Here is a 104,483-nt window from a genome sequence, read left to right on the forward strand (position 1 = left end):
ACTCATATCCATTCAATTTGTCCTCAAAATGCTTATCTATCTTTGCAGTAATCAGCCCAAGTAGTACCATAGGCTACCAAAGGACCTTTTACAATCTTTAAGAGTAGGGGCTCCTGTTGAAAAATTCCTCCAAGTCCCTAAGTGGTGTAAAAAAAAAAACCCCCCACAAAACAAAAAACACCAGTGCATCCAGAAAGTATTCACAGCATTTCTCTGACGTCCTAGTGGATGCTGGGGACTCCGTCAGGACCATGGGGAATAGCGGCTCCGCAGGAGACAGGGCACAAAAGTAAAAGCTTTAGGATCAGGTGGTGTGCACTGGCTCCTCCCCCTATGACCCTCCTCCAAGCCTCAGTTAGATTTTTGTGCCCGGCCGAGAAGGGTGCAATCTAGGTGGCTCTCCTAAAGAGCTGCTTAGAGTAAAAGTTTTGTTAGGTTTTTTATTTTCAGTGAGTCCTGCTGGCAACAGGCTCACTGCATCGAGGGACTTAGGGGAGAGAAGTGAACTCACCTGCGTGCAGGATGGATTGGCTTCTTAGGCTACTGGACACCATTAGCTCCAGAGGGAGTCGGAACACAGGTCTCACCCTGGGGTTCGTCCCGGAGCCGCGCCGCCGACCCCCTTGCAGATGCCGAAAAGTGAAGAGGTCCAGAAACCGGCGGCAGAAGACTTTTCAGTCTTCATAAGGTAGCGCACAGCACTGCAGCTGTGCGCCATTGTTGTCAGCACACTTCATAGCAGCGGTCACTGAGGGTGCAGGGCGCTGGGGGGGGCGCCCTGGGCAGCAATGATAGTACCTTATTCTGGCTAAAAATACATCACATATAGCCCCTGGGGGCTATATGGATGTATTTAACCCCTGCCAGGTCTCAGAAAAACGGGAGAAGAAGCCCGCCAAAAAGGGGGCGGGGCCTATTCTCAGCACACAGCGCCATTTTCCCTCACATAAATGCTGGTGGGAAGGCTCCCAGGCTCTCCCCTGCACTGCACTACAGAAACAGGGTTAAAACAGAGAGGGGGGGCACTTATTTGGCGATATGACTATATATATTAAAATGCTATAAGGGGAAAAACACTTATATAAAGGTTGTCCCTGTATAATTATAGCGTTTTTGGTGTGTGCTGGCAAACTCTCCCTCTGTCTCCCCAAAGGGCTAGTGGGGTCCTGTCCTCTATCAGAGCATTCCCTGTGTGTGTGCGCTGTGTGTCGGTACGTGTGTGTCGACATGTATGAGGCCGATGTTGGTGAGGAGGCAGAGCAATTGCCTATAATGGTGATGTCACTCTCTAGGGAGTCGACACCGGAATGGATGGCTTATTTAAGGAATTACGTGATAATGTCAACACGCTGCAAGGTCGATTGACGACATGAGACGGCCGGCAAACCAATTAGTACCTGTCCAGGCGTCTCAAACACCGTCAGGGGCGTTAAAACGTCCTTTTACCTCAGTCGGTCGACACAGACACGGACACTGACTCCAGTGTCGACGGTGAAGAAACAAACGTATTTTCCTTTAGGGCCACACGTTACTTGTTAAGGGCAATGAAGGAGGTGTTACATATTTCTGATACTACAAGTACCACAAAAAAGGGTATTATGTGGAGTGTGAAAAAACTACCTGTAGTTTTTCCTGAATCAGATAAATTAAATGAAGTGTGTGATGATGCGTACGTTTCCCCCGATAGAAAATTATTGGCGTTATACCCTTTCCGCCAGAAGTTAGGGCGCGTTGGGAAACACCCCTTAGGGTGGATAAGGCGCTCACACGCTTATCAAAACAAGTGGCGGTACCGTCTCCAGATAGGGCCGCCCTCAAGGAGCCAGCTGATAGGAGGCTGGAAAATATCCTAAAAAGTATATACACACATACTGGTGTTATACTGCGACCAGCGATCGCCTCAGCCTGGATGTGCAGCGCTCGGGTGGCTTGGTCGGATTCCCTGACTGAAAATATTGATACCCTTGACAGGGACAGTATTTTATTGACTATAGAGCATTTAAAGGATGCATTTCTATATATGCGAGATGCACAGAGGGATATTTGCACTCTGGCATCAAGAGTAAGTGCGATGTCCATATCTGCCAGAAGTCGTTTATGGACACAACAGTGGTCAGGTGATGCAGATTCCAAACGGCACATGGAAGTATTGCCGTATAAAGGAGAAAAAGACAACGTCTTTTCAGCCTCAGTCCTTTCGTCCCCATAAGGGCAAGCGGGCAAAAGGCCAGTCATATCTGCCATGGGATAGAGGAAAGGGAAGAAGACTGCAGCAGGCAGCCCATTCCCAGAAACAGAAGCCCTCCACCGCTTCTGCCAAGTCCTCAGCATGACGCTGGGGCCGTACAAGCGGACTCAGGTGCGGTGGGGGGGGGTCGTCTCAAGAGTTTCAGCACGCAGTGGGCTCACTCGCAAGTGGACCCCTGGATCCTACAAGTAGTATCCCAGGGGTACAGATTGGAAATTCGAGACGTCTCCCCCTCGCAGGTTCCTGAAGTCTGCTTTACCAACGTCTCCCTCCGACAGGGAGGCAGTAGTGGAAACAATTCACAAGCTGTATTCCCAGCAGGTGATAATCAAAGTACCCCTCCTACAACAAGGAAAGGGGTATTATTCTACACTATATTGTGGTACTGAAGCCAGACGGCTCGGTGAGACCTATTCTAAATCTGAAATAGTTGAACACTTACATACAAAGGTTCAAATCAAGATGGAGTCACTCAGAGCAGTGATAGCGAACCAGGAAGAAGGGGACTATATGGTGTCCCGGGACATCAGGGATGATTACCTCCATGTCCCAATTTGCCCTTCTCACCAAGGGTACCTCAGGTTCGTGGTACAGAACTGTCACTATCAGTTTCAGACGCTGCCGGTTGGATTGTCCACGGCACCCCGGGTCCTTACCAAGGTAATGGCCGAAATTATGATTCTTCTTCAAAGAAAATGGACGATCTCCTGATAGGGGCAAGGTCCAGAGAACAGTTGGAGGTCGGAGTAGCACTATCTCAAGTAGTTCTACGACAGCACGGGTGGATTCTAAATATTCCAAAACCGCAGCTGTTTCCGACGACACGTCTGCTGTTCCTAGGGATGATTCTGGACACAGTCCAGAAAAAGGTGTTTCTCCCGGAGAAGAAAGCCAGGGAGTTATCCGAGCTAGTCAGGAACCTCCTAAAACCAGGAAAAGTGTCAGTGCATCATTGCACAAGGGTCCTGGGAAAAATGGTGGTTTCTTACGAAGCGATTCCATTCGGTAGATTTCACGCAAGAACTTTTCAGTGGGATCTGCTGGAAAAATGGTCCGGATCGCATCTTCAGATGCATCAGACGGATAACCCTGTCTCCACGGACAAGGGTGTTTCTTCTGCGGTGGCTGCAGAGTGCTCATCTACTAAAGGGCCGCAGATTCGGCATTCAGGACTGGGTCCTGGTGACCACGGATGCCAGCCTGAGAGGCTGGGGAGCAGTCACACAGGGAAAAAAATTTCCAGGGAGTGTGATCAAGTCTAGAGACTTCTCTCCACATAAATATACTGGAGCTAAGGGCAATTTACAATGTTCTAAGCTTAGCAAGACCTCTGCTTCAAGGTCAGCCGGTATTGATCCAGTGGGACAACATCACGGCAGTCGCCCACGTAAACAGACAGGGCGGCACAAGAAGCAGGAGGGCAATGGCAGAAACTGCAAGGATTCTTCGCTGGGCGAAAAATCATGTGATAGCACTGTCAGCAGTGTTCATTCCGGGAGTGGACAACTGGGAAGCAGACTTCCTCAGCAGGCACGACCTCCACCCGGGAGAGTGGGGACTTCATCGGGAAGTATTCCACATGATTGTGAACCGTTGGGAAAGACCAAAGGTGGACATGATGGCGTCCCGCCTGAACAAAAAACTGGACAGGTATTGCGCCAGGTCAAGAGACCCTCAAGCAATATCTGTGGACGTTCTGGTAACACCGTGGGTGTACCAGTCGGTGTATGTGTTCCCTCCTCTGCTTCTCATAACCAAGGTACTGAGAATTATAAGACGTAGAGGAGTAAGAACTATACTCGTGGCTCCGGATTGGCCAAGAAGGACGTGGCACCCGGAACTTCAAGAAATGCTCACAGAGGACTCATGGCCTCTGCCGCTAAGAAGGGACTTGCTTCAGCAAGTACCAGGTCTGTTCCAAGACTTACCGCGGCTGCGTTTGACGGCATGGCGGTGGAACGCCAGATCCTAAGGGAAAAAGGCATTCCGGAAGAGGTCATTCCTACCCTGGTCAAAGCCAGGAAGGAGGTGACCGCAAAACATTATCACCACATGTGGCGAAAATATGTTGCGTGGTGTGAGGCCAGGAAGGCCCCACGAAGAAATTTCAACTCGGTCGATTCCTGCATTTCCTGCAAACAGGAGTGTCTATGGGCCTCAAATTGGGGTCCATTAAGGTTCAAATTTCAGCCCTGTCAATTTTCTTCCAGAAAGAATTGGCTTCAGTTCCTGAAGTCCAGAAGTTTGTCAAGGGAGTATTGCATATACAACCCCCTTTTTGTGCCTCCAGTGGCACTGTGGGATCTCAACGTAGTTCTGGGATTCCTCAAATCACATTTTAAACCGCTCAAATCTGTGGATTTGAAATATCTCACATGAAAAGTGACCATGCTGTTGGCCCTGGCCTCGGCCAGGCGAGTGTCAGAATTGGCGGCTTTGTCTCACAAAAGCCATATCTGATTGTCCATTCGGACAGGGCAGAGCTGCGGACTCGTCCCGTTTCTTCCCAAGGTGGTGTCAGCGTTTCACCTGAACCAGCTTATTGTGGTACCTGCGGCTACTAGGGACTTGGAGGACTCCAAGTTGCTAGATGTTGTCAGGGCCCTGAAAATATAGGTTTCCAGGACGGCTGGAGTCAGGAAAACTGACTCGCTGTTATCCTGTATGCACCCAACAAACTGGGTGCTCTTGCTTCTAAGCAGACGATTGCTCGTTGGATTTGTAGCACATTTCAACTTGCACATTCTGTGGCAGGCCTGCCACAGCCTAAATCTGTCAAGGCCCATTCCACAAGGAAGGTGGGCTCATCCTGGGCGGCTGCCCGAGGGGTCTCGGCATTACAACTCTGCCGAGCAGCTACGTGGTCGGGGGAGAACACGTTTGTAAAATTCAACAAATTTGATACCCTGGCTAAAGAGGACCTGGAGTTCTCTCATTCGGTGCTGCAGAGTCATCCGCACTCTCCCGCCCGTTTGGGAGCTTTGGTATAATCCCCATGGTCCTGACGGAGTCCCCAGCATCCACTAGGACGTCAGAGAAAATAAGATTTTACTTACCAATAAATCTATTTCTCGTAGTCCGTAGTGGATGCTGGGCGCCCATCCCAAGTGCGGATTGTCTGCAATACTTGTCCAAAGTTATTGTTACAAAAATCGGGTTATTATTGTTGTGAGCCATCTTTTCAGAGGCTCCGCTGTTATCATGCTGTTAACTGGGTTCAGATCACAGGTTGTACAGTGTGATTGGTGTGGCTGGTATGAGTCTTACCCGGGATTCAAAATCCTTCCTTATTGTGTACGCTCGTCCGGGCACAGTATCCTAACTGAGGCTTGGAGGAGGGTCATAGGGGGAGGAGCCAGTACACACCACCTGATCCTAAAGCTTTTACTTTTGTGCCCTGTCTCCTGCGGAGCCGCTATTCCCCATGGTCCTGACGGAGTCCCCAGCATCCACTACGGACTACGAGAAATAGATTTATCGGTAAGTAAAATCTTATTTTTACTTTTTCCACATTTTGTTACGTTACAGTGTTATTCCAAAAGAGTATTTTTTTCCCCCTCTAAAAAATTCTACACACAATATACAATGACGTGAATTTTTTTTATTTAATTTTTTTAGATTTTTGCAAGGCTGTGAATACTTATGTACATGTGATTACTTAGATTTTGATTTTTATTAAATTTGCAAAAATCTCAAAAAAAGCTTTTTTCATATTGTCATTATGGGGTATTGTGTGTAGAATTTTGAGGTTAAAAAAAATGCACTTATTCCAGTTTGGAATAAGGCTGTAAAATAACAAAATGTGGAAAAAGTGAAGCAATGTGAATACTTTCCTGGATGCCCTGTACTTGCCTATGACCCTAGAACACGACTAGCATCATGAAACCAGCTTTAGCCATATAGGGAACCCTCCTTGCGTATAGATGCAATAGTAAGGAGGCATCCCATTCAGCTTAAGGTCAGGAGAGGTGAAAAGCCAGTGTGAGCTGCTGTAGCAGCCTCTCAGGAAATGTATAGCACAAAGAGAGGATTTTGGTACTTACTGATAAATCCATTTCTCTGAATCCACTCGGGGACACTGGAACAGTCATATACAGTAGGGGTGTGAAGCTTGCAACCGGAGATGTGGCACAATCTAAAAAATAAACATTGTCTGCACAGCCGGCTCCTCCCCCTTCACCCCTCAGTTTGGAAAATTTGACGGAGAGAATAGGACATGAGACTACAATCCAATGGCGAGGAGCCCACCGTACAACAAATCAAACAGCATCCAAGAACTCTGTTAACAGAGAACTAATGCTGTTTGCACAAACTGTTTTAACAAGAACATTGAACACAGCAGGTTGACAGCACCGAGGCGGGCGTCCAGTGTCCCCGAGTGGATTCAGAGAAATGGATTTATCAGTAAGTACCAAAATCCTCTTTTCTCTTTCATCCACTAGGGGACACTGGAACAGCATTATACAGTAGGGGGGACATCCCAAAGTTACTCCCAAAGGTGGGAGTGCTGTCAGTGGCCCGCAAAATTAAACGTCCAAACTTAAAATCTCTGGACGCAAACGTATCTCGTAGAATCTTGTGAACTTGTAGAATCTCGTGAACGTGTGTGCTGATGACCATGTTGCCGCTCTGCAAAGCCGAGTAGCAGAGGCACTTCTGGCAGCCGCCCACGAGGCACCCACGGATCTGGTGGTATGGGCACCAACCTGAACTGGAACTCATTTACCACAGGATACATAAGTCTGCCTAATGGTAAGTCTAATCCATCTGGCCAGAGTCTGCTTCAATGCTGACCAACCCTTCTTTGGACCATCATAAAGAACAAACAAATGGTCTGACTTTCGGATGGACGACGTAACCTGTACGTATATCCGTAGAGCTCTTACAACGTCCAAAGACATGTCCCCATCTGTAACTCATTGAAAAGATGGGACCACAAGTGGCTGGTTCACACGAAACCCTAAAAAACGACCTTACGAAGGAACTCTGCCCTTGTATCTTCATGGAAAATTAGAAAAGGACACTTACATGATAAGGCTCCCAACTCAGAGACCCTTCTGGCCGAAGCTAAGGCAAGTAATAACGTGACCTTCCAAGAGAAATATTTCAACTCCGCTCTTTCCAAAGGCTCAAAGGTTGTTTATCTTAAAATATTCCAACACTAAGTTTAGGGCCCACAGTGCAGTGGGAGGACGGAAAGGAGGTTGTATCCTCAGAACCCCTTGCAAGAAAGGTTGAACTTCCTGTAAGGATGCTAAACGCTGTTGAAATAGGATGGAGAGCCGAAACCTGAACCTTCAAAGAACCCAATCTTAGTCCTCCATCTAAACCGGCTTGGAGGAAACGTAGAAGTCTGGACAAGTGGAATTCCTTCGAATCCCACCCCCATTCATGACACCAGTCCATGTATCTCTTCCATATTCTGTAGTAGTGCATGGCCGTGACTGGCTTCCGAACGGCTATCATCGTAGCAATGGCCACTCTTGGTATCCCTCTGTTAAGATCCGGGTCTCAAGAGCCATGCCGTTAAAACGCAGCCTGTTCAGGTCTGGGTGGAGGAACGGCCCCTGAGATAGCAGGTCTTGTCTCTGAGATAACCTCCCGGGGTCTTCCGCTATTAGCCCTCGCAAGTTCGAGTACCAACTCCTGCGGGGCCAATCTGGTGCTATTAGAATTGCCCACACTCTTTCCGGTTTTGCCTTCTTTAGAACTCTGGGTATGAGCGGGAAAGGTGAAAAAAATGTAAACCTTTCTGTAACACCAAGGAAGCATCAATGCTTCCACTCCTTCCGCTGCCGGATCTCTCATTCTGGCCACATACCTGGGCAGCTGATGGTTGTTTCGAGACACTATGAGGTCTACCTGAGGTAGGCCCCATCTTCTCACCACCATCTCGAAGACCTGTGGGTGTAGACACCACTCTCCTGGATGCATGTTCTGGTGAGATAATCAGCTTCCCAGTTGTCTACCCCTGTAATGAACACTGCCGAGAGAACGATGTTTCGCCTTTCTGCCCACAACCAGAATTTTGTGGCTTCTTTTAATGCCATCTTGCTCTTTGTTCCTCCCTGACGGTTTATGTATGCCGTTGTTGTGACATTGTCCGACTGTGTTGACCAATCAGTAGGTCTTCAGCTAAGCGAAGCGCATTGTAAACTGCTCTTGGTTCAAGAATGTTTATGGGTAGACTGCTCTCTTGTGACATCCATCTGCCCTGAAACTGATGTTCCTCTAGGACAGCACCCCAACCTCTGAGACTGGCATCCGTTGTGAGGATCCTCCAATCCCAAATGCCGAATTTCTTCCCTGCTGCGAGATTCCTGTGTAACGACCACCAAATTAGGGAGGTTCGGACTTGTGGTAAAAGCCTGATTCTGCGATGTAGATGCCAGTGCGAACCTGCTCCCTGAGCAACGAGGTTCATCTGGAAAGGTCGGGAGTGAAGTCTGCCGTACTGTAGAGCCTCGAAAGACGCCACCATCTTCCCGAGAAGCTGTACACAGAGGTGTAGGTAAACAGTCTGTGTCTTTAGTACCTGAGCCACCAGCCTCTGTATGTCCTGTATCTTGCTCTCTGGTAAGAATACCCTCAATTGTACTGTGTCCAAGATGAGACCGAGAAATTGAAGTTGGCATTAGATTGGATTTCTGGAGATTCACAATCCACCCATGTTGAATGAGAAATTGATGAGACTTCTGAGCACCTTTGATCAGCAGATCGTCTAGATAAGGTATGATCATGACCCCTAACAGTCTCAATCCTGCAACCATTATTGCCATGATCTTTGTAAAAATTCTTGGGGCTGATGATAGACCGAATGGCAAGGCCCTGAACTCGAAGTGATCCTTCACCAGTGTGAATCTTAAGTATGCTTGCTGAGGAATCCAAATCGGGATATGAAGGTATGTATCCTTTATATCCATGGACAGCATGAACTCCCCATGTTAAGCCTGCAATGACAGACTGGATTGATTCCATCTTGAATCTGTAGACCGTTAGAAATTGGTTTAAAACTTTTAAATTGAGTATCGGTCTGACCGCCCTGTCTGGTTTTGGCACGACTAAAAGATTCAAATAGAATCCCGTTCCTCTTGAGAGTCGGGGACTGGAATAATTACCTCTGTGCGTAGCAATTTCTGAATTGCAGTCAGTAATGCCTTCGCTTTCTGAGGACACCGAGGAAATCTTGTTGTAAAAAAATGACTCTGAGGGCGCTGTTGAAAATCTATTCTGTATCCCTGGGAGATAATGTTTATACAAACTTCTGGTGAGGTTTTGGCCCAGATATCCCAAAACCTTTCCAGCCATGCGCCCACCAAGGATGACCCCAAGTGAGCTGGCAGACAGTCATGCCACGGTCTTGTCAGCAGGCTTATCCTGTTTTCTGGCGGTTGCCTGTGAGCGACCTCTGCCACCATGTGCTTGAGCACCAAAACCTCTTCCTCGGGCTCGAAAGGAATGTGATCTAAATTAATTAAAAACTGGACCCAAATACCCTCTCCTAACCTGTGGAGCAGTTCTCGTATAAGGAGTAGGAAGAACGATGTATTTCCCTGCCGTGGCTTGTGAAATCTACTTGTCTAACTCTCGACCGGATAACATCTCCCGCCAAAAAGGGGATGACTTCTGCCGCCTTCTTGGAGTCAGAGTCTCCCTGCCATTCTCTTACCCATAAAATCCTTCTAGCCGATATGGCCAATGCGGAGATGTGTGATGCTATCTTGCTAATATCCTTTGAGGAGTGACACAAATATGAAGCCGATTCTCGAATATGCTCTGCCAGTTGAGTAATCTCTTCCAGGCTATTTTCCTCCTCAATAGCCTGTACAATACGTCCAGACCATGCTACTGTATCCTTGTTAACCCAAGCACTGATGATAGTCTGTGTGCTGCACCTGCTGCTACAAAGATCGACTTTAAAGTTGTCAACCTTACGATCTGATGCATCCTTTAAAGTCGTCAAACTAGGTATTGGTAAGATTGTGTTTTTTGACAACCTTCCTAAAGAAGCATCCACCACTGGTGGAGCCTCCCATTTCGCCATTACACCTTTTGGTAAAGGATAATTTACTTGAAACCTCTTTGGAAATTGAAAGCGTTTATCAGGCTGCTTCCAAGCTTCCTCCATCTGAGTTTGGTGAGATTTAGGAATGGGAAACACTGCTCAGAGGGGCTTTTGGGATTCGATTCGATTAACTCAAAATCCTCTGGCTCCTTAACTTCTTCCTCAAAGTTTAGGACCTCCTTTACTGCTTCAATAAGGGAATCTATACCCGTGACTACAGTGTCCTCTTCCTGAGAGCCGGCATCCAGGGTAGTTTCAATCAACTCACCTTCCTCTGCATCAATAATAAGACCATCCTCCTCCTCTGACCCTTCTGGTAATATGGGAAGAGGTCTCTAAACTGCCTTGCGCACATTGGTCACTGCTTATGCGGGCAGCATTAACCTGATCATAAATTCTTCCATCATCTTTGAGAATCCCGCAGCCCATTCTGATTGCGGGACTCCGCCATCTCCTTGGAGATCTTATCTGCTAGGGCATAGGTTCTCAAACTCGGTCCTCAGGACCCCACACAGTGCATGTTTTGCAGGTAACCCAGCAGGTGCACAGGTGTATTAATTACTCAGACACATTTTAAAAGGAATACAGGTGGAGCTAATTATTTCACTTGTGATTTTGTGAGGAGACCTGCAAGACATGCACTGTGTGGGATCCTGAGGACCGAGTTTGAGAACCTGTGTGCTAGGGTATGTTCCAATGATTTAGACTGAGCACTGCTCCCGGGTGGAGCATCCTTGCCTAAACAGGAATGGCACTCCCCGAGGCTGCAAACCCTCGTGCTCTTCTTGCTACATTTCATGCAAACATATGTCTTAGAGGTCTTGGTTGGTGCTTTAGACATGTTGACTAAACCCCATCCCAGACCGTTTCGCAGTGCTTTCACCCTTTAAACTAGGACGAGAAAGACTGTGATGGATAATGGAAGCAAAGGTATATTGGAGCCACCTGGCTGGATTATATATATATATATATAACAAAAAAACACCAGCCGTCTTGCAACCCACGCACACCCGACTAATTCAGCTACAATGTTGGGGTTGATATTCACTCGCTTCCTTCTACTTCCCTCAGGATCTTTGCAATAGTATTCCTTTAAAAATATAAACAATAAAATGTAATTATACAGGAGACCCCCTGATGCATATAATCTCAAGTTTCAACAGCAGAGGGAGCTTACCTTGTAAAAAAAAAAACCCTCCCCCCCTATGCTCATTTGCTGTTTTCTCAGAGGGGGAGGTCTCCTCCTTCACCTCAGTCTGGCACCTGATTAATTAAAATGGCCACCACTGAAAATTTCAGGTCACATCATAGACTCGTATATCCCCTGTGAGTGTCTTTCCTCTGGGACCCTTCTATTTAGGCACCTCAGTCTGTGTACCACATTCCTTTCTCCCTCTTGTCTATTAAAAATATGCTCTGTGCGGAGGTATTGTTACATACTGCTGACCTTCTTGTAATCTCTCTCCCTGTCCGTGCTGCGCCACGCGAGCTCCTTCCCCACGTGGCTGAAACTTCTCAGCTGTGTGGCGCTTCCACACTGAGTCACGCTGCCCGTTTAATACAAGGTCCCGTAGCGGCGCCTCCACACCACTTCATAATGTTAAAGCTAAGGGCCCCATTGCTACAACCAGTACTCACTCAGACTTTTATAGAGGAGCTCCTGCTGAGAGATGCAGGTCCCTTCAAAAGGGATCTTTGTCTCTCAAATAACTTGGCTTTGTCCCCCTTTTGTTAGGTTGACGCAGCACAATATCACTTGTTCTCTTTAGAATATTTATCAAGGAGCCATAGCCCCCACGTGCTGTACCTCCAGCACAATTTTTCAAACTGAGGGGCGAGGAGCCGGCTGTGCAGACCATGTTTAATTTTTAGATTGTGCCACACATCCGGTTGCAAGCTTCACACCCCCTACTGTATAATGCTGTTCCAGTGTCTTCTAGTGGATGAAAGAGAAATAAAATAAAAATCCTGTGAAGTTGGGAAGGACAGTATCAGAGCACCCAATTCCTGAGGCACTTTATTTTAAACCAATGAGCTATTGCTGAGGCCAAAAAACTTCCAAACAGGCTCTCAAGACCCAATTCTTCACCAAACACAGTAGTCTCTCATCTTAAGCTCTTTGTCCCACGCTCACTTTCTACCTCATCTTCTATTCAATACTCCCTCTGACAACACCCAATTCCTTGGTTTTCTGCCACTCAGATACTTTTCTTCAGCAGCATACAGTCTGCATGTTAAAGTCTTCACTGATGATCAAGCAAAAGAAATAAAAATAAAATGTAAAAAAAGGTCTGGAGACAGCCTTTGTACCACCTGGCTCCTTGAGGTACTAATCTAAACTGGGCTTGGAGGGATCTAGAGGGGAAGGAGCCAGCGACACTTCCTCAAAACAAAAAAATTAAAGTGCCAGGCTCCAATTATCCACCTGTCTACACCCCATTGTCTATGATCCAGTGTCACCTAGTGAATGAAAAAGATATTTAAGTGGGGCATTGTATATAAAAAGCAAGTTAGTATGGTGTAGAACCTGCACAGGATGAATTTCTTTTTTCCTTTCTTGATCTTTAACAGTTTACACCAGCTCATTCATGTACTTGTCAAAGCAGGATGCAGAAGCTACATCTACTATGGAGCCAGCTTTACGTCTTAGTTTTATTTACAGTTCAATCCGCTTAAATGAAATATTTAATACAATAGAAAACAGATATATTGTAGTTAGACCAACAATTTAGCCACTGAACTAAAACGAATAGACCTCAGAATACGGACTGTGGAGAGTGGACCTGAATGCTACATTCACAGATGACATTGCTTCCAGCACAATAGCTGCATATCTTATGACCTAGCTCCCCATTGTTTGATAAGTAAACACACTTATCAAAAACTTCACTTGCCAAATAAAGGGGCATATTTAACTATACAGACATAAAAATCGGGACTGCTGGGTTTCTTTTTCTCCGAAGATTTCATATAGCAGAGGTTCCCAAACTCGGTCCTCAAGGCACCCCAGCGGTCCCCAAGGCACCCCAACGGTCCTGATTTAAAATATATCCATGCTTGGCCACAGGTGACTTTATTAGCACCTCAGTCAATTTGATTTAACCATCTGTGCTGAGCCATGGTTATACCTAAATCCTGGACTGTTGGGGTGCCTTGAGGACTGCATTTGGGAACCTCTGTCATAGGGTCTGTGTCCCCCTCCAATTTATTTAGTATAACACACAGATACTGTGGTTTGTATCTTTTTTTTTTTTTATATATCCCAGTACTGTCTTTAAAAGCAGTTGTAAGCTTTAAAACATGACCAGTTGATTACAAATAAAAGTCATTTAATGCAGATGCTTGGAAGGGGAAACACTCAGCCATACTGCAATAAACAAATAATTTTCAAGGATACCACCTTCTACAATCAGCAATCATATTATAGTCAACTGTAACCGTTTCAGAGGATATACATGTACTGCAGTGGCCTTTTCAATGGCTCCCAAGTTTTTGGCTCATCCAAAGGTGTTAGAGAAATGGATATTATGATCAACCCCCACATCTATCAAAAGCTGCACACAACATTCACAGGAATCAACGTCTGGTGCAATCAGCTGTCCTTTGTGCAGCAATAACATTGGTTCCTCCCAGACATTCAATAAACTAGCCAACATGTGGACAGAGCATTTCTTGCTTTAGATAATGTTTTAAAGAAGAAATTGGCATTAAGTAAAAGAAACATTCACAGTTAGGACCAATCAACAAAAGGTGATGTTTCACTAGAAATGTGGGTATGCATTAGGATGTGGATCATGGGGCCTCAGCTGCCTCCTCGTCTTCTTCCATCTCATCCTCATCATCCCCATAAAGTGTTCCAACAACATCTAGAGTTATGAAATCATTATAGTTATGTGGAAGAGCTGTTTCTGTCGCTTCCAGCTCACTGGGAAGAGAGTCATCCTTATCAGGTTCCTCATTATCAGGAGTAGGATCCTTATCGTGATTGTTAGTAAAGTCATCATCATCTTCAAAGACAATATGATCATCGTCTTCCTCAGCAACTAGAACTTCATAATTGGCCACTCCCTTCTGTGCGGTGCCATTTTCTGTTTCGGTAAAGGGATCCTGTCCCTGGAAAGACCAAGGGATAAATACAAGTTTAGTAGCCTAACTCCTGCTCATTTGCCAGTCAGATTAGCTCAATACATTGCTGTACTGTAAACTGGAAGCATCAGCATAAAAAGAGCACTAACAATGATCAACAAAAGTCCCATCTCTTCAAGACAAGAATATGAAAGTGTAGTCAGTGTCAAGATACTCAATCCCTCAATCATCAGTTTATGTGTACTATTTGTTCTCCTTTAGTGGTCTACTTCCGCTCATTCTTATCAGAGTCTGAAATCCCCTATTGTCCAGGCCCCACAGACCAACAGTAGCTTTTAATTATCTTTTTAAAGTAGCAGAAGTAAAAAGAAAGGATCACAGACTACATCTGAATCAGTGCAGTACACAGCCACAAATAAATTAGAAATACAAAACTACAGTTTTATAAACAACTAGCCTGTAGTGGTACCATAACTAAGACATACCAAATGGAAATTTCATTGACAAAAAGGAGGCGAAAAGGAGCAAAAGGATATAAGTAACAAAAATAAGAATTTACTTACCGATAATTCTATTTCTCATAGTCCGTAGTGGATGCTGGGGACTCCGTAAGGACCATGGGGAATAGCGGCTCCGCAGGAGACTGGGCACATCTAAAGAAAGCTTTAGGACTATCTGGTGTGCACTGGCTCCTCCCCCTATGACCCTCCTCCAAGCCTCAGTTAGGATACTGTGCCCGGACGAGCGTACACAATAAGGAAGGATTTTGAATCCCGGGTAAGACTCATACCAGCCACACCAATCACACCGTATAACCTGTGATCTGAACCCAGTTAACAGCATGATAACAGAGGAGCCTCTGAAAGATGGCTCACAACAATAATAACCCGATTTTTGTAACAATAACTATGTACAAGTATTGCAGACAATCCGCACTTGGGATGGGCGCCCAGCATCCACTACGGACTATGAGAAATAGAATTATCGGTAAGTAAATTCTTATTTTCTCTAACGTCCTAAGTGGATGCTGGGGACTCCGTAAGGACCATGGGGATTATACCAAAGCTCCCAAACGGGCGGGAGAGTGCGGATGACTCTGCAGCACCAAATGAGAGAACTCCAGGTCCTCCTCAGCCAGGATATCAATTTTGTAGAATTTTACAAACGTATTTGCTCCTGACCAAGTAGCTGCTCGGCAAAGTTGTAAAGCCGAGACCCCTCGGGCAGCCGCCCAAGATGAGCCCACCTTCCTTGTGGAGTGGGCATTTACAGATTTTTGGCTGTGGCAGGCCTGCCACAGAATGTGCAAGCTGAATTGTACTACAAATCCAACGAGCAATAGTCTGCTTAGAAGCAGGAGCACCCAGCTTGTTGGGTGCACACAGGATAAACAGCGAGTCAGATTTCCTGACTCCAGCCGTCCTGGAAACATATATTTTCAGGGCACTGACAACGTCTAGCAACTTGGAGGCCTCCAAGTCCCTAGTAGCCGCAGGCACCACCAATAGGTTGGTTCAGGTGAGACGCTGAAACCACCTTGGGGAGAAACTGAGGACGAGTCCTCAATTCCGCCCTGTCCGAATGGAAAATCAGATAAGGGCTTTTTCAGGATAAAGCCGCCAATTCTGACACGCGCCTGGCCCAGGCCAGGGCCAACAGCATGACCACTTTCCATGTGAGATATTTTAACTCCACAGATTTAAGTGGTTCAAACCAATGTGACTTTTGGAACCCAAAACTACATTGAGATCCCAAAGTGCCACTGGAGGCACAAAAGGAGGCTGTATATGCAGAACCCCTTTTACAAACGTCTGAACTTCAGGGACTGAAGCTAGTTCTTTTTGGAAGAAAATTGACAGGGCCGAAATTTGAACCTTAATGGACCCCAATTTCAGGCCCATAGACACTCCTGTTTGCAGGAAATGTAGGAATCGACCCAGTTGAATTTCCTCCGTCGGGCCTTACTGGCCTCGCACCACGCAACATATTTTCGCCAATCGCGGTGATAATGTTTTTGGGGTTACATCCTTCCTGGCTTTGATCAGGATAGGGATGACTTCATCCGGAATGCCTTTTTTCCTTCAGGATCCGGCGTTCAACCGCCATGCCGTCAAACGCAGCCGCGGTAAGTCTTGGAACAGACAGGGTCCTTGCTGGAGCAGGTCCCTTCTTAGAGGTAGAGGCCACGGATCCTCCGTGAGCATCTCTTGAAGTTCCGGTTACCAAGTCCTTCTTGGCCAATCCGGAACCATGAATATAGTGCTTACTCCTCTCCATCTTATCAATCTCAGTACCTTGGGTATGAGAGGCAGAGGAGGGAACACATACCCTGACTGGTACACCCACGGTGTTACCAGAGCGTCTACAGCTTATTGCCTGAGGGTCCCTGGACCTGGCGCAATACCTGTCGAGTTTTTAATCATGTGGAAGACTTCTGGGTGAAGTCCCCAGTCTCCCGGGTGGAGGTCGTGCTGAGGAAGTCTGCTTCCCAGTTGTCCACTCCCGGAATGAATACTGCTGACAGTGCTATCACATGATTTTCCGCCCAGCGAAGAATCCTTGCAGCTTCTGCCATTGCCCTCCTGCTTCTTGTGCCACCCTGTCTGTTTACGTGGGTGACTGCCGTGATGTTGTCCGACTGGATCAACACCGGCTGACCTTGAAGCAGAGGTCTTGCTAAGCTTAGAGCATTGTAAATGTCCCTTAGCTTCAGGATATTTATGTGAAGTGATGTCTCCAGGCTTGACCATAAGCCCTGGATATTCCTTCCCTGTGTGACTGCTCCCCAGCCTCGCAGGCTGGCATCAGTGGTCACCAGGACCCAGTCCTGAATGCCTAATCTGCGGCCCTCTAGAAGATGAGCACTCTGCAACCACCACAGGAGGGACACCCTTGTCCTTGGTGACAGGGTTATCCGCTGATGCATCTGAAGATGCGATCCGGACCATTTGTCCAGCAGGTCCCACTGGAAAGTTCTTGCGTGGAATCTGCCGAATGGGATTGCTTCGTAGGAAGCCACCATTTTACCCAGAACCCTTGTGCATTGATGCACTGAGACTTGGCTCGGTTTTAGGAGGTTCCTGACTAGCTCGGATAACTCCCTGGCTTTCTCCTCCGGGAGAAACACCTTTTTCTGGACTGTGTCCAGGATCATCCCTAGGAACAGAAGACACGTCGTCGGAACCAGGTGCGATTTTGGCATATTGAGAATCCAATCGTGCTGCCGCAACACTACCTGAGATAGTGCTACACCGACCTCCAACTGTTCCCTGGATCTTACCCTTATCAGGGAATTGTCCAAGGAAGGGATAACTAAAATTCACTTCCTTCGAAGGAATATCATTTCGGCCATTACCTTGGTAAAGACCCGGGGTGCCGTGTACCATCCATACGGCAGCGTCTGAACTGATAGTGACAGTTCTGTACCATAAACCTGAGGTACCCTTGGTGAGAAGGGTAAATTTTGACATGAAGGTAAGCATCCTTGATGTCCCGAGACATCATGTAGTCTCCTTCTTCCAGGTTCGCAATCACTGCTCTGAGTGACTCAATCTTGAATTTGAACCTCTGTACGTAAGTGTTCAAAGATTTTAGATTTAGAATCGGTCTCACCGAGCCGTCCGGCTTCGGTACCACAACAGTGTGGAATAATACCCCGTTCCCTGTTGCAGGAGGGGTATCTTGATTATCACCTGCTGGGAATACAGCTTGTGAATGGCTTCCAAAACTGTCTCCCTGTCAGAAGGAGACATCGGTAAAGCCGACTTTAGGAAACGGCGAGGGGGAGACGTCTCGAATTCTAATTTGTACCCCTGAGATATCACCTGAAGGATCCAGGGGTCTACTTGCGAGTGAGCCCACTGCGCGCTGAAATTCATTGAGACGGGCCCCCCACCGTGCCTGATTCTGCTTGTAAAGCCCCAGCGTATACTGAGGGCTTGGCAGAGGCGGGAGAGGGTTTCTGTTCCTGGGAACTGGCTGATTTCTGCAGCCTTTTTCCTCTCCCTCTGTCACGGGGCAGAAATGAGGAACCTTTTGCCCGCTTGTCCACGAAAAGACTGCGCCTGATAATACGGCGTCTTCTCATGTTGAGAGGCGACCTGGGGTACAAACGTGGAATTCCCAGCTGTTGCCGTGGCCACCAGGTCTGAAAGACCGACCCCAAATAACTCCTCCCTTAATAAAGCAATACTTCCAAATGCCGTTTGGAATACGCATCACCTGACCACTGACGTGTCCATAACCCTCTACTGGTAGAAATGGACAACGCGCTTAGACTTGATGCCAGTCGGCAAATATTCCGCTGTGCATCACGCATATATAAAAATGCATCTTTTAAATGCTCTATAGGCAAAAATATACTGTCCCTATCTAGGGTATCAATATTTTCAGTCAGGGAATCCGACCACGCCAACCCAGCACTGCACATCCAGGCTGAGGCGATTGCTGGTTGCAGTATAACACCAGTATGTGTGTAAATACCTCTTAGGATACCCTCCTGCTTTCTATCAGCAGGATCCTTAAGGGCGGCCATCTCAGGCGAAGGTAGAGCCCTTACAAGCGTGTGAGCGCTTTATCCCCCCTAGGGGGTGTTTCCCAACGCACCCTAACCTCTGGCGGGAAAGGATATAATGCCAATAACATTTTAGAAATTATCCGTTGTTATCGGGGGAAACCCACGCATCATCACACACCTCATTTAATTTCTCAGATTCAGGAAAACTACAGGTAGTTTTTCCTCACCGAACATAATACCCCTTTTTTGGTGGTACTCGTATTATCAGAAATGTGTAAAACATTTTTCATTGCCTCAATCATGTAACTTGTGGCCCTACTGGAAGTCACATTCGTCTCTTCACCGTCGACACTGGAGTCAGTATCCGTGTCGGCGTCTATATCTGCCATCTGAGGTAACGGGCGCTTTAGAGCCCCTGACGGCCTATGAGACGTCTGGACAGGCACAAGCTGAGTAGCCGGCTGTCTCATGTCAACCACTATCTTTTATACAGAGCTGACACTGTCACGTAATTCCTTCCAACAGTTCATCCACTCAGGTGTCGACCCCCTAGGGGGTGACATCACTATTACAGGCAATCTGCTCCGTCTCCACATCATTTTTCTCCTCATACATGTCGACACAAAAGTACCGACATACAGCACACACACAGGGAATGCTCTGATAGAGGACAGGACCCCACTAGCCCTTTGGGGAGACAGAGGGAGAGTTTGCCAGCACACACCAGAGCGCTATATATATATATATATATACAGGGATAACCTTATACAAGTGTTTTTCCCCTTATAGCTGCTGTATAGTTAATACTGCGCCTAATTAGTGCCCCCCTCTCTTTTTTTTAACCCTTTCTGTAGTGTAGTGACTGCAGGGGAGAGACAGGGAGCTTCCCTCCAACGGAGCTGTGAGGGAAAATGGCGCCAGTGTGCTGAGGAGATAGGCTCCGCCCCTGTTTCGCGGACTTTTCTCCTGCTTTTTTATGGATTCTGGCAGGGGTTAAATGCATCCATATAGCCCAGGAGCTATATGTGATGCATTTTTTTTGCCATCCAAGGTGTTTTTATTGCGTCTCAGGGCGCCCCCCCCCCAGCGCCCTGCACCCTCAGTGACCGAAGTGTGAAGTGTGCTGAGAGCAATGGCGCACAGCTGCAGTGCTGTGCGCTACCTTGTTGAAGACAGGACGTCTTCTGCCGCCGATTTTCCGGACCTCTTCTGCCTTCTGGCTCTGTAAGGGGGCCGGCGGCGCGGCTCTGGGACCCATCCAAGCTGGGCCTGTGATCGTCCCTCTGGAGCTAATGTCCAGTAGCCTAAGAAGCCCAATCCACTCTGCACGCAGGTGAGTTCGCTTCTTTTCCCCTTAGTCCCTCGATGCAGTGAGCCTGTTGCCAGCAGGTCTCACTGAAAATAAAAAACCTAATCTAAAACTTTCACTAAGAAGCTCAGGAGAGCCCCTAGTGTGCACCCTTCTCGTTCGGGCACAGAGATTTAACTGAGGCTTGGAGGAGGAGCCAGTGCACACCATATCGTCCTAAAGCTCTCTTTAGATGTGCCCAGTCTCCTGCGGAGCCGCTATTCCCCATGGTCCTTACGGAGTCCCCAGCATCCACTTAGGACATTAGAGAAAAATAAATAAATAAAAATATATAGTATAGGTGAAGGGAAAAAGCAGGGAGGAAAACACTGGCAAGGAGCATGTGGCCTCTAGAACAAGTGTTCATAAAGCACTAAAACAGGACTGGCCGACCTGTGGCTCTCCAGCTGTTGCGAAACTAGAAGCGCAAGCATACACCGACACAGGTTTACTAATAGGAAATGCTAAATCTGTGGCAGGGCACACTGGGATGTGTAGTTTCAAAACAGCTGGAGAGCCACAGGTTGGCCATGCCTGCACTAAAATATAGGTCCACATATATAAGTGGGAGATGACTGGAGTAGGGGGGAGGGCTACAGTTGATATAGCAAACACCAAGTGGTTTACTTAAAAAAATGTAAAATCTTAGCATGGTCTCGTGAAGATCTCAAAATACAAATCCCATTTCTTATAAAAGCAGGAAACCCCTCTTTCTATATCAGGGAGAGCCACTTATTGTGCTCCCTAGCCCAAGTTCTCTTAAATTTGTAGATAAGTCTCATGTGAGGTACTGTATCCAAAGCTTTAGCAAAGTCTAAAAAGATTACATTCACCTCTTTTCCCGATCTAGGTTCACACGGTTTCAGAAAAGCCTATTACGCTACTTTGACATGATCTACCCTTCATGAATCCGTGTTGGTTCCTATTAATAACCTTATTGATTTCAATTAACTCCTGTATTCTCTCTCTTAAAATACCTTCCAGTAGTTTCCCCACTATAGATGCAAGACTCCCTGCAAGGAGACTTACAGGTAAGAAACAAGAGACTCCATGAGTTATGACGAACCTGTAGATCATAAGAGTATCTACCTTTTTAGAGTTTCCTAAAATACAGATCTTGCAAGATAGAAATGGTCCCCGATTGCAGCAGTGCATCGGTCTCTCCCAAGAGTTTCAAGTGGCATCAGTCTCATTGCTGCCTTATATTGGAATGTAATCAAGGACAGGAGGAGAAGTACCACATTTATGAGTAACATACAGATGGAGCATCCCTCATCGTTACTGTTTCGCCGTCTAAACGGAGGATTAGTCACACCTAAGCGATAGCTCAGGTTGTTCAGTTGTTGCACGGAGAGGCGCGTTGAGGCATGACTACACACGCAGCATGCAATACACATCTTCACCACTGGGTGGCTAATGCTCCACTAATCCAGTACTGTAGAGCAAATAGCAGCGGATTGCTCTACAAGCTCTGGCAAATGGTCAGTGACAACTGTAATGTTACTGTAAACACAGAACAATGGTCAGACGGAGAGAGTCAAATTAAAATAAAGCCAATAAACCAATCAATAAAATTAGTGTATACCGATGCAAGGAAATGTGTTAAAGCAATGGTCCATTGACGTTAAGGTTATGTGAGCGTCCAAGTCCCGTAGACTAATCAAATAAAAATATAGTGTATACAGACGCAAACGAACGTATTAAAGCAATGGTCCATTGACGTTAGGCATACAGTGCTGTATGTGAGCGTCCAAGTCTCATAGCCAATACAACAAAATCCATGGGAAAGGATCACTGTCGTACATTTACATGTGAGCTTGTCTCTCTATCACCAGGCGTCGTGGCCAAGCGGTTAAGTGTCCCGCACCCCATGCTCAGAGTCCCGGGTTCGATTCCTAAAGTGCGAATGCCTTTGATTTTTTTTTCTTCTTGACACTTCATTAATTTTTACTTTTTAGAACATTCACATATTTAAGAACCTTACATTCAATAGAGTTATGCACAGAGGAAAAGACCTGTTTCCATAACTAACTGTCGGGGCGTCTGACGCGCAAATCTGTAGCACAGTACTGTACATTCACTCTGGTCCTCTCTAGTCCTTTCCCCCAACCAAAGTGGCTGTATCATCAGCCCTTCATTTACATACTTTGTTAGCAATTTATTGACTGTAAACTGGTCTCTTTATCTGAAAAGATGTCTGTCAGGGGAGGGGGAAGGGTGAGGGGAAGTGGTGAGTTCAGAGACGCTGTCGAAAATATTCATTCTCTCTCGAGACCCAAAGTAAATAAATAAATAAAAATAGTCTATACAAATTTGAGGTTGGTATCCTCTGGTAGCTAGTCGTCTCCACTTCCATACCAACACGGTTCTGAACCGATTGGACCCCCAGAACCGAAGATATTAAGCTTTAAGCCCAATTCAATTTAATAGCTCACATAAACCTAACATCAACACGTTCGTTTGCGTCTGTATACACTATTTGTATTTATTGATTTGTCTACGGGAACTTAATGCCGCAGCGTATTTTAAATAGGGTAATGATACGAGTGTATAGCATTGTCCATACAGTGTACAGTAAAGTAGTTCTTGTGCTATAGTGTATAGTGTCAATGGAGACCACACACAATAGTGATTTTAATAAGCGACATCTGGTGGATGATCGCAGGTATTACACTCACCAGTAACGCCAAACGCCATAAGCTCTGTGAGCCTCCCTAAGACTAGGCATCCACCTTGCGCCCACTCATGCTGTGACTCCGTGATCGCGACTAACGCCATAGACAGCATAGATGAGCGAGGCTCCATCTGTATGTCCAGGTCACATGTTTGTGAACAAGAAGACTACTGTGTTCATGAGCTGGGGGAGCAGTGCTGTAGGAATGTACAGAAGGGCAGATGGCGAGTTAGAGGAGATAACTCTTCCTCCAAACAAGTAAAGTGCTCAGACTGTAAAACCCAGTCTGAGGAGTACTGAAACAGGGCCGCTCTGAAGCTGCTAACACCTCAAGCTCAGACAGAATTGGCCAGGAAGGGGCAATATGTGCTTGGGATTTGTATTTTTACAGTGTCAAAAATTGTGTAAAGGCTGACATACAACCTAATGCATCCATTTTTCCTGAGAGAGAAAAAAAAAAAATATATATATATATATATATATGCGCTCATTTTGGGAAAACAACAATTTAATACTGCAATGCAGCCTAGTCATTGGAGATTCTTCCAGTTATGGAGAAGGGATAAAATATTTTTGATACTATAGAAAACAAACTGCACTTGATGTCGGAGTGGTGCATAACATGGCATAATATTGAGGATTTGTGGATTAAATGCAGTCCAGTAATTCAGGTGTTCTTAAATGAAGAAAAAGGAGGCAGGTAGACACAAAATATGTAAGCAGGCTATGCTGTGGTTATGGAGACAATAGAACATGGTCTACTATCAACAGTCCAATAGTGTGGAGGATTGAAGAATGGTTCTCCATCTGTACAGAGGAGGAACGGAAGGCCACTAAAATGAGGCTGGTCCAAGACTTGCTGCAGACCAGTACCGAGCAGGCTGAGTGAGGATGCAGTCATAGGTGTCGATGCTGCTCCATGAAACACAAGGGGCTGCGCTGAATACTGGGGTCTCTGGTGCAGTGCAGAGGCAGTAAAAACGGAAACCACAGAAGGCCCTCAACAATCCAGACCTCTCTCCACACCTAGTGGCCAACAGCCAATATCCCACAGAGAGCTCCAAAATTCTGGCCACCTCGAGCTACGTCCAAGCCTTGCAACAGTAGCTTTAATCCACATACCTGCTGCCGGGCTGTTATTTATACACCGGTAATGCTGTCTGCGGTTGCACTATAAAAGTCACAAGTTAGACCACAATAGGGAGGTACAGGTTTGGTGACCTCACTTTAGGAAGGAGACTTCAGAGGCAGCAAAAAACTAACTAAAAACAAAACCTCCACACTCTGGTCTACAAAAGTAACACAAATATGTAAATAACCTAGTTCTCCCAAGTATAGAAACACTACAAAACAGGCTTTACACAAGGTCTGAACCAATTACATTGTCTGGGCACAAATGTGGACATGATCATTTTCACACTCCGGCGCAGTGCCCTCTAGAAAAGCATCTTACACACAACTGCCAACCAGCATCAACTCTGCTATAGAAATGCGTCACAATTGCTACATAGCAAAATATTTCAATTTGTTGTTGTATATATGTGTAGTTACAGCTCTCGTGCCTCATCAGAGATGTGGTTAACAAATATTGGTGTGTTTGTGTTAATAGTTGTGTTGCTATTCTACTGCTTGAACCCTTCACTCATTAAAACCATATGGAGAGCAGCTTCAGATACATATACCATGAGGCTGGATCAGTAAAAGCTTTTTGCATATTTGCTGCGTTTTGCACTGTACCTGTTCCAGACCAGAGTGTATACAAGCATGAGAGATAGTCTCATATGCGTTTCAGCTGTATGTACACTTATGACTGAAGAGCGGTCAATGTAACAAGTTGTAGACTACGTTCAGTGAGGGTGTGTTGATACAACTGTCTATGCACCAAGTATATGGTTTGCTGATAGTCTATGCTGATGAAAGTGTGCGCTTATGACAATAGAGGTGTTTGTATTGTAAGCTTCAGATACTGGTGGCAGCACGCATCCAAGTGTGAGAAGCACATAGAAGGGAGCTCAAAACCCCACAATACTTGAAAAAACGCACTGATGAGGACTAGTAACAAGCTAAGTTTGTTAATAGGGGGCAGTCATACTGTATACAACATTGTGTATGGCCGAATAGACATTTAGTCCCAACGCAAGCTGCGTGGGAGCACATATGCCTGACTGTCATTCAAATTGGCTATGGCCCCTGAATCTTTTACATGGAGCTTCCTTGTGCCACCGAGTGCAAAAACATATCTTCACTTCATTACCCATGAGCTCTCAGACTAGCTCTATGAGAATACAGAAAGGAGGTCTATGACAGGAATTATAGTGCAACTTCATTGTTTCAACATTGAGAATTGGCTTGGATTTAACTTACATTTTGTCTGATAACAGATGTGATATTTTAGAACTATTGGAGATCGCGCTAATCAATTACTGAAGCAGATAATAAGAATTTACTTACCGATAATTCTATTTCTCGTAGTCCGTAGTGGATGCTGGGGACTCCGTAAGGACCATGGGGAATAGCGGCTCCGCAGGAGACTGGGCACAAAAGTAAAGCTTTAGAACTACCTGGTGTGCACTGGCTCCTCCCCCTATGACCCTCCTCCAAGCCTCAGTTAGGATACTGTGCCCGGACGAGCGTACACAATAAGGAAGGATTTTGAATCCCGGGTAAGACTCATACCAGCCACACCAATCACACCATATAACTTGTGATCTAAACCCAGTTAACAGCATGATAACAGAGGAGCCTCTAGAAAAGATGGCTCACTACAGCAATAACCCGATTTTTTTGGTAACAATAACTATGTACCAGTATTGCAGACAATCCGCACTTGGGATGGGCGCCCAGCATCCACTACGGACTACGAGAAATAGAATTATCGGTAAGTAAATTCTTATTTTCTCTGACGTCCTAGTGGATGCTGGGGACTCCGTAAGGACCATGGGGATTATACCAAAACTCCCAAACGGGCGGGAGAGTGCGGATGACTCTGCAGCACCAAATGAGAGAACTCCAGGTCCTCCTCAGCCAGGGTATCAAATTTGTAGAATTTTACAAACGTATTTGCTCCTGACCAAGTAGCTGCTCGGCAAAGTTGTAAAGCCGAGACCCCTCGGGCAGCCGCCCAAGATGAGCCCACCTTCCTTGTGGAATGGGCTTTTACAGATTTTGGCTGTGGCAGGCCTGCCACAGAATGTGCAAGCTGAATTGTACTACAAATCCAACGAGCAATAGTCTGCTTAGAAGCAGGAGCACCCAGCTTGTTGGGTGCATACAGAATAAACAACGAGTCAGATTTTCTGACTCCAGCCGTCCTGGAAACCTATATTTCCAGGGCCCTGACAACGTCTAGCAACTTGGAGTCCTCCAAGTCCCTAGTAGCCGCAGGCACCACAATAGGTTGATTCAGGTGAAACGCTGAAAACCACCTTAGGGAGAAACTGAGGACAAGTCCTCAATTCCGCCCTGTCCGAATGGAAAATCAGATGAGGGCTTTTACAGGATAAAGCCGCCAATTCTGACACGCACCTGGCCCAGGCCAGGGCCAACAGCATGACCACTTTCCATGTGAGATATTTTAACTCCACATATTTAAGTGGTTCAAACCAATGTGACTTTTGGAACCCAAAAACTACATTTAGATCCCAAGGTGCCACTGGAGGCACAAAAGGAGGCTGTATATACAGTACCCCTTTCACAAACGTCTGAACTTCAGGGACTGAAGCTAGTTCTTTTTGGAAGAAAATTGACAGGGCCGAAATTTGAACCTTAATGGACCCCCATTTCAAGCCCATAGACACTCCTGTTTGCAGGAAATGTAGGAATCGACCTAGTTGAAAATTCCTCCGTCGGGGCCTTACTGGCCTCGCACCACGCAACATATTTTCGCCAAATGCGGTGATAATGTTTTGCGGTTATATCTTTCCTGGCTTTGATCAAGATAGGAATGACTTCATCCGGAATGCCTTTCTCCTTCAGGATCCGGCGTTCAACCGCCATGCCGTCAAACGCAGCCGCGGTAAGTCTTGGAACAGACAGGGTCCTTGCTGGAGCAGGTCCCTTCTTAGAGGTAGAGGCCACGGATCCTCCGTGAGCATCTCTTGAAGTTCCGGTTACCAAGTCCTTCTTGGCCAATCCGGAGCCACGAATATAGTGCTTACTCCTCTCCATCTTATAATTCTCAGTACCTTGGGTATGAGAGGCAGAGGAGGGAACACATACACTGACTGGTACACCCACTGTGTTACCAGAGCGTCTACAGCTATTGCCTGAGGGTCCCTTGACCTGGCGCAATACTTGTCGAGTTTTATAAACATGTGGAAGACTTCTGGGTGAAGTCCCCACTCTCCCGGGTGGGGGTCGTGTCTGCTGAGGAAGTCTGCTTCCCAGTTGTCCACTCCCGGAATGAATACTGCTGACAGTGCTATCACATGATTTTCCGCCCAGCGAAGAATCCTTGCAGCTTCTGCCTTGCCCTCCTGCTTCTTGTGTCACCCTGTCTGTTTACGTGGGTGACTGCCGTGATGTTGTCCGAATGGATCAACTCCAGGTGACCTTGAAGCAGAGGTCTTGCTGAGCTTAGAGCATTGTAAATGGCCCTTAGCTTCAGGATATTTATGTGAAGTGATGTCTCCAGGCTTGACCATAAGCTCTGGAAATTCCTTCCCTGTGTGACTGCTCCCCAGCCTCGCAGGCTGGCATCCGTGGTCACCAGGACCCAGTCCTGAATGTCGAATCTGCGGCCCTCTAGAAGATGAGCACTCTGCAACCACCACAGGAGAGACACCCTTGTGCTTGGTGACAGGGTTATCCGCTGATGCATCTGAAGATGCGACCCGGACCATTTGTCCAGCAGGTCCCACTGGAAAGTTCTTGCGTGGAATCTGCCGAATGGGATTGCTTCGTAGGAAGCCACCATTTTTCCCAGAACCCTTTCATTGATGTACTGAGACTTGGCTCGGTTATAGGAGGTTCCCGACTAGCTCGGATAACTCCCTGACTTTCTCCTCCGGGAGAAACACCTTTTTTTGGACTGTGTCCAGGATCATCCCTAGGAACAGAAGACGAGTCGTTGGAATCAGCTGCGATTTTGGAATATTGAGAATCCAATCGTGCTGCCGCAACACTACCTGAGATAGTGCTACACCGACCTCCAACTGTTCCCTGGATCTTACCCTTATCAGGGAATCGTCCAAGTATATCATCATTTCGGCCATTACCTTGGTAAAGACCCGGGGTGCCGTGGACCATCCATACGGCAGCGTCTGAAACTGATAGTGACAGTTCTGTACCACAAACCTGAGGTACCCTTGGTGAGAAGGGTAAATTGGGACATGAAGGTAAGCATCCTTGATGTCCCGAGACATCATGTAGTCCCCTTCTTCCAGGTTCGCAATCACTGCTCTGAGTGACTCCATCTTGAATTTGAACCTCCGTATGTAAGTGTTCAAGATTTTAGATTTAGAATCGGTCTCACCGAGCCGTCCGGCTTCGGTACCACAACAGTGTGGAATAATACCCCGTTCCCTGTTGCAGGAGGGGTACCTTGATTATCACCTGCTGGGAATACAGCTTGTGAATGGCTTCCAAAACTGCCTCCCTGTCAGAGGGAGACATCGGTAAAGCCGACTTTAGGAAACGGCGAGGGGGAGACGTCTCGAATTCCAATTTGTACCCCTGAGATATCACCTGAAGGATCCAGGGGTCTAATTGCGAGTGAGCCCACTGCGCGCTGAAATTCATTGAGACGGGCCCCCACCGTGCCTGATTCTGCTTGTAAAGCCCCAGCGTCATACTGAGGGCTTGGCAGAGGCGGGAGAGGGCTTCTGTTCCTGGGAACTGGCTGATTTCTGCAGCCTTTTTCCTCTCCCTCTGTCACGGGGCAGAAATGAGGAACCTTTTGCCCGCTTGCCCACGAAAGGACTGCACCTGATAATACGGCGTCTTCTTATGTTGAGAGGCGACCTGGGGTACAAACGTGGATTTCCCAGCTGTTGCCGTGGCCACCAGGTCTGAAAGACAGACCCCAAATAACTCCTCCCCTTAATAAGGCAATACTTCCAAATGCCGTTTGGAATCCGCATCACCTGACCACTGTCGTGTCCATAACCCTCTACTGGCAGAAATGGACAACGCACTTAGACTTGATGCCAGTCGGCAAATATTCCGCTGTGCATCACGCATATATAGAAATGCATCTTTTAAATGCTCTATAGGCAATAATATACTGTCCCTATCTAGGGTATTAATATTTTCAGTCAGGGAATCCGACCACGCCAACCCAGCACTGCACATCCAGGCTGAGGCGATTGCTGGTCGCAGTATAACACCAGTATGTGTGTAAATACATTTTAGGATACCCTCCTGCTTTCTATCAGCAGGATCCTTAAGGGCGGCCATCTCAGGAGAGGGTAGAGCCCTTGTTCTTACAAGCGTGTGAGCGCTTTATCCACCCTAGGGGGTGTTTCCCAACGCACCCTAACCTCTGGCGGGAAAGGATATAATGCCAATAACATTTTAGAAATTATCAGTTGTTATCGGGGGAAACCCACGCATCATCACACACCTCATTTAATTTCTCAGATTCAGGAAAACTACAGGTAGTTTTTCCTCACCGAACATAATACCCCTTTTTGGTGGTACTCGTATTATCAGAAATGTGTAAAACATTTTTCATTGCCTCAATCATGTAACGTGTGGCCCTACTGGAAGTCACATTTGTCTCTTCACAGTCGACACTGGAGTCAGTATCCGTGTCGGCGTCTATATCTGCCATCTGAGGTAACGGGCGCTTTAGAGCCCGACGGCCTATGAGACGTCTGGACAGGCACAAGCTGAGTAGCCGGCTGTCTCATGTCAACCACTGTCTTTTATACAGAGCTGACACGGTCACGTAATTCCTTCCAACAGTTCATCCACTCAGGTGTCGACCCCCTAGGGGGTGACATCACTATTACAGGCAATCTGCTCCGTCTCCACATCATTTTTCTCCTCATACATGTCGACACAAACGTACCGACACACAGCACACACACAGGGAATGCTCTGATAGAGGACAGGACCCCACTAGCCCTTTGGGGAGACAGAGGGAGAGTTTGCCAGCACACACCAGAGCGCTATATATATATATACAGGGATAACCTTATATAAGTGTTTTTCCCCTTATAGCTGCTGTATTTTTAATACTGCGCGTAATTAGTTCCCCCCTCTCTTTTTTAACCCTTTCTGTAGTGTAGTGACTGCAGGGGAGAGCCAGGGAGCTTCCCTCCAACGGAGCTGTGAGGGAAAATGGCGCCAGTGTGCTGAGGAGATAAGGCCGCCGAGAAGGGGGCGGAGCCTATCTCCCGTTTTTCTGTGTATTCTGGCAGGGGTTAAATTCATCCATATAGCCCAGGAGCTATATGTGATGCATTTTTTGCCATCCAAGGTGTTTTTATTGCGTCTCAGGGCGCCCCCCCCCAGCTCCCTGCACCCTCAGTGACCGGAGTGTGAAGTGTGCTGAGAGCAATGGCGCACAGCTGCAGTGCTGTGCGCTACCTTGTTGAAGACAGGACGTCTTCTGCCGCCGATTTTCCGGACCTCTTCTGTCTTCTGGCTCTGTAAGGGGGCCGGCGGCGCGGCTCTGGGACCTATCCATGGCTGGGCCTGTGATCGGTCCCTCTGGAGCTAATGTCCAGTAGCCTAAGAAGCCCAATCCACTCTGCACGCAGGTGAGTTCGCTTCTTCTCCCCTTAGTCCCTCGATGCAGTGAGCCTGTTGCCAGCAGGTCTCACTGAACATAAAAAACCTAAAACTAAACTTTTCACTAAGCAGCTCAGGAGAGCCACCTAGTGTGCACCCTTCTCGTTCGGGCACAAAAATCTAGCTGAGGCTTGGAGGAGGGTCATAGGGGGAGGAGCCAGTGCACACCAGGTAGTTCTAAAGCTTTACTTTTGTGCCCAGTCTCCTGCGGAGCCGCTATTCCCCATGGTCCTTACGGAGTCCCCAGCATCCACTAGGACGTCAGAGAAATTACAAATAGCTACTGATCATATAGTATGAATGGTTTCATGTCTTTTTTTTTTAAGATTTCCTGTAATTTACCAAATTAAACAGGCTATTTGTCTTCTTCAATTTCATAAATTTCTTGTTTTCATCTAACTAAGGGTGGGCAGTGGGCACACATCAGAACGACAGCCAATCAGCAGATGGTCGGAATGTTTTTTTTCATCCTGGACCATCCCTGACTAGCCATACACGTCAGATGATTTAATGAAAGACGCAACGACACGTTGCTAAGTCCTTCATTAATATGCACAGCGCCGCATTCGATACCGTCCGGTTGAAAGCGCAGCACAGCCAAACGGAAGATGTCGCATGCGACCCACAGGAGGGTGCAATTGAGCATACACATCAGACAATATGCACGATATCATTGCGATATGTCAAATCGTGCCAATACCAGCCTGAGGTGTACCCACCCTGAGTGTGGAATATACTCGGGCTACTTGTATACTATTATTCTCCATTTTTCCTTTACTGTATTGTGGTTTGCTCAGTTCCCTGGTAAGCAATTACAATTATTGAAGTATGTTATCTATTGAAAAAAAAAAATCTTGGAGACTAACGGGTCTATTCATTTGATGTCGGATCCTTTCCGACATTTCAGTATTCAATTTGCGGCCAAATCAGACAGGTTTTGGCCGTTTCAGACAATGCCAATACGACTTTTTTTTAAAGTCGGATTGACATTGTCGGAAACGGGGCTAAAACCTGTCAGATTTGGCTGCTAATCCGACAAAACACATGGATCCGCGGCTAATTCGCCGATCCACCCGTTTTCCGACAAGGCAGTTTGATTGAATAGGTCGAATCTGGATTCGACCTTAAAATGTTGGAAACCGACGTTTATCCGACAAGTCGGGAATTCCGACTTGAATTGAATAGACCCGTAAACTGTAAAACAAACAAAAAACTAAACAACAATGTCATGGTATAAATGACCTACCCTCATCCCCCCCGTGTGACATGTCTCATTGCAAAAGTCCAAAGGCCTCAACCAAGTCTATGATCCCCCAATATAGCAAGTTCTATTTAATGCACTCATCATTAATAGTTAAATGGTCAATAACAGTGGTTTACTAGACATTTTTTTACAGATAGCTAGCTAAAGTAACTACACAGGGTGGAATAATGCAGGCATGTGCAGGGAATGGGTAGGTCAGACCACTCCTAAGTAGATGCAGTATGTCTGTGTGCAGGTGGTGTATGGAGATTGGGACTTGTATACTGTGAGATCAGGGTAGATGGGCACCTCCAAACACACAGCAGCCAGAAAAACAGCACATCAGTCCAGGGTTTTCTTGCAATCTAGCCGTGACTAGTTTTATTGTGCAGTATAAAAACAACACATAAAAATAAATCCTAGACCATCTGGACACTAACATAAGTAAGCATAATATATTCCCTCTGAGTGGTAGGACCTAATGTACCTACCACAAACAGACATATGCATAGTACTTACAGTACGTAAATTAGTGTCTCATCACAGGCCTGCTACCTGTTTACCCAGGAAATGAGACCCTGAACCAAGACATTACAGTTTTTTTTTGTTGTTTTTTTTTATCAGCCTCTTACAGGTGCAGGTACTAATGATGGCCTAAAGACCCGAAATGGGACTCATTGATGGAGCCCTTCCGTGTCTCTCGCATCCACACCCCAGGAATCCTTATCTGGCTTTTACCAAATGCTCGAAAGCTCTCAGCAAAGCAACCACAAACATCTTCCTGGGTTTTTAAAATACATAGGCCAGACACCTGGAACAAACATATCTTCCGTTTATCACTTTACCAGTGCTTCTATCACAATACCTAAAGGCAGAGTATGTGCTGTGATTGGCATGGGGGATTAGTTTGGGAGAGAAATGCGTTCACAGCACCAACCACCTGCCCCAGGTAATGTAGTATTCCGCTGTACATAAACCTCATGTATGAGAAGTACACTGCAAGCATCTTTCAGTGACCCACAGCAGGTGCCAGATTCAGCAACATAGAATCATAAGAAAGTGGTCACCGTCCTCACCTTATTATATTTCTCCAGCAATTGTAAAACCTTTTTATCACTTAAAAGTGACTTTGCCGCCGCCATGCAGCTGCTCTTTATGTCCTTATTTGTAATCTGTTGAAGACACAACAACAATTACAGTAAAACTGTCCTGGAACAAGAGAGCAAGCAGCTCTTGTAGGAATAATCAGAGTGGACAGGGCAGCAGGGATCTCTTATCAAATAGCAAATACAGAGACTGAAACAGTGCTGGGAGGACCTAGAAATTATCCAGGGAGGGGCTCCGATTAGGAAGGGGAATTAAACTAGGAGAAAAAAAATAAAAAATAAAATAATGCATAATGTCAATCTTGTTCCTACAAATAAAATATAAAATGCCCCAGAATTTAGTGCATTATGGGGCAGATGTATTAAACCTGGAGAAGTGATAAAGCAGTGATAAGTGCAAGGTGGTAATGCACAAGCCAGTCAGCTCCTGTCAATTTACATATTAGAGCTGATTGGCTGGTGCGTTATCACCTTGCACTTATCACTTCTTTATCACTTCTCCAGGCTTAATACATCTGCAACATAATTTTTTCTTCCCATTTTGCTTCTAGTGTTCGATAACGTCAGAAACAAATGGCTGTGTTTGTAAACAGCAAAACTTTCAGTATAGTATGTATGCCATTAACCTGTCAACAGCTGAAAAATCTAATAACTGGGATTGTTTCATTCACATGACTCTAGAAGCAGTACTGAGAATCTCAGGCACAGAAATAGCACGCATCCTTTCCGCTGGCTGTGATAGAACAATGTGCCTAATTCAGACCTGATCGCAGCAGCAAAATCTTTCTCAAATGGGCACTACGGGGGGGGGGGGGGGGCAGATATAACATGTGCAGAGAGTTAGATTTGGGTGGGTTATATTGTTTCTGTGCAGGGCAAATACTGACTGCTTTATTTATACACTGCAATTTAGATTTCAGTTTGAACACACCCCACCCAAATCTAACTCTCACTGCACGTTATACCTACCCCCCCTGCACTGCACATGGTTTTGCCCATTAGAGGAAAATTTTGCTGCTGCGATCAGGCCTGAATTAGGCCCAATGTGCCATAGTCTAAGGCTTGCGACTCATATTATAGTGACAGCATTATAGATATGATAGCAAACAAGATGGGCTCTGGTACGTACAACTGACAAGTGCAAAAACAAAACAATAAAGTTATATTCCGACAGGGGTATAAGGCGGATAAACCTCTGTGTCAGAGGCAATTACAGCGCTAACCTTGCATTTATTTGAATGAGCCTCTGATTTTGTGTGCTCCAACAAAAGCTGCGGCTCGTCCTTGATGAAGACATCACAAGCCAGGCAGTGGGCAACTGAGATACGATGCAAGAAATGCTCCTGACCTATCCCTGAGAGACAAACACAATGGATGCACAATAAGACACAAATAACAAAGGAATGTACTTTGTAGAAAAGAAGTGTGAAGCTAAACCGACTGCAACCATGTGAAGAACACAAACTGGACAAAGGACAAGGAAAGAGCCAGGTAGATAACAATAGCAATATACAAAACCACAACAGGAGTGTTCAACTGGTACGAAATGATCTATGTAGGATGGAAATAAACAGGAAACGATACATAAATAAAGGTCTGATGACACACCTGAAAAGTAGCCTCTGACGGGGCGTAGATTCTGCCTCTTCCGTTCTCGGGACACTTTCCTTTTCAGATACAAAAGGTATTCCTAGAAATAGAGAAAGAGTGAGCATCCTTTCTGATAGGAAGAGCAAATCTCACAGAACACCCCGCAGGTCATCACCCACCTGAATAAAGTCCACTCTCTGGTTGGGTAAGAATATATACAGGTATTTTATGATGTCTCTGTGCTGAGTGGAGTTTATGTGCATCTGATGTTCAATCTCGTCTTCAGTGTGAAACTTGCACAAGGTACAGGAAAACGTTGTGGTGGCCTCATCGTTCCCTGGTCTGTCATCTGTTGGGGTCCTTTGGAAATGGAGCAGAGAGTAAACAAAGGAAACCAAAACTACAATAAGACGACATTTGTTGCTGGAACTGCTGAATAAGTACAAAAGTTGACGATGACATCAGTTCTAAGCAGGGATCATAAATTATAGTTCAGTTGTTCTGTAAGTTGGGAGAAGACTGAGACCACACTGTCTAGAGGTTAGCATCAGATATACCTCGCAGGAAGATTTATACTGATATAATGGTCTAATGCTGAGACTACCCAACTCCATAGTCAGGCAGCAGAGGTTTAGGATAAGTGAACCATAAGGGGCCGCAATCCTTACTGATTTGCAGTGGAGGTGGTCTCCTCTGTCTTAAGCTTCTTGTTTGGCGGACTGTTCACATCTAGGGAATAAAACAGAGTTGCTGTAACCTCAAGCACTCACTAAATGATTAACTTGTAATGTAACAAAGTAATGACCTGCCTTCCCCGCAGACTCACTTTTCTTTGTGTCTCCATTCTGTGCTTCAGTCTTCTTTACCTAAACAATAGAACAGAAAACATAGATCCTTTTTAGTCTAAGAACAATGCTATTTTGTATGGATATATATGCACTATTATTAATTGCGTCAAGGCATTGCATGCATCTTTACTAAACAAGTATAAAATGAAAATACTGTTAACAGACTGAAGATCTGCGATTCTTTTGTCCAGGATATTTCCTTGCAGGCATAAATAAATTAGGGAGGAGGTAATTGGACAATAAGTGACATTTTGATATACAGAGAATGAATCTAAAGTGCCTTGTTCAGCCTAATCCTAACCTTCCAATGGGAATGGTATCCAGATAGTGGCATCCCAGCATTCAGAATCCCAACAGATCCCAGTATTTTAACCCTACCACTAACACACCCATCCTACACCTAAACCCTAACAGATTCCACCCTAGCCTAACTCTAACCCTCTCCCAGTGCTTAACCCCAGCACTTACAGTCGGGAAACCGCTGTCTGCATTCTGACTGTAGGGATCCCGACCGCATCCTTTCCTTTGTTCCGTAGTTGGAACGCACAGTACACATCACAAATATACCAAACTACCCCAAGCACTTGGGACAGTAACTGGGTCAAAAAGCTCAAACTACAAAACAGCTCAACAACCATGCTTCTTGCGGATGTACTTGCTGATCATCCTCCTTACCAAATAATCTGCACTACACAGGACACTATAAACCAATCACAGACTTTTCTTACATCACTCTGCACCAATGACGACACCATAGAAGCTAGATCCTTTCTAAAACATTAACTGGACACAAAAATTAAAGTAACTTTAGGTTTATCTATGCAGCAAGCTATTGTCTTCTGCTATGCTCCAGTACATATCAATGTTCACCTATGTAACAGATTTTTTGAGGACGAAGTGGTGTCTTATTATAGGTTCTTATAGGTGCCCAAAACTCTCACAGCTGTTTGTGAATGTGATTAATAGTTTTTTTTGACACAAACTATGTGCTTTAGGTTTTGTAATCTGTTAAAGAGCAAGAAAAGAGGAAATGGTTATGTCATCTTGCAGTGCATACAGTGTTCTCCCTCCTTTTTCACGGGCACACTAACCAGAGTTTTTCGCACACCATCCAGCTGACAGATGTGGAGTTTAGGCATCAGGCACCCAGGGATGGTCCAACTTACAGAAGCAACACAAAGTTGTCCCCGCTAGAACAATAATCCCGGCCAGGGCCCTCCCTCAACTTTGTCTCAACCTCAGTGTAACCCGTACCCTGGATATCTCATAATGCTGGGGAGAATATTGCCATCCTAATATGAGTGGTGTGTATGCAGGAATCAAGCAAAACAGAATCCTGCTCTACACACCAGACTGAGAATGATGGCATAGCTACATGAATTATAGAAAAGCCCCCACCTTTCTAGTGTTTGACCTCACCACTGTCCACAACTGCAACACAAACCGGTTTCCTATAACGGAAGAGTAAACCTCCAAATTGGCAGTGAAGTAAAAGTGGGCAAAACCAACATTATAAACCCTGTGCTCACCGTGGCGTCTGATTTTGCTGGTTGGCTGGCAGTTTTGTTTTGCTGCTCTGGAGCCTTTGTGGTGTCTGCCCGGAAAAAATAGAATAAACAGTGACCATACAAAGAGGATGTAGAAGACAAATCTGAAAACAAAGTCTCATAGATGAACACAGTAGTAAAAACCATATCCTGTCCCAGTTACTATGGAGTGATAAGTCCTAGGTCTGCCCTATCTTTAATTCAATATTGGGTGAACTACTGTTCGAGGCGTGGTGGTCTGGGCCTCCTCACATTCCACAGACACAGAGCTTCTTACTATTAAGCTAGGGGACTAACTTCAGGTCACAGTTTGAGAAAGTACTTTCCCTGCCTCAAGATGCCTGAAGAGACTTCTGCCCAGCCCAATAACCCAAACACACAAAACACTCCAACAAATAGGAAACCAATGTGTGAACTCAATGATCCAGGCCTTCCTATCTACCCCTGTAGACGGGTAGGATAAAGGTTACTATGGCAACAAGCTGATGCAATCTATGGGGCTGATTCAGAGGAGCATGTCAAATTGCTGTGAGCGATTTGCAGCTGTGCATGCACAGACATTTCAGTGCTGCTGTGATAGTGTCAGACAGTATCAGAAGTAATACGCCATACCGGGCATGCAAAAATAGTTCATTTAGTGGGCGTGCCAGTGGCTGCATTCACAGATGCACGTTTGGAGGCATAGGAGGCCACGGTCAGATGCAGAACCTGACGTAGGGCTGGGGCAAGTTTGATGGCGCGACCGTGGTGTAAAAAGGACGCACCAATCTGTATTTCCATTGTGGTGAACGCTAAAAGTGGGTGTCAGAGTTCATGCACATTTGGACGCACAGAACTACACAAGGGAAGAAGTTTGTAGCAGCATTTGTATAAACTCCTAGATGAGCAGCCACCATCAGACGCCGCCGCGGTACTCAGGGAAACGCTGGGATATGAGGACATACGTACCACTTTTTTCCTTTGCCGAGCCCAATCCTGGAATGGTCTTGATTTCTACATAGGTCTTTTTTTTGTTTTTTATAAAGTTTTTTCTGGCCATCTACATAAAAAAAAAAAAAAAAAAAAAAAAAGGAAGAAGATTAATGGGAGGTAAGAGACTTCATACATTTTAAAGATCTACTTGAATTCCGGTGTGCTCCCAGAATTCCTATAATGCTTCTGTAGATGTTATTGCTGGATTACTCCGGAGTATTACACCAAATTTTACCTCCAGTGGATGCTGCCGTACTGACAGGCCAATATAAAAGGAAACTTCACCCCCGTAGTGGTCAACTTATCATAGACAATAGTAAGACGTGTTACCTGGATATAATATCAAATATGCATGGGAGTAGCTCAATATTTTTAGTCTAGGAAGCAGACAAATTTTAAAACTTCTCTTTATGGTACCTGCTTATAAATAGGGGATCATACATACGGCAACCACTTCCTGTACACAGAGCATACCCCTCTTACAGACATTGCACTCACTTACAGCCACATCATAACCTTTTCTATCCCCCACCTCACATACTGTATCTTCATCTCACTCCTGTATCTGGATGGTAGGTAAACAGTCAATATTTTCATGCTTTACCATCCACGTGGACTACGATTGGGAATAGAACCCTGACAAGCAAAGCGAGCCATGCAAGGGGACGCAGTGCACTAATTGTGGTTCCTGGTTATGTTATGGTCAAATTGACACCAAAAACGAAAAAAAAAAAAAAAAAAAAAAAATATCATGTCGACATGTCCCGTGTCCACCTTTCCCCCCATGTCGACCTTGCCCGTGTCGACCTACAGTGGCTGACTTATTGACTGTCTGCCTTATCCAGGTTGTCCCATCGATCCATAACCCTTATACCAGCCCCGTTCTAGCCACATAACACCAATCCCCTACTCCCTTCACTGGCTGCATGTAAGATGGCGAATCATCTTCAAGATTGGCTTACTGAGTTTCAAAGCACCACATGACCAGGGCCCAAGGTACCTGAAGCAGCTTCTGATTCCATACTGCCCCACTCGATTACTGCGGTCTGTAGATAAAGGAATTTTAGCAGTACCCAGAATGTCCCGTAATTCATCTGGGGGTCGAGCTTTTAGTCATACGGCTCTGACTCTATGGAACTCACTTCCCCGCTCAGTGCGAGAGGCCCAACAATAGAATCCTTCAAAAGTAGACTCAAGACTTTCTTGTTTACTCAAGCATTTCCATAATGTCCCTTTAGTATCTACACGAGTCTGTATTTTATGAAAAGCGTTTCTGTACTTCATTGTTTCTGTACTATATTATGCTATGTATCTGTTAACCGCATTGAGTCCTGTTGGAGAAAGAGCGCTATATAAATAAAATGATTATTTCTCCCCTCCAGTTCATGCTCTATGATCCCTCTCACTTCTCTAACACATCCATTTCCCACAGCATATTCATTCTCCACCCTTCTTCATCCCACTGCCACCCTCATCTTCCTTCTCTGCGTATAATCCATATCAATTTGCCCCTTTATCACAATCATACCCCCATCATTGTCCTGTCCCCAACACACGGGCTCATGAGAACACTGCTGCTTTCTTCTAAAGTAGACATGAGCAAAAAAGTTTCAAAATGGTATGCAGAACGTGCTCCACAAGCTGGTTTTGCTACTGAAATTCACTACTTCATCAGGTGGAACACCTTGTCAAACTCAACTACAGAACAGAATGAGTTTACAGACTTCTTCTCATTCCTGAGAGATGCACATGTATAAAAAGCATAACGTATGGATATTCCGGTGAGTGGCAAATAGCCATTTCAGGACTGAATACTCGAACTCTGGACCTCTGTGAAATGGCATGTTCCACTGAGAAGCTTAATTCAAAAACAAACTTTGTACCAGCCTCAAGTCTACGTAAGCTAGAGTAAGGGCAATGCACAAATGAAACCAGCTGCAGCTTACATTTATAAACTTAGGAGCGACACTTTTACAGGACAGGAAAATCCTAAAGAGCACTCACCCTGGAATCTCTTTGGCCAAACGGTCCTGAAAAGTTTGGGCGAGGTCTTACAGGTCTTTCCCAGAAGACATTTCCCCGCTCATTTTGCCAACCTTCATTTCTGTTAAATCCTGGATTCCCAGAGTCAAGATGGAAAGGGAGACTGTAAGAATGAGAAATTGTACGTTACAGACTTTAAGGGCTCAATTCAATTAGGTGCGAGTCTGCACATGCGAGTTCATAACCTCAAACGGGATCAGTACGAGATCCCGCCGGACGAGAATCCCAACAGGAAGGCGAGTGCAACGCAGCCTCGCTACGCTCGGCACACTAAATTTATTCTCCCTCTATGGGTGTCGTGGACACCCACAGAGGGAGAATATGTCGGGATTGTGCCGGCCGGGATCCCAGTGTCTGTATTACGACCGCCGGGGATCTCGTCCAGCGGGATTTTGACCGCATATCCCTCAAACTTGCAGACTTTGCTTGAATGCATATTCCCAAGAAATCTAAGATCAATTCAGAAATGTCAATTTGCTGTTCTTACGGCGAAGGGGTACGAATTTTCTAAAAAATGCAACCTGTGAGAAGTGCACGAAAAAGTGGGGAAACCTTCCTGACCCCCAAAAGGTGACAAAATCATTACCAGAATCAGGAGGCTGTTAGTGGGCATAAGGAAAGTACTGTGGACACTCCTAAAACGTGTGAAATTGCAGTTTTGTGCATTAAAAGAAAAAAAAAAAGATTTTACTTACCGGTAAATCTATTTCTCGTAGTCCGTAGTGGATGCTGGGGACTCCCTAAGGACCATGGGGAATAGACGGGCTCCGCAGGAGACATGGGCACTTTAAGTAAGATTTTAGATTCTGGTGTGCTCTGGCTCCTCCCTCTATGTCCCTCCTCCAGACCTCAGTTAGAGAAACTGTGCCCGGAAGAGCTGACAGTACAAGGAAAGGATTTTGGTAATCCAGGGCAAGATTCATACCAGCCACACCAATCACACCGTATAACTTGAGATAAACTTACCCAGTCAACAGTATGAACAATAACAGAGCAACAGGTCAACCATGATGCAACCATAACATAACCCTTATTTAAGCAATAACTATATAACAAGCATTGCAGAAAAAGTCCGCACTTGGGACGGGCGCCCAGCATCCACTACAGACTACGAGAAATAGATTTACCAGTAAATAAAATCTTATTTTCTCTAATGTCCTAGTGGATGCTGGGGACTCCGTAAGGACCATGGGGATTATACGGGCGGGAGAGTGCGGATGACTCTGCAGCACCGATTGAGCAAACACAAGGCCCTCCTCAGACAGGGTATCAAACTTGTAGAACTTTGCAAAAGTGTTTGAACCTGACCAAGTAGCCGCTCGGCAAAGCTGTAATGCCGAGACCCCTCGAGCAGCCGCCCAAGAAGAGCCCACCTTCCTAGTGGAATGGGCCTTAACTGATTTTGGCAGCGGCAATCCAGCCGCAGAATGAGCCTGCTGAATCGTGTTACAGATCCAGCGAGCAATAGTCTGCTTTGAAGCAGGAGCACCAAGCTTGTTGAAAGCATACAGGATAAACAAAGACGCTGTTTTCCTGATCCTAGCCGTTTTGGCTACATAAACCTTCAAAGCCCTGACTACATCAAGCAACTCGGAATCCTCCAAGTCAGTAGTAGCCACAGGCACTACAATAGGTTGGTTTATATGAAAGGATGAAACCACATTCAGCAGAAATTGTGGACGGGTCCGCAATTCTGCTCTATCCGCATGGAAAACCAGATAGGTTTTATGTGACAAAGCCGCCAACTCTGACACCCGCCTAGCCGAAGCCAAGGCTAATAGCATGACCACCTTCCACGTGAGATATTTCAACTCCACCGTTTTGAGTGGTTCAAACCAGTGGGATTTCAGGAAACTCAACACCACGTTAAGATCCCAAGGTGCCACTGGAGGCACAAAAGGGGGCTGAATATGCAGCACTCCCTTTACAAACGTCTGAACTTCAGGTAGAGAAGTCAACTCCTTTTGAAAAAAAATGGATAGGGCCGAAATCTGGACCTTAATGGAACCCAATTTTAGGCCCAAATTCACTCCTGACTGTAGGAAATGAAGGAAACGGCCCAGCTGGAACTCCTCCGTAGGGGCATTCCTGGCCTCACATAACGCAACATATTTTCGCCATATACGGTAATAATGTTGAGCTGTCACGTCCTTCCTAGCCTTTATCAGCGTAGGAATGACCTCATCCGGAATGCCTTTCTCCGCTAGGATCCGGCATTCAACCGCCATGCCGTCAAACGCAGCAGCGGTAAGTCTTGGAACAGACAGGGCCCCTGTTGCAACAAGTCCTGTCTTAGAGGAAGAGGCCACGGGTCCTCTGTGAGCATTTCTTGCAGATCTGGATACAAAGTCCTTCGTGGCCAATCTGGAACAATGAGTATCGTTCTCACTCCTCTTTTTCTTATTATTCTCAGCACCTTGGGTATAAGAGGAAGAGGAGGAAATACATAGACCGACTGGAACACCCACGGTGTCACCAGGGCGTCTACAGCTATCGCCTGAGGGTCTCTTGACCTGGCGCAATACCTCTGTAGTTTTTTGTTGAGGCGGGATGCCATCATGTCCACCTGTGGCAGTTCCCACCGACTTGCAATCTGTGCGAAGACTTCCTGATGAAGTCCCCACTCTCCCGGGTGGAGGTCGTGTCTGCTGAGGAAGTCTGCTTCCCAGTTGTCCACTCCCGGTATGAACACTGCTGACAGTGCGCTTACGTGATTTTCCGCCCAGCAAAGAATTCTGGTGGCTTCCGCCATCGCCACCCTGCTCCTTGTGCCGCCTTGTCGGTTTACATGAGCCACTGCGGTGATGTTGTCTGACTGAATCAGAACCGGTTGGTCTCGAAGCAGGGTCTCCGCTTGACGTAGGGCGTTGTATATGGCCCTTAGTTCCAGGATGTTGATGTGAAGGCAAGTCTCCTGATTTGACCACAGACCTTGGAAATTTCTTCCCTGTGTGACTGCTCCCCACCCTCGGAGGCTTGCATCCATGGTCACCAGGACCCAGTCCTGAATGCCAAATCTGCGGCCCTCGAGAAGGTGAGCACTCTGCAACCACCACAGGAGTGACACCCTGGCCCTGGGGGATAGGGTGATTAACCGATGCATCTGAAGATGTGATCCGGACCACTTGTCCAGTAAGTCCCATTGAAAGGTCCTCGCATGGAACCTGCCGAAGGGAATGGCCTCGTATGATGCCACCATCTTTCCCAGGACTCGAGTGCAGTGATGCACAGACACCTGTTTTGGTTTTAATAGGTTCCTGACCAGAGTCATGAGTTCCTGAGCTCTCTCTATCGGGAGATAAACCCTTTTCTGGTCTGTGTCTAGGATCATGCCCAGGAAAGGCAGACGAGTCGTAGGGACCAACTGCGACTTTGGAATATTTAGAATCCAGCCGTGTTGCCGTAACACTTCCAGAGAAAGTGCTACGCTGATCAGCAACTGCTCTCTTGATCTCGCTTTTATAAGGAGATCGTCCAAGTATGGGATAATTGTGACCCCTTGCTTTCGCAGGAGTACCATCATTTCCGCCATTACCTTGGTAAATATTCTCGGTGCCGTGGAGAGACCAAACGGCAACGTCTGAAATTGGTAATGACAATCCTGTACCACAAATCTGAGGTACGCCTGATGAGGCGGATAAATGGGGACATGAAGGTATGCATCCTTTATGTCCAGAGACACCATAAAATCCCCCCCCCTTCCAGGCTTGCGATAACCGCTCTCAGCGATTCCATCTTGAACCAGAACCTTTTCAGGTACATGTTCAGGGATTTTAAATTCAATATGGGTCTGACCGAACCGTCTGGTTTCGGGACTTCTAACATGGTCGAATAATAACCCCTTCCTTGTTGAAGGAGGGGAACCTTGACCACCACCTGTTGAAGATACAATTTTTGAATCGCAGTTAACACTAATTCCCTCTCGTGGGGGGAAGCTGGCAGGGCCGATTTGAGGTATCGGTGAGGGGGCATCTCTTCGAATTCCAGCTTGTATCCCTGAGACACAATCTCTATTGCCCAGGGATCCAACTGGGAGTGAACCCACTTGTGGCTGAAATTTCTGAGACGCGCCCCCACCGGGCCTAGCTCCACCTGTGGAGCCCCAGCGTCATGCGGTGGATTTTGTAGAGGCCGGGGAGGACTTTTGTTCTTGGGAACTAGCTGTGTTGTGCAGCTTCTTTCCTCTGCCCCTGCCTCTGGCAAGAAAGGACGCACCTCGAACTTTGTTTTTCTGAGATCGAAAGGACTGCATTTGATAATACGGTGCTTTCTTAGGCTGTGAGGAAATATATGGCAAAAAATTTGACTTTCCAGCAGTAGCTGTGGAGACCAGGTCCGAGAGACCCTCCCCAAACAATTCCTCACCCTTGTAAGGTAAAACCTCCATATGCCTTTTTGAGTCGGCATCACCTGTCCATTGCAGAGTCCACAGGACCCTTCTGGCAGAAATCGACATAGCATTGATTCTAGAACCCAGCAGACTAATGTCTCTTTGAGCATCTCTCATATAGGACAGCGTCCTTAATATGCCCCAGGGTCATTAATATAGTATCCTTGTCTAAGGTATCAAGTTCCTCAGATTAGGTATCCGTCCATGCTGCTACAGTACTACACACCCAGGCCGACGCAATTGCCGGCCTCAGTAAGGTACCTGAATGTGTATAAATGGACTTCAGGGTACCCTCCTGTTTTCTATCCGCAGCATCTTTGAGGGTAGCCGTATCCTGTGACGGCCAGGCTACCTTCTTGGACAAGCGTGTTAAAGCCTTGTCCACTCTAGGGGACGATTCCCAGCGTAACCTGTCCGTTGGCGGGAAAGGATACGCCATAAGAATCCATTTGGAAATCTGCAGTTTTTTTATCTGGAGATTCCCAAGCCTTTTCACATAACTCATTTAGCTCATGTGAGGGGGGGGGAAGGTTACCTGTGGCTTCTTTTCCCCATACATATGAACCTCCTGTCAGGGACTGGGGTTTCCTCTGTGATGTGCAAAACATCCTTAATTGCTATAATCATATAACGGATGGATTTAGCCAATTTTGGCTGTAACTTTGCATCATCGTAATCGACACTGGAGTCAGAATCCATGTCGATATCTGTGTCAACAATTTGGGATAGTGGGCGCTTCTGAGACACTGACGGCCTCTGTGACATAGGATCAGGCATGGGGAGGGACCCTGACTGTCCTAAGGCTTCAGCTTTTTCTAACCTTTTATGTAAGGAATTCACACTATCATTTAAAATCTTCCACATATCCATCCAATCAGGTGTCGGTGCCGTCGGCAGAGACACCACATTAATTTGCTCCCGCTCTGCTTCCACATAGCCTTCCTCATCAGACATGTCGACATAAGCGTACTGACACCACACACACAGGGAATGCCCTTTTCGAAGACAGTTCCCCCACAAGGCCCTTTGGAGAGACAGAGAGAGAGAGTATGCCAGCACACACCCCAGCGCTATAACCCAGGAGTAACACAGTAACTTAATGTTAACCCAGTAGCTGCTGTATATTGTGTTTTTGCGCCTAATTTATGTGCCCCCCCCTCTCTTTTTACCCTCTTCTACCGTGAATCTGCAGGGGAGAGCCTGGGGAGCTTCCTCTCAGCGGAGCTGTGGAGAAAAAAATGGCGCTGGTGAGTGCTGAGGGAGAAGCCCCGCCCCCTCGACGGCGGGCTTCTGTCCCGCTCAAATATGCATTTTCTTGGCGGGGGCTCATACATATATACAGTGCCCAACTGTATATATGCTTACTTTTGCCAAAAGAGGTCCATATGCTGCCCAGGGCGCCCCCCCCCTGCGCCCTGCACCCTTACAGTGACCGGAGTATGTGAGGTGTGTGACGCCGATTTCGAAGTCTTCTTGCTTCTCATACTCACCCGGCACCTGTCTTCCGGCTCTGCGAGGGGGACGGAGGCGCGGCTCCGGGAACGGACGGCGAGGGTGAGATCCTGCGTACGATCCCTCTGGAGCTAATGGTGTCCAGTAGCCTAAGAAGCAGGACCTAGCTTCACAGAGTAGGGCTGCTTCTCTTCCCTCAGTCCCACGATGCAGGGAGTCTGTTGCCAGCAGAGCTCCCTGAAAATAAAAAACCTAACAAAATACTTTCTTACAGCAAGCTCAGGAGAGCTCACTGAACAACACCCAGCTCGTCCGGGCACAGTCTCAAACTGAGGTCTGGAGGAGGGACATAGAGGGAGGAGCCAGAGCACACCAGAATCTAAATTCTTTCTTAAAGTGCTTATGTCTCCTGCGGAGCCCGTCTATTCCCCATGGTCCATACGGAGTCCCCAGCATCCACTAGGACGTTAGAGAAATAATATAAAGCAAATTAATCAGTGGTGGCTGCTGCCCCTGGGCTGCAGCTCCAAACATACACTGCAGGGGAGAGCCATTCAGCACATATAAGCCTGCAGCAGACTCCTGTGAGCCAATGGGAGTCTGGGGGCGGGATTAGAGAGGACGATGGACAAGCAGAATAAAGGTCTCCTGTGTTTCGGCAGGTCAGTAATACACAAAGCGACGGCTGCTGATCCCTGGGTAAGGCAGCCAGCACATATTTTACATATAACATCACATGTATGTTTATATGTGCTGACTGCCTCCCCCCTGCAATGCATGGTCAGGGCTGCAGCCGCCAAGGAAACTAATCCTGTTTAATTACAAAGGAATTAAAAAATAAATAAAAAATAATATGAAGCTTTTGGGACAACTCCATTTTTTCAAAAAGATAAAAACTCAAAAAGCAATTAAAATTATTGCGCATAATCTAACATTTAATTTTGTCGTACTTTGCACTTATTTTTTCTTTTTTTAACCCCAATGATATCGCCCAAATTAAGCTAACTGAAAAATTCCAAATGCCTAATTAGTTCTTAAGGTGGGGGGTGATTTGCCTTGAAATAAAGATTTTCTCTACCTTTTACCCACAGGGGGTGCACACAAACCCCCACAAATTTCATTTTTCAATCTCCTACCATGTTCACTAGTGCATCCTTCTCCCTTGCATGCCACGTATTAAAGTTGATTGTTATGTACCTCATTTAGGTGTAATACGATTTTAATACCTACCGGTAAATCCTTTTCTCTAGTCCACAGAGGATGCTGGGGTCCACTTAGGTACCATGGGGTATAGACTGTTCCGCAGGAGCCATGGGCACTTTAAGACTTTTCAAAGGGTGTGAACTGGCTCCTCCCTCTATGCCCCTCCTCCAGACCTCAGTTATAGGAACTGTGCCCAGGGAGACAGACATTTCGAGGAAAGGATTTACTTTTAAACTAATGGTGAGATTCATACCAGCTCACACCTCAACCATGCCACACAACATGGCATTCAACAAAACACACACCAACAGGCATGAACCATTTGCAGCAACTTGCTGAAAACAAATGTAACACAACTTGTGTGACGAGAATGAACAAACTGCAGGTAAAGTACGCACTGGGTCGGGTGCCCAGCATCCTCTACGGACTAGCAGAAAAGCATTTACCGCTAGGTATTTAAATCCTATTTTCTCATACATTCTAGAGGATGCTGGTGTCCACTTCAGTACTATGGGGTTATATCAAAGCTCCAGTAAGGGCGTGAGAGTGCGGATGACTCTGCAGCAACGATTGACCAAACTTGAGGTCCTCATCGGCCAAAGTGTCAAACTTATAAAATTTAGCAAATGTAATTGACCCTGACCAAGTAGCCGCTCGGCAAAGTTGTAAAGCCGAGACGCCCCGGGCAGCCGCCCAAGATTGAGCCCACTTTCCTAGTAGAATGGGCCTTCACCGACTTCGGTATCGACAATCCTGCCATAGAATGAGTGTGCTGAATCGTACCTCTGATCCAGCGCGCAATAGTCTGCTTAGAAGCAGGACACCTAATCTTGTTGGGAGCAAACAGAATAAACAGAGCCTCTGTTTTCCGTATCCTAGCTGTTCTAGTGACATAAATCTTCAAAGCTCTAACCACATCTAGAGACTTTGACTCAGTGAAAGTGTCAGTAGCTACTGGCACCACAATAGGTTGGTTTATGTGGAAAGATGAAACCACCTTTGGAAGAAAAGGTTGGCGAGTTCTCAACTCCGCCCTCTCTTCTTGGAAGATCAGGTAAGGGCTCTTGTGAGACAAGGCCCCTAACTCAGACACCCGCCTTGCGGATGCCAAGGCCAAAAGCATCACCACTTTCCAAATGAGAAACTTCAATTCTATCTCCTGCAGAGGTTCAAACCAATCTGATTGAAGGAACTGCAACACCACATTAAGGTCCCATGGTGCCACTGGGAGGGAGGCTGGATGTGCAGAACCCCTTTCACGAACGTCTGAACTTCTGGAAAGGAGGCCAATTGTTTTTGAAAGCAAACTGATAAGGCCGAAATCTGGACTTTGACCCCAATCTAAGGCCCGCATCCACACCAGCCTGGAGAAAATGGAGAAAACGTCCCAATTCAAACTCTTCCGTAGGAGCCTTCTTGGATTCACACCAAGACATTTTTTCTCCAAATACGGTGGTAATGTTTAGACGTTACTCCTTTCCTGGCCTGAATAAGGGTGGGGATGACTTCCTTGGGAACACCCTTTCGGGATAGGATCCGGCGCTCAACGGCCATGCCGTCAAACGTAGCCACGGTAAGTCTTGATACACGCACGGCCCTTGCTGCAGCAGGTCCTCGCGAAGAGGAAGAGGCAGAGGATCTTCTATGAGCAACTCCTGAAGATCTGGGTACCAAGCCCTCCTTGGACAGTCTGGGGCAATGAAGATTGCTCAAACTCTTCTTATGATCCTGAGCACTTTTGGGATCAGCGGAAGTGGAGGGAAGACATACACCGACCGGAACACCCACTGGGCCACCAGTGCACCCACTGCTATTGCTTGAGGGTCTCTCGACCTGGAATAATATCTCTGAAGCTTCTTGTTTAGACAAGATGCCATCATGTCTACTTGAGGAACTCCCCAAAGACTTGTCACCTCTGCGAAGACTTCTTGGTGGAGGCCCCACTCTCCTGGATGGAGATTGTGTCTGCTGAGGAAGTCTGCTTCACAGTTGTCCACTCCCGGAATGAAAATTGCTGACAGAGTTCTTACATGTCTTTCTGCCCAGAGGAGAATCCTCGTCACCTCTGCCATTGCCGCCCTGCTTTTCGTTCCGCCTTGCCTGTTTATGTACGCGACTGCTGTTACATTGTCCAACTGGATCTGCACGGGATGATCTTGAAGAAGATATACCACTTGTAGAAAGCCGTTGTAAATGGCTCTCAATTCCAGAACGTTTATGTGAAGGCAGGCTTCCTGACTTGACCATTTCCCTGGAAGCTTTCCCCCTGTGTGACAGCTCCCCAGCCTCGGAGACTTGCATCCATGGTTACCAGGACCCAGTCCTGAATCCCGAACCTGCGTCCCTCTAGTACAGAGGGTCCTCAAACTCGGTCCTCGGGGGCCCACACAGTGCATGTTTTGCAGGTCTCCTCGCAGAATCGCAAGTGAAATAATTAGCTCCACCTGTGGACCTTTTAAAATGTGTCAGTGAGTAATTAATACACCTGTGCACCTGCTGGGTTACCTGCAAAACATGCACTGTGTGGGCCCCCGAGGACCGAGTTTGAGGACCTCTGCTCTAGTAGGTGAGAACTGTGTAGCCACCACAGGAGCGAAATCCTGGCTTTGGAGTACAGGTTTATCTTCCGGTGCATGTGTAGGTGGGATCCGGACCACTTGTCCAACAGGTCCCACTGGAATACTCTGGCATGAAATTGGCCAAACTGTATGGCCTCGTAGGCAGCTACCATTTCCCCCAACAACCGAATGCATTGATGGATCGACACTCTTGTTGGTTTTAATATTTGTTTGACCATTTTCTGGATTTCCAGAGCCTTTTCCACTGGAAGAAATGCTCTCTGTACTTCTGTGTCCAGAATCATCCCTAAAAAAAGACAATCTTGTCGTCGGTTCCAACTGCAAGTTTGGAAAATTCATGATCCAACCGTGTTGTTGGAGTATTGACAGGGAGAGTGCGATGTTCCGCTCCAACTGTTCCCTGGATCTCGCTTTTATTAGGAGATCGTCCAGATAAGGAATTATATTGACTCCTTTTTGACGAAGGAAGACCATCTCCGCCATCACCTTGGTGAATACCCTCGGTGCCGTGGAGAGACCGAACGGCAACGTCTGGAACTGGTAATGGCAATCCTGTACTGCGAATCTCAGATGAGCTTGGTGAGGAGGATAAATGGGAACATGCAAGTAAGCATCCTTTATGTCTACTGACACCATGAAGTCCCCCTCCTCCAGACTGGAAATTACTGCCCTCAGGGATTCCATCTTGAACTTGAACCTTTTCAGGTAGAGATTCAGTTTTTTCAGGTTTAAAATCGGTCTGACCGAGCCGTCCGGCTTCGGAACTACGAAGAGGCTGGATTAAAAACCTCCTCCTTGTTGTGACAAAGGTACCAGGATAATGACCTGATCTTGACATAGTTTTTGAATTGCCGTTGTTACTGCCTCTCTTTCTGGAAGAGAAGCTGGCAAGGTCAATTTGAAAAATCGGCATGGGGGGGGACACACATGTCTTGAAACTCCAGTCTGTACCCATGGGACACTATTTGTAAGACCCATGGGTCCAGGCCAGATTGAATCCAAATTTGACTGAAAAGTTTCAGACGTGCTCCCACCCGAGCGGACTCCCGCAAGGGAGCCCCAGCGTCATGCTGCAGATTTGGCAGAAGTAGGGGTTGACTTCTGCTCCTGGGATCCTGGAGACGCTGCAGACTTTTCCTTTTCCCCTTCCCCTACCTGCAAAGAAGGGGGAACTTTTGGCCTTTTTGTATTTGTTGGGCCGAAAGGACTGCATGTGAGAGTGATGTGTCTTTTTCGCCAGTACAGGAGCATAAGGCAAGAATGTCGTCTTACCTGCGGTAGCCGCCGGGACTAACGCATCCAGCCCATCACCAAATAAGGCCTCACCTTTATACGGGAGAGCCTCCATATTTCTTTTGGAATCTCCATCAGCATTCCACTGGCGAATCCACAACGCCCTCCGAGCCGATACTGCCATGCTAGCGGCTGTTGAACCCAAGAGTCCAATATCCTTCATAGCTTCCAGCATGTATGCGGCAGTGTCTCCGATGTTACCTAACGTTAGGAGTAACTCGTCTCTGTCAATCGTGTCAATTTCTGATGACAAGTTATCAGACCATTTTTCAATAGCACGACTCACCCATGCACAAGCAATGGTCTTCCGGCTCCTTTAGTGAAGCCGTTCCAGGTGCATGGAGAATCACCTCTTTTGTCAACCTTGACAGTGCGGGGGTGACTCCCATCTTTTCCTGTCCTCTAAAGGAAAAGGATAAGCAATTTGAATCCTTTTGGGAATCTGAAATTTCTATTCAGGATTCACACAAACTCCCTCAAAAAGAGTATTGAGCTCGTGGGAAGGAGGGAAAGTTACCTTACATTTCTTTTCCTTATAGAAATAAGCCTTCTCCTGAGGTACAGTAGGGGCTTCCGTAATTTCTAAAACCTCCTTTATAGCAACAATCATATATTGTATGTTTTTTGCCAATTTAGGATCTACCTCCCTGGAATCACTATCGTCGACACAAGAATCAGAGTCCGTGTCGGTATCAGTATGTACAATGTTTGCAAACAGTCTCTTATGTGACCCAGAGGGGTCGCCTGCGGAGGATACAGCAGAACCCTGAAAAATCACATCTTCAACTGATTTTTTCCAGTTTTCTGCATGAGACTCAGACTTATCTAATCTCCTACTGATATGATTCACACTATCACGTATTTCTTTCACCCATTCAGGCTCTTGGTGTGCCGGCAGCGTCACCACATTACAACTCTGTGTCCCTAAAATGGCTCCCTCAGGGAAAGAACTCCTTGCCTCAGACATGTCACACACGTGCACAAACACACCACAGACACTACGGGACTTATAGGGGACAGACCCACAGTACAATCTATCAGATGGACACAGATAGGAGCAGCCAGTTCACAAACCCAGCGCCAGTAACAAAATGCCTGTGAAACATAAAATGCCCACTGACATACAGCGCTTTTTTATAATGTAAATACACAATGTAAAGCACCAATTTCACTGTGCCCCCCCCCTGTTTTGCACCCTGATACTTGTATTCAGTAGTGGAGGAGGACCAGCGTGGTCTCTGCAGCCTGGGGAGAGAGAGAAAATGACGCTGAGCAGTGTGCTGGCTGACTGAGGAGGAAGCTCCACCCCCGCAATGGCACGTTTCTCCTCAGAGATTCTGATAATATTATTTATACTGGCGGGGGTAGGGCTGTGCCATGGCATCTTATGCCCCCTTTCTACCAGTTTTTTTAAGGTTTCATGCTGCCCACGGCAGTTTGTATTACCTGTCGTGAGAATCCTCTTGCTTTCAGGATGAACTCTCAAGAGCCACGCCGTCAAATTCGATCCAGGTGTCTGATAGCAAGGACCCCGAGAGACAATAGATCTGGACGCAGAGAAATAGGAATGGAGCATCCATAGACATCCTCTGCAGATCTGTGTACCAATCATATCACAGCGCTCCTTCCTTGTTTTGCCTTTTGCATCACACTGGGTAATAGGGCGATTGGTGGAAATACATAGGCCAGACTAAATTCTCATCTCACTAACAGAGCATCCACAAAGATCGCTTTGTGATCCTTTGTTCTTAACCCATATGCAGGAACTTTGTTGTTCTGACGGGATGCCATTAGATCTCTATCCGGTAACCCCCACTTATCTACCAGAGTCTGGAAGACCTTGGGGTATAAAGCCCATTCGTTTGCATGAATGGCATGTCGACTGAGAAAATCCACTTCCCAGTTTAGGACTCCCGGAACGAACACTGCAGACAAGGCTGAAAGATGAAGTTCTGCCCACTTTATTGTGTTACTTACCTCCTTTACTGCATTCTGGCAAAGAGTTCTTCCCTGATGGTGGAGGTACGCTACTGCCGTTGCATTGTCCGAGCGGATTTGGACTGGTTTTCCCTGAAGGATGTCCTTTGCCTGAATAAGTGCCATATATATGGCCCGAAGTTCCAATATATTTATTGGCAGGCAGCTTCCTTCCTCGGTCCACTGCCCCTGGAAGTAACTCCTTCCTGACACTGCTCCCCAGCCCTGAAGACTGGTATCCGTTGTCAGATTTTTCCAATCTGATATTTAAAAGGCTCACCCTTTGTCCAGATGGGATGTCTGTAGCTACAAGTCCAATGACCTCCTTGCTTCCAGAGGAAGGACCATAGTCTGCGTTTTTATTGTCTGATGAAAACCATTTTATTTGGAAAGGATCAGACGTTGCAGAGGTCTCGAATGGAACCGAGCATATTCCACCATGTCGAATGTCGACACCATCAACCCCATCACACGCATTGCAGCGTGAATGGATACCCTTTGACTGTGTAGCAGCTCCTGAATCCTTGACTGAACCTTGGATATTTTATTCAGAGGTAGAAATACTCTCTGAAGACCTGAATCCAGCACAGCCCCCAAAGGAGTCTTCCGATGTGACGGAACCAGGGACGACTTTGCCCAATTTATGAACCAACCATGTCTCTGTAAACAAGCTATTGTCTGTTGTAGATGACACTGAAGCAATTCCTGAGAGCCTGCCAAGATTAATAACTTGTCAAAGTATGGAAAAATCCTTATCCCCTGCTGACGAAGATAAGATGCCATCACCACCATAATTTTGGTGAATACTCTGGGAGCTGTGGCCAGTTCAAATCGTAGGGCCTGAAACTGAAAATGATGCTGGAGGGTAGCAAACCTGAGATAGCGCTGATGGGACAGTGCTATAGGAACATGTAGTTAAGCATCCTGGATATCCAGGGATACCATAAAATCCTCTGGCTCCATGGCCACAACAGCATAACCGTGAGATACCGCTTATTGCACCCAGGCATCTGCGGTAGATTGCTGCCAGACCTGTGCAAACTGAAGAAGTCTGCTTCCCACCCTGGGGTCCACCAGGTGGAGGCCCGCACCATCAGGCTGATGGCTTAACTTCCGATTTGGTCCTCTGGTAGCCCAATGCTTTTTAGTGTTACTAGACTTGTCATATTGAGACTGTTTGCCATAACCCTTTCCTTTTTCTTGAGTCCGAAAGGGCCGAAAAGCTGGAAATCTAGGCTTGGATTTGTGTGTGGAAGGAAACTACTTTCTTGGAATCTGCTTCTGACTCCAAAATACTAATACTTTATCAAAAAGAATATCTCCAGAAAAAGGCAAAGACTCCAGAACCTTCTTCGATTCTGAGTCATTTTTCAAACTACGTAGCCAGACCGCTCTGCAAGCTGATACTGCTGAGGCCTGAGAGGCAATTGTACCCATATCCAAAGCTGCATCTTCCATAAAAATAGCCGCCTGTTTGATATGTGTAATATGGGATTTTTACTCTCTAGATGCCATTGAAAAATCATCCTCCAATGCTGCCATTGCTTTTGCCATCCAGGCTGAAGCCATGTCTGGTCTTATGATTGTCCCAAACAAAAAGAAAATAGATTTTAGAAAACCATCTATATTCCTAACCATGACATCATTTAATGATGCTGAAGGCAGAGGTAACATAGATTTTCGCACCAATTGAATGACATGCGTATCTACTTTAGGAGCCACCTCCCTTTGTAAACAGTCCCCAGCCGGAAGAGGATAATGGGAATTCCATTTCTTTGGAATCCTAAACTTTTTACTGGGCGTAACCCAGGCCTCTTCCATAATTTCCGTCAGTTGATCTGACCCAGGAAACTCAGTCCTAACTGTTTTGGGACATTTAAACACAGGTGCCTTAGCTTTTATTATCCGCTCAGCTATAATGGATAACGTCTGTGCAAAAGTAGCCCATGGGGGGGGGGGGGGGGGGGTTCAACTTGAACCTGTGCTTGCCTCGGATTATTTAAGAGGCTTCGGTGAAAGTTAAAACAATTTGCACATAATCCATTATGAACCAGATCCTGAGAGGTTAACCCAGCTTTGCAAGATAAACATGAAATAAGTGTTGGTGCTGCTGTGGAAAGTGTATTTTCCCTCACCCTTGCCGCTCTTAGACATGATAAATAAATCACAAACCTATACAGTGTTAACTACACAATTTGTGACTGTAATCACTTTAAAATTTGTTAAAGTGACATACAATTCGACCATACCCTGCTCTGCACCAGCATTGAGGATCAGAATACACAGAAAACTGACAGAATTATAGTAAAGTCAGCAATCAGTCACAGGTTATACATTAGTATAATAAGCAATATGAGCACAAATACATTTCAAGCTTGTAGGAGAACATATTATTGCATTACCTTATCCAAAGTTTTAACCGTATTCAGTCGAACAGCAAAAGAAAACAGCAGCAATAGTTTACAGACTCATATGCATCAGGCACTTATCCAACTATTCGTACTCAAAGGTAGATAGAGACTTAGTGCTGTATCACCCGGCTCAGGAGAGTGGGACACAGGAAGGCTTCACCCCGCTTCCAGGATCCAGATGCTAACAGTGTACACACTCCCACAGTGAACACAGCCTCCCAAGTGTTCACTGACGCACCAGTAACACAGCCGCCTATGCTGCGACTGGGTGCTTTTACAAACAGCGTCTCAGATGGAAGCAGGAACTCAGTTCATGGCAGGAAACTGGTCATGAACCGGGGGGAGGGACGACCAAGGGATCGTCTTACTCCCCACTGCTGTCATCAACTCTAGGGATCGCGGCCTCATAGTACCCTCCCGGAGCCTATGATCCTTAAGGCCTAGCGCTGGTGCAACCGAAGCGGCAGCCGCGTTGCAACAGCGACTGTTCGGTAGTCTCCTCCCGAAACAGTACGGCTGTGCCCGTGTTCCCCTACTAAGCAGAAGCGATGCCTTACCCTCTCCCCACGCTCCGGCCACAGCCTGGTAATGTCTGCTGGACTTGATAGTACATCCTACACAGACGCCCGCCGACACAGCACTGTACACGTGGATAAGCGTTGCTGCAACCCGGCAGGGAGTTGTTGGAGCGACTCTTTCCAAGGTACGTATAAGACGCTTTTTAAGAAAAAAAAAAAAAAAGAAAAAAAATAGTAAGACTATAAAAATAAAAAAAGCTTATGGCTGCTAAATACCAGCAGCCCACTGACCATGGTCCGGCTCCTGCCGCACCAAACAAAAAACTGATTTGTCCGAGCCAGGAGGCGGGGATATAAGGACGGGCCCGTTGCATGCTGGGAGGCCGAAAGCTTTGACCGTTTGGTGCAAATCCGCTGTCGCATCATCATATCCCAATGTTATCCTGTGGATAACATGTGGACACTGCCGGAGAAAACAAGAACCATCGTAGTAAGGCACTGAGGTGTGGAAGGGCATCCCTGCACATGCGGACAGTGCTCATTCCCGAAAACAGGGTGTGGAGTGTCCTTGTGATACATCGCCAATTAGTCACTCTTGGGGGCATGACCAGCAGTTGTGCTGGGCTTCTGCAAGCTCTTCCCTCAATGTCACCCGGCAGCAAAACTGCGGTCTGCTGGTGGGGACGGACCGGATAGGTTGTTTTAGCGTGGCGCTGCAATAGGGCTGGGGCACATTTTGCCACTTTAAAATCAGGCTGGGTGTGGTGCCTTGCTAAAACAGCTTTGCGTGAACAGTTGCAAAGTGGCTGTAACTGCAGGAACTCACATAACCTACCTTATATTACAAGAACAATGTGATAAGCTGCACCACCGAATGTAGGACCAGCCACAGCCTCTACCATAATCAGAACAGGCACTTGCCTTAGGTCCACGCTGGGCGCTAGATAATAGGATTTTGGTACTTACCAGGTAAATCCTTTTCTTTGAATCCATAGGGGGCACTGGAGTACTCTTGGGATATGGACGGCTTCCGCACTGAATATTTAAATTTAGAACTCTCCACCCCTCCATATCCCAGAGTACCTCAGTGTTTTTTACTGAGCCGAACAGGAACTATAGAGAGGTTGACAATGGAGAATTACATATAACATAACGGACAACAACAAAGTTGACACATAACGTTACTGACAACTAAACAGTTGTCACCATAACCGATAGAACTTTATAATTTGAACCAGTCGGTGAAAATAAGAATTTACTCACCGGTAATTCTATTTCTCGTAGTCCGTAGTGGATGCTGGGTACTCCGTAAGGACCATGGGGTATAGACGGGCTCCGCAGGAGACTGGGCACTCTTAAAAGAAAGATTAGGTACTATATCTGGTGTGCACTGGCTCCTCCCTCTATGCCCCTCCTCCAGACCTCAGTTAGGGAAACTGTGCCCGGAAGAGCTGACATTACTAGGAAAGGATTTGGAATCCAGGGTAAGACTCATACCAGCCACACCAATCACACCGTACAACTCGTGATAACTATACCCAGTTAACAGTATGAACAATAACTGAGCCTCTCTCAACAGATGGCTCATACAATAACCCTTTAGTTAAGCAATAACTATATACATGTATTGCAGAGAGTCCGCACTTGGGACGGGCTCCCAGCATCCACTACGGACTACGAGAAATAGAATTACCGGTGAGTAAATTCTTATTTTCTCTGACGTCCTAGTGGATGCTGGGTACTCCGTAAGGACCATGGGGATTATACCAAAGCTCCCAAACGGGCGGGAGAGTGCGGATGACTGCAGCAACGAATGAGCAAACTCAAGGTCCTCCTCAGCCAGGGTATCAAACTTGTAGAATTTAGCAAAAGTGTTTGAACTTGACCAAGTAGTAGCTCGGCAAAGTTGTAAAGCCGAGACCCCTCGGGCAGCCGCCCAAGAAGAGCCCACCTTCATCGTGGAATGGGCTTTTACCGATTTAGGATGCGGCAGTCCAGCTGCAGAATGTGCAAGCTGAATCGTGCTACAGATCCAGCGAGCAATAGTCTGCTTTGAAGCAGGAGCACCCAGCTTGTTGGGTGCATGCAGGATAAATAGCGAGTCAGTTTTTCTGACTCTAGCCGTCCTGGAAACAAAGTTTCAGGGCCCGGACTACGTCCAGCAACTTGGAATCCTCCAAGTCCCTAGTAGCCGCAGGCACCACAATAGGTTGGTTCAAATGAAACGATGATACCACCTTAGGGAGAAATTGGGGACGAGTCCTCCATTCTGCCCTTTCCATATGGAAGATCAGATATGGGCTTTTACATGACAAAGCCGCCAATTCTGACACACGCCTAGTCCAAGCTAAGGCCAAAAGCATGACCACTTTCCACGTGAGATATTTTAGCTCCACGGTCTTAAGTGGCTCAAACCAGTGGGATTTTAGGAATCCAACACACGTTAAGATCCCAAGGTGCCACTGGAGGCACAAAAGGGCTGAATATGCAGCACCCCTGTAACAACGTCCGAACTTCAGGCAGTGAAGCCAGTTCTTTTTGAGAGAAAAAGGGATAGGGACGAAATCTTGGCCTTTATGGATCCTAATTTTAGGCCCATAGTCACTCCTGACTGTAGGAAGTGCAGGAATCGACCTCCCTGGAATTCCTCTGTAGGGCCTTCCCGGCCACACACCAAGCAACCTATTTTCGCCATATACAGTGAAAAAGTCTTGCTGTCACGTCTTTCCTAGCCTTTATCAGTGTAGGAATAACTGCATCCGGAATGCCCTTTTCCGCTAGGATCCGGCGTTCAACCGCCATGCCGTCCAACGCAGCCGCGGTAAGTCTTGGATCAGACAGGGTCCCTGTTGCAACATGTCCTGACTGAGAGGCAGAGGCCATGGGTCCTCAGAGCATTTCTTGCAGTTCCGGGTACCGAGTCCTTCTTGGCCAATCCGGAGCAAAGAATATTGTTCACACTCCTCCGTTTATTACAATTCTCAGCCCTTGGGTCTGAGAGGAAGAGGAGGGAATATATAGACCGACTGGAACACCCAAGGTGTTACTAGTGCGACCACAGCTATCGCCTGAGAGTCCCTTGACCCAGCGTAAAACCTTTTTTATCTTTTTATTGAAGTAGGATGACATGTAGTCCACCTGAGGCAGTTTCCATCAATTTGCAAAACTGCGTGAAGACTTCCTGATGAAGTCACCACTTTCCCGGGTGGAGGTCGTGTCCACTCCCGGAATGAACACTGCGCTTACTTGATTCTCCGCCCAGCGAAGAATTCTGGTGGCTTCTACCCTCGCCACCCTGCTCCTTGTGCCGCCCTGGCGGTTTACATGAGCCCCTGCGGTCTGACTGGATCAGAACCGGTTGGTCGCGAAGCAGGAACTCCGCTTGACTTAGGGCGTTGTATATGGCCCTTAGTTCCAGGATATTGATGTGAAGGCAAGTCTGTTGGCTTGACCACAAACCTTGGAATTTTCTTCCCTGTGTAACTGCCCCCCACCCTCGGAGGCTTGCATCCGTGGTCACCAGGACCCAGTCCTGAATGCCGAATCTGCGGCCTTCGAGAAGGTGAGCACTCTGCAGCCACCACAGTAGAGACACCCTGGCCCTGGGGGATAGGGTGATTAACCGATGCATCTGAAGATGTGATCCGGACCACTTGTCCAGTAAGTTCCATTGTCCTTGCATGGAACCAGCCGAAGGGGATGGCCTAGTATGATGCCATCATCCTTCCCAGGACTCGAGTGCAGTGAAGCACTGACACCTGTTTTGGTTTTCAATAGATTCCTGACCAGTGTCATGAGCTCCTGAGCTCTCTCTATCAGGAGATAAACCCTCTTCTGGTCTGTGTCTAGGATCATGCCTAGGCGAGGCAGATGAGCTGTAGGGACCAACTGCGACTTCGGAATATATAGAATCCAGTCGTGTTGCCGTTTCACTTCCAGAGAAGGTGATACGCTGTCCAGCAACTGCTCTCTTGATCTCGCTTTTATGAGGAGATCATCCCAGTATGTGATAATAATGACACCTTGCTTCCGCAGGAGCACCATCATATCCGCCATTACCTTGGTGAAATTGGTAATGACAATCCCGTACCGCAATTCTGAGGTACGCCTGATGAAGTGGATAAATGGGGACACGAAGGTATGCATCCCTTATGTCCAGATTCATTTCAGGCTTGCAATGACCGCTCTTAGCGATTCCATCTTGAACCTGAACCTTTTCAGGTATATGTTCAGGGATTTTAATTCAATATGGGTCTAACCGAACCGTCTGGTTTCGGGATTATAACATGGTCGAATAATAACACCCTCTTGTTGAAGGAGGGGACCCTTGACCACCACCTGTTGAAGATACAATTTACGAATTGCAGTTAACACTGGCACCTTCTTGGGGGGAAGCCCGCCGGGTCCTCGGTGAGGGGGCATCTTCTCACAGTCCAGCCTGTATCCCTGCGATACAATTTCTATTGCCCAGGGATCCAACAGGGAGTGAACCCACTTGTGGCTGAACTTACGAAGGCGTGTCCCCACCGGGCCTAGCTCCGCCTGTGGAGCCCCAGCGACATGCGGTGGATTTTTGTAGAGGCCGGGGAGGACTTCTGTTCCTGGGGACTAGCTGTGTTGTACAGCTTCTTTCCTCTGCCCCCGGTTCTCACAAGAAAGGACGCACCTCAGACTTTGTTTCTTTATTCGAAAAGCTGCATTTAATAATGTCGTGCTTTCCTAGGCTGTGCAGGAATATAAGGCAAAATATCAGAATTACCAGCTATAGCTGTGGAGACCAGGCCCAAGAACCTTTCTCCACACAATCCTCAGCCTTCCATATGCCTCTTAAGTCTGCATCATCTGTCCAATGTATATTCTACAGGACATGTCAAGCAGAAATCGACATAGCTTTTGTCTCTAGGACCCAGTATACTCATGTCCCTTTGGGCATGCTTTATAATTATATATCTATCACTTAAGACAGCATCTTAAAATATTTATATGCATACTAGGGTCTCAATCTCTGCTGATAAGGTACCTGTCCACGCTGCCACAGCGCTATAAACCCATGCCGACACAATCGCCGGTCTGGGTCGTATACTAGAATGTGCACACTATCTGCAGGATCCCTGAGAATAGCTAGTGCAAACAGGACACCCAAGGGGAAGATTCTCAACACATCCTGGCCCTAGTGGGGAAAGGATACAGCATGAGAATTCTCTTGTGGAAAGCTGCCGTCTCTTGTCTGGAGATTCCCGCTCTTTTTCCTCATGAGAGGAGGGAAATTTACCTCAGCATTCTTCCCCTTAACATGTGTACTCTCGTGTCAGGGACAGATGAGTCATCAGTGATATGCAAATCATCTTTTAATCCAATAATCATATATTGAATATCTTTTAGCCCTCTTGGCTGTAACTTTGCATTATCGTAGTCGACAGTGGAGTTAAACTCCGTGTCGATACTTTGTTATTTTGGATAGTGAACATAGAGAGACTCTGAAGGACTCTGTGACATAGGGACAGACCAGGGAAGATTTCCTTTCTGTTCCCTAACCTTTTGTGCAATCATTTTACCTCAGCACTTACACATATCCAAACACGTGTCGGCGTTGTTGACGGAGACACCCTCCCACACACTTATCCGCTCTATCACCTCCTTAGAGGAGCCTTTTACCTCAGACATGTCGACACACGCGTACCGACACACCACACACACAGGGGATGCTCTATTTGAAGACAGTTCCCCCACCAGGCCCTTTGGAGAGACAGAGAGAGAGTATGCCAGCACACACCACAGCGCTATATAATACAGGGATGTACACTATACTGAGTGATTTTTCCCCTATAGCAGCTTATATACACAGTTTTGCGCCTAAATTTATGTCCCCCCCCCCCCCCCCTCTCTTTTTTACCCTTTGTGTACCAGGATACTGCAGGGGGGAGCCTGGGGAGCTTCCTTCCAGCTGAGCTGTGAAGAGAAAATGGCGCCGGTGTGCTGAGGAAGAAGGCCCGGCCCCCTCAGCGGCGGGCTTCTGTCCTTTTATGTACTTTAATGGTGGGGGTTAATGCACATATACAGTTTATCAGACTGTATTATGTGCTTTTCGCCAAGTAAGGTAATCTAATTGCTGCCCAGGGCGCCCCCCCCCCCCCCCCAGCGCCCTGCACCCATCAGTGACCGGAGTGTGTGGTGTGCTAAGGGAGCAATGGCGCACAGCTGCAGTGCTGTGCGCTACCTTAATGAAGACCGGAGTCTTCAGCCGCCGATTTTCAACTTCTCTTCATTCTTCTGGCTCTGCAAGGGGGACGGCGGCGCGGCTCCGGGACCGGACGACCGAGGACTGGGCCTGTGTTCGATCCCTCTGGAGCTAATGGTGTCCAGTAGCCTTAGAAGCCCAAGCTAGCTGCAAGCAGGTAGGTTCGCTTCTCTCCCCTCAGTCCCACGTAGCAGTGAGTCTGTTGCCAGCAGATCTCACTGAAAATAAAAAACCTAACAAATACTTTCTTTTCTAGGAGCTCAGGAGAGCCCCTAGGGTGCATCCAGCTCTGGCCGGGCACAGATACTAACTGAGGTCTGGAGGAGGGGCATAGAGGGAGGAGCCAGTGCACACCAGATATAGTACCTAATCTTACTTTTAAGAGTGCCCAGTCTCCTGCGGAGCCCGTCTATACCCCATGGTCCTTACGGAGTACCCAGCATCCACTAGGACGTCAGAGAAAATGTATTACCATAAGATCCCCTGAGCTTACCACAAACCAGGTAAAACTACTCTGGGTGGGCGTGCAGTGCCCCCTATGGATTCAAAGAAAAGGATTTACCTGGTAAGTACCAAAATCCTATTTTCTCTTTCATCCACTAGGGGTCACTGGAGTACTCTTCGGACGTACCAAAGCTTCCCCCGTGGGCGGGAGAGCTGTTTGGCACCTGTAACACTATGCGGCCAAATGTAGATGCTGATGCCGCAAACGTATCAAACTTGTAAGAGCGCACAAACGTGTGCACTGATGACCATGTAGCCGCACGGCAAAGCTGCGTCGTAGAAGCTCCACGACCAGATGCTCATGAAGCTCCCACAGAACATGTGGAATGAGCTGTTACTGATGTATGCGGCTGTAACCTAGCATGAAGGTAAGCCTGACGTATAGTCCGTTTTATCCATCCGGATAAGGTCTGCTTAGAAGCTGGCCAACTTGTGTTGGCAGCATCATAGAGAACAAACAACGTATCCGTTTTACGAACTGTAGACGATCGGAATACAAACGCGGAATGCGCGTACCACATCCAGAGTTCCAGAATGTCCGGTTAACACAGGAACTCCTATTGGTTGATTGATGTGAAAAGAGGACACTACCCTTTGGTAAGAAAACGGGATTCGGCCGAAGTTCCGCTCTGTCATCATGAAACCCCAAATACGGTGGCTTGCATGACAAGGCACCCAAACCTGAAACACGCCTTGCCGAAGTAAGGCTAGGAGAAAAATTGTTTTACAAGTGGGAAACTTTATATCCACTTGCTGTAAGGGTTCAAAATATGAAGACTGTAAGAAATCTAAAACCAGATTCAAGTCCCATGGCGCTGTAGGTGGAATGAATGGAGGCTGTACTCTGAGGACACCTTGCAGAAAGGTGTGTACAGACGGCAATAGAGCCAATCCTCTTTGAAAGTAAATTGACAAAGCAGATACCTGCACCTTTAGTGTAGATAAACGCAGTCCTCCATCTAACCCTGTTTGTACAATAACCAAAGACGGGATAACTTGAAAGATGATGTCGGAAACTTCCGAGTTTCACACCAAATTCAGTAATAATGAGCTGCCGTAACTGGCTTCCTAGCTCGTAACATGGTTGGTATAACCAATTCTGGAATGCCCTCTCTTCTTAAGAGGGCGGCCTCAACAGCCACCCCGTCAAACGCATCCGCGCTAAATCGGGGTAAAGGAACGGACCCTGTTGTAACAAGTCCGGACGTAGTGGGAGCGGCCAAGGATCGCCTGCGAGTAGTCCGCGGAGATCCGAGAACCAAGCTCTCCGAGACCAATGAGGCGCCACTAGTATGACTGTGACGGACTCTCTTTTGATCCGTTTTAGCAACCGAGGGAGCAGCGGAAACGGTGGAAACAGATACACGAGGCTGTACGGCCACGCGATTGTGAGAGCATCCACCGCCACTGCCTTTGGATCTCTCGTTCTGGACACATACTGGGGCGTTTGGTGATTGTGGCGAGATGCCATCAGGTCCACCTGAGGGTAACCCCACCCCTGGACCAACATGTGAAACACTTCTGGATTTAATGCCCATTCTCCTGGATGAAAATCCCGACGGCTGAGATAAGCCGCCTCCCAGTTGTCCACTCCCGGAATGAACACTGCCGACAATATCACCTGGTGGTATTCTGGCCAATTGAGGATTCGAGCTAGTCCCCGCATTGCCATGCGGCTTCTCGTTCCTCCTTGTTTGTTGATGTATGCGACTGCCGTCGCGTTGTCTGACTGCACCTGGACAGTCTGAGAGCGAAGCATGTGTACTGCTTGTCGTAGTGCATTGTAAATTGCGCGGAGTTCCAGGACATTTATAGACAGCAATCTGTTGTGATCCGCCCAGAGACCCTGGAGCTGACAATTTTGAACTACAGCTTCCCAACCTCCGAAACTCGCGTCCGTCGTTCGAATTATCCAATTGCAGCCGCCGCCTGCGGTTTAAATTGTGCACCTTGAGCCACCAGAGTAGAGACACCCTTGCCCTTGGCGACAACCTCACCCTGTGGTGAATCTGCAGATGCGAGGCCGACCACTGTGCGAGCAAATCCAGTTGAAATGGACGTGAGTGAAATCTTCCGAACTGAAGCGCTTCGAAAGCCGCCAGCATTGTTCATAATAGGCGAATACACAAATGTACCGAGACTGTGCGTGGCTTGAGCACTAATTGTACCAGATGGCGAAAAATCTGTACTTTCTGTTGTGGTAGGTAAATTCTTTGATTTACCGTATTGAGAATCATACCTAGGAATTGAAGTCGTTGAGACGGAATTAGATGTGATTTCTTGAAGTTTACACTCCAACCGTGGTGAACCAGTACATCGTACGTTTGCAGCGCCTGTTGGAGGAGCATCTGTTGAGACGGAGCCTTTATGAGCAGATCGTCTAAGTACGGAACGATTGTCACTCCCAGGGATCTGAGATGAGCTATCATCACAGACAACACTTTGGTGAATGCCCGAGGCGCTGACGAGAGGCCAAACGGTAGAACCTGAAACTGTTAATGGTTGTGGCGTATTGCAAAACGCAAGAACCTCTGATGAGGTGACAAAATCGGAATGTGTAAGAACGCATCCTTGAGATCTAGCGCAATCATGCAATCTTGTGGCTCCAAATCTGCAATTACTGACCGCAGAAAATCCATCTTTAATCTGTAGTAAGTGACTTACTGATTGAGACTCTGACGGAGCCATCCTGCTTCGGTACCACAAACAGACTGGAATAATAACCCTGACCTTGTTGGTGTACCAGGCCTGGAATTAAAACTGCTGAATCCAGCAGAGACTGCATGGCAATTTGCCGAAGCGCCTTCTTGTCGTCCGACAGAGGCAGTCCTGTCTTGAAAAAGCGCAGTGGCGGGAGACAGCTTTCTTTTAACACTAAATTGCGGATACATCCATCAGTGGATGTCTGGAAACCCGGCAAATGTAACGTCTGAAGGCGCGCTCCCACAATTGGAAATCCGAGATGGCCTGGGAGCCCGTCAAGCCACTGGCTTGTCGGTGACCTTAGCGCCCTGACATTCTCTACCAGAGCCTTGAAAGAACTAAAGTCTAAAGGATTTAAACGCCGGACTAGAGTATTTCCGTCTTGGTACCGGTGGAGGCAATGGCAGGAAACTAGACTCTTCCCCCCCCCCCCCCCCCCCCCCTTCTTTCTGTAAGCTCCGTCCAGCTCTTGCAGCAGTTCAGTGGGCTGCGTGTGGCTGTGAGGATGCTCTTTGTGAGGACCGACACGCCATGCGCTGCTTCTGTGCAGCGGCACTATCCCGGACCCATGTTTTTAGTAGAAACTGGGAAGGGATGTGCTGAAATAGTAATAAAAAAGTAAAAATTAAAATCAAAAATATTCAAAGAAAAGTGTGGGAACCCACACAAGCCTCTGTTAGTGCATGAGCACAGAAAAAACACTGAGGTACTCTGGGATATGGAGGGGTGGAGAGTTCTAAATTTAAATATTCAGTGCCCTGTTTCCTGCGGAAGCCGTCCATATCCCAAGAGTATTACAGTGACCCCTAGTGGATGAAAAAGAAATTCACTTCCATGTAATCACGTCTCAGAATAGTGTGGCCCTCTAGCTACATGCACTTATGCAGGTCGCAGCAAGAAGCAAATCCGTCTGTATCAGCGCACAGCAATGAGCACACAGTTATCAATGGAAATATGGCGCACAACATCACAAAATAAGAATTTACTTACCGATAATTCTATTTCTCATAGTCCGTAGTGGATGCTGGGGACTCCGTCAGGACCATGGGGAATAGCGGCTCCGCAGGAGACAGGGCACATCTAAAGAAAGCTTTTAGGATCACATGGTGTGTACTGGCTCCTCCCCCCATGACCCTCCTCCAAGCCTCAGTTAGGTACTGTGCCCGGACGAGCGTACACAATAAGGAAGGATCTTGAATCCCGGGTAAGACTCATACCAGCCACACCAATCACACTGTACAACTTGTGATCTGAACCCAGTTAACAGTATGATAACAAACGAAGTAGCCTCTGAAAAGATGGCTCACAATAATAATAACCCGATTTTTGTAACAATAACTATGTACAAGTATTGCAGACAATCCGCACTTGGGATGGGCGCCCAGCATCCACTACGGACTATGAGAAATAGAATTATCGGTAAGTAAATTCTTATTTTCTCTAACGTCCTAGTGGATGCTGGGGACTCCGTCAGGACCATGGGGATTATACCAAAGCTCCCAAACGGGCGGGAGAGTGCGGATGACTCTGCAGCACCGAATGAGAGAACTCCAGGTCCTCCTTAGCCAGAGTATCAAATTTGTAAAATTTTACAAACGTGTTCTCCCCTGACCACGTAGCTGCTCGGCAAAGTTGTAATGCCGAGACCCCTCGGGCAGCCGCCCAAGATGAGCCCACCTTCCTTGTGGAGTGGGCCTTTACAGATTTAGGCTGTGGCAGGCCTGCCACAGAATGTGCAAGTTGGATTGTGCTACAGATCCAACGCGCAATCGTCTGCTTAGACGCAGGAGCACCCATCTTGTTGGGTGCATACAATATAAACAACGAGTCAGATTTTCTGACTCCAGCTGTCCTTGAAAATAAGAATTTACTTACCGATAATTCTATTTCTCGTAGTCCGTAGTGGATGCTGGGGACTCCGTCAGGACCATGGGGAATAGCGGGCTCCGCAGGAGACAGGGCACATCTAAAAAAGCTTTTTAGGTCACATGGTGTGTACTGGCTCCTCCCCCTATGACCCTCCTCCAAGCCTCAGTTAGGTACTGTGCCCGGACGAGCGTACACAATAAGGAAGGATCTTGAATCCCGGGTAAGACTCATACCAGCCACACCAATCACACCGTACAACTTGTGATCTGAACCCAGTTAACAGTATGATAACAAAACGAAGTAGCCTCCGAAAAGATGGCTCACAACAATAGTAATAACCCGATTTTTGTAACAATAACTATGTACAAGCATTGCAGACAATCCGCACTTGGGATGGGCGCCCAGCATCCACTACGGACTACGAGAAATAGAATTATCGGTAAGTAAATTCTTATTTTCTCTAACGTCCTAGTGGATGCTGGGGACTCCGTCAGGACCATGGGGATTATACCAAAGCTCCCAAACGGGCGGGAGAGTGCGGATGACTCTGCAGCACCGAATGAGAGAACTCCAGGTCCTCCTTAGCCAGAGTATCAAAATTTGTAAAATTTTACAAACGTGTTCTCCCCTGACCACGTAGCTGCTCGGCAAAGTTGTAATGCCGAGACTCCTCGGGCAGCCGCCCAGGATGAGCCCACCTTCCTTGTGGAATGGGCATCTACATATTTCGTCTGTGGCAGGCCTGCCACAGAATGTGCAAGCTGAATTGTACTACAAATCCAGCGTGCAATAGACTGCTTAGAAGCATGAGCACCCAGCTTGTTGGGTGTATACAGTATAAACAGCAAGTCAGACTTTCTGACTCCAGCCGTCCTAACTATATATATATATATATATATATATATTTTAGGGCCCTGACCACGTCTAGTAACTTGGAGTCCTCCAAGTCCCTAGTAGCCGCAGGCACCACAAGAGGTTGTTTCAGGTGAAAACGCTGACACCCCTTTATGAAGAAACTGGAGACGAGTCCCAGTTCTGTCCTGTTCAAATGGAAAATTTTAATATGGGCTTTTGTAAGACAAAGCCGCCCATTCTGACAATCGCCTGGCCGAGGCCAGGGCTAACAACATGGTCACTTCCCATGTGAGATATTTGTCAACAGCATGGTCACTTTCCATGTGAGATATTTCAAATCCACAGATTTGAGCGGTTCAAACCAATATGATTTTAAGAAATCCCAACACTATGTTGAGATCTCACGGTGCCCCTAGGGGCACAAAAAAGCTGTATATGCAATACATCCTTTACAATCTGGACTTCAGGAACTGAAGTCAATTCTTTCTGGAAGAAAATCTACAGGGCCGAAATTTAAATGTTAATGAACCCCAATTTGAGGTCCAAAACACTCCTGTTTTCAGGAAGTGTAGAAATCGACCTAGTTGAATTTCCGTCGTGGAGCCTTCCTGGCCTCCCCCACGCAACATATTTTCACCACATGTGGTGATGACGTTGTGCGGTCACCTCCTTCCTGGCTTTGACCAGGGTAGGTATGACCTCTTATGGAATGCCTTTTCCCCTCAGGATCCGGCATTCAACCGCCATGCCGTCAAACGCAGCCGCGGTAAGTCTTGGAATAGACATGGTACTTGCTGAATCAAGTCCCTTCTTAGCTCCCCAGGCCCTTAGTCCTCTGTGAGCATTTCTTGAAGTTCCGGGTACCAAGTCCCTCTTGGCCAATCCGGAGCCACTAGTATAGTTCATACTCCTCTATGTCTTATAATTCTCAATACCCTGGTTATGAGAAACAGAGGAGGGAACACATACACAGACTGGTACACCCACGGTGTTACCAGAACATCCACAGCTATCGCCTGAAGGTCTCATGACCTGGCGGAATACCTGTCCCGTTTTTTGTTCGGGCGGGACGCCATCATGTCCACCTTTGGTCTTTGCCAACGGTCCACAATCATGTTGAAAAACTTCCCTATGAAGTTTCCACTCTCCCGGGTGGAGGTCATGCCTGCTGAGGAAGTCTGCTTCCCAGTCGTCCACTCCCGGAAAGAACACTGCTGACAGTGCTATCACATGATTTTCCGCCTAGCGAAAAATCCTTGCAGTTTTCACTGCCCTCCTGCTTCTTGTGCCGCCCTTCTGTTTACGTGGGCGACTGCCGTGATGTTATCCCACTGGATCAATACCGGCTGACCTTGAAGCAGAGGTCTAGCTAAGTTTAGAGCATTATAAATTTGCTCTAAGCTTATTTATGCGGAGAGAATTCTCCAGACTTAATCACACTTCCCTGGAAATTTTTTCCTTGTGTGACTGTTCCCCAGCCTCTCAGGCTGGCCTCCGTGGTCACCGGCATCCAATCCTGAATGCCGAATCTGCGGCCCTCTAGAAGATGAGCACTCTGTAATCACCACAGGAGAGACACCCTTTTCCTTGGATATAGGGTTATCCGCTGATGCATCTGAGGATGCAATCCGGACCATTTGTCCAGCAGATCCCACTGAAGAGTTCTTGCGGGAAATCTGCCGAATGGAATTGCTTCGTAATAAGCCACCATTTTTACCAGGACTCTTGTGCAATGATGCACTGACACTTTTCCTGGTTTTAGGAGGATCCCGATTAGCTCGGATAACTCCCTGGTTTTCTCCACTGGGAGAAACACGTTTTTCTGGACTGTGTCCAGAATCTTCCCTAGGAACAGTAGACGTGTCGTCGGAAAAAGCTGCGATTTTGGAATATTTAGAATCCACTCGTGCTGTCGTAGAACTACTTAAGATAGTGCTACTCCGACCTCCAACTGTTCTCTGGACCTTGCCCTTATCAGGAAAGCGTCCATGTTTCTTTTAAGAAAAATCATCATTCCGGCCATTACCTTGGTAAAGACCCGGGGCGCCGTGGACAATCCAAACGGCAGCGTCTGAACTGATAGTGACAGTTCTGTACCAGGAACCTGAAGTACCCTTGGTGAGAAGGGCAAATTTGGACCTGTAGGTAAACGTCCCTGATATCCAGTGACATCATATCGTCCCCTTCTTCCTGGTTCGCTATCACTGCTCCGAGTGACTCCATCTTGATTTGAACGCTTGTATGTAAGTGTTCAAATATTTCAGATCTCACCGAGCCGGTTGGCTTCAGTACCACAATATAGTGTGGAATACTACCCCCTTCCTTGTTGTAAGAAGGGTACTTTGATTATCACCTGCTGGGAATACAGCCTGTGAATTGTGTGAGGGGGAGACGTCTCGAATTTCCAATGTACACCTGGGATATTACATGTAGGATCCCGGAGTTCCCTTGCGAGTGTTGCTGAAACTCTTGAGATGACCCCCTACCGCACCTGAGTCCGCTTGTACGGCCCCAGCGTTATGCTGAGGACTTGGCAGAAGCCGTGAGGAGCTTCTGTTCCTGGGAATGAGCTGCTTGCTGCAGTCTTCTTCCCTTTCCTCTCCCCCTGGGCAGATATGACTGGCCTTCGCCCGCCTGCCCGTATGGGGACGAAAGGACTGAGACTGAAAAGACTGTGTCCTTTTCTGCCAATATGTGACTCGGGGTAACAAAAGGTGGATTTTTCAGCTGTTGCCATGGCCACCAGGTCCAATGGACCGCCCCTTTATACGGCAATACTTCCATATGCCGTCTGGAATCTGCCTCACCTGACCACTGTCGTGTCTTCGTCTGGCAGATATGTACATCACATTTACTCTTGATGCCAGAATGCAAATATGCCTCTGCGCATCACACATATATAGAAATGCATCCTTAAAATGCTCTATAGACAATAAAATCCTGTCCCTGTCAAGGGTATCAAAATTTTCAGTCAGGAAATCCGACCAAGCCCCCTCAGCGCTGCACATCCAGGCTGAGGCGATTGCTGGTCGTAGTATAACACCAGTATGTGTGTATATACTGTTATGATATTTTCCAGCTTCCTATCAGCTGGCTCCTTGAGGGCGGCCGTATCTGGAAACGGTAACGCCATGTTTTTTATAAGCGTGTGAGCGCCTTGTCCACCCTAAGGTGTGTTTTCCAACTCGCCCTTACTACTGGCGGGAAAAAAGGTATACCGCCCATAACTTTCTGTCGGAGGAACCCCACGTATCACACACTTCATTTAATTTATCTGATTCAGGCAAAACTACAAGTAGTTTATTCCCACCCTACAAATTACCCTTATTTGTGGTACTTGTGGTATCAGAAATACGTAACACCTCCTTCATTGCCCTTAACATGTAACTTGTGGCCCTAAAGGAAAACTACGTTTGTTTCTTCACCGTCGACACTGGGGTCAGTGTCCGTGTCAGTGTCTGTCGACCGACTGAGGTAAATGGGCGTTTTTACAAGCCCCTGACGGTGTCTGAGACGCCTGGACCGATACTAATTTGTCCGCCGGCTGTCTCATGTCGTCAACCGGCTTGCAGCGTGTTGACATTATCACGTAATTCCATAAGTAAGCCATCCATTCTGGTGTCGACTCCCTAGAGAGTGACATCACCATTACAGGCAATTTTCTCCGTCTCCTCACCAACATTTTCCTCATACATGTCGACACACACGTACCGACCTACAGCACACACATACAGGGAATGCTCTGATAGAGGACAGGACCCACTAGCCCTTTGGGGAGACAGAGGGAGAGTTTGCCAGCACACACCAAAAGCGCCATAATGTATATAACAACCCTAGAAGGTGTTGTTTCTATATATGGGCTCTTAATATATAATTATATCGCCAATTTATGCCCCCCTTCTCTTTAACCCTGTTTCTGTAGTGCAGGGGAGAGTGGGAGCCTTCCTCACCAGCGGAGCTGGTCAGGAAAATGGCGCTGAGTGCTGAGGAGAATAAGCTCCGCCCCTTTCACGGCGGGCTTTTCTCCCGGTTATTAGGAAAACTGGCCTGGGTTAAATACATACATATAGCCTTAATGGCTATATGTGATGTATTTATTTGCCTCTAAGGTAATCTATATTGTTGCCCAGGGCGCCCCCAGCAGCGCCCTGCACCCTCCGTGACCGAGATCAGTGAGCCGTGTAGCAACAATGGCGCACAGCTGCAGTGCTGTGCGCTACCTTCATGAAGACTGAGGAGTCTTCTGCCGCCTGTTTCCGGACCTCCGTTCTGCCGTTCTTCAGCGTCTGTAAGGGGGATCGGCGGCGCGGCTCCGGGACGAACCCCAGGCTGACCTGTGTTCCGACTCCCTCTGGAGCTCAGTGTCCAGTAGCCTAAAACTTCAATCCTCCTGCACGCAGGTGAGTTGCAAGTCTCTCCCCTAAGTCCCTCGTTGCAGTGATCCTGTCGCCAGCAGGAATCACTGATTAGAAACCTAAAAAAAAACTTTTCTAAACAGCTCTTTAAGAGAGCCACCTAGATTGCACCCTCTCGGACGGGCACAAAAACCTAACTGAGGCTTGGAGGAGGGTCATAGGGGGAGGAGCCAGTACACACCATGTGACCTAAAAAGCTTTTTTAGATGTGCCCTGTCTCCTGCGGAGCCCGCTATTCCCCATGGTCCTGACGGAGTCCCCAGCATCCACTAGGACGTTAGAGAAATATATATTTTTAATGCTCTGACAACGTCCAGTAACTTGGAGTCCTCCAAGTCGCTAGTAGCCGCAGGCACCACAATAGGCTGGTTCAAGTGAAAAGCCGAAACCACCTTAGGGAGAAAATGAGGACGTGTCCGCAGTTCTGCCCTGTCCGAATGGAAAATCAGATATGGGCTTTTGTACGATAAAGCCGCCAACTCTGAAACTCTCCTGGCTGAAGCCAGGGCCAGTAGCATGGTTACTTTCCATGTAAGATACTTCAAATCTACAGATTTGAGAGGCTCAAACCAATGAGATTTGAGAAAATCCAAAACTACGTTTAGATCCCACGGTGCCACTGGGGGCACAATCGGGGGCTGTATATGTAGTACACCCTTGACAAAAGTTTGTACTTCAGGCACTGAAGCCAATTCCTTCTGGAAGAAGATTGATAAGGCCGAAATTTGAACTTTAATAGACCCCAATTTGAGGCCCATAGACAATCCTGCCTGCAGGAAATGTAAGAATCGACCCAATTGAAATTCTTCCGTTGGGGCCTTCTTGGCTTCACACCACGCAACATATTTTCTCCAAATGCGGTGATAATGTTGTGCGGTCACTTCCTTCCTAGCCTTAATCAAGGTAGGAATAACTTCCTCTGGAATGCCCTTTTCTTTTAGAATCCGGCGTTCAACCGCCATGCCGTCAAACGCAGTCGCGGTAAGTCTTGGAACATACAAGGTCCCTGCTGAAGCAGATCCCTTCTTAGAGGTAGAGGCCACGGATCCTCCGTGAGCATCTCTTGAAGTTCCGGATACCAAGTTCTTCTTGGCCAATCCGGAGCCACTAGTATTGTTCTTACTCCCCTTTTCCGAATAATTCTCAGTACCTTTGGTATGAGAGGCAGAGGAGGAAACACATACACTGACTGGTACACCCATGGTGTTACCAGAGCGTCCACAGCTATTGCCTGAGGGTCTCTTGACCTGGCGCAATATCTGTCCAGTTTTTTGTTGAGGCGAGACGCCATCATATCCACCTTTGGTTTTTCCCAACGGTTCACAATCATGTGGAAAACTTCCGGATGAAGTCCCCACTCTCCCGGGTGAAAGTCGTGTCTGCTGAGGAAGTCTGCTTCCCAGTTGTCCACTCCCGGGATGAACACTGCTGACAGTGCTATGACATGATTTTCCGCCCAGCGAAGAATCCTTGCAGCTTCTGTCATTGCTCTTCTGCTTCTCGTGCCGCCTTGTCTGTTTACGTGGGCGACTGCCGTGATGTTGTCCGACTGGATCAACACCGGCTGACCCTGAAGCAGCGGTTTTGCCAAGCTTAGAGCATTGTATATCGCTCTTAGCTCCAGTATATTTATGTGAAGAGACGTCTCCAGGTCTGACCATACACCCTGGAAGTTTCTTCCCTGTGTGACTGCTCCCCAGCCCCGTAGGCTGGCATCCGTAGTCACCAGGACCCAGTCCTGTATGCCGAACCTGCGGCCCTCTAACAGATGGGCACTCTGCAACCACCACAGGAGAGACAACCTTGTTCTTGGTGACAGTGTTATCCGCTGATGCATGTGCAGATGCGATCCGGACCATTTGTCCAGCAGATCCCACTGAAATGTTCGTGCATGGAATCTGCCGAATGGAATTGCTTCGTAAGAAGCCACCATCTTTCCCAGGACTCTTGTGCATTGATGTACTGACACAGTTCCTGGTTTTAGGAGGTTCCTGACCAGTTCGGATAACTCCCTTGCTTTCTCCTCCGGGAGAAACACCTTTTTCTGAACCGTGTCCAGAATCATTCCCAGGAACAGCAGACGTGTTGTCGGGGTCAATTGAGATTTTGGAAGATTCAGAATCCACCCGTGTTGCTGAAGCACTACTTGGGTTAGTGCTACACCGACTTCCAGCTGTTCTCTGGACTTTGCCCTTATCAGGAGATCGTCCAAGTAAGGGATAATTAATACGCCTTTTCTTCGTAGAAGAACCATCATTTCGGTCATTACCTTGGTAAAGACCCGAGGGGCCGTGGACAAACCAAACGGCAGCGTTTGAAACTGATAATGACAGTCTTGTATCACGAACCTGAGATACCCTTGGTGTGAGGGGTAAATTGGGACATGCAGATAAGCATCTTTTATGTCCAGGGACACCATGAAGTCCCCTTCTTCCAGATTCGCTATCACTGCTCTGAGTGACTCCATCTTGAACTTGAATTTCTGTATGTACAGGTTCAAGGATTTCAGATTTAGAATAGGTCTTACCGACCCGTCCGGCTTCGGTACCACAAATAGCGTGGAATAATACCCCTTTCCCTGTTGTAGGAGGGGTACCTTGACTATCACCTGCTGAGAATACAGCTTGTGAATGGCTTCCAATACCGTCGTCCTTTCTGAGGGAGACGTTGGTAAAGCAGACTTTAGGAACCGGCGAGGGGGAGACCTTTCGAACTCCAACATGTAACCCTGAGATACTATCTGCAGGATCCACGGGTCCACCTGTGAGCGAGCCCACTGATTGCTGAAAATCTTTAGTCGACCCCCCACCGCTCCTGAGTCCGCTTGTAAAGCCCCAGCGTCATGCTGATGGCTTTGTAGAACCCGGGGCGGGCTTCTGGTCCTGGGCAGGGGCTGCTTGCTGCCCTCTCGTACCCTTTCCTCTGCCTCGCGGCAGATAAGACTGTCCTTTTGCTCGCTTGTTTTTATAGGAGCGAAAGGACTGCGGCTGAAAAGACGGTGTCTTTTTCTGTTGGGAGGGGGTCTGAGGTAAAAAAGTGGATTTGCCGGCAGTTGCCGTGGCCACCAGATCCGATAGACCGACCCCAAATAATTCCTCTCCTTTATATGGCAACACTTCCATATGCCTTTTGGAATCCGCATCACCTGACCACTGTCGCGTCCATAAACTTCTTCTGGCAGATATGGACATCGCACTTACTCTTGATGCTAGAGTACAAATATCCCTCTGAGCATCTCGCATATAAAGAAACGCATCCTTTAATTGCTCTAGAGTCAATAAAATACTGTCCCTATCCAGGGTATCAATATTTTCAGTCAGGGAATCCAACCACACTACCCCAGCACTGCACATCCAGGCTGAGGCTATTGCCGGTCGCAGTATAACACCAGTATGAGTGTATATACTTTTCAGGTTAGTTTCCAGCCTCCTATCCGCTGGATCCTTGAGGGCGGCCGTATCAGGAGACGGCAACGCCACTTGCTTTGATAAACGTGTGAGCGCCTTATCCACCCTAGGGGGTGTTTCCCAGCGCGTCCTAACCTCTGGTGGGAAAGGGTATAATGCCAATAACTTCTTAGAAATTAGCAGTTTTCTATCTGGGTTAACCCACGCTTCATCACACACGTCATTCAATTCCTCTGATTCTGGAAAAGCTACAGGTAGTTTTTTCACCCCCCACATAATACCCCTTTTTGAGGTACCAGCAGTATCAGAGATCTGCAAAGCCTCCTTCATTGCCGTGATCATATAACGTGTGGCCCTGTTGGAAAATACGCTTGTTTCTTCACCGTCGACACTAGATTCATCTGTGTCGGTACCCGTGTCGACTGACTGAGGTAAGGGACGTTTTACAGCCCCTGACGGTGTCTGAGACGCCTGAGCCGGTACTGACTGGTTTTCCGGCCGTCTCATTTCGTCTACTGACTTTTGTAATGTACTAACATTATCACGTAATTCCATAACTAAAGCCATCCATTCCGGTGTCGACTCCCTAGGGGGTGACATCACCATTACCGGCAATTGCTCTGCCTCCACACCAACATCGTCCTCATACATGTCGACACACACGTACCGACACACAGCAGCCACACAGGGAATGCTCTAATCGAAGACAGGACCCCCTTAGCCCTTTGGGGAGACAGAGGGAGAGTTTGCCAGCACACACCAAAAGCGCTATAAATGTATATAAACAACCCTAAAAGGTGTTGTTTTTGTTATAAGCGCTTTTAATATATAAATATCGCCAATTTATGCCCCCCTTCTCTTTGTTACCCTGTTTCTGTAGTGCAGTGCAGGGGAGAGTCCTGGGAGCCTTCCTCACAGCGGAGCTGAGCAGGAAAATGGCGCTGAGTGCTGAGGAGAATAAGCTCCGCCCCTTTTCCGGCGGGCTTTTCTCCCGGGTTTTGAGAAATCTGGCCTGGGTTAAATACATACATATAGCCTTAATGGCTATATGTGATGTATTCTTTGCCACTAAAGGTATTTAATATTGCTGCCCAGGGCGCCCCCAGCAGCGCCCTGCACCCTCCGTGACTGGTCAGTGAGAAGTGTGTAGCAACAATGGCGCACAGCTGCCGTGCTGTGCGCTACCTTCATGAAGACTGAAGAGTCTTCTGCCGCCTGTTTCCGGACCTCCGATCTTCAGCATCTGTAAGGGGGGTCGGCGGCGCGGCTCCGGGACGAACCCCAGGATGACCTGTGTTCCGACTCCCTCTGAAGCTATATCCAGTAGCCTAAGACTCCAATCCATCCTGCACGCAGGTGAGTTGAAAATCTCTCCCCTAAGTCCCTCGATGCAGTGAGCCTGTTGCCAGCAGGACTCACTGAGATTTAAAACCTAAAAAAACTTTTTCTAAGCAGCTCTTTAAGAGAGCCACCTAGATTGCACCCTGCTCGGACGGGCACAAAAACCTAACTGAGGCTTGGAGGAGGGTCATGGGGGGAGGAGCCAGTACACACCATGTGATCCTAAAAGCTTTCTTTAGATGTGCCCTGTCTCCTGCGGAGCCGCTATTCCCCATGGTCCTGACGGAGTCCCCAGCATCCACTAGGACGTTAGAGAAATAAGGGGGAGTCAAGGCCCTGGATCTGCCCAGCACAGTCAACATACGACTATTTTTCATCACATTTATTATTTTAAATGAGCAACTTATATGATATAATCAAAGTCTCTGTAACCTTCATCCCCAGCTCGCAGAGTGATAGCAGCAATTTGTCACAGATAACCGAATGTCACTGTGCATAATAGAAGGGGCCACGAATATAACAAGCATCAGCTTTTGTTAACAGGCTAAGAAAATTTGCGTCAATAACTACCTCTCATGATGAGGAAAGCCTGGTGACCGCATCCCAAAACCATCGCCGCACCAGGGCCCAACATCAGAATTGCTCATCATATTACCCCGGGCGTTGTCCATCGGCAAATCAGAAAAATGAAATCCTGCCCGAAAAGAAAGCCAGAATTAGGAAGAAATGGTGAAACCTGATTTGCCTTGGAAGTCATTATTTCTACAAGAACATCTATAAATGCAGAATGGCGTGTGTAAATATTTAGAGACACTGAGCAAGATTCAAATGTTTTTCCCACCCGCAGCCACTAGATGGCGTCAACGGAGCTATTCTAATGTAGCTCCGTTCAGGCACGATTGGCTGCCGGCGTCTACATTTCAGCTTGCACCTGCTGGGGGTGGCGAGCTGAAACGTGTGAAGTATTCCCATACGGCACTTTTCCTGATCGCGCCCATAAGTTTAGTCAGCTAAACCAGACACTAATGGGCGCGATCGCTGACATCAATTGTATATTGCCCCCTGCGATCTCGCATCACTTTAGACAGGAGAACAGGGGCGATAATATTTTAATCCACCCCCTTTAAGTCTGATTTGTGAAAGTGCATTACTGCTGGCCCACAGCACAGAACTCTTTCTAACAAGTCTCTGACTGTACAGGGAAGGATATTGTATCTGCTACAGAGGTACAAAACTTATCATGAACAGAAGGGAGGAGCTGGGCATTCCATGGTGCTGAACTCTAACTGCAGGATTGGCATAAGTGTACACCTCCTCTTAATGCCACATGTTACAGCAAGATTTACATTTCTCGGACTAGATATCTTCATCACATTCAAGCCAAGAGGACAGATTTACTGGGTGTTGAATAATTTACTGAAGGACACAGATTATTTTCTGCTCTCCGGGGGGAGCTGTACTAAGGCTTGGAGAGTGATAAAAGAAAGAGAGATAAAGTACTAGCCAATCAGCTCCAAACTGCCATATCACAGGCTGTATCTGATAAGTGACAGGAGTTGGTTGGTTAGTACTTTGGGGCCAATTCGTCAACAAGTGATAAATGGTGCTCCAGCCAATCAGCTCCCAACTGTCATGTTTAAAACACATGGACCGTTAGGAGTTGAAAACATGACAGTTGGCTGGTGCACCACTTACCACACGCAACAAGTTAAATAATTCACAATGAGGTTATCAATTGTTGATAAATGAGCCCCTAAATCTCCCCCTCTATGACCTAGGACCAAAATTCCAATGGAACGCATTTCCACAATTATAAAAACAAACAGAACAACGACATGTAATAAGAATTTACTCACCGGTAATTCTATTTCTCGTAGTCCGTAGTGGATGCTGGGACTCCGTAAGGACCATGGGGAATAGCGGCTCCGCAGGAGACTGGGCACAACTATAAAGAAAGCTTTATGTCTAACTGGTGTGCACTGGCTCCTCCCACTATGACCCTCCTCCAGACTTCAGTTAGGATACTGTGCCCGGAAGAGCTGACACAATAAGGAAGGATTTTGAATCCCGGGTAAGACTCATACCAGCCACACCAATCACACCATAGAACTCGTGATACAATACCCAGTTAACAGTATGACAACAACTGAGCCTCTCAACAGATGGCTCAACAATAACCCTTTAGTTAAACAATAACTATATACAAGTATTGCAGACAATCCGCACTTGGGATGGGCGCCCAGCATCCACTACGGACTACGAGAAATAGAATTACCGGTGAGTAAATTCTTATTTTCTCTGACGTCCTAAGTGGATGCTGGGACTCCGTAAGGACCATGGGGATTATACCAAAGCTCCCAAACGGGCGGGAGAGTGCGGATGACTCTGCAGCACCGAATGGGCAAACTCTAGGTCCTCCTCAGCCAGGGTGTCAAACTTGTAGAATTTAGCAAATGTGTTTGAACCCGACCAAGTAGCTGCTCGGCAAAGTTGAAAAGCAGAGACCCCTCGGGCAGCCGCCCAAGAAGAGCCCACCTTCCTTGTGGAATGGGCTTTCACTGATTTAGGATGCGGCAGTCCAGCCGCAGAATGTGCAAACTGAATCGTACTACAGATCCAGCGAGCAATAGTCTGCTTTGAAGCAGGTGCACCCAACTTGTTGGGCGCATGCAGGATAAATAGCGAGTCAGTCTTTTTGACTCCAGCTGTCCTGGAAACATAGATTTTCAGGGCCCTGACTACGTCTAACAACTTGGAAGCCTCCAAGTCTTTAGTAGCCACAGGCACCACGATAGGTTGGTTCAGATGAAAAGCTGATGTCACCTTAGGGAGAAACTGGGGACGAGTCCTCAATTCTGCCCTATCCATATGGAAAATCAGATAAGGGCTTTTACATGACAAAGCCGCCAATTCTGATACACGCCTGGCCAAAGCCAAGGCCAACAACATGACCACTTTCCACGTGAGATATTTCAATTCCACGGTTTTTAGTGGCTCAAACCAATGTGACTTTAGGAAATCCAACACCACGTTGAGATCCCAAGGTGCCACAGGAGGCACAAAAGGGGGCTGAATATGCAGCACTCCCTTAACAAAAGTCTGAACTTCAGGTAGTGAAGCCAGTTCTCTCTGGAAGAAAATCGATAGAGCCAAAATCTGGACCTTAATGGAACCCAATTTTAGGCCCATAGTCACCCCTGACTGTAGGAAGTGCAGAAAACGGCCCAGCTGAAATTCCTCCGTTGGGGCCTTCCTGGCCTCACACCACGCAACATATTTTCGTCAAATGCGGTGATAATGGTTTGCGGTAACTTCTTTCCTAGCTTTAATCAGCGTAGGAATGACTTCCTCCGGAATGCCCTTTTCCTTCAGGATCCGGCGTTCAACCGCCATGCCGTCAAACGCAGCCGCGGTAAGTCTTGGAACAGACAGGGCCCCTGCTGCAGCAGGTCCTGTCTGAGCGGCAGAGGCCATGGGTCCTCTGAGATCATTTCTTGAAGTTCCGGGTACCAAGCTCTTCTTGGCCAATCCGGAACAATGAGTATAGTTCTTACTCCTCTTCTCCTTATTATCCTCAGTACCTTTGGTATGAGAGGAAGAGGAGGGAACACATAAACCGACCGGTACACCCACGGTGTTACTAGAGCGTCCACAGCTATCGCCTGAGGGTCTCTCGACCTGGCGCAATATCTTTCTAGCTTTTTGTTTAGGCGGGACGCCATCATGTCCACCTGTGGCTTTTCCCAACGGTTTACAAGCAGTTGAAAGACTTCCGGATGAAGTCCCCACTCTCCCGGGTGGAGGTCGTGTCTGCTGAGGAAGTCTGCTTCCCAGTTGTCCACTCCCGGAATGAACACTGCTGACAGTGCTAACACGTGATTTTCCGCCCATCGGAGAATCCTTGTGGCTTCTGCCATCGCCGTCCTGCTTCTTGTGCCGCCCTGACGGTTTACATGGGCGACTGCCGTGATGTTGTCTGACTGGATCAGTACCGGCTGGTTTTGAAGCAGGGGTATTGCCTGACTTAGGGCATTGTAAATGGCCCTCAGTTCCAGAATATTTATGTGTAGGGAAGTCTCCTGACTTGACCATAGTCCTTGGAAGTTTCTTCCCTGTGTGACTGCCCCCCAGCCCCGAAGGCTGGCGTCCGTGGTCACCAGGATCCAGTCCTGTATGCCGAATCTGCGGCAATCTTGAAGATAAGCACTCTGCAGCCACCACAGCAGAGACACCCTGGTCCTTGGAGACAGGGTTATCAGCCGATGCATCTGAAGATGCGATCCGGACCACTTGTCCAACAGGTCCCACTGAAAGGTTCTTGCATGGAACCCGCCGAATGGAATTGCTTCGTAGGAAGCTACCATCTTTCCCAGGATCCGCGTGCAGTGATGCACCGACACCTGTTTTGGTTTTAGGAGGCCTCTGACTAGAGATGACAGCTCCTTGGCCTTCTCCTCCGGGAGAAACACTTTTTTCTGTTCTGTGTCCAGAACCATCCCCAGGAACAGTAGACGTGTCGTGGGGACCAGCTGTGACTTTGGAATATTCAGAATCCAGTCGTGCTGTTGTAGCACCTCCCGATCTGGGCAGAAAGGACGCGCCTTTAACCCGCTTGCCCTTATTGGGCCGAAAGGACTGTACCTGATAATACGGTGCTTTCTTTGGCTGTGAGGGAACATGGGGTAAAAATGCTGACTTCCCAGCTGTTGCTGTGGAAACGAGGTTCGAGAGACCATCCCCGAACAACTCCTCACCCTTATAAGGCAAAACTTCCATGTGCCTTTTAGAATGTGCATCACCTGTCCACTGCCGAGTCCATAACCCTCTCCTGGCAGAAATGGACATTGCACTTATTTTAGATGCCAGCCGGCAAATATCCCTCTGTGCATCTCTTATGTATAAGACTGCGTCTTTAATATGCTCTACGGTTAGCAATATAGTGTCCCTGTCTAGGGTATCAATATTTTCCGACAGGGAATCTGACCACGCAGCTGCAGCACTGCACATCCATGCTGAAGCAATAGCTGGTCTCAGTATAATACCTGTGTGTGTGTGTGTGTGTGTGTGTGTGTGTGTGTGTGTGTGTGTGTGTGTGTGTGTGTGTGTGTGTGTGTGTGTGTGTGTGTGTGTGTGTGTGTGTGTGTGTGTATATATACAGACTTCAGGATAGCCTCCTGCTTTCTATCAGCAGGTTCCTTCAGGGCGGCCGTATCCGGAGACGGTAGTGCCACCTTCTTTGACAAGCGTGTGAGCGCTTTATCCACCCTAGGGGATGTTTCCCAACGTGACCTATCCTCTGGCGGGAAAGGGTACGCCATTAGTAACCTCTTAGAAATTACCAGTTTCTTATCGGGGGAAGCCCACGCTTCTTCACACACTTCATTTAATTCCTCAGATGGAGGAAAAACTACTGGTAGTTTTTTCTCTCCAAACATAATACCCTTTTTTGTGGTACCTGGGGTAACATCAGAAATATGCAACACATTTTTCATTACCTCAATCATATAACGTGTGGCCCTATTGGAAGTTACATTAGTCTCATCGTCGTCGACACTGGAGTCAGTATCAGTGTCGACATCTGTGTCTGCCATCTGAGGTAGCGGGCGTTTTAGAGCCCCTGATGGCTTTTGAGACGCCTGGGCAGGCACAGGCTGAGAAGCCGGCTGTCCCATATTTGGTATGTCGTCAAACCTTTTATGCAAGGAGTCGACACTGTCGCGTAATTCCTTCCACAGAACCATCCACTCAGGTGTCGACCCCGCAGGGGGTGACATCACATTTATCGGCATCTGCTCCGCCTCCACATAAGCCTCCTCATCAAACATGTCGACACAGCCGTACCGACACACCGCACACACACAGGGAATGCTCTTACAGAGGACAGGACCCCACAAAGCCCTTTGGGGAGACAGAGAGAGAGTATGCCAGCACACACCAGAGTGCTATAATACAGGGATTAACTGAATTATTTCCCCTTATAGCTGCTATATAAGTTATACTGCGCCTAAATTTAGTGCCCCCCCTCTTTTTTACCCTTTGTAGCTTGATACTGCAGGGGAGAGCCAGGGAGCGATCCTTCCAGCGGAGCTGTGAGGGAAAAATGGCGCCAGTGTGCTGAGGGAGTTAGCCCCGCCCCTTTTCCGGCGGACTTCTCCCGCTTTTTTCAGGAATTCTGGCAGGGGTAATTTATCACATATATAGCCTCTGGGACTATATATTGTGATGATTTGCCAGCCAAGGTGTTTATATTGCTGCTCAGGGCGCCCCCCCCCCAGCGCCCTGCACCCATCAGTGACTGGAGTGTGAGGTGTGCATGAGGAGCAATGGCGCACAGCTGCAGTGCTGTGCGCTACCTTGTTGAAGACCGAGGTCTTCTGACACCGATTTTCCGGACCGCTTCTTGCTTCTGGCTCTGTAAGGGGGACGGCGGCGCGGCTCCGGGACCGAACGATCGAGGTCGGGTCCTGTGTTCGATCCCTCTGGAGCTAATGGTGTCCAGTAGCCTAAGAAGCCCAAACTATCTCCAGTCAGGTAGGTTCGCTTCTTCTCCCCTTAGTCCCTCGCTGCAGTGAGTCTGTTGCCAGCAGATCTCACTGTAAAATAAAAAACCTAAAATATACTTTCTTTCTAGGAGCTCAGGAGAGCCCCTAGTGTGCATCCAGCTCAGCCGGGCACAAGATTCTAACTGAAGTCTGGAGGAGGGTCATAGTGGGAGGAGCCAGTGCACACCAGTTAGACCTAAAGCTTTCTTTATAGTTGTGCCCAGTCTCCTACGGAGCCGCTATTCCCCATGGTCCTTACGGAGTCCCAGCATCCACTTAGGACGTCAGAGAAAATAGGATTTTAATACCTACCGGTAAATCCTTTTCTCTTAGTCCGTAGAGGATGCTGGGGTCACTTCAAGAACCATGGGGTATAGACGGGATCCGCAGGAGACATGGGCACTTTAAGACTTTCAAATGGGTGTGAACTGGCTCCTCCCTCTATGCCCCTCCTCCAGACTCCAGTTATAGGAACTGTGCCCAGGGAGACGGACATTTCGAGGAAAAGGATTTATTGTTAAACTAAAGGTGAGATACATACCAGCTCACACCTCAAGCACACCGTACAACATGGCATTCAACACAACACAAGTCAACGGCATGAACATCAGCAACAGGCTGACTATAAACGTAACACAACGCGTGTAACCATAACTAATGACTGCAGATACTTTACGCACTGGGACAGGCGCCCAGCATCCTCTACGGACTAAGAGAAAAGGATTTACTGGTAGGTATTAAAATCCTATTTTCTCATACGTCCTAGAGGATGCTGGGGTCACTTCAAGAACCATGTGGTTTATACCAAAGCTCTAGAACGGGCAGGAGAGTGCGGATGACTGCAGCACCGATTGACCAAACATGAGGTCCTCATCAGCCAGGGTATCAAACTTGTAGAACTTCGCAAAGGTGTTTGAACCCGACCAAGTAGCCGCTCGGCAAAGTTGTAATGCTGTGACCCCCCGGGCAGCCGCCCAGGACGAGCCCACCTTTCTGGTAGAATGGGCCTTCACCGGTTTCGGTAACGGCAATCCAGCCGTAGAATGAGCCTGCTGAATCGTATGACAGATCCAGCGCGCAATAGTCTGCTTCGAAGCAGGAGCCCCAATTTTGTTGTGAGCATACAGGACAAACAGAGCCGTTCTGGCCACATACATTTTCAAAACTCTGACTACGTCAAGAAACTTTGATTCCAGCAAGGCATCAGTAGCCACTGGCACCACAATAGGTTGGTTCAAGTGGAACGACGAAACCACTTTTGGCAGAAACTGCTGACGAGTTCTCAACTCTGCTCTATCTTCATGGAAGATCAAATAAGGGCTCTTGTGAGAGACAAGGTCGCCAATTCAGATACCTGCCTGGCGGATGCCAAGGCCAACAGCATGACCACTTTCCAAGTGAGGAATTTCAACTCCACCTTTTGTAAAGGTTCAAATCAATGAGATTGAAGGAATTGCAACACCACATTAAGGTCCCACGGTGCCACAGGGGGCACAAAGGGAGGTTGGATGTGCAACACGCCTTTCACAAAAGTCTGAACTGATGGAAGAGAGGCCAATTGTTTTAGGAAGAAAACCAAGAAGGCTGAAATTTGTACTTTAATGGAGCCCAACTTTAGGCCCGCATCTACACCGGCTTCTAGAAAATGGAGAAAACGGCCTAACTGAAATTCTTCCGTAGGAGCCTTCTTGGATTCACACCAAGACACGTATTTTCTCCAAATACGGTGGTAATGTTTAGACGTTACTCCTTTCCTGGCCTGAATAAGAGTGGGGATGACTTCCTTGGGAATAACCTTTCAGGCTAGGATCCGGCGTTCAACCTCCAAGCCGTCAAACGAAATCGCGGTAAGTCTTGGAACACACACGGCCTCTGCTGTAACAGATCCTCCCTCAGAGGAAGAGGCCAGGGATCTCTTATGAGTAATTCCTGAAGATCTGGATACCAAGCCCTCCTTGGCCAGTCTGGAACAATGAGGATCGCTTGAACCTTTGTTCTTCTTATGATCTTTAATCACTTTTGGAATGAGTGGAAGCGGAGGAAACAAGTACACCAACTGAAAAACCACGGTGTCACTAGGGCGTCCACTGCTATTGCTTGAGGTTCTCTCGACCTGGAACATTATCTCTGAAGTTTATTGTTGAGGCGAGACGCCATCATGTCTATTTGAGGAATTCCCCAAAGACTTGTCACTTCTGCAAAGACCTCTTGATGAAGACCCCACTCTCCTGGATGAAGATCGTGTCTGCTGAGGAAGTCTGCTTCCCAGTTGTCCACTCCTGGAATGAAGATCGCTGACAGAGTGCTTGTATGCCTTTCCGCCCAACGGAGAACCTTTGTGGCCTCTGCCATAGCCGCTCTGCTCTTTGTTCCGCCCTGGCAGTTTATGTACGCTACTGCTGTTATGTTGTCCGACTGAATCAAGACGGACTGATTGCGAAGATGTTCCGCTTGCAGAAGGCAATTGTAAATGGCCCTTAACTCCAGAACGATTATGTGTAGACATTTCCTGGCTTGACCATCTTCCCCTGGAAGCTTTCCCCGTGTGACTGCTCCCCAGCCCCGGAGACTCGCATCCGTGGTCACTAAGATCCAGTCCTGGATCCCAAACCTGCGTCCCTCTAGGAGGTGAGAGCTGTGCAGCCGCCACAGGAGTGAGATTCTGGTCTTGGAAGACAGGATTATCCTTCGGTGCATGTGTAGATGGGACCCGGACCACTTGTCCAACAGGCATGAAACACTCTGGCATGGAATCTGCCAAACTGAATGGCCTCGTAGGCCGCCACCATCTTCCCCAGCAACCGAGTGCATTGATGGATCGATACTCTTGGCGGTTTCAGGATTTGTTTGACCAGGTTCTGAATTTCCAGAGCCTTTTCCATTGGAAGAAAAACTCTAATTCTGTGTCCAGAATCATTCCCAAAAACGACAGCCGTCTCGTCGGAACCAACTGTGATTTTGGCAAGTTTAGGAGCCAGCCATGTTGCTGCAGAATTGTCAGGGATAGCGTAATGTTCTGCAGCAATTGTTCCCTGGATCTCGCCTTTATCAGGAGATCGTCCAAGTACGGGATAATTGTGACTCCTTGCTTGCGCAGGAGAACCATCATTTCGGCCATTATCTTGGTGAAAACCCTCGGAGCCGTGGACAGACCAAACGGCATCGTCTGAAATTGGTAATGACAATCCTGAACTGCAAACCTCAGGTAAGCCTGATGTGGAGGATAAATGGGAACACGTAAGTAGGCATCCTTTATGTCTACCGACACCATAAAATCCCCCTCCTCCAGACTGGAGATCACTGCCCGGAGAGATTCCATCTTTAATTTTAATTTTTTTTTTATTTTATTTTTTTTTTAGGTAGAAATTGAAGGATTTGAGGTTCAGGATTGGTCTGACTGAGCCGTCTGGCTTCGGGACCACGAACAGGCTCGAATAAAAGCCTTGTCCCTGTTGCGACAGGGGAACCCTGACAATGACTTGATTGTGACACAATTTTTGTATTGCGGCGCATACCACCTCCCTGTCCTGAAGAGAAGCTGGTAAGGCAGATTTGAAAAAACGGCGAGGGGGAACGTCTTGAAACTCCAGTTTGTACCCCATGGACACTATTTCTAAAACCCATGGGTCCAGGGCCGAACGGGCCCAGAACTGCCTAAAGAAACTGAGACGTGCCCCACCGGTGCGGACTCCCGCAGAGGAGCCCCAGCGTCATGCGGTGGATTTGGCAGAAGCCGGGGAGGACTTCTGCTCCTGGGAACCGTCCACGGCCGGTGATCGTTTACCTTTTCCCTTTCCTCTAGTAGCAAGGAACGAAGACCCTCGGCCTTTTCTGTGTTTATTGGGCCGAAAGGACTGCATCTGATAGTGGTGTGTTTTCTTTTGTGGTGCAGGCACATAAGGTAAAAATTATAACTTACCCGCGGTAGCCGTAGATACCAACTCAGCGAGGCCGTCACCAAACAATACACCACCTTTATACGGTAGAGACTCCATAGCTTTCTTAGAGTCAGCATCAGCATTCCATTGATGAATCCACAATGCTCTCCTAGCTGAGACTGCCATGGCATTGGCCCTTGATCCCAAGAGGCAATATCCCTCGCAGCTTCCTTTAGGTAGACTGCAGCGTCCCTGATATAACCTAGTGTCAAAAGAATGCTATCCCTATCCAGGGTATCTATTTCAGATGACAAGTTATCTCCCATCTTTCGAAAGCACTACTCACCCACGCAGACGCAATGGCTGGTCCGAGTAGCGTACCCGTGGTGATATAAATGGATTTCAATGTATTTTCCTGCCTACGATCCGCAGGAACCTTTAGGGCTGCCGTGTCAGGGGACGGAAGAGCCACCTTTTTGGACAGCCGTGATAGAGCTTTGTCCACAATGGGAGGTGACTCCCATTTTTCCCTATCCCCAGAGGGAAACGGATACGCCCCTGGAATCCTTTTGGGAATCTGAAACTTTGTCAGGATTTTCCCAAAACTTTTCGCAAAGCGTGTTCAGTTCATGAGAGAGAGGAAACGTTACCTCAGGTTTCTCTCCTTGATACATACAGACCCTAGTATCGGGAACAGTAGGGTCCTCAGTGATATGTAATACGTCTTTTATAGCCACAATCGTGCACTGAATGCTCTTTGCCAATTTTGGATCTAATCTGGCATCACTATAGTCGACACTTGAGTCAGTGTCCGTGTCGGTATCCGTGTCTGCCAGCTGGGTAAATTAACGTTTTTGTGACCCCGAGGGGGTCTGGACTCGTAACAACACATCCTCTACAGATTTCTTCCAAGCCTGGTTCTGATTTATCCAATCTCTTATTTATCAGAGCCACATTAGCATTCAGAGCACTCAAAACATTCATCCAATCAGGTGTCGGCGGTGCCGACAGGGTCACTCCCACAGCCGTTTGTGTCCCTAACATTGTCTCCTCCTGGGAAGAGCCTTCAGCCTCAGACATGCCGACACATGTGCACGCAGCACACACAGACACACTGGGCATATAGCGGACAGACCCACAATAAAGCCTGTCAGAGAGACACAGAGGGAGTTTGCCAGCCCACAACCCAGCGCTTAAACCCGGTTCTGACACAGTTACAGAATGTCCCAGACCTGCAGCACTTTTATAATAACTTATATTGCACCAGAAATCACTGTCCTCTTCCCCCCCCCCCCCGTTTTGCACCGTTACTTGTACAGCAGTGTGAGGAAGGACCAGCGTCTCTGCAGCTTCTGTGAAGAGAAAATTGCGCTGATGTGAGCTGTGAGGACTAAGCCCAGCCCCCAGAATGGCGCGCTTCAGCCCCGCTATTTTTCCAAAATCTTTATACTGGCGAGGGTTTGGACAGAGGTTTGGCACCTTGTCCCCTCTTGCCAGTCACTTTTTTTAGTGGTTAATATACTGCCCAGGGCAACGGTTAGTAGCCATATACACCACACTCTCTCGACAAGAGAAGTGTCAGCGGCTAATGCCATATCAACCAAAAGAAGATAAGTGCGTCAGGGTGGGCGCCTTGTGGAGCCCAGTGTACCTCGCAGAAAGAGTTTTAACAAGGTTAAGTTCTTACCATAAAACTCGTTTTCTGCTGCGGAGTACACTGGGCTCCACAAGTCTGGACAATGGGAATGTCCTAAAGCAGTTCCTTATGGGAGGGGACGAACTGTAGCGGGCACAAGAACCCGGCGTCCAAAGGAAGCATCCTGGGAAGCGGCAGTATCGAAGGCATAGAACCTTATGAACGTGTTCCCGGAGGACCACGTAGCCGCCTTGCACAATTGATCAAGGGTCGCACCACGTTGGGCCGCCCAAGAAGGTCCAACAGACCAAGTAGAATGGGCCGTAATGTGAACAGGAGCTGACAGACCAGCCTTCACTTAAGCATGCGCAATCACCATTCTAATCCACCTGGCCAGGGTCTGCTTGTAAGCAGGCCAGCCACGTTTGTGAAATCCAAACAAAACAAAGAGAATCAGACTTTCGAATAGAAGCAGTTCTCTTCACATAGATATGGAGTGCCCATACCACATCCAAAGACCGCTCTTTGGGCGACAAATCAGGAGAAACAAAAGCTGGAACCACAATCTCCTGATTAAGGTGGAACGAAGAAACCACCTTAGTTAAATATACGGGACGAGCCCTAAGAACCGCCCGGTCACGGTGAAAAATCAGATATGGGGAACTACAAGACAAGGCACCCAAATCCGACACTCTTCTAGCAGAGGCAATAGCCAGCAAGAACACCACCTTAAGGGAAAGCCACTTAAGGTCAGCTGAACCAAGAGGTTCAAATGGAGGCTCCTGCAACGCCTCCAAAACCACCGACAAGTCCCAAGGAGCCACAGGCGGGACATAGGGAGGTTGGATACGCAACACACCCTGAGTGAAAGTATGAACATCAGGTAAAGTCGCAATTTTTCTCTGAAACCACACCGACAAGGCAGAAATATGAACCTTGAGGGAGGCCAGACGCAGGCCTAAATCTAGGCCCTGCTGTAGAAAAGCCAAAAGGTTGGCTGTACTAAACTTGGAAGCGTCATAATGGTTAGATGCGCACCAAACAAAATAGGAATGCCAGACCCGATGGTAAATCCGAGCAGAGGCCGGTTTCCGGGCCCGCAACATAGTTTTAATGACCTCTTCAGAAAAACCCTTCGCTCTTAAGACGGAAGCTTCAAGAGCCACGCCGTCAAAGACAGCCGGGCCAGGTCCTGGTAGACACAGGGGCCCTGAACGAGGAGGTCTGGGCGTTGTGGAAGTAGAAGTAAACGCTCCGACGATAGGCCTTGCAGGTCTGAGAACCAGTGCCGTCTGGGCCACGCCAGAGCTATGAGAAGCAGATTTTCTTTTTCTTGCTTGAACTTACGAATTACCCTGGGCAGGAGTGACACCGGAGGGAACAAGTACGGCAGCCGAAACCTCCACGGTACTGCCAGCGTATCCACAAATGCTGCTTGAGGATCCCTTGTCCTTGCTCAGAAGACCGGAACCTTGGGATTGTGTCGAGACGCCATCAGATCCACATTTGGAAGACCCCACCTTTCCACGAGGAGTTGAAACACTTGCACGTCCTGACGACAGACAGTCCGCTTCCCAATTCAGGACTCCCGGAATGAATATTGCCGATATTGCCGGTAGATGGCGTTCTGCCCAACGTAGAATCCGTGAGGCTTCCTTCATTACCAAACGGCTTCGAGTGCCGCCTTGATGATTTATGTAAGCCACTGTGGTGGCGTTGTCCGACTGTACTTGAAAAGGACGGTTCTGAATCAAATGCTGGGCTAGGTTCAACGCATTGAAGACCGCCCGCAATTCCAGAATGTTGATCGAGAGGAGAGATTCCTCCTTGGTCCACCGACCCTGCAAGGAGTGCTGCTCCAGCACCGCGCCCCAACCTCTTAGACTGGCATCTGTCGTCAACAGGACCCAGTTGGATATCCAGAAGGGACGGCCTCTGCACAATTGTCGGTCCAGGAGCCACCAGAGCAGCGACAGACGGACCTCCGGAGTCAAAGAGATCATGCGAGACCTGATCCGGTGAGGCAGGCCATCCCACTTGGCTAGAATCAGCTTCTGGAGGGGTCGAGAATGGAATTGAGCATACTCCACCATGTCGAATGCTGACACCATGAGGCCCAGCACCTGCATTGCCGAATGTATCGACACTTGCGGACGAGAAAGGAAGCAACGAATCCTGTCCTGAAGTGTCAGGACTTTCTGCTGAGACAAGAACCACCTCTGGTTGTGAGTGTCCAAGAGCGCTCCCAGATGCGCCATGCTCTGAGCAGGGACCAGGGAGGATTTCTTCCAGTTGATGAGCCACACGTGGGCTTGTAGAAACCGGACCGTCATATCCAGATGACGCAGGAGAAGATTTGGAGAATTTGCCAGGATTAACAAGTTGTCCAGATACGGCAGTATCCTGACCCCTTGACGGCGGAGTACCACCGTCATCACCACCATAACTTTGGTGAAGACTCGCGGAGCCGTTGTTAAACCAAAAGGTAACGCCCGAAACTGGTAATGGAGGTTGCCAATAGCGAACCTCAGGTATTGTTGATGTGACACTGCTATAGGAATATGCAGGTAAGCATCCTGTATGTCCAGGGAGACCATGTAGTCCCCAGGTTCCAAGGCCAGAACTATAGAGCGAAGGGTTTCCATACGGAACTTGGAAATCTTCACAAATTTGTTCAGTGCCTTGAGGTTGAGAATGGGCCGGGAGGACCCATTCGGTTTCGGGACTAGAAACAGCGGAGAATAGTACCCCCGGCCCCTCTGAGCAAGAGGCACCTGTACTACGACTCCTGTATCCAGGAGGGTCTGTACCACCGAATGCAGAGTGTTTGCCTTTGTCTGGTCCGACGGAACGTCTGTCTGGCAAAATCGATGAGGGGGTCGGTTTTTGAACGCTATGGCGTAACCTCGAGTGACGACTTCCCGTACCCAGGCATCTGAAGTGGTCTTCAACCATTCCTGGGTATACCCTAGAAGCCGGCCCCCCACCCTGGGATCCCCCAGGGGGAGGCCCGCCCAGTCATGCGGCAGGCTTATCGGTCTTGGCTGCTGGCTGACGGGCAGCCCAGGCTCTTTTGGGCTTCGGCTTACCAGGTTTGGAAATGCGGGCCTGCTTATGGTACGCCTGACCTTTTGCTTTACCTGAAGGGCGAAAGGACATGCCTTTGGCCTTCGACACAGAAGGAGTTGTATTAGGCAGACCTGCAGTTTTGGCAGTAGCCAATTCAGCCACTATCTTATTTAAGTCCTCCCCAAACAGAATATTCCCCTTGAAAGGGAGTACCTCCAGGGTTTTTCTAGAGTCCAGATCCACAGACCAGGATCTCAGCCACAATATCCTGCGAGCCAGGACTGACGTAGTAGAGGCCTTGGCTGCTAGGATACCGGCATCAGAAGCCGCCTCTTAATACAGCGAGAAGCTGTGACAATATATGACGAGCATTGTCTAGCATGGTCAGAGGAGATTTCAGCCTTCATATTAATGCCCTTATACACATAATGACACACACAGTGCCCCTTACACATATGTTGCACATTATTAATGAATTTAAAGCAGAGGCTATTGAAGCATGGGCCTTGGAGTTAGAGGCTGAAATCTCCTCTGACCATGCTAGACAATGCTCGTCATATATTGTCACAGCTTCTCGCTATATTAAAAGAGGCGGCTTCTGATGCCGGTATCCTAGCAGCCAAGGCCTCTACTACGTCAGTCCTGGCCCATGTAGCTGCAATAGTGGGCCTTTGTGCAGCACCCGTGAGGGTGTAAATCGCTTTTAGACAACCCTCGACACGTTTATCCGTAGGCTCTTTGAGAGACGTGACGGTAGTGACAGGTAGAGCTGAGGAAACCACCATCCTAGCCACATGTGAGAGTCTACTGGAGAAGGCGCGAGGGGATAGCGAGCCAGCATCTTCTTATGAGGCACAAACTTCGTACCCGGGCTTTGCTTTGGTTTTTTAGGAGGAACGGATGGCTCGGGATCATCCGTAATCTGCAGAATTAACTTAATAGCCTCCAAAAGATCAGGAACATCCACATGTGAACTACCCTCACCATCAGCCGTATCTGAGTCAGAACCTGTGGTGTCAGTGTATGTGCTGTCTTCATCAGATGCGGTGTCAGTGACAGCAGTGGATTGTGAGGACACGAGCGCTCACTTAGAGGACCTCTTGGACTTAGGCGAGCGTTGGTCAGACTTTTTAGTAGTCAGGGACTGGTTCAACTTCTTTAATTGAGCAGATAAATCGTCCGCCCACGGCGGGTTAGCTGCAGGGACCACATACGGTTGTACCGGCATTGGGGGTCCCATAGGGAGTGTTAGTTTATGAACTAGCGTATGCAGAACCGTGGAAAAAGCGGCCCACGGAGGGTCAGTATGTGCCTCCGTTGCCACAATCCCCAGGAGCCCCCAGAACAAGAGCCCACAGCTGCTATATTCTCTCCATATGTGCCTGTGGCTTCAGCAACACCAGCAGTGTGTTCCACCCCAGAACCGTTACCCTCAGAAGCAGACATGATATAACTTGCAGTATGAGGTAACAGTAAAATTATTAGCAGCACTATATCCCTAAACCCAAACCCCTGCGCAGTGTAGTCAGCACTAGCAGAGATAAAGGAGAGATATGGTGACTAAATCACAGAGAAAAATACGTAATACAGTATATCTTTGTGAAAATCCTATATTAAATAACACCTGACGCACCAAGCCCCCTGAGGTTATAGAATATAGGGATAGCAAGTTGAGTGAAAGACACGAGATGGACACCACTCAGCTATCAATGCACACACAAATAGTCAGTTTGTACAATGCAGAGGTTATTACAGACAATAATACTGCACTGGACTAGCTTACACAGCTATATAGTCAATAGATATAACAGTACACAGTAAGAAACTGGATGTATATCACAGGGTAATTGTACTATAAACCCCTGACTAAATGCACTCTTTCTTAACTAACACTGACTAAAAAGGCAGGTAGAATACTTAAGTGTCATGTAAAGGCACAGCACTGACAACCAGGCGGCTTTACATAGGAGGATTTGCCCAAGCAGTCCCAGGAACAGTGAGCTGAGGGATAATGGCGCCGCAGACACTGACAGGGAGTGAGGAAAGACAGAGATGCAGCTCCAGGGCGGGAACACTTGCTGGAAATGGCGCCCTGGGGCTGGGGGAGGGGCTTCAGGTCCAAGCCTTATCCCCCTTGCTGGCAAAACCACCAGGTACTGTGGGCAATATTAAAATCGGTTTTAAGAGAAAACCTGACCTGCGCCCATGCCCTGGTGATCTAGTGGGATCGCCTATATCCACAGTGTCCACCACCAGCGCGCGCGGCCCGCCTCCCACTGACCGCGCCGGATCGCGATAAAGACCGGGTCCCGCAAGCGGGACCCACTTACCACCTCGCGAAGCGCGGCCACGCGATCCTGGAGAGCCCCAGCCGTGTATGCCTAACGTGAAGTAAACCGGAGCCTCCGCTGTAGGTACCCGGCAACCAGGGCTCGGGAGTGCACCGCGCCGTTGGGGAGAGCTGGAGCTGCAGCAGAGAATGTCAGATGACATTTACCCCTGCTGCTGCCCTTGAAGTCTTCACTTTTTACCTCATAAAAAGCTTTTCTTAGGGCTGCCTGGAGCAGCCCCTCTGTTAAGTGCCTGCTTATTGCAGCACCAACTGACAAACGGAGCTCCTGTGCTGGTAGGCGGGGTAATAGAGGAGGCGGCGCTGTACATTCTGGGAACAGTCAAAGCTTTAAGCCTGTTGGTGCCTCGGATCAAGATCCTACTCTACACCCCATTGTCCAGACTTGTGGAGCCCAGTGTACCCCGCAGCAGAAATGAACCTTATTGGGGGAAACAAGTGGAGTTTACAAATAATCTAGTGTCAACCTAAGCTTTTACCTTTTACACCATGCACATTTCAAGCTGGACTCGTAAGCGGTCATACACTTTTTCTTTTTACATTTGTTAAACCAATACCTTTAGCTGGTCTCTTCTACAGCCATGTCCAGCAGTAAGGCAGCCCAAATAGTGTGCAAAATTATGAGCAACCCAGACACTAGGGTAGATGTAAGAAAATGATGAACTGTATCTGAACGAAGCTGACCCTTCTATGTGCACATCCTAGAATGTCACCACAACCCACAATCAAGGGGTGATGCTCAAGCATGGGAGAGAGATAACTAATATCTGAACAACCGTTTCTATCTGTTTTCCAGTGTTTGAATGCAAATGGTCGATTGTCATTTACTCCCATACATTACCAGATTGTCATTCCAACCATCCAATTAGTTGGACGGATAATCCTAAAGTGCATGGCCAGCTTGAAGAGCCCTACACACTGGTCGATACCAGTGAAAGATATGAACGATCTCATTCATTAATAAACAAGATACTGTTCATATCTTTCAGTGTGTAGGCACCAGCGATGAACGATGCGCGGACTCACGCTCGTTCATCGCTGGTGCCGGCTCGTTTAAACATGCAGGCCAATATGGACAATATCGTCCATATTAGCATGCATTACTATGGAGCGAAGAAACTCCCCCCAACCTCTGCCGGGTTGCCCGTCTGCCGAATCGGCAGTCGGGCAGCAGGTCGCCGAGTCTGTAGGACCATTTAGTCTGGCTGAAGGGTCAGTTATAACTAGGATACTGCAGTTACAGCCTAAACACTCTACTGTACATACAGACACTTATCTGGACACATCATGTATTCAGATGCAAAGTCCTCTTGACTGATCACTTGTTTTTTTTAATGAAAGCCTTCTTAAAATGACATATCAAGAGTTGCCAACATGTACAAAATAAGAATTTACTTAGCGATAATTCTATTTCTCGTAGTCCGTAGTGGATGCTGGGAACTCCGTAAGGACCATGGGGATTAGCGGCTCCGCAGGAGACTGGGCACAAAAGTAAAAGCTTTAGGACTACCTGGTGTGCACTGGCTCCTCCCCCTATGACCCTCCTCCAAGCCTCAGTTAGGATACTGTGCCCGGACGAGCGTACACAATAAGGAAGGATTTTGAATCCCGGGTAAGACTCATACTAGCCACACCAATCACACCGTACAACCTGTGATCTGAACCCAGTTAACAGCATGATAACAGAGGAGCCTCTGAAAAGATGGCTCACAACAATAATAACCCGATTTTTGTAACAATAACTATGTACAAGTATTGCAGACAATCCGCACTTGGGATGGGCGCCCAGCATCCACTACGGACTACGAGAAATAGAATTATCGGTAAGTAAATTCTTATTTTCTCTGACGTCCTAGTGGATGCTGGGAACTCCGTAAGGACCATGGGGATTATACCAAAGCTCCCAAACGGGCGGGAGAGTGCGGATGACTCTGCAGCACCGAATGAGAGAACTCCAGGTCCTCCTCAGCCAGGGTATCAAATTTGTAGAATTTAGCAAACGTGTTTGCCCCTGACCAAGTAGCTGCTCGGCAAAGTTGCAACGCCGAGACCCCTCGGGCAGCCGCCCAAGATGAGCCCACCTTCCTTGTGGAATGGGCTTTAACAGATTTAGGCTGTGGCAGGCCTGCCACAGAATGTGCAAGCTGAATTGTACTACAAATCCAACGAGCAATAGTCTGCTTAGAAGCAGGAGCACCCAGCTTATTGGGTGCATACAGGATAAACAGCGAGTCAGATTTCCTGACTCCAGCCGTCCTGGAAACATTTTCAGGGCCCTGACTACGTCCAGCAACTTGGAGTCCTCCAAGTCCCTAGTAGCCGCAGGCACCACAATAGGCTGGTTCAAGTGAAATGCTGACACCACCTTAGGGAGAAATTGAGGACGAGTCCTCAATTCTGCCCTGTCCGTATGAAAAATTAGGTAAGGGCTTTTATAGGATAAAGCCGCCAATTCTGAGACACGCCTGGCTGAAGCCAGGGCTAACAGCATTACCACTTTCCAAGTGAGATATTTTAAATCCACAGTGGAGAGTGGTTCAAACCAATGTGATTTTAGGAACCCCAAAACTACATTGAGATCCCAAGGTGCCACTGGAGGCACAAAGGGAGGCTGTATATGCAGTAACCCCTTGACAAACGTCTGAACTTCAGGAACTGAAGCCAGTTCTTTCTGGAAGAAAATCGACAGGGCCGAAATTTGAACCTTAATGGACCCTAATTTTAGGCCCATAGACAGTCCTGTTTGCAGGAAATGTAGGAAACGACCCAGTTGAAATTCCTCTGTAGGGGCCTTCCTGGCCTCGCACCACGCAACATATTTACGCCAAATCCGGTGATAATGTTGCACGGTTACATCCTTCCTGGCTTTGATCAGGGTAGGGATGACTTCATCCGGAATGCCTTTTTCCTTCAGGATCCGGCGTTCAACCGCCATGCCGTCAAACGCAGCCGCGGTAAGTCTTGGAACAGACAGGGTCCCTGCTGAAGCAGGTCCTTTCTTAGAGGTAGATGCCACTTCTCTGTGAGCATCTCTTGAAGTTCCGGGTACCAAGTCCTTCTTGGCCAATCCGGAGCCACGAGTATAGTCCTTACTCCTCTCCTTCTTATGATCCTAAGTACCTTGGGTATGAGAGGCAGAGGAGGGAACACATACACTGACTGGTACACCCATGGTGTTACCAGAGCGTCCACAGCTATTGCCTGAGGGTCCCTTGACCTGGCGCAATACCTGTCCAGTTTTTTGTTGAGGCGGGACGCCATCATGTCCACCTTTGGTTTTTCCCAACGGTTCACAATCATGTGGAAGACTTCTGGGTGAAGTCCCCACTCCCCCGGATGGAGGTCGTGTCTGCTGAGGAAGTCTGCTTCCCAGTTGTCCACTCCCGGAATGAACACTGCTGACAGTGCTATCACATGATTTTCCGCCCAGCGAAGAATCCTTGCAACTTCCGTCATTGCCCTCCTGCTTCTTGTGCCGCCCTGTCTGTTTACGTGGGCGACTGCCGTGATGTTGTCTGACTGGATCAGCACCGGCTGACCTTGTAGCAGAGGTCTTGCTAGGCTTAGAGCATTGTAGATGGCCCTTAGCTCCAGGATATTTATGTGGAGTGATGTCTCCAGGCTTGACCACAAGCCCTGGAAATTTCGTCCCTGTGTGACTGCTCCCCAGCCTCTCAGGCTGGCATCCGTTGTCACCAGGACCCAGTCCTGAATGCCGAATCTGCGGCCCTCTAGAAGATGAGCACTCTGCAACCACCACAGGAGAGACACCCTTGTCCTTGGTGACAAGATTATCCGCTGATGCATCTGAAGATGCGACCCGGACCATTTGTCTAGCAGATCCCACTGGAAGGTTCTTGCGTGGAATCTGCCGAATGGGATTGCTTCGTAAGAAGCCACCATCTTTCCCAGGACCCTTGTGCATTGATGCACTGAGACTTGGCCTGGTTTTAGGAGATTTCTGACTAGATCGGATAACTCCCTGGCTTTCTCCTCCGGGAGAAACACCTTTTTCTGGACTGTGTCCAGGATCATCCCTAGGAATAGGAGTTGGGTAGTCGGGAGCAGCTGAGATTTTGGAATATTGAGAATCCAACCGTGCTGGCGCAGCACTATCTGAGATAGTGCTACCCCGACTTCCAACTTTTCCCTGGATCTTGCCCTTATCAGGAGATCGTCCAAGTAAGGGATAACTAAAACTCCCTTCCTTCGAAGGAGTATCATCATTTCGGCCATTACCTTGGTAAAGACCCGGGGTGCCGTGGACAATCCAAACGGCAGCGTCTGAAACTGATAGTGACAGTTCTGTACCACAAACCTGAGGTACCCTTGGTGAGAAGGGCAAATTGGGACATGTAGGTAAGCATCTTTGATGTCCAGAGACACCATATAGTCCCCCTCTTCCAGGTTTGCAATCACTGCTCTGAGTGACTCCATCTTGAATTTGAACCTTTGTATGTAAGTGTTCAAGGATTTCAGGTTTAAAATTGGTCTCACCGAGCCGTCCGGCTTCGGTACCACAAATAGTGTGGAATAGTACCCCTTTCCCTGTTGTAGGAGGGGTACCTTGATTATCACCTGCTGGGAATACAGCTTGTGAATGGCATCCAATACTGCCTCCCTGTCTGAGGGAGACGTCGGTAAAGCAGACTTTAGAAAACGGCGAGGGGGAGACGTCTCGAATTCCAATTTGTACCCCTGAGATACCACTTGAAGGATCCAGGGGTCCACTTGCGAGTGGGCCCACTGAACTTCTTGAGACGGGCCCCCACCGTGTCTGCTTGTAAAGCCCCAGCGTCATGCTGAGGACTTTGCGGAGGCGGGAGAGGGCTTTTGTTCCTGGGAACTGGCTGTTTGTTGCAGCCTTTTTTCCTCTCCCTCTGCCACGGGGTATAAATGAGGCGCCTTTTGCCCGCTTGCCCTTATGGGGCCGAAAGGACTGCGCCTGATAATACGGCGTCTTCTTAGGTTGAGAAGCTACCTGGGGTAAAAATGTGGATTTTCCAGCAGTTGCCGTGGCTACCAGGTCTGATAGACCTACCCCAAATAACTCCTCCCCCTTATAAGGCAATACTTCCATGTGCCTTTTAGAATCCGCATCACCTGACCACTGCCGCGTCCATAAACCTCTTCTAGCAGAAATGGACAGCGCGCTAACTCTTGATGCCAGTCGGCAAATATCCCTCTGTGCATCACGCATATATAGAAATGCATCCTTCAAATGCTCTATAGTCAGTAATATACTGTCCCTATCTATGGTATCAATATTTTCTGTCAGGGAATCCGACCACGCGAGGCCCGCACTGCACATCCAGGCTGAGGCGATTGCTGGTCGCAGTATAACACCCGTGTGAGAGTATATACATTTTAGGATATTCTCCAGCTTTCTATCGGCAGGTTCCTTTAGGGCGGCCGTATCAGGAGAGGGTAGTGCTACCTGTTTTGACAAACGTGTGAGCGCTTTATCCACCCTAGGGGGTGTTTCCCAACGTGCCCTATCCTCTGGCGGGAAAGGGTACGATGCCAATAACCTTTTAGGAATTATCAGTTTTTTATCGGGGGAAACCCACGCCTCATCACACACTTCATTTAATTCCTCGGATACAGGAAAAACTACAAGCAGTTTTTTCTCACCAAACATAATACCCTTTTTAGTGGTACTTGTATTATCAGAGATATGCAATACATTTTTCATTGCTTCAATCATGTAACGTGTGGCCCTAGTGGAAGTCACGTTTGTCTCATCATCGTCGACACTGGAGTCAGTATCCGTGTCTGCCATTTGAGGTAACGGGCGTTTTAAAGCCCCTGATGGCGTTTGAGACCCTTGGACAGGCACAAGCTGAGTAGCCGGCTGTCTCATGTCGTCAACTGTCTGTCGTAACGAGCTGACACTGTCACGCAATTCCTTCCATAAGCTCATCCACTCAGGTGTCGACTCCCCAGGGGGTGACAACTGTATAATAGGCAATTGCTCCGCCTCCATCTCATTTTCCTCCTCAAACATGTCGACACAATCGTACCGACACACCGCACACACACAGGGAATGCTCTGATAGAGGACAGGACCCCACTAGCCCTTTGGGGAGACAGAGGGAGAGTATGCCAGCACACACCAGAGCGCTATATATATAAACAGGAATACCACTATAAAATGTGCTTTTCCTTTATAGCTGCTGTTATTATCAAAACTGCGCCAAAATAGTGCCCCCCTCTCTTTTTTACCCTTTTCTGTAGTGCAGGACTGCAGAGGAGAGTCAGGGAGACGTCCTTCCAGCGGAGCTGTGATGGAAAATGGCGCCTGTGTGCTGAGGAGATAGGCTCCGCCCCCTTCTCGGCTGCCTTTTCTCCAGCTTTTTTGCAAGTTCTGGCAGGGGTTAAAATACATCCATATAGCCCTGGGGGTTATATGTGGTGTATTTATGCCAGCCAAGGTGTTTTACATTGCTGCTCAGGGCGCCCCCCCCTAGCGCCCTGCACCCTCAGTGACCGGAGTGTGAAGTGTGCCTGAGTAACAATGGCGCACAGCTGCAGTGCTGTGCGCTACCTTGTTGAAGACCGAAGTCTTCTGCCGCCGATTTTTCCGGACCTCTTCTTGCTTCTGGCTCTGTAAGGGGGCTGGCGGCGCGGCTCTGGGACCGAGCTCCGAGGCTGGGCCTGTGTTCGGTCCCTCTGGAGCTAATGGTGTCCAGTAGCCTAAGAAGCCCAATCCACTCTGCACTTCAGGTGAGTTCGCTTCTTCTCCCTTTAGTCCCTCGAGGCAGTGGCCTGTTGCCAGCAGGTCTCACTGAAAATAAAAACCTAAAACTAAAACTTTCACTAAGAAGCTCAGGAGAGCCCCTAGTGTGCACCCTTCTCGGCCGGGCACAAAAATCTAACTGAGGCTTGGAGGAGGGTCATAGGGGGAGGAGCCAGTGCACACCAGGTAGTCCTAAAGCTTTTACTTTTGTGCCCAGTCTCCTGCGGAGCCGCTAATCCCCATGGTCCTTATGGAGTTCCCAGCATCCACTAGGACGTCAGAGAAAAAGACAGTACACACAAGTTGTATAACGTGAATCAGTGTGTATAATATACATTGCCAATCACTTTTTTTTTTTTTTGACAAGTGGTCCTATAATAGGTAACCAATAGCTTTCAATGAAAACTAGAACAAATAATCACAGCCTAAAAAAGGGGTAAATTCACTAACGCTTCTAAAACAATCAGATGCTGTCTTATTTCTCTATTGCCTTTAGAAAATGATAGACCGCATACGATTGGTCGCTATAGGCAACATCACCAATTCTCTGTTTTAGATGCTTTAGTAAATTTACCCCTTAGAGCGTGAGGAATGCTGGGGACCTTGTATACCTAGCCAAGAGAACCCCCCTGAGGCCACTTCTAGTAGGTTTGTCAATATTCCCCAAGAAATAAAATAAAGTTATAAGGTAAGCAACACTGTAGGGAAGTGTAATGCGGCCTGTGGTACTCACTTTCTAGATTCCTCCCCGGCCCCCACGGCCCAAACTCTGAAAGGAGGAAGAAAAAAAAAAAAAGTTAAGATAACGGCAAGTACTGACCACATCGAATGAAAGGAGAACGACCCACATTAGGGTTGGCACAAAGGGGTATCCGTTCACATGGTCGACCATGTTATGGTCGACAGTCATTAGGTCGACCACTATTGGTCGACATTCACATGGTCGACACATGAAAGGTCGACACATGAAAAGGTCGACATGAGTTTTTTTACTTTTTCTTTCTTTTGGGGAACTTTTCCATACTTTACCATCCACGTGGACTACGATTGGAACGGTAATCTGTGCCGAGCGAAGCGGTAGCGGGGCGAAGGCACCATGCCCGAAGCATGGCGAGCGAAGCGAGCCATGCGAGTGAACGCGGTGCACTAATTGGGGTTCCCAGTCACTTTACGCAAAAACGACACCAAAAAAAGTTAAAAAACTCATGTCGACGATGTGTCCATGTCAATGTCGACCATTCATACCGGAACCGAACAAAGGTAACCGTTCTCATGCTGGCAGACTTCAAAATAAGAGTCCTAAAACATAAAATCAGTGAGATATTTTCTTAAGATTTTGACTATATAGTCAAAATCGTAAGAAAAGTTAGTGCAGATCGCAAGGCGACTCCAATTAGATGCCAATGCGCGGTCAGCATCGCAAGCCTAGATAGACTGTGCAGGCAAGTCAATTCTGACTCTCTCATAGAAAAGATAGTCAAATTTGGCACTTAACCAAAATCGCAGTCAGTACTGCAAGCAACCATTATGTACTTGCGATGCCGCCCTAGCCCCTGTCGCTTAGTGAGAATCGGGGTTAGTCTGAATCTCACCATCTGTACGCACCTTAAGCTTACCCTGGTCTCCCACATACTCACGCAGTGACCATATATCACAGACATCAAACATGAGTGATGGCTGTTACAATATGGCCTTTGGCCTACTGTAGTTACCTGGGTTGATATAAATCAATCATTACGCCAGGTACACACTGGCAGAGATGTGTGCCGAGCGATCTCTCCCCCCCCACTCAGCACTGCACGATGTGTGAGCGAGGGGGGGGGGGGGGGGGGCGCGATATACTAGATTGTGACAATCTAGCACCGGCGACAAGGACGCGGGGGACTGCGCATCGCTGTCGGGCATACACATGAGATTCGTGCTTAAAATCTAAGCAATCTGGTCAGATTGCTTAGATTTTAAGAACGAATCTCTCCAGGTGTACCCTCTTAAGATGACTATATGGAGCACCTGATGGAATAGGCCACACTGGCTGGCTGCACCACATCAGAGAGGCCAGTGACTACAGCAACTTATACATAGAGGATAATGGGAGGCCAGAGACTACAGCGCCTTATATGCAGCGGATAATAATGGGAGGCCAGTAACTGGTAGTACATACCCTGCCACTGGTATGCGGTTAGCATACCGCTCACCTGGAGCCCCGCTGTCATAATACCACCGCCGGGATCCCGACATGGACACCATACAACCACAATATCAGTGAGGTAGGCGATTCCCCCTCTATGGGTGTCCACAACACCCACAGAGGGAGAATAGAACCTGTGGCTTTGTTCTTCTCGCCCCCTGCCGACATTCTACCACTCAGGATGCTGATGTATTGTGGTTTGGAAGCCCAGGCGGCTGTATATCATACCAATCCCCTGCCACTATATGGCTGTGCACACCATGCCCCCCTATAAGACCACTGTGGAAAAGTCCCTGCCAAGTCCTGGACCACACTCTGGATGATTGTACAGTATATTGCCAGGGGAGCCAGAGCAGGTGCTATCCCCCAGGCAGGCCAGGCTCTCTGCGTCTCTTTACTGCGCCGATGGAGATACAAGTTGCACAATGCCCTGCTAGCAATAGTTCATGTGCGGGGCCTGTGTCCCCCTCCCCATAGCACAGCGGCCGCGACTCGCTCTTACCCCCGTATGCAGGATCCATGTTCCCGGCAGCAGCGTCTGGCACTACTGTGACTGAGAGCCGCTCACTCCGTTGCGCCCGGAAGCTGCTATCGCGTCCGCGCACAGTACACCTCACGCCTCCCATGGTGATTGGTCACTGTCCTCGAGCCAGCGGCCATAGAATGAAAGTTGTGTAGCTATTGGCTGGTGGGAGGATGTGACGTAACGGAGGACACGAGGCAGGGGAGCTTTCTGTGGTAGTGGGCGGGGCCCGCAGACGTCCGCAGCCATTTTGTTGGTTGCTAAATTCGGAGGTGATGACAGATTTCATTGCGAAGCACAACAGAGGCCGCCGACTACGGAGTCTGGGATTGCTCCCGGGGGATTCTCTGTGGAGATTTTGTTGCTTTTCAGCAACTTGT

General features: G+C 47.8%; 1 protein-coding gene across 2 annotated transcripts; it reads right to left on the reverse strand.

The window, feature by feature from the left end:
* Nucleotides 1-13,625: 13,625 nt before the first annotated feature.
* On the reverse strand, nt 13,626-104,268 carry LOC134936565 (A-kinase anchor protein 8-like). Of its 2 annotated transcripts, XM_063931650.1 has the most exons (13): nt 104,083-104,268; nt 102,126-102,161; nt 77,749-77,872; nt 39,985-40,126; nt 37,957-38,047; nt 36,991-37,055; nt 35,440-35,479; nt 35,282-35,342; nt 34,793-34,973; nt 34,632-34,713; nt 34,247-34,377; nt 32,994-33,089; nt 13,626-14,426 (listed from the first exon to the last, which is right to left on the reverse strand). In XM_063931650.1, exons 1-13 carry the CDS (start codon nt 104,204-104,206, stop codon nt 14,106-14,108), a joined length of 1,494 nt encoding a protein of 497 aa, XP_063787720.1. In that variant the 5' UTR covers nt 104,207-104,268; the 3' UTR covers nt 13,626-14,105. The 2 variants fall into 2 exon arrangements, with proteins under 2 accessions (XP_063787720.1, XP_063787721.1); XM_063931651.1 differs by lacking the exon at nt 102,126-102,161.
* Between the last annotated feature and the right edge of the window lie 215 nt (nt 104,269-104,483).

This window comes from Pseudophryne corroboree, chromosome 6, assembly GCF_028390025.1.
Source record: "Pseudophryne corroboree isolate aPseCor3 chromosome 6, aPseCor3.hap2, whole genome shotgun sequence".
Taxonomy (NCBI): domain Eukaryota; kingdom Metazoa; phylum Chordata; class Amphibia; order Anura; family Myobatrachidae; genus Pseudophryne; species Pseudophryne corroboree.

Excerpts from the sequence above, each read along its gene's own strand:
- LOC134936565 (XM_063931650.1), bottom strand. The coding sequence starts at position 104,206 with ATGGGAGGCGTGAGGTGTACTGTGCGCGGACGCGATAGCAGCTTCCGG. Across the intron at positions 35,480-36,990 it reads CAGCAAAATCAGACGCCACG|GTAAAGAAGACTGAAGCACA; the intron begins GTGAGCACAGGG and ends TCTATTGTTTAG. Across the intron at positions 33,090-34,246 it reads CTCATTCAAATAAATGCAAG|ATTACAAATAAGGACATAAA; the intron begins GTTAGCGCTGTA and ends TGTCTTCAACAG.